Source organism: Trichomycterus rosablanca, chromosome 12, assembly GCF_030014385.1.
Source record: "Trichomycterus rosablanca isolate fTriRos1 chromosome 12, fTriRos1.hap1, whole genome shotgun sequence".
NCBI classification, from domain to species: Eukaryota; Metazoa; Chordata; class Actinopteri; order Siluriformes; family Trichomycteridae; genus Trichomycterus; species Trichomycterus rosablanca.
In genome coordinates this window covers 10,783,465-10,887,445 of record NC_085999.1, presented here as the reverse complement: position 1 = coordinate 10,887,445, position 103,981 = coordinate 10,783,465, and the positions used below count along the sequence as shown (strand labels likewise).

Below are 103,981 nucleotides of genomic sequence, written 5' to 3'. Positions count from 1 at the left end.
AAAAAAGATTGGTATGAAAAAGGTATTGTATTTGTAAAGGATCTTTTAGATTGTCATGGAGATCTTTTAAATTTCTCATCCTTTGTTGGAAAATATGATCTTAGTTGTAGTTATAACGATTTTAAGAAGGTATGCAAAGCGATTCCTTTAGCATTGCTTCAACTTATTAAAAATGTCATGATATTTTCAAAGGTGACTGTTTCAGTGCCTACATTAAAAGTAAATGGCTGTAACTTGGTTGACTTCAAGTGTAATAACAGGATTATTAATGATGGTCTGAGACAAAAGATTTACTATGAATATAATAGAGATTCTTTCAAGAAACTTCCTAAAACAAATTATAAAACCATAATGACTTTTGCTCATTCCAAATTTGTCAAATGGCCTCTATCTCCTAAAGTGAAAGAGACTCATTTTAAAATAATAAATAAGATATATCCTGTAGCAGTGTTTCTTGAAAGAAGATTTAAATTTGATGTTGATTTATGTGCCTTTTGTAAGTCAGAAGATGAATCCCTGGAACATTTGTTTTTTTCATGTCAATATTCACAAGGTCTTTGGATGGACATTATAAATTGGATTAATCTTAAACTTAATATTCCTTCTTTTGGAATTGATGACATTTTATTTTATGTGGAAAACTTAAGTTCAGCTTTCTCTGATGCTATAAATGTGGTCGTACTTTTAGCAAAATACCACATTCACTGCAGTAAGTGGAGGGGTAACAAGCCCTCTTTCCTTTGCTTCATGAATGAATTTAAATCATACTATTCTGTAATAAATAGATTGAAAAACTGGAAAACTGCTAGAATCATCTCACATCAGATCTCTAAAAACTTACTGTTTTAAGTTTCTCATTGTATTACTGTATGGCTTTTCCTCTGTTAATAATAATAATTATTATTATTATGTTGCGCCCCCTAGATTGTAATTTATAGGTATGACATCCTCCACGAGAATTTTTATTATTTTTTATTGTTCTGTATGTTATGTTGTTTAAAATAAAAATTCAAAAAAAAAAAAAAAAAAAAAAAAAAAAAAAAGCCAGTCTGAGGAGAAGGCTTCGTCTCGAATAGACTTTTACTTTATACCGAAGTGCACTCGACAGGGCGTGGCTTCTACACCCTACAGAGTCCACTACGTGTCCGAATGGAGGTTATTTGGAATTCAGGCATAAAACAAGGGAAGCTAAAATATACGACTTGCTAATAGATAAATAGAAAGACGTGATGTTCACCCATAATAAACAACACATGCTTTAGCCTCGTATATTGCTTACAGATGTATATTTATTTATTAGGATTTTAACGTCATGTTTTACACACTGTGGTTACATTCATGACAGAACAGGTTACTCGTTACACAAGATTCATCAGTTCACGAGTTTAATGTCAAACACAGTCATGGACAGTTTTGTATCTCCAATTCACCTCATTTGCATGTCTTTGGACTGTGGGGGGGAAACCGGAGTTTCTGGAGGAAACCCATGCAGACACAGGGAGAACATGCAAACTCCACACAGAAAGGACCCGGACCGCCCCACCCGGGGATGGAACCCAGGACCTTCTTGCTGTGAGGCGACAGTGCTACCCACTTAGCCACCGTGCCGCCGAATTCAGGCATAAAACAAGGGAAGATAAAATATACGACTTACGTACGACTTGCTAATAGATAAATAGACAGACGTGATGTTTACCCATCCTAAACAACACATATGTTTTAGCCTTATATATTGCTTATATTTATTAATTAGGATTTTAACGTCATGTTTTACACACTGTGGTTATATTCATGATAGAACAGGTAGTTACTCGTTACACAAGACTCACAAGATTCACAAGTTTAATGTCAAACACAGTCATGGACAATTTTGTATCTCCAGTTCACCTCATTTGCATGTCTTTGAACTGTGGGAGGAAATCAGAGGACCCGGACCACTCTGGGGATCGAACCCAGGACCTTCTTGCCATGAGGCGACAGTGCTACCCACTGAGCCACCATGTTGCCCCGTTTACAGATGTATAAAATCTATTTTATAACATTAAATTAAATTAAGTTTAAATAAGGCCCTCCTGTTCTAGCATGACTGTGCCCCTGTGCACAAAGCAGGTCCAGAAGGGTGTGGTTCTGGTTTAAAGAGATGACGAGTAAGCTTTATGACCTGTATTTAATACATCACAGAACAATGACAATGTATTTGTTATACAGCCCACACATAGTCCTGACCAACACTACCAAACAACTAAGGAATTTTGCCACTTGTGAGTCAGTCCGTCTAGTCCAACGTTAGTGCCCTGTTTAACAAATGCTGCTTTGACAAAATGGGCACAATTTCTCAAAGACAGACTCTTGATAATGTTATAGCCACAACCGCTTGTGGGTTGGGGTACTACTCCATATTAATGCCTATCAGACGTGGTTCTACATTATACATATTTTTCTGTATATTTTTCTTTTGTTTTTTTGTTTTTGGTGAGCATGGGGGTGGCCCTTTAGCCTTCGTGTATCCAAGTGAGGAGTTTAAAATGCGCTTTCAATGAATACCTGTGCTGCACAATCATGTTGGCTCCAGACTGACAGCAGGCATTAAAACTAGATTTACACAGGCCTATGTCAAGATGCTTAGTAAACATAGTTTACGGTATTGATATTGCTACCTAGCACTGTCGCCTCAAAGCTAAAGGTCCTGGGTTCGATCCCCAGGTTGGATGGTTCGGGTCCTTTCTGTCTGGAGTTTTCACGTTCTCCCCGTGTCTGTGTGGGTTTACTCCAGATGCTCCGATTTCCTCCCACAGTCCAAAGACATGCAAGTGAGGTGGATTGAAGATACTAAATTGTCCATGACTGTGTTCGATATAAACTTGTGTGAACTGATGAATCTTGTGTAATGAGTAACTACCGTTCCTGTCATGAATGTAACCAAAGTGTAAAACATGACGTTAAAATCCTAATAAACAAACAAACAATAAAATGAATCAAGTGTACAAGTTACATTTTTAATTAAAAATGGTTAAAAATGAATTCATTAATGGATTAGTGGACTTTGACAGAAAAGGTATTGACAAGTTTTCCCAGATGAAAGATCATCATGCGTCTTTTCTTTTTAAGCAATGAATGTTACTTGTGAGTCTGTTTTGCATTATAACTAGGCGTGTTACTTTGGTGTTAAGGCACAGAAAGCATTGAGTTTCCCTGCTCTGAAATATAGCATAATTATGAAATTATGAAATAATATCCCAGTTGTGTGAGATCAAATGCCATTATTGTTGATATCACTCATATTCTGGTTTCCACTTTTGCTAACTCCTGCTTTACATTAATGTGCATTTGTGACTTCATTGATGAGGTTTGTGTATAGCTTCACTGACAAGTCAAATCCTGCCCAATGGGACAATGCCCATACAGAGTTTTTTGTGCCTCACCAGGCTTTCTTTGCCAGAGACGCCACTGATGCCCTTGGTTTTGAATGGATTGTCTACATACTGGATGGATGGATGAATTTACTGAGTAAATGCATTTGCATATTTTAAAAAGTCATTTACTTTAGCAATGTGGGTCCTTGGGACTTGGGTTTGATGTTTGCCTTTGGCCAATGCCTGAAGTTGCCCATGTTCCACCATGTGTATTTCCTTTGGGTGCCTCAATTTATTTCAACCTGTTAAAACCATACAGAGGGTTCATAACTTGCTTTAAGTTGTAGCTTATTGTAATTAATTAAGTAAATGTGTAAGTGAATATTGCCCTGTAATGACCTTGTGCCCTGTTTAGGATGCGTTCTCGCCTTGTGCCAAGGGTTTTTGGGTGAAATTGTTTGTGCCAGCTATTAAATACATTGCTAACTTAGCATTCCTTTAAGAGACTCTTACAAGGTACAGTGGGGCCAAAAAGTATTTAGTCAGCCACTGATTGTGCAAGTTCTCCTACTTAGAAAGATGAGAGAGGTCTGTAATTTTCATCATAGCTACACTTCAACTATGAGAGACAAAATGAGAAAAAAAAATCCAGGAAATCACATTGTAGGATTTTTAAAGAATTTATTTGTAAATTATGGTGGAAAATAAGTATTTGGTCAATAACAAACAAGCAAGATTTCTGGCTCTCACAGACCTGTAACTTCTTCCTTAAGAAGCTCTTCTGTCCTCCACTCATTACCTGTATTAATGGCACCTGTTTGACATCGTTATCTGTATAAAAGACACCTGTCCACAGCCTCAAACAGTCAACCATGGCCAAGACCAAAGAGCTGTCGAAGGACACCAGGAAGAAAATTGTAGACCTGCACCAGGCTGGGAAGAGTGAATCTACAATAGGCAAGCAGGTTGGTGTGAATAAATCAACTGTGGGAGCAATTGTAAGAAAATGGAAGACATACAAGACCATTGATAATCTCCCTCGATCCCGTGGGGTCAAAATGATCATGAGAATGGTGAGCAAAATATCCCAGAACTACACGGAGGGACCTGATGAATGACCTGCAGAGAGCTGGGACCAAAGTACCAAGGCTACCATCAGTAACACACTACGCCGAGAGGGACTCAAATCCAGCAGTGCCAGCCGTGTCCCCCTGCTTAAGCCAATACATGTCCAGGCCTGTCTGAAGTTTGCCAGAGAGCATATGGATGATCCAGAAGAGGATTGGGAGAATATCATGTGGTCAGATGAAACCAAAATTGAACTTTTTGGTAAAAACTCAACTTGTCGTGTTTGGAGGAAGAAGAATGCTGAGTAAACACCATACCTACTGTAAAGCATGGGGGTGGAAACATCATGCTTTGGGGCTGTTTTTCTGCAAAGGGGACAGGACGACTGACCCGTGTTAAGGGAAGAATGAACGGGGCCATGTATCGTGAGATTTTAAGTCAAAACCTCCTTCCATCAGTGAGAGCATTGAAGATGGAACGTGGCTGGGTCTTCCAGCATGACAATGATCCCAAACACACCGCTCGGGCAACGAAGGAGTGGCTCCGTAAAAAGCATTTCAAGGTCCTGGAGTGGCCTAGCCCGTCTCCAGACCTCAACCCCATAGAAAATTTATGGAGTCCGTGTTGCCCAGCGACAGCCCCAAAACATCACTGCTCTAGAGGAGATCTGCATGGAGGAATGGGCCAAAATACCAGCTACAGTGTGTGCAAACCTGGTGAAGACTTACAGGAAACGTTTCACCTCTGTCATTGCCAACAAAGGTTATGTTACAAAGTATTGAGTTGAACTTTTGTTATTGACCAAATACTTATTTTCCACCATAATTTACAAATAAATTCTTTAAAAATCCTACAATGTGATTTCCTGGATTTTTTTTCTCATTTTGTCTCTCATAGTTGAAGTGTACCTATGATGAAAACTACAGACCTCTCTCGTCTTTCTAAGTAGGAGAACTTGCACAATCAGTGGCTGACTAAATACTTTTTGGCCCCACTGTACATCACTTACGGACAGGGTTTATAAACATCTCTATTAGTTAAGGATCACTGTCATCTTTTATTGTTGGCTAATTCGGTTTAAGAAGCTACAGTTGTTTTAGATTTGACCCATAGACAGAGAGTGAATGAGTGAATGAGTGAGTGAGTGAGTGAGTGAGTGAGTGAGTGAGTTGCAGTGTGAGCGTCTGTTGCTGTCAGCAGCTTCAAATCATGCTGGCACTTTACAACTAAACAAACAGAGAGCTATTGTTCTATTAAACAATTGTACATTATTTCAACATCAAACTTTGATTTTTATTTTGTAAACATTATCAAATACCTTCATGATAAATTGCAAAAAGACACCATTCCCTGTTTAGGGCAAAACAAAAAAAGCACTTTTGAATTTTCATTGCTCTTTGCAGACATTAGAACATTGGGGCATAATGAAAGATGTTTATGGATTAAGCAGTATTAAGGCTATTAAATGAACCTGCTGCTGCAGTCACACAGTTATCTTGAAGTAACCTGAAGTGGGGGTGGCTCAGTGGTTAATATACTTGACTATAAATTACAGATTTAAGGGTTCAATACTCCCACGCTGCCAATGATGGGCCCTTCAGTTAGGCCCTTTACCTCGGGTTGCATAAACTGTGTCCTGTCTAAACTATAAGTTGCTCTAAATAAAAGTGTCTGGCAAATATGCCAATGCAAATACCAAAACTAACAAAAGGGGTATATCAGGACTGTACCATTAAAACCCTGTTTTCTAGGACTTGCACTAGCTGTTTTCTAGAACTTGTGCCAGCATGATGAATAAAGAAATACATATCTAAAAACAAAATTGCTAAAATAACACTGATAAAGCAACTTTGTTCTAAGCTCTAGACATTATGGAAACACTCCCATCACTGCATGCCCAATTTTACATCTTACAGGCACAAATATGTTGCAGGATGAACATTGGTACGAACCAAGTGTAATGACACCAAACAAAGTAAACAAGGCTTTTAAGGTTAAGAAACCTACAGTTTGTGAAGATGGATAATTCTGAATCACATAGTAAACATATAGTTTCAGTGCTCCAAACTTACAATACAATATTGAATGCAAAATGAATAGATACTGGAAGTGTCTGCTAGAAGTCTGAAATGTCTCCCATGGAGGTTTCCTTAAGGTGCTTTGGATTTCTTTTACCTCTAAAAACATCACTGTGATCAGGATGAAGCAGTTGTTAAAGATAAAGATTGTTTCAAGGAAGTATTGACTTAAAACAAAGCCAGTAAGTGTGATATCTACAAATGTCTTAAGAATCCTAAGAATTTTAAATGAAAGTGAGTTGTCTGCTAAGTTTATGGACATTATCCATATATCTTTAGCCATATAATACATGGCAAATAGTAAAAAAAATACATTTAAAAAACTTCGGATCACAAATACATAGTTGTTTCATATCAAGCCATAGCCTAGTGGTTAAGGTACAGGAGTAGTTATCAGAAGGTTGCTGGTTCAAACCCCACCACTGCCAGGTTGCTGGTATCGGGCCATTGAGCAAGGCCCTTAACCCTCAATTGCTCAGACTGTATACTGTACCAGTCGCTTTGGATAAAAGTGTCTGCTAAATGCCAAAATATTATATTCCTGCAGCCAGTTTCTGCTGTGCCCTTGAAGTACACCAGGATGTTGTTTAGAATGTTTCAGCACTTTTTCATTTTGCAAAGTGGTTATTAAGGGGCTTGTTGCAGAAGAGGTTTTGAATGAATATGAACATGTGATGAAAGGTTATCAGGGGTATTGATATCTGTATTTCCTAGGACATATTTTATAACATTTACTTTAACTACGAAATTTTTTTACATTATTGTATAAACTAAATCAAATTCATCTGAAGAATTTCAAACTTCTATAACGGTTCGTTTCTACTATAAGATTTAGTTTTCATTGCTTCTAAATAAAAACATTATACCTATTTACTTTTAAAAATAGGTAGAATATGTGCTCTACTGCCACCTAGTGGGTACTGCTATGAAACTGAAGCCAGGTTAACCTAAACCTGCTGTTTGTGTTTAATTTAGCCTAAAAATAATACATTCATTTTACCATGCAGTTTCATATTTGCAGTATGACGTTCTGATTTTTGAATATTTCTGAGAAATTCTCTGATACCTTCCAGGGCACAACATGCTCACCTGCTTGCTTTTTACATACACAAACCCTATTTCCAGAAAAGTTGGGAAACAAGGGTAAACATACCCTATATTTTGCAATATGTAGCAGCAGGTAAGGGTAAACATTTTTTATAGAACATTCAAGTTACATTGTTTAAAACTTTCCACAATAAGCAGGTGATTTGGAAACAGGGGAGGGTATAATAACTGGGTATAAAAGGAGGATACACCAAAGGCACAGTCGTTGCAAGCAAAGATAGGTCGTGGCTCATCACTTTGTGCCAAACTTTGTAAAAGAAAGGCTGAAAAACACAGTTAAATTTTTGATCTCAGACTCAGACTCAGCTTTATTGTCATTCAAAACCATGTACATGATTAGGACGAAATGCAGTTACTTAGGTCTCGGTGTGTGTAAACATAATAAAATATAAAATATAAATAGCAAAAAAACTATGTTAAGTAAAAATAAAACTTAAGACTTAAAAAACTAGAAGAAATAACTAAGATAGGAATTTTAAATATTTACATTTACATTCGAGTATTGCACAAGTATTGCACAGGAACTACAGCAGCTTTATGTGGATCTAAAGTGCATGATTCAAAGTATAGCAGCAGAAAAAGGCAGCACCAGGTCACAGGTGTTTAAGGTAATTGGTGCATAGACAGTACATCTTTGAGCCCTTAAATAGCATTACATTAAAAAAATGTCAGGCTACTATGATAAACATTTAAATCATATAATTTATTTTATTTTTAACAACTGTAAGCAATGAGTGTGTCCACATACTTTTAATCATACTTTCTATATAAAACATTGGTTTGTTGCCAAGGTCAGGAAGAAAACCTAACATGTTACCTCATGCTGAGAGGAAATGTATTCAGTCTAATTCTAGAGCCACCAAAAAAATAGTGTCATAAATCAGGAGCTTCTGGAACACAGGTAAACATATTGTAGTGTTATTTGCAAACTGTGTTGGCTCTTAAGAGTACACACTTTTGTGCAGCTGGCAAAGTGGGTGTTATACATTTTACAATAACGTGGGTCCTAGCATCCAAGGTTTGAACCACATCTTTATTTTATCCAATGAGTTGTTTTGGTATGACCATATTCAGTTTGGCTTTGTATTGTCAAAGCATTATTAAACAGGAAACATACATAAAAAGAAAAGAAAATAGTAATAATATAAATTGCAACCATAAAAAGAGCAGCTTCTTTTTTTTCTCCTAACAGGACAGGCAGTTTGTCCTTATTAGAGAAACTTCTCATATTAGTGTAGTTTTGTAGTGATGTGCGATACTGCAAAATTTGGTATCGATCCAATACCAAGTAAATACAGGGTCAGTATCGCCGATACCGGTATTTTTTAATAATTAAGGTAGATGCATTATCAAATTGCTAAATATGAATGAATTTTCATGACCTTTAAGTGTATTATTGTAATAGTGTATTATTGTAGTGGTCATTTTTTGTAAGTGGCTGCTCTCAGTAGGGTTGTACATCAATTCAGTTGTTTAAAGCGGTCCGATTTCTTGTTTCTGGTGCTTTACTTTCTCACAACATTACCATCATGGCGTATCACCACAAAGCGGCTAACTCATACCACATAGTTGTGTTTGCTGGGTGAATAAATTTGTACATTTTTAATAGTTTAATAGATGTGTCCTTGTTTTTTTTTCTTTTTTTTAAAATATATTTTTCCCCCTCTTTTTATCCCCCCAATTTTTATCCCCCAGTCTAGTTGTGTCCAATTACCCTGATTGCGTCCTCTATACTGATTCGGCCCTTCACCGCTGACTGAGGACGCCTCTCAACTGACATACACCCCCTCCGGTACGCACAGTCAGTACAGATAGTGCATTTTTCACCCGCACGAGCCGAGTTCATATACTTGACAGGCACTGTGCACGGAGGGACACACCCCATCAGCATTATTCCTCAGCCCTGTGCAGGCGCCATCAGTCAGCCAGCAGGGGCCGCAGTCGCACCAGTTATGAGGACCTATGATCCGACTTTTTACCACTAACCCTATGAACAACAGCCAATTGTTGTTCATACAGCCGCCCAGCCCAATCGGAGAGGCAGAGCTGAGGTTCGATATGATGTATTCGAAACCCCAACATTGGTGAGGGGTATAAAATTGACCCTATTTCTGTATCTGCAAAGCAAAGTATTAAAAAACTTACAATCTTCCAGTGCCTACCAACGTACTGATGTCTGTTAGGATTTTAACTAACGTGACGGTACCACAACAAAACACAGCAGAGCAGGAGGGAGGAGTGAGGTGAGCATGTAAGATGTGAGATGAGCCGCTACTGCCTGTACAGACATGATATTTACTTTCTGATGGAATGGGAGAAACGTACTGAATGTAGCGAAGAAAAAAAACCTAAAGGATCGATCCCATCACACAAGTATCGATCCGATTCCAATACCGACGCTGGTATCGATAATATCGATATTTGGATCGATCCGCCCACCTCTATAGCTCTGTCTCCACACAGCTGCTGTTGCACTGATGGCAGTCTTTGCTCTTTAGGTATTCATTGTCTGTGCAGATTTTGACATTTTTTCGTGTCTGTGTAAGCCAGCCACGATCATGTAAAAGATAACGAGAAATATTTAGTTTAAATAAATAAATGAATAGTTGAATAAATAAATGTTAATAGTATGTTATTGTGGTAGATTTAGAAGTATAGCATTAGCTTTCTTCATTTCCTGAAGTGACCACTAGGTGGCATTATATACACTGCGCTCTCAAAACAATTGACCCACGTCTCAAACCACACGTGCCCTGTGGACTCCTGTATAGTCTGTTTAAAACTTATGTGCACGTTGGTGTTTTGGATGAAGCCTTAGATTTAGATTGTTGATTTGTATAAAGCTGGACGGCTGCAACCATGTCTGATAAAGGCCGCGACGTCGATTTAACAAGAGCTAAGCAAAATACCGGCGTGTGGCTGGTGAAGGTCAGGCCTGTGCTCTTACACAAAACTATGGCCTTGTACTTTATTTTTCCTGTTTGTTTTCCAAATAAAATGACATTATTATAATTGCTTGAGATTAACAGTATGATGCTGATCTGAATTAGACTAGTTGATTAGGCCTGCTATGTTTCATTAGGTTCCCAAGTACCTTGCACAGCAGTGGGGGAAAGCATCTGGACGAGGAGAAGTTGGCAAGCTTAAAATAACTAAGTAAGCATTATGGATTGTGTATGCAGCTTAGTTATCAGTACTTTTGTCAAAACGTTTTAAAAAGCCATTGACCATCCTTTTTTTTTCTTTTTTTACCTCGTTAAGACATCAAGGAAAAACAATGGTAAGTAATTCATTTATGAGGACCCTCATATGTTTACATGTACTCTTATAGAATAGGGGAGGATGGAGTTTGTTGAAATGGAGATAAATGTTTGTTCTGTGTAAATATATGCTAGATATATGTTTTAAAGGATTTATTTAACCTTTTTATTTAATATGATCTCTTTTTGTAGTATTATTTATTAAGGTATTAAGTTGGGGTTGGGGCATTTCTAAAAGTTAAAAAACCAAACACCATTTTTTACCTATTTACCCATTAAAATAATTTTTTTTAACCTATTTACCTATTTAAATATCATAATGGGTGGTCCAGGTCCTTTCTGTGTGGAGTTTGCATGTTCTCCCCGTGTCTGTGAGGGTTTCCTCCGGGACCTCTGGTTTCCTCCCACAGTCCAAAGACATGCAAGTGATGTGAATTGGAGATACAAAATTGTCCATGACTGTGTTTGACATTAAACTTCTTGTGTAATAATGAAACATTTCTGTCATGAATGTGTAAACCAAAGTGTGTAAAACATGATGTTAAAATCCTAATAAATAAACAAATAATTTAAATATCCCAAGAATAAAATAACCACTAATATGTAACAGGAATTAGTTATACAGATTCACTACATGTGGCGATGCAATTCAGGAGAGACTAATGATGAACAATACACAAACAGAAATTATGCATGACAGTAAAACAGTAATATGTGTAGTAACATTTTATGTGTGAATAATTAGTCAGAATTTAATCTTGGTTGACAAAGACAACATATTAACACAGCATAAGGTTAGTGCAGTTCATCAGGGGTTATCATACCTATTTGATTAAAAATGACTTTTATCTGGTATCATCCTGGGCTTGATCCCCAGGTGGGGAGGTCAGGGTCCTTTCTGTGTGGAGTTTGCATGTTCTCCCTGTGTCTGTGTGGGTTTCCTCCAGGAGCTCTGGTTTCCTCCCACAGTCCAAAGACATGCAAGTGAGGTGAATTGGAAATACAAAATTGTCCATGACTGTGTTTAACATTAAACTTGTGAACTGATAAATCTTGTGTAATGAGTAACTACCGTTTCTGTCATGAATGTGTAAACCAAAGTGTGTAAAACTTGATGTTAAAATCCTAATAAGTAAATAACTTAAATGTCCTAAGAATAATATAACCACTAATATGCAGCAGTAAAATCCTGGAACAATTTAAACAGATTCACTACATGTGGCGATGCAATTCAGGAGAGACTAGTGATGAACAATACAAAAACAAAAATGATGGATGACAGTAAAATAGTAGTGTGTAGTATTTATGTGTGAATAATTAGTTGGAATTTAATCTTGGTTGACAAAGGCAACATATTAACACAGCATAAGGTTGGTGCAGTTCATCAAGGGTTATATACACCGATCTGCCATAACATTAAAACCATCTCCTTCTTTCTACACACACTGTCCATTTTATCAGCTTTAGTTACCATATAGAAGCACTTTGAAGTTCTACAACTACTGTACTGTCTCTGACTTTACATCTACAAGGTGGACCAACTAGGTAGGAGTGTCTAGTAAAGTGGACAGTGAGTGGACACAGTATTTAAAAACTCCCAACAGCGCTGCTGTGTCTGATTCACTCATACCAGCAGAACACACACTAACACACCACCACCATGTCAGTGTCACTGCAGTGCTGAGAATGATCCACCACACAAATAATATCTGCTCTGTGGTGGTCCTGTGGTGGTCCTGACCATTTAAGAACAGGGTGAAAGCAGGTTAAAAAAGTATGTAGAGAAACAGATGGACTACAGTCAGTAATTGTAGAACTACAAAGTGCTTCTATATGGTAAGTGGAGCTGATAAAATGGACAGTGAGTGTAGAAACAAGGAGGTGGTTTTAATGTTATGGCTGATCAGTGTATATCTAATGTAAAAAGCACTTCTCTCTGGTATCACATAGAAGGATGTTAAATGCAACATGATTTTAGTAGTAAATAACTGTAAAAATGTTTTGTGACAGCAAAGAGGTTAAGGTTGTTTTTGGAGTAACCTGGGTTATACTGGTGCCAACTGTGCTAAACAACCAGACTCTCACCTGTGGGATCAACAGTGAATGCAATACTGTGTTAGCAATATACTGTGTAACTACCTCAGCAGTGTAACTACCCCCCTGTGTAAATGCACTACACAGGTGGTAATGTAAACCTAATTTCTTACATAAAAGGTAACCACTCCACACCACACCACACCACTCAGGTATTACAGTATAAAGTTTACATGACCATGAGAGTAATCAGATTACTACTGAAACCAATAAAGTCGTAGTTTTCATCTAAAACACTAAGTGAATAAAAACATCAGTGTGCTACATGTCACTGCTGATTTACAGTGTAGGAGTATGCTTTTGAAAACAATTTTGATATGAAAGGCCTTGGAAAGTCCATTTAATTCTGCTACAGAACATAACCTTGACAGAGTTTGAATGTCTGCCTGTTCCTCAGGTGTCCTTTAATCTGAACGAAGAGCTGAGTGTGGTTGAAAATTCATCAGAAAAGTCGAAGTCAGTACGAGCCCCCAGAGAGCATCCGTTCACGATGCAGACGGTGGGGGGCCAGACCCTGGCCGTCTTCTCTGAGAGCTCCTCAGGTGAGCCTTCACTTCAAACACTCATGAAAGGAAGTCTGTGGAGAAAAACTTTTCTTACATATCTAATGAGAATTCACAGTAGCTGGGATGCTTTAAAGAAACATTAAAGTCATGTAATGATTTTTAAATGGTTAAATTCTCTGTGATTACTGATAGATTTGACAGCAAAAACTAAAATAATTATTCATAATTACAAAGTGAATTTTCCTATGTAAAACTTAATGAGTGCTTCTGAAAAAAATTGGAGAAATTTAATTGGCCGCTGTTGTGGTGGAGTCTATATATTGCCACAAATATAAAGCACTTACATTTTCAGAGGATTATGTACCTTAAACCTTAAATAACATAAAATCACTCTCTAAAATATGTAAAGACAGCTATATACTAACTACAACCTCCATTTCCAGAAAAGTTGGGACGTTTTGTAAAAGCATCTCTAATTTGTTCATTCTCTTGAATCGTTATTTAACTGATAAAAAGTAAAGAAAGTAAAGATTTCCAATGTTTTTACTGATCAACTTCATTGTATTTTGTAAATGAATCACATTTAGAATTTTATACCTGCAACACACTTCAAAAAAGTTGGGACAAAGACAAAACAGTTAAAGTTTATAGAATAAGCAGGTGAATTGGAAACATAATGTGTGCAGCATGTGGTTTTGCATTGTCTTGTTGAAAAATGCATGGACGTCCCTGGAAAAGATGACATCTTGAAGGCAGCACATGTTGCTCTAAGATGTACTTTTCTGCATTAATGCTGCCATCACAGTAGTGTAAATTACCTTTGCCAAAGGCACTGACACAGACCCATACCATGACAGACCCTGGCTTTTGGACTTGTTGCAGATAACAGTCTGGATGGTCCTTTTCATCTTTGGTCTGGAGCACACGGCATCCATTTTGTCCAAAAAAGACCTGGAATGCTGATTCATCTGACCACAGTACACATTTTTTGCACAGTAAAGTTTTAAGTGGCATTTGTGCATGTAACTCCGTATTGTAGTGCTTGACAAAGGTTTGCCAAAGTAATCCCTTACCCATGTGTTTATATCAGCTATTGTTGAGTGGCGGTTGCAGTTCTTGATGCAGTGCCGTCTAAGGGGTTGAAATCAAGGGCGTTCAGCTTAAGCTTGCGCCCTTGGCCTTTACGCACCTAAATTCCTCCCGATTCCCTGAACCGTTTAATGATATTGTGCACTGAAGAGAGAGAAATATGCAAATCCCTTCCAATCTTTCTTTAAGGTTCATTGTTTTTAAACATTTCCATCATTTTCTCACACATTTGTTGACGAACTGAAGATCCTTTGTCCATCTTTGCTCATCAAAGACTCAGCCTTTCCTGGATGCTGCTTTTGTACCAAACCATGATTACAATCACCTGTTGACATCACCTGTTTGGAATCACATCATTATTTAGTTTTTTCACCTCATTACTAGCCCTAAATTGCCCCCGTCCCAACTTTTTTTGGAATGTGTTGCAGGTCTGAAATGCAGGAATGGAGGTATATTAACAAATGAAATGAAGTTGAGCAGACAAAACATGAAAGATCTCAGGTTCATCCTGTCTGCAATCAAATTAAAGTCAAAGTAAATCTAAGGAACACAGCATTTTTATTTTATTTTTATTTTTCTTACTGTCCCAACTTTTTCTGATTTGGGATTGTACAAGGAAACGTAACTATGTGCTCTGAGGAGCATTTGTGGCACTTTAAACAAAAAAATCCACATGGTTGATTTGCTGATGGAAAAGAGGAGTGATACTGTAATGTTGAGATCATTACAGAATTACAAGTAAACACCAGATCCTGATGTTTTTACCAAATGTAAATGTATGGCCTATTAGTGTTTACTGGGATACAAAGAAATCATTACATGATAGTGAATATTTAATTAAAATGAACTAATATTTCGTAAAAAGGTTTATTTAAACAGTCCTTTAAATGTAAAACATCATTACTCTGGTTTATCATGCAGCATCTTAGTGCTTGATTCTGGCATGTTGAAGACTTGATCTCTTTGTTTGATTTGTGCTTTTAATCTCTCGGCGTCTTACATGTGTGTGGTCATTGTAACAGAACCTGTTTTATGCGAGCATGTCATTGTGCTAACAAAAAGAAGTAAATTGTAATACACGGATGTCATGTGTTGTTAAAGAAGGGTGTCTTTGTTAATCATAAAGCATATTCCCATTAATTACTCAAATCTAGTGTTAAACGAAACTTATCGTTTACTGTATTTTTGTTTCTCTTGCTTATGAATATTTTTTGCAGTCGCCTGTCTCACTCTCACAAGCCGCAGGTATTGATTAAGTCGTTGCTTAGCAACAGGTTAGCCACCGAAGTTGGCAATGAATAGAGGCTCTCGCAGCAGTTAAAAGCTTTCTCTGGCCTATGGGGGTGGATGGGAGGGAGGGGGAATATTTTTCTAAACAAGTTATGAATATAAGGAGTTCAGGATTAAAAAGTGCTTCATTAAATGCAGTACTGTGTAAGCGCTTTAAGGTCTCTCAAAGAATTTTGCTAACTATCTACACCGATCAGCCATAACATTAAAACCACCTCCTTGTTTCTACACTCACTGTCCATTTTATCAGCTCCACTTATCGTATAGACGCACTTGTAGTTCTACAATTACTGACTGTAGTCAATCAGTTTCTCTGCATGCTTTGTTAGCCCCCTTTCATGCTGTTGTTCAATGGTCAGGACTCTCCCAGGACCACTACAGAGTAGCTATTAATTGGGTGGTGGATAATTCTCAGCACTGCAGTGACACTGACATGGTGGTGGTGTGTTAATGTGTGTTGTGCTGGTATGAGTGGATCAGACACAGCAGCGCTGATGGAGTCTTTAAACACCTCACTGTCACTGCTGGACTGAGAATAGTCCACCATCCAAAAATGTCCAGCCATCAGCACCCTGTGGGCTGCGTCCACTGATGAAGGTCTAGAAGATGACCAACTCAAACAGCAGCAATAGATGAGCGATCGTCTCTGACTTTACATCTACAAGGTGGACCAACTAGGTAGGAGTGTCTAATAGAGTGGACAGTGAGTGGATACGGTATTTAAAAACTCCATTGATGTTTCAGTTCATTCTGAAGCTGTTCAGCAGGGCTGAATTCAGGGCTTTGTGCAGGCAACTGGAGTTTCTTTAAACCAAGCTTTAAAGCTCAGTTATAAACTGTTCTTTTTTACTGCTCACTATTCTCCTCCTCCATTGTTGTTTGTCATTTGTATGTAAAATGTCATTGGGTATGTTATTTAGAACTGAGGACACTGCTTGTTGTAGCTGTAAAAGTGGAATTAGTACATATTCTTGCTTGGTATACCACTTCAGCTGCTCATTAGTCTGGGATTACTGCACTTCAAAAAGATATTGTCTAGCTTGTTTTGCTTCAGAAAGAAACATGTACAAATGAATGCATTAGGGCTGGGCAGTATGACTAAAAATTTGTACCATGGTATTTTTTGAGATTCTGAGGGTTTCACGGTTTATCACGGTATGTTTTATTTTTTGTATGACTGGGACCTTTTATATGTCTGTGACTGATTCCACTGTCATAAGTACATAGGATATAAAACGTTTTAAGTTCACCATGTATATAATGAAGGTTTTGAGTGCTATAAGCTTTGCTTGGCCACACAAAATGACAATATATGATGGAATCAGTACGTGTGAAACAGGTGCAATAAATACAAGTATTGTACAATTATCCTTAGCTCTCCCTTTAACAAATAAAACCACTTTTGTAAACTCCACTGTACAACTTGACCACTGGTCTGTTGTAGAAAAGTGGATGACTTTAAATATCTCAGATTCCAGTTCTCTTATAACGTTGGTTAGCAACTGACCTGAAGTACTTTCACCCTGTAAGACAAACCTGGAATCCAGTGTTTTAATTATTGCTCTGAAAGCTTCTTTCTCGACTGTCTATAGAGGAATTGTGTCCTTGCATATGTGGATTGTTACTGCGTTCGTAATGTCATTGTTTGTAACAGCCGTGGCTCGACAAACCATACAGTATAAAGTGTTTTAGTCTGTTCTAAACTGGCAGGTTCTTCCGGTGCATATTTGGTCTTCCTCTCTTCATCCTCCATCTGTTTTTGTTCATTTTTTTCACCATATTGAGGAAATTTGCATGGCGCTCCATGGTGCTTTTAGCGGTAAACAATATTACTGTATATGATTTGCTGCCTTCTGAAGCTACAGCTGTTGTATTAACTGTGCTATGGTATGGCAATATATAAAAAATACATATTGTATGAGGAATGAAAGACAGTATACTGAATATACCATCATACCAGCCTGCCCTAGAATGCATATTCATTTAGCTCTTTTCTTTTTACAGTTTTTTTCCGCTGAGTTAATTGAAATGCTTTGTTTACAGAAATTGACACCAATGCTAACTTTTTTTAATTGTTTTTGCATCATTTCCACCAGCCTTAGCTTACAAGGTATGTCTATATTAATGCTACCTTTACAATATTTTACTGTAGAAATTGTGTTACATGTCCTACTTTATTCTTATTAGACCAGATGGCTTTTGTCACTTATTAGGATTCCTCAGGTGATTTTCTGATGCAGTAATTTTTTTAATAAGTCTTTATTTATTATTTATTTATTTTTTAGGGTTTTAAAGTCATGTTTTACACACTTTGGTTACATTCATGACAGGAGAGGTAGTTATTTGTTACACAAGATTCATTTCACAAGTTCAATGTCAAACAGACACAATTTAGTATCTCCAATTCACCTCACCTTCATGTCTTTAAACTGTGTGTGGAAACTGGAGCTCCTGGAGGAAACCCACACAGACATTGGGAGAACATGCAAACTCTACACAGAAAGGACCCAGACCGCTCCACCTGGGAATCAAACCCAGGACCTTCTTGCTGTGAGGTGACGGTGCTACCCACTGAGCCACCGTGGCCCCCGATAAGTCTTTACATTTGCATTTTTGGCATTTAGCAGATGCTTTTATCCAAAGCAACTTAGTCATGTGACAGTATATTATCTAAGCAATTGAAGGTTAAGGGCCTTGCTCAAGGGCCCATCAGAGGCAACCTGTCAGTGGTGGGGTATTAACCAGGTTTGACCTTTCAGTTCCAGTACCCAAACCGCTAGGCTACAACTGCCCTGCTACAGGGTTGCCTTTATTTGAACACTGGATTAAGTCACAATCAGATTGACAGTGGGCAGCTAGTAATTCAAGGGTCAACCTGAAATAGGCAGTGTTGCTTCAGTTTCACAGAAGCTCTAATATATGTTCAGTGCCTTGTAATGAAATGTGTAGTGTGTACATTTGGTAGGAAATGGAAAACAAATTAGGGAGTGTGAGCTATGTTCAACAAAGTTTTTCTTTTTCATTCCCTGAAGTTAGCAGGCTGTGGTTTGTTGGGAGTGTGTGCTTAACAGGAAGTGGTGAATAAAGGTGCTGCAGAGGCTTTAATAAGATGACTGGGTCAAATGTGTGAGATTGGGTGCTTGTTAACAGTGCACGCTTTGTTGCAAGGCAGGTAGGCTGGAATATCAACCTCCCTTGACACATGTAGGCGCATGTAGTCTCTTTCCAGGATAGACTAGTGCAAAAAGCTTGATTCATAAACACACACACACACTTTAAAATGACTTATTTTCAGATGTTTATTTTCAGAAATGATGCAGTTATTAATGATGAGTCCATACAAACTCTAAATAAGATGTTCACACAAACAAAACAATTTCCCCTTTGTGACCTGAAATAGAAGGGAATAGAAATAGTCTGTCATAAAAATAAGCCAAATAATGGACATATTCAGTGCGGGAAAATATACAGTGGGGCCAAAAAGTATTTAGTCAGCCACTGATTGTGCAAGTTCTCCTACTTAGAAAGATGAGAGAGGTCTGTAATTTTCATCATAGGTACACTTCAACTATGAGAGACAAAATGAGAAAAAAAAAATCACATTGTAGGATTTTTAAAGAATGTATTTATAAATTATGGTGGAAAATAAGTATTTGGTCAATAACAAAAGTTCAACTCAATACTTTGTAACATAACCTTTGTTGGCAATGACAGAGGTCAAACATTTCCTGTAAGTCTTCACCAGGTTTGCACACACTAGCTGGTATTTTGGCCCATTCCTCCATGCAGATCTCTAGAGCAGGGATGTTTTGGGGATGTCGCTGGGCAACACGGACTTTCAACTCCCTCCACAAATTTTCTATGGGGTTGAGGTCTGGAGACGGGCTAGGCCACTCCAGGACCTTGAAATGCTTTTTACGTAGCCACTCCTTCGTTGCCCGAGCGGTGAGTTTGGGATCATTGTCATGCTGGAAGACCCAGCCACGTTCCATCTTCAATGCTCTCACTGATGGAAGGAGGTTTTGGCTTAAAATCTCACGATACATGGCCCTGTTCATTCTTCCCTTAATACGGATCAGTCGTCCTGTCCCCTTTGCAGAAAAACAGCACCAAAGCATGATGTTTCCACCCCCATGCTTCACAGTAGGTATGGTGTTCTTGGGATGCAACTCAGCATTCTTCTTCCTCCAAACACGACGAGTTGAGTTTTTACCAAAAAGTTCCATTTTGGTTTCATCTGACCACATGATATTCTCCCAACCATATGCTCTCTGGCAAACGTCAGACGGGCCTGGACATGTACTGGCTTAAGCAGGGGGACACGCCTGGCACTGCAGGATTTGAGTCCCTCTCTGCGTAGTGTGTATACTGATGGTAGCCTTTGTTACTTTGGTCCCAGCTCTCTGCAGGTCATTCATCAGGTCCCTCCATGTAGTTCTGGGATTTTTGCTCACCGTTCTCATGATCATTTTGACCCCACGGGATGAGATCTTGCGTGGGGCCCCAGATCGAGGGAGATTATCAATGGTCTTGTATGTCTTCCATTTTCTTACAATTGCCCCCACAGTTGATTTATTCACACCAACCTGCTTGCCTATTGTAGATTCACTCTTCCCAGCCTGGTGCAGGTCTACAATTTTCTTCCTGGTGTCCTTCGACAGCTCTTTGGTCTTGGCCATGGTTGAGTTTGGAGTCTGACTGTTTGAGGCTGTGAACAGGTGTCTTTTATACAGATAACGAGGTCAAACAGGTGCCATTAATACAGGTAATGAGTGGAGGACAGAAGAGCTTCTTAAAGAAGAAGTTACAGGTCTGTGAGAGCCAGAAATCTTGCTTGTTTGTGGGTGACCAAATACTTATTTTCCACCATAATTTACAAATAAATTCTTTAAAAATCCTTAAAAAAATTTTTTTTTCTCATTTTGTCTCTCATAGTTGAAGTGTACCTATGATGAAAATTACCGACCTCTCTCATTGTTCTAAGTTGGAGAACTTGCACAATCAGTGGCTGACTAAATACTTTTTGGCACCACTGTATGAATCAAAGTCAGGTGCTAATCAGAGACACTAGTAGTATTTATAAAGGCTTGTGAATAATGGCTCATAAAATGTATTCGAATAATGTTTTTATTTACTTGATTATAACAGTTGTGTAAATCAGAATGATATACTGTTGATTACTAATGCTGTTATGTTCAATTTGTTTAAATTTTTTACTTCTGGCTTGTGCTAGCATTTAGTGTATAGGTAATTAATGCTGCTGCAAATTTACTAAGCCATATTTACATGTAGCCTGATAATTAATTAATAGTCTGACTGATAGCTCAATCAAAATGGACATATTCTATGTATACACCTCGATCAGAATAAACTAGTCAGATTGAAGTTATTCCGAATACAATTTCTATCCAGTTGAACAAGGAGGATAATGCTTGAAATAATCCATTAAATAGAGGAATAATCATTCAACATGGTCTCCTCTGCAGAGGAGACAAAATATAGACTGCGAAGTTTAAAAGACTTAAGACCGGACACAACAGGTGAGGCTGGGGGATATCAACTCTGCCATAAGATCAGTCAGCACTGGTGCACCACAGGGTTGTGTCCTTTCGCCATTGCTGTTCTCTCTCTACTCGAATGACTGCATCTCTACAGACTCAACAGTAAAACTCCTGAAGTTTGCAGATGACACTACAATCACTGGATTAATCCAGGATGCAGATGAGTCTGCATATCGGCAGGAGATTGATTGGCTGGTGCTCTGGTGCAGTCAGAACAACCTAGAGCTGAACACTGTAAAGACTGTAGAGATGGTATGGGATTTTAAAAGGACACCTTTAACACTGCTCCCCATCACCATATCCAACAGCACTGTGTCTACTGTGGAGAGTTTCTTGGGAACTATAATTTCCAATGACCTAAAGTGGGAGTACAACACCAACTCCATCCTCAAAAAGGCCCAGCAAAGGATGTACTTTCTGTGTCAACTGAGGAAACACTGTCTGCCACAGAAGCTGTTGAAGCAATTCTACACCGCAGTCATTGAATCTGTCCTTGTGCACATCCATTACAGTGTGGTTTGGGTCAGCCACAAAACAGGACAGATGGAGATTGCAAAGGGTGGTGGATAGAGCGGAGAAAATCATCGGTGCTCCCCTGCCCACCCTCTAGGACTTATACAAAACAAGAATCAGAAACTGGGCAGAAAAAATTATCACTCACACCCTGGAAACTAACTTTTTGGCAGGTGCTACAGATCCCTGCACACTAAATCAAACAGACACTGTAACAGTTTTTTTCAGTTTACATGCCACCCTGCACTTTATTCATGCCGTACATTACTGTAATTTTATTAACATTTTTACTATTTATCTATGCTATTTTTCTATTTTCTGTATATATACTAAATTCTGTCTAGCATGTTAAATTTGTACATTATCTGTATAGTCTTGTCTGCATATTGTATTGTTTGTATATTGTAGAGAGCTAACAACAGCCAAAAACCAATCCCTTGTGTGTTAACATACTTGGCGAATAAAGCTGATTCTGAGAATAGTTAGCAGGATGGACAGTCATAAGGCACACAATAACGAATTGTTCAGAGAAGTATTTAAGCAAATGAATGATAGTGAGATCACACGAAATATAAAGCAAATTAAAAACTGATTATCTCTACTCTACTCTTCCCCCTTCTCTTATTAGTAAATGTAAAGCACATTTACCATAATTTTAAGGCAATTAAAAAAACAACTGAAAACCCGGATAAAATACTGCTGCTTATCTCATTGTGACTGGATTCACATGATGATCGTTGTCATGGTAGCATGTACACTAAGTGGTTCTTTACTCATGCATGTTGTTTTGGATGAGATTACTTGTAGTGTGCATGTAAATGCAGATTGTTGAGTAGAGAGTACATATAAACACCTGTGTCTTCATCTATAATCGTATGCTACTATGGGGAACTTATCAAACCTCATTCTGTACAACATACCTGTTGAGCCTCAGGTCTGGCTCCTCTTGATCCACCAATTAGACCCTGAAGAAGACAGGCATCAAGGCTATTCTCTGTACTAGCACCCGGGTGGTGGAATGAACTTCCCTTGCTGAGTCTCTTGCTGTCTTCAAAAGATGACTGAAGACCCACATTTTTACTGAGTAAATACAAATGAAAAGGTTAAACAAACCTTGCACTTACTAATGTTTTAAATCTAGTTTTTCTACCTACACAATGTTCAAACAGTGTTTCAGCAAATATGTGCTCTTAGACTGTTGTCTGTTTGTACTAGGGTAAGGAAATATTTACTGAGGAAGCACATCTACAGTAAAGGCATGTAAATGGAGTATTTGTTGGATTATTTTTAGTATCATATTGAACATATTTGTCTGAGGGGCATTGATCTGTAAAAGCACTCAGTTTTTTTCCTGTTGAACTGAATTAGTAGAGAAGAGCAGTGGGCATTTTTTTTTTTTTTTTACATTTTGCTCATTTTGGTGGCTTGTATGTTTCACACCAATCACTTCTCACCCATCTTGCACTACTCCTTATTAATGCAAAACACTGCATGTGGTGTCTGTTGCCTGCACAGTCTTTGTTTCATTAATTCTAATTATATTCCTGAATAAAATAAAATTCTAAATGGTAAGGATCTGGTTCCACTGATTTAAATTCAGGAATTAATGCTTATTTATCTAATTAGTTGTTAGAATCCATGCATTTTATTAGAAACTCAGCTTTTTACTGTCCAAATTAATGTGGTGTGTATTCTGTATCATTTAACCCTTGTGTGGTCTTACTATACTAATATTAAGAATCAAAAATGACCTGCCTTTACTAAACTCCTAAAACAAGGCAGCTTAATTGATGTATAAACCCCAAATCAATTTTGGATAAAGAAACAACCTATCAACCATCACAAACTTTGGGTTTCACTAACATCTGGGGTCACTCTAGGAAAAAAAAAAAGTTTCAGCTTGAAATAAGATCAAGGGTATCCTATCTGCTGATCATCATATTGGTTGGTCATTTTTGATTTTTAGCACAACACATATTAAAATGATGTGTTTTAAGAAGTCTAGATGTTTTCTGATTTACTTGTGAATATATGAAGAATACAAGTTAGATAGAAGTAAATGTTAATAAAATATTGCCTATTGGCTTAAGGTAAAGTACCTGTGGAAAATATACAAGTAGGCTAGACTAGGCCAGTTTGCACTAAAAGACCATGCAAAAACCCTATTCTGATTTCTTATTCTTATTTATTCTTACATGAGTAAATTGCCAATGGTGATGTATAGCTTGCTTAACTGTGGACATCGTTTCAAGGAAACAGTGGTACTTAAAGTTTCTGTAAGATGACGGACATAAAGGAACAATATACTAAAACATAAAGTAATCGTTCTCTTGTAACTTAAAAAAAAAACTGTTTAAACACTTACTAGCTCACTGTATAACAGCAAGTCAGTCATAATTAATAATCAGAAGTTAGGAAAATAAATTGATATGATTTGTCATTTTAAGAAAACACAATTTCAAAAGGTATAACAAGTATTTTTACATAAAGTATGTGTTTAGGTTAATTATTTACAGAAAAAGGGAACTGTATTAAATTATTAAACTGCCAAGACTGTCATTATGTTAAAGGGCCGTAGATCTCACCATGGGCATTACATTCTAAAACCATGGGCATCTACATTAATTTAAAGTTCTTTACCCCCTGTGGCCAAGGCAGGCTCTACTCTTCTGGAAATGTTTTCCACAAGATTTTTGACTGTGTCTGCGTAAACGTCCGTCCATTTAGCCCAAAAAGTGTTTGTTGGATCAAACACTGATGTTGAACAAAAAGACCTGTCTTGGCGCCCAGCTGGCGCAGCGGGATATTCCGCTAGCACACCAGCATCAAGTTTCTGAACTCCTTGGTTCTAAACTCGGTGTTGCCACCGGTCGGCTGGCTGCCATCTGGCGGGCATAATTGGCAGTGCCTGCAGCAGATACTAATTGGCCACCATATCTGCAGGGTGGGGGCCGGACTATGTGTGGGTGGGTGGTACTTCATATGCTGTGTAAGGACCCTGATTGGCGGAAGAGACGCCTGTGCAGAAAGCAGGGGCGAGAAGAGGAGGGCTGTACACGTGTCGGAAGAGGCGTGTACAGCGACGTGCTCTCCTTGGATGCAATCTGGTATCTTTCAGCAGCTGAAGACAAAATTGCTCTAAATCAGGAGGAAAATGGGGAGAAAATGCCTAAAAAAAGACCGGTCTTTCAGGTAAAATTTTGATTTATTCCAAATGTGTTCAGTACGGTTTTTGGGTTGTTTACAGAAATCAGCAGTTTGAAGAGATGCCCACATACATTTGGCCATATTTGGTAAATGTCAGTAAGTGTATGTAAACCTTTGACTTGGAGTGTAATGTATGTTTAAAATTCAATTTAAAATTTCACAAGACTACGCTAGTAAACTTGGTAAGGGCCGTAGACATGATGTACTGTATTCCATTGTGCTGTCAGGTTTTTTAGGGAAAATTATATGTTCTCTATATGTCAAGTGTCATTGTTTAATTTATATTTTGTTCATTTTTGTAGCTGGTTGTTCCCAACTTACTTTCAGAGCTTCTACTACATTAATGAAGAAATTAATCCAATAGTAAATCAATAAACTTTCTTAATGTGTTTAATAAAATGAAGACTAGCCTTATTTCATAAATGCACATGAACAGTAATCTTTCCCTGTTTCTTCTCCGTGCCCAGACAATTATGATTGTGAATCTAATTCCTCAGGGAGTACATGCCATTCTGTACTCACATGATTGCTTGACCATTTAATTATTATATTAGACATTAATGATATTACTCATCCCTCTTCTGGAACGTTTGATAAATACAAATCTGTGAGCTTTTGTTGTAATGTAGGAGTCTTGCCTGGCAAGCAAACGGATGTGAGACAAAGCCATGAATATGTGAGCAGATAAACGGGCTCTTCCATGTGAAATAAATGCGCTCGACCCCCCCCCATCCACACCACAAGGTGTTAGTTGCTCTGCTGCCTGTGGGTTAGAGATACATCATCAGATCTGGATAAGGGCTAATAAGCCCCACAGTCTCATAAAAAATGAATGACCCTTATCTGCAATTAAAAATAAAACCCGGTTTGATGTTCTCACAACAAACTGTGGGGATGGGTATGAGTCTTCTTTCCTCAAGTGTCAAGTATTCGTTGTGACTCATTAGCAGGGGATAAGTGCAGGACTGGTTCTATGGAAACAGATGGATTTTCATGTGTGGAGATGTAGTCATCTTCGTTGTGGGTGTAGCCATATGGTCAAAGTTACTTCATTAGCAAATAAATAGCCTTGGGATTTTAAAAAGCTTACCTTAATGCTAAAAAAACGGAATATGTGTTTGTAACCCTGTTTTGTTAATGGCTGTCTGAATTTTAACAGCTTTAATTGTTCATTGCTCTGCCATTTCAGTTTCACACGTTAAAATGGTTTTGACACCAAGAGTTCTGAACTGAAACTAGCCATGTGCTGCTATTATATTATTAACCTGTAACTGCAGTGACAGAATTCTTAGGGAACAATAAGCCATATGTACAGAATGTTCTATTTTTACCATAGTAATTTAATATATGAATAAGTCCAACACAAACTAATCACTTTGCTGCTTTAAATTAGGATCAATGCTTGGGGAGATATTTAGCACTTGTTGAATAGAGCCTCCGTTTTTAGGTCATGCAAAATACTGCAGACTTATTTAGGGCGCAACGTGGTTTCTATTATAACCTGTTTCCAATTTAGAAAATGATGAAGTTGTTTAAATATGCCATGTTTGTGACATGTTTTTTCATGGTTTGAGATTTAATGGATATATTGTGACAATACTTGAAACACTGGCTATCAATTTGAGATATTAAGATTCTCTGGAGATATGCTGGGTCATAACTTGATTACTTCAGCAGATTATACATTTTGATAATGTCATTTTGCTTTGTGGAGTTGCCCCCTGTATTAGTGAATATGATTTTTCATTTGATGTCTTCTTTGTTCCTATATGCCTGTATTTAAGCTGTACCAATACAGCCAATAGTGATATAATGACAAACAGCACGGTTTACGTATTTAAAGCATATATCAAAATATTCAAAAAATGTAACAACAGCTCTGCCCCAACACTGCTGACTGTTCAGTCGAGTCACCATTGGGTGTAGATGCTGCAATTACAAGAAAAAAAGGCCCTGCTTTAGATTTGGCACCTTAAAGCTTGACTAATTGATTGCTGCCGATTTAAAGCCTGCTTGACCGTGGACAGTGTTACCTATGTTCCAACAGCTTTTAATTTATGATGCATCCATTTTTTGCTGTGTCTATAATTACTTGAGTACTGAGTATCTAACCAAATGTCATATCAGTATAGGGTGATGGTTAGTGTTTTCTTACTGAGCTTGGAGAAGACCAGTGCTGTATGTACAAACCCCTATTTCAGAAAAGCTAAGTGTTTTCACTGATGATTGTATTTAGTAATTGAATGTGTCGCCTACAACACACTCAAAGTTTGGACTGAGGCAAAATAAGACTTAGGTTATACAAGTAACACTGCTCTAGAAGGTTCCACAATTAACAGTTTAACTGGTATAAAGGAGCATCCACCAAGGGTTCAGTCTTTGCAAGCAAGGATGGGTTGTGGTTTACCACTTTGTGAGGTTCACAGACTTCATGAAAGAATTGTCAGTCAGTTCCACGACTGTAAGAATGTAGGCTTCTCACCATCTATAGTTCATAATATCATGAAATGGTTCAGGATGTTAGATAATCTCTGTGCATAAAAACCAATGTTGGAAACGGTGCTAAATATGTGTGACCATTGAGTCCTCAGGCAGTATTGTTTGAGATACTGTGTTGTTTGTCAATATTGTGGATTGCTTTCCTCAGCAGAAAGCATTTTTTATTGTGTGAAGGGCACATTCGTCCTTAGTAACCACTTCATCCTAATCGGGATCCAAGTAAGCCTGGAGCCTACCAGAATACACTAGACACCAGGCAAGAATACAGACACTTTGTCAATTTATATTGGGCTGTCACACACCCTCCCATTCACTTATGTCTCAGGGCAATGTTGGCCAACCAGTCTACACTTTGCATTATGGGGTGGGGTGAGGTTAGAATAAATTACCGGATTACCTGAAGAAATTTTCACATGAGCATGGTAAAAAAACATGCCAAACAGTGAAATTACCCTGATACTATGTTTTGCCCTCAGCATGCAACTTTTGCAAATAATGTATTAAGGCAGATTGTATAATTCATGTTTAGAATCTTTATTTTAAAATATTTTTCACATGTTCTGTATAACACTTGTCATCAACTTCACTTTCACAACAACAGCAATCACAACAGCATTTGCACATGCATCATATAGTATTTCGAACTGTTGATCAGACATTGCTGTGCTTTTCATGTAACCCGATTCCATTTCCACTTGTCCGAAAACCCTGAAAAATTAATTCGAATAGCAGAGGACATGTCCAAGGACTCGTTATCTTGCTTTAATAGCCAGTTTGTGCCACAACAATAGTTTACACAGGGTATCTGCAGGTCCTTCAAATGATAATTTTATTATAACAGTTTTATCACAAACATGATAATACAGAGACACGTGCAAATTACAGGGGTTTAAATCCCCAGAGGCATATGAAAATGCATTAATGTGTCTCTAATTTGTGCTTGTGGGCAGAGATTATTTTCCCATTAGACTGGAAAACCTTATATTTTATGGGTTTTTGTATTTAAATACCACTAACACTGCCAAAAATTAATCCAAACAACTGTATTTCTGGTACACATGAGAAAATAAAATAAAATAAAATATAACATATATACAAGTATCCAAGCATTACACAGCGCTCTTGTCCTTTAATCCCTGTTTTTTTAAATGTGTAGGTTGAGTTTTAAGATTTCTATAGATTTGAATGAGTTCTGCCAGCTATGATTTACAGTTTGTTACTTAACTCACAAGTTACTACTTACAAATCATATCAGTTTGGTCCTGAATTACATCTAATGTGGCATTAAAATGCAAAATAATTGTTACATTTGACTTAACCATACCTGCAGACACCCTAATAGGATACAAACAACACAGTACAGAACACCTTGTCGAGGCTGATTAAGAGCTGGAGGAATGCAAAAGCAGCATTAATTGCAGAACAGTCTTGTGAATGCAGTGCAGGTTCTGTGCAGTTTGTGCTGATGGCGACATCAACGATGCTTGATGGGTGCTTTTAAAGGTTGTATGGTCACTTGACAAAGTGCAAAGCTTCGCATTGTACCACTGATCCCCGGCTGCTGTCCAGGCAGGTGAGCAGCCGAAAGCCCGCTCGGAGTGCCATCATTACCGCCTCGAGCTTGAGCGTCTCCAGAGTGCACAGAAAGGTACTGTCCTCCTTGAGCACCAAGCGGGAGCCCTGCTCGGATTTGATAAAGTGCCGGAACTGGATGATATTGGATGAGATCTCAAACTCTTCAGGAAAGCCATCTAAGCGACTCTTGGAGATCTGCACCAAGCGTGCCTTGACTTTCTCAATGAAGGCAGTGTCGCTGCAGTAGATCTTGAGGCCGTGTGACCTCTCAGGGCTGTCGGTCACCTCCAGAAAGGCAGGCTCACGCTGACCTGCCCGTTGCTGCTCCCACTCCTGCAGTGCCTGGGCCAGCTTGCTCAGCCGGTAAAAGTCAGCCTCGCGCCGCAGCAGTGTGACTTCCTTGAAGTCATCCGGTAGGATCAGTTCTCCGGTCCTGAGGAAATTCAAAACGTGTCGGAAAACTGGCCCATCACGGTCAATGAACGTGTTGCCCATAGCGTCAACATGTTGCACAGCTTTCTTGCCGCTGACAAGTTCTTCAAGTAGAGAGCCAGGATGCTTGGCTAGTGTTTGCCGTTGCGCTGCATATAGGTATCCCCCTACATTAAGGGTGATTGTGCCCGACGAGGGCTTCTTAAAGCTCTTGCTGGGCTGCAGCAAGTCTGGATTGATCTGTCTCAGCTCGCTCTCCATCCTTCTGAGATTCCATTCCATGCTGTTTCCTAAACCCAGCGTGTCAGAGTGCGTGGGGGAGGAGTGTGTGCAGGCGAGCAAGCAAATGGGAGCGGCGCTGGCATTGAGCGCGGGAGCACTGAGCCCCTGCCAGCAAGTGCTGAAGCCTTTCACAGCCACACAAACACATGCAAGCGCATGCGAGCACAGTCACAAACGCTTACACACTCCCGGGAGGGGGAGGAGGAGGAGGAGGTGGTAGTTGGCTTTTGGGGGTGGGCTCATCTGCGTCAAGAGAGGGCGAGAGGGAGTGAGAGCGAGAGAGTAGTACTGCCTCCCCTCCACTTTAAAGGCTGGATATAATCACCTCTTTACTCCACCGTGCTCCTCTTTTCTGGTTGGGCAATTATCTCTGCTCTGCTATGATAAAAGGGCTCATCATCTGGGCAGCAGCACGTGAGCTTGATAAAAAAAATGCTCTAAGCTTTAACAAAATAAAAAAAAAAATTAATGTTAAAAGTTCATACACAAGTTCTTTTCTGACGTTTTGCGTTGGATAGCCATATGTTCTCATTGTGTGGTTGTGGTGACTGTTGCCAGCTTTAATAATAATAGACGCCAGATTGAAAACAGCATGTTTACATGAATTATATTTCTCATCTTTTAAAGCCACGAATGCTGAAGTGATCTAATTGCTAGTAGTGGGAGTGCTTGTTAAGGGTTGGGACATTAATTTCCGCCTTCTCTACGGTAGTGGAAATCATTGTGAGTAATTGACCCTTGGCTGACCCTGAGTGCTGAGAGTATAAAATGCTGTGACACATACAGTGCTTTGAAAACAATATACTCTTAAAGCTAATAGAAAAATGTATAAAGACCATGTTAATACTGTGCTTGAAGACTTTTTTCGTTTAAACCCTTTGCTTTGTGTCAAGTTCAGAGAAAAAATATTGACACAAGATAACTTCTTAACATAAAGATATAAAAAATATATAAAATACTCATATGCCTTGTCAGACTAGCTTTAGTTTTCATTTTACACGGTCTGTCAGTATTGTACAGATTGTGAAAGAAATAACATTGAAGGTCAGAAATCTAACTGAATAGAAGCAGAGACCTGAGGATACATTTAAAGCTCACTTTAGTCCATCATAAAAAATGAGAAAATATTAACCTAAAGCCATACTAAAATTTCGACCTAGAAGATCATTAGAAAGGCTACTGTGACAGCTGTGACGAGGTTGCTAATAGAAAAGGTAATGTTGATGGATCAAACATGTCCAAGGTGGTACCACCAAAATATCATTAGAAGATGCCATTACTAAAAAATATTTAAGCATTTAAGCTCTGCAAAAAAAAAAAAAATTTAAACCTTTTTAGCTTGATATACAAATAGTATGTGTGAAACTAAGCTAGTACGTACCATCACTACAATATTATTCTAATAATATATGGTGGTAATGGTGCTTTTTAGCCACAGGCATTGGCAGTATTTGTGGCACAGTGGCTCAGTGGGTAGCACTGTCACCTCACAGCATGCAGGTCCTGGGTTTGATCCCCAGGTTGGGCAGTCCAGGTCCTTTCTGTGTGGAGTTTGCATGTTCTCCACGTGTCTGTGTGGGTTTCCTCTGGGAGCTCCGGTTTCCTTCCACAGTCCAAAGACATGCGAGGTGAATTGGCCATACAAAATTGTCCATGACTGGTTATGTTCATGACAGAAACGGTAGTTACTCGTTACACAAGGTTCATCAGTTCACAAGTTTAATGTCGAACACAAAGTGTAAAAACATGACGTTAAAATCCTAATAAACAAACATTGGCAGTATAGATCGACTTCCCCTATTTTAGCAAGACAATAACCTAAAGCACATCATCTTTAGTCTAAGATTATGTGATAACCAACAAGATTGTTTCATTAATCAACAAGTCTTTATATTTTATTTATTATGATAGTGGCAGTAATGTAGAACAGAAGTGTGAACATGAACACCAGTAGTTGAGCATTTAGAATGTAGATATTAAGGAGTTGATAATAAACAGTTCATTGCAATCAACTAAACATGATAATCAAAAGTAGTGATGTAATGGGTATATTTAAGCTCTTCCTGACTACATAGTGTGGTTATAAGATGAATAGAGTTCTACCTTAATACTGAGACACGAAGCAAAATATCCAAATAATTTTTGTTAACAAATACCTATAGTCCAAACAGCATCCACTTATGATTTTTAATGCTTTAATTCCATCATTGATGATTGAAATAATAGAAATGAACAAAAATGTTACTGTTTAGATTAGAACTGTAGCGCTCTTCACATTTGTTTTCCAGAAGCACATGCGCACACTCAGTTCAAATGAAGTGTCAGCTGTTGGGAATGAATTTAACATTTATAACCAGCAGCATTAACTAAATAACTTCTTATTAGCTTATAAAATAAACAAATAATGTACATATCAGCAGGTATATGTAATAAAAATGCATGATTGGTGTATATTTTAAGGAGTTTTACTTTGATATACCTGCTTAAAACAAGGTAGAACTCAAACTGATATTTTTGTTACAGACAGTACCATATGAATGTCAGGTGATTGGCAGCCTCAGCAACAACAAACTCAATCAGACCAAATGATCTGTTTTGCCCTGCAGGAGGTCTGAACTCTGGCCTCAGCATGACAACAATGCACTGTATGACAGTAGCACCAAGACTGATGTAAATACTTCATGGTTGCAGCCTTGTCAAACTCAAGAGCCTAGTTTTAATCAGCCTGTGCAAACTTAACTGGAATATTGGCATGAAGTACAATACTACTTACCATTTAGTAGAAACAGGTAAAATAAGCTGTATTTTCAGGTTAATCAGGACCAAAGTAAAAAAGGAACAAATCACATTTGTAATGTTAATAATACCACACTCTAACTTGAGAACATTTTCAGAAAAGTTGCAATATTTATTTAACCTTTATTTAACCAGGCAAGTCATTAAGAACAGCTTCTTGTTTACAATGGCGGTCTGATAAAAACAAGAATCTGTGATCTTTAATTCTCTTAGCATTTATTTAATTGACAAAAGTACAAAGAAAAGGTTTCCTATGTTTTCACTAAATAAACCTAATAGTCTTGAATAAATATAAACAAATAATAAGAATTTGATGCCTGTAACACTCAAAATCCGGACACAGGCAAAAAGGTTGTAGTTTGTGTGTAACCTAGAATATTCATGTTAAACACAAAAAGCAGGCGAATTTGTAACATGTAAGGTAATTATGATTGAGTTTAAAAGGTGGAGCCGCCAAATGCTCAGTATTTGCAAGCAAATATGGGTCATGGCTCATATGTAGCTTATTAGAAAGCTGTCAGATAAATAAGTAAAAGGTTAAGTATTTGTTATTTTCTTAGTGGATTAAATGTGTGATATTTTTTATGAAGAAGCTGTGGCTGATATGAGAAATTACTGTTTGTATTAGGATCTGTGACAAAGCTGAACATGGCAGCTGTCAACTGTTTAACCTGAAGCAGTTTACAGTATTTTTCCTGCTCTCACTAGCAGTGTATACAAAATATTGTCTATTTAACACTTTAATAATTTGCCAGCACTGACCGGGGCGGTCCGGATCCTTTCTGTCCGGAGTTTGCATGTTCTCCCTGTGTCTGTGTGGGTTTCCTCCGGGAGCTCCGGTTTCCTCCCACAGTCCAAAAACATGCAGTCAGGTTAATTGGAGACACTGAATTGCCCTATAGGTGAATGGGTGTGTGTGTGTGTGTGTGTGTGTGTGTGTGTGTCTGCCCTGCGATGGTCTGACGCCCCGTCCATGGTGTTACTGTGTGCCTTGCACCCATTGAAAAGCTGGGATAGGCTCCAGCACCCCTAGCGACCCTAATTGGATAAGCGGTTAAGAGAGTCAGTGAGTGAGTGAATCAAATCAATATTTATTTAATAAATAATGTTATTAATGCAACTAATTAATGTAAAAGTAAACTTGGATTAATCATTACCAGGGTTATTTATTCTTATGTGCAATAAGCCACAGTGACTGTTTTCATTCCTGTCAAGCAGCAGTCGATTTACTTTTCCAATTAGTATGTTGGGTATACTTAATAATTTTTTTAATGACTAGCCTGATTGATCATCAATTGGAATTGGATTGAGCTGCTGCTTGACTGGAATTAAAACCTGGTAGTCACTGGAGGTCTGCAGATAAGAGCACACAGCCCTCTGTACAACAGAGGAACCTTGGGGGCACTTAAAAATGCCAGTATGGCTCAAACAGCTTGCGTTTGATGGTTCTTTGTTGGATGGAATATCCTACCTAATCATATGTTACTCTTGATTCATGCTTTGATTAAACTTGTGATTCATGCTTCACGGTAACTAACAGCTATATCCTCTGTGTGCCTTTAGATGCTTTTGCTATTCTTAATTACCCTTTAGCGATTTAAAACATGAAGTAGCAGCTGCAACATTGTGATTTTTGCTGTAAATTAACACTTAAATATTGATTAGAAAGGAGTGCTTGTTCCACAGTTCGGTATTAAAACAGTCAGTCATGCTGAATAACTGCTTGTTTGTTCAGTATGTGAGTGAAATAGATTGTACAGTGTTTTATGAGCAATGCACCTCCTCTCTGTTTGCTTCTTTTGCTTCATTAAATGACAATAAAATAGCATTTTAAATATTGACTGTATAGCGAGGCTTTCATTCAATCACTTTGTAGTTTTTATTTCTAAGACAAATATGGAAACTGGTGCACAGTCCAATGATTAAACCAGTTAAACATGCCATACTGGTGTGTCAGCAAGTTTACTAAGAAACAAAACCTTAAAGGAAATCGCTACACATTTAAAGGCTAAGATGCACTCTGTGGTAAAATATTGTCAGAGTTAGTTTAGCTTAGCATCTAGGCTAGTTAGCTGTACACGTACAGGGCTAAAGGGTAAAACGAATAAAAATTTCAGTGGGATTGGGAGTCTTTATGTTCAACATTTAATTATTTAATGATTAGCCACATGTTAATATGAACGTTGTTACTATAGTACAGCTAACATGTTGCTTAGCTAACTGTGTACACAGTTAGCTAGCCTAACTGAATAAAAGTACTGTTTTTGCATTTTCGTTTGTTTACTCAATTTGAGTGAACTCAAGTTTTTAAATGATCATTTCATTTACTGAGGGAAAAGAAGGTATTTAATGCCAACTGGCCATGTAAAAACTCCCTAGTTACTTAATCAACCAAATGTAATTGATAATTTAGTTTAATTAGACAAACCTTGACTCCTGTCATTAGTTGATGTACATTTACATTTACATTTTTGGCATTTAGCAGACGCTTTTATCCAAAGCGACTTTACTGTGACAGTTTATTGTCTAAGCAATTGAGGATTAAGGACCCAACAGTGGTAACCTGGCAGTGGTGGGGTTTGAACCAGCGACATTTGAATTACTAGTCCAGTGCATTTACATTAACATTTTCGGCATTTAGCAGACACTTTTATCCAAAGCTACTTACAGTACTGTGACAGTATATTGTCAAAGCAATTGAGTGTTAAGGGCCTTGCTCAAGGGCCCAACAGTGTCAACCTGGCAGTGGTGGGGCTTAAACCAGTGACCTTTTGATTACTAGTCCAGTACCTTAACCACTAGGCTACAACTGCCCCAGTACCTCAACCATTAGGTTACAACTGCCCTAAAGTAGGCTATAAAGTAGGCTATAAGGTCTTCACAAGCAGCACACTATGCCACAATCAAAATAAATTTAGGAAGAGATGAAAAGTATCATTTTTTTGTAAAAATTCTAAAAAAAAAAAAGGACTTTACAGCTAATTTGGGGCTCTGGGAATTATCTTCAACGGGAGAAAACATGAAACAATTTCCAACTGAAAAAAGAGCACATTGATAAAATGTAAAAACCTGCAGGGCTTGCTCATCTCAGATATAGCCAGCATGCATAATTTTGGCATTAGAAATTGATTGGGCAAAATAAATCCAAAGCAAAAACCGCTGTTAACCCTCAAATGTCTTCATTCCTTGGCTTTATTTTTAATGCAGATGTATCTTTAAGCACTAGCACTGAATCCAACTAATAAAATGTGTGAAAACTAAGAATTAAGAACAGAATGTAGAGTCGATGTAACAGTGCATTAATTAGCTCATGTTTTGGATGATTGAGTGAAAATGCTTGCAACTGTACAGAATTCATTTAATGCCAGCAGTAAGATAGAGCCGTCTAATGTTGAGATGCACTTGATGCTGATTTTAGAGTAAATGTTAATTTAGTTTGAGCTATTATTGGAAGCATATACTAGCTTAAAGCAGACCATTATCTTGTTTCCATATTCACCTTGTAGCTAGAACAGCCTGAACTCTTTATGAAAGGCTTTGTACAAAATTTTGAAAATGTGTAAATAACATTTGTGTCATCCCAAATGTGTTAAATAGGGCTGGATTTTGGAGCCACTGGAGCAGACCATTAAAATTTCTTTACATAAATCCCCAAATTCTTGCCACAAAGATGGAAACATAGAATTGGATTGGATCTATAATTAGATTTAAACACCTCTTAGCAGTTTGGTGCGTCTTAAACACACAACTTGACAAAGACATGACGTTAAAATCCTAATAATTAAAAAAAATAATAATAAACACAGTTTTCACATAGTTATTGTTATACACTTATTGTTTGATTTATTTCTGCATCTAAACTGGTCACTTCAATCATTACACGTATGTAAAATAATCTTAATTAAAAAATTTTTTTTATTTAGTTAAGAATAGTCTTTTTAAATCTCTACACTAAATGTTTGAATTATGCAAATGTTAAATGACCCAAAAATGATTCAAACATTACTTGTCATTTTGATTTGAATTGAAGAATATTCAGTGATGTGATATATGTCTATTAATGGAAAAAAACAAATTTAAATTCAGTCAAATTATCCATATTTATACGTGTTAGTGACCACTTTTTCATGAAACATTTGCTATTCAAATCTATAAATTATATTTAACCGTCATTGCACAACATGTGGAGGTAGTGGGTGGTGCCATGAGTTAAGACATACTTGAGAAAATGTCACACCGATGATGAAGATTGCCTACACCTTCTCCAACCTGTGGAGAGGACACTTGTGAAACAGCGCAGACATGAAATAATTCTTTATTTTATTCACCTCATTTTAAATTCCTTGTGGATGATTGTATTGAGACCCTGCCATTGCATTTCCACTTGGAAATCAATGTGTCAGAAACAAATCTAATATAAGAAGAAAGCTTTGGCAGAGACTAATCACGTGGTCGAACCAACTGCTGAAAATTCTGCACAAAGCTTAGTTTTAGCCATCTGGTATGTTACCCCTTGTACTTCTGACATGATTGTATAGCTAAAATTGTATTAACAAATCTTAGTAAACAGAGAATTGCAAATAAAGTTAGAATGTTATTATATAATAGAACCCTGTCTAAAAAAAAAAACCCTTAAATCTACAAATAATGAAAAATAAAATAGATTTCAGATCATTTTGACCACATACATTCATAAAATTTTGACTATTGTATTTCAATACTAATACTTATACAATTCATGTCATTTAACATTTATTGATACATTTAAAATAAAAAAATATACACCGATCAACCATAACATTAAAACCACCTCCTTGTTTCTACACTCACTGTCCATTTTATCAGCTCCACTTACCATATAGAAGCACTTTGTAGTTCTACAATTACTGACTGTAGTCCATCTGTTTCTCTGCATGCTTTGTTAGCCCCCTTTCACCCTGTTCTTCAATGGTCAGGACTCTCCCAGGACCACCACAGAGCAGGTATTATTTAGGTGGTGGGTCATTCTCAGCACTGCAGTGACAATGACATGGTGGTGGTGTGTTAGTGTGTGTTATGCTGGTATGAGTGGATAAGACACAGCAGCGCTACTGGAGTTTTAAAATGCCGTGTCCACTCACTGTCCACTCTGTTAGACACTCCTACCTAGTTGGTCCACCCTTGTAGATGTAAAGTAAGAGACGATCGCTCATCTATTGCTGCTGTTTGAGTTGGTCATCTTCTAGACCTTCATCAGTGGTCACAGGTCTTATCCACTCATACCAGCACAACACACACTAACACACAACCACCATGTCAGTGTCATTGCAGTGCTGAGAATTATCCACCATCCAAATAATACCTACCCTGAAGAACAGCATGAAAGGGGGCTAACAAATCATGCAGAGAAACAGATGGACTACAGTAAGTAATTGTAGAACTACAAAGTGCTTCTACGTATATGGTAAGCGGAGCTGATAAAATGGACAGTGAATGTAGAAACAAGGAGGTGGTTTTAATGTTATGGCTGATCGGTGTATATGTGTGTAGGATTTGTAGAAACTCCTTAATATACAATAAATTTCTGTGTTAAAACATTGAAGTTAATTATCAGACCATGGTAATCAGAGGAGGAGTAAATCTGCTCAGAATTACCTTTTTCTTAACAATGTGTTTGAGCAGAGGCATGGGATTTGAGGTGCTGTTATTCACAGGTTTTTAAGATTAGGAGGGCTAGGTCACGTGTTGCTGAGGGCTAGAAATTTTATCACTGGCCAAGTTTTAAGCGGCAGTGCAGAACTGATGGAAGCCTGTGAGTGGGTAGATGATTGACCTCTAGTCCTGCCAACATCTCTGCAGTGGTTTGGCAGCCCACAGCTCATGCCACCCCCAACAACTTCATTCAGTAAGAAAGTCAATGCCTTTGCTACATAACTGGCACTTTGAAGATATTGTTTCTATGACAATACTTGATGCTAAACACTCCAAGGTTTAAAGTAAGAGAAAGAGTTTGATGTATTTAAGATGCATACCGCATGGCCTCTTGAAGCCCTCAACCTGTGGGTTAACGTCTGTGTGGGGAAAAGAGATGTTTTAGTGAAGTTTACGAACACAAGTGGGCGTATTTATTAAGTCACTCCGACAAGTGCTGCACTCATCAGTCAGTAATTGCTGATAATTGTGTGCCAGTTCTGTGATGGTTTTTGTGGGTGAAATTACGCTGGCATTAAAAGGTTTTCAGTTAAATCATATTAAAATGTACATCATTCGGCTGATTTGTTCATCCAAAGCGACTTACACTTGTGACTGAATACAGTTTGCCAAGTTCAGGGTTAAGAGCCTTGCTCATGGGTCCAGCATTGACAGCTTGTGGGGGTGGTGGGGTTTGAACCGGCAATTGAACGGCCACTGCCAGATCCGTTACAGCACTTTATTTGAAATGTCAATAGATATACTAAAACCTTAAGCAGTAGATGTATATCACACATTCACTTTTATTAAATAGAAAAGACTTCATTCACAGTAACACAGAACTGAAGTAGATGCAGCAGATTGGCTTTACACCTCAAAAACAAAAATGCATGTACATAAATTTGAATATTAATCTGTGTGTGGGTGCTTGTGTAGGCGTGATATTTTGCAATCAGTGAGTATGACGGCCTTAAGGGTCAGTTTTCTTTTTAGACTGTGCCAAAAAAACAGGTGCTGTGTAGATCTTACAAGTAAAATTTTATATCCACAGTTTATTCGCGGTAGTGCTGTAAATCGGTATTAGTTGGGTTCGGAAATGAGACTTAGTTATGGTTCCGAGGAAGTAGGTGTTCAAGGTAGCTTTAAGGAATGACTGCATAGTGGAGTGAGAATAAATTCTCCGCTGTTTAGATAATCCATTGTTAATAAAAAGCAAAATGCCGTACCCGACTGAATCGCAGTATTTCAGATGTCAAGTTGAACTTTGAAAAAGGGCTTTACGCCAACACTACAATTGAGGGTGCTTATTTATGAAAGGCATTGTCCTGCATTGTTCAGTGCTTATCATCTTTATTTTGTCAAGTGGCACTATTCATTGTGCTAGTTGCTGGCAAAATGCACAGCTGCCAGGCACATGCTTTGTTTATATACACTATAGGGTCAAAAGTATGTGGACACCTGATCATAAGCTGGTAAACATACCATTCTAAAACCATCAGCATTAATAAAACTTTTTAGACCCTCTTACATATTTTTTGAAGAGTGGAGGATGCTACTGCAGCAAGGGGCAAGAGTAATCCTTTGGGTACTTTCCTCTGTGCCAGTAGGGGGGTTGAGTTCTCTTAATTGTGTGTATGTGGGTGTATAAAACTGAATAATTAAAACCTTGCAAAGGACTCATGCACCCCCACAAGTACATTTCTACCCAGTGCTAAATGCTTCTCAATGGGGATTAAACAGTTACTGGACATAAATGATTGCATTTTGACAAATATAACCAACTCAAAGATGACAATAATACTATTTATGTTTTAAAGACCAGGTCACACTTGAAGGCATGGTGGTACAACGTGCTGAATGCAGACCCGCAGTTAATGAGAGCTACATGAAGTTAAAAAAGTAAGTATGTCTAATTTCTTAGAGGAAACCACGCTCCAAATTTCACCAATCAGCCATAACATTAAAACCACCCCCTTGTTTCTACACTCACTGTCCATTTTATCAGCTCCACTTACCATATAGAAGCACTTTGTAGTTCTACAATTACTGACTGTAGTCCATCTGTTTCTCTACATACTTTGTTAGCCCCCTTTCATGCTGTTCTTCAATGGTTAGGACTCTTACAGGACCACTACAGAGTAGGTATTATTTGGGTGGTGGACTGCACTGTGGTGGTGTGTTAGTGTTTGTTGTGCTGGTATGAGTGGATAAGACACAGCAGTGCTGCTGGAGTTTTTAAACACCTCACTGTCACTGCTGGACTGAGAATAGTCCACCAACCAAAAATATCCAGCCAACAGCGCCCCTTGGGTAGTGTCTTGTAACCACTGATGAAGGTCTAGAAGATGATTGACTCAAACAGCAGTAATAGATGAGCGATCGTCTCTGACTTTACATCTACAAGGTGGACCAAGTAGATAGTAGGAGTGTCTAATAGAGTGGACAGTGAGTGGACACAGTATTTAAAAACTCCAGCAGTGCTGCTGTGTCTGATCCACTCATACAAGCACAACACACACTAACACACCACCACCATGTCAGTGTCACTGCAGTGCTGAGAATGATCCACCACCTAAATAATACCTGCTCTGTTGGGGTCCTGATCATTGAAGAACAGGGTGAAAGAAGGCTAAAAAAGGTATGTAGAGAAAAAGATGGACTACAGTCAATAATTGTCCATTTTATCAGCTCCACTTACCATACAGAAGCGCTTTGAAGTTCTACAGTGAGAGTAGAAACAAGGAGGTGGTTTTAATGTTATGGCTGACCAGTGTATGTTCCCCAGAAATAAATACATTTTGGTACTAATGTTAAAAACAACTAACATTTATATCATGTGACTCAGAGTGTTAAGCAGCTATAGATGATTCACTTATTTTTCGGCTAAAGCACTTTGTCTGTGGCACATGCAGCTTTGCACGCACGCTTTTACACACAAGAGCCAGTAGATGTGATCCATACAGTGTTTTTTGTGGGATTTTGTTTAAAACACTTGTATTTTTTATAAGCTGAACTTTTCCCTTAACAGTTCTTAATGACTTACTGTTTGGATGATTCAGAAGTGGTTTCAGCTATGAAGGATTCCTTCTTTACTGACTTATTATGGAGCAAACAACACTGGGGGCAGTAAAACATGTCATTACCTCCAGTCTGTGATGTCATGATTCCCATACACCTCATTGTTCTCTAGGAGTTTTTACATACAATGAATGACTGTTTGGATTTAATTAAGCAATTACTTAAAAGCCTTGGAATGGATAATTGGATAACTGCATTAATTAATATGTTACAGCTGCCAACATTTGCAGCCAACAACTGCTAGCTGATGCAGTGAGTAGCTTCTTATGTTGCTTATGTGTTTCAGAATTCAAATAAAACAACTATTAGGTTCAGAACTGTCCAACACTTTTTTTTAAATCTGGAAGGATAGTGGGGAGCAGTCAGTTTTGGGAAGGACTAAATCACTTGTTAAAGATTGTTAAAGTTGAATCATAAAAGATCAACAGTAGAACTTGGGCGGCACGGTGGCTCAGTGGGTAGCACTGTCGCCTCACAGCAAGAAGGTCCTGGGTTCGATCCCCAGGTGGGGCGGTCCGGGTCCTTTCTGTGTGGAGTTTGCATGTTCTCCCTGTGTCTGCTTGGGTTTCCTCCGGGCTCTTCCGGGTGCTCTGGTTTCCTCCCACAGACCAAAGACATGCAGTCAGGTTAATTGGAGATAGAAAATTGTCCATGACTGTGTTTGACATTAAACTTGTGAACTGATGAATCTTGTGTAATGAGTAACTACTGTTCCTGTCATGAATGTAACCAAAGTGCGTAAAACATGACATTAAAATCCTAATAAATAAATAAATACATTTTTTAGTAAAAGTAAGAGCATTTCCACATTGCTAATGCGACAAGAATTCGTATGCTATGGAGCATAAAAATTGGACCCGTCATGTCGTCTGATGAGTTCACATTTACTCTATATTAGAGCGATGGGCACATCAGGGTAAAAAGGGAGGCACATAATGTCTTTCACTTATCATGCATAATGTCGACTGCACAAGCCTCTGGAGAACACTGACCCTATTGAGTCAATACAAGATATTTGCCAAAAAATGATTGCAACTCTGGACGAAAAATGTAGCAATTGTTCATTCAGTTGTAAAAAAATTACCACTGTAAATGTGTGCTGTAATCAGAGCTAAAGGTGGTCCGACGAAAGATTAGAGAAGGGCAACTTTTTATTTTAGCCATGCAGTGTCTTTTTGTATAGAAAACAATTGGGAAAATAACAAGGTGCCAAAAAAAGTGGTGAGCTCTATTGGTCCTACTCTCTGGGGGGTGGGGGGGTGTTGCAATGTTGCATCATCTGTTTTATCTGAACATTTATGACCACCTCTTTGTGGTCCTTGCAGGATAATACCAGGAGATATTCATCATTTGTCAAGAATGTGACATAAAGAACACTCCCACTCTTTCTAAATTCAAGTAAAACTAAATGACAAGCTCTCAACATTTATAGGAAGTGTTGACAATAATAGCATTAAATTTTTATCTAACAAAGAAGTAAAGAGAAAGAGGAGGGTGGAGGAACTTCATGTACTGTGCCTCTGTTTAATAAAATATTATGCTGTAACAGGGCTGTTGTGCTCATATCCCATTGGCTTCATGCATACTAGAACACTCTCATGGGAAGAAAATGGGTGACTTGTTCTGTTTAATGTTGTGGCCATGTGTTTATGATTACCTTGCAACATCCTATCCGGGCAGCACGGTGGCTAAGTGGGTAGCACTGTCGCCCTTACACCAAGAAGGTCCTGTGTTCGATCCCCAGGAGGGGCGGTCCGAGTCCTTTCTGTGTGGAGTCCTTTCTGTGTGGCATGTTCTCCCCGTGTCTGCTTGGGTTTACTCTGGGTGCTCTGGTTTCCTCCCACAGTCCAAAGACATGCAAGTGAGGTAAACTGGAGACATTGAATTGTCCATGACTGTGTTCGATATAACCTTGCGTGAACTTATGAACTAATGAGTAACTACCGTTCCTGTCATGAATGTAACCAAAGTGTATAACATGATGTTAAAATCCCAATAAACAAACAAACAACATCCTATCCTTTCAAGAATGACACATGGGAAGGTCACAGTCTGCTTGCAAGTTGGTTCTAAGTTAGAAAGGTCATTAATTATTATATACCAGCTGCTATAAGTGATTTATTTTGGCTTTCCCTATTAGGGGTCACCACAGCGAGTCATTTGACTGCATGTCTGATTTGGCACATGCCCTTCTTGACGCAACCCTCTTATTTATCCGGGCTTGGGACTGTCACTAAGGGTGCACTGATGTGTGTCGCCCCAATAGGTAGCTTCAAGTAACATTTACCATTATGCCACATGAACTGTAAGTAACTATGGCCATTTGTCAGTTATAATGGGGACATTTAAGGGTTTTGATTTCCTCAATGGTGCTGCATTAGCTGCAGTTTGAAAAAACATGGTGTCTGGCTTTACATGAAGGGGCGGAGGCACATGTCAGCCATTATGTCATATAGTGCATTTGAATTGGCAGTGAATAAATAAACTCTGCTTTTACTGTCACTGACTTCTTGTTGATTGCAGATTGCAGATTGAGGAATCGACCAAACCTCTTCGACTGTCTCAGCAACTAGAAAAAGCAGTTACCAACAATTACAAACCTGTATCTAATCACTCATATAATGTAAGTGTGTGTCTGTATGAGTTTGGCTGTGTTTTTGCTCCTGTATACATGGTCACAAACCTAGTTACATCTGGATTTCTGCATTATGTTCTCATGTGGTCTCATCTGATCTTTCCATGCCTTTAATTTCTTGGTGCAAATAATGCCTAGAAGTTTTCTAGGGACTGAGATAGGATAAAATCCTTAAACCATGATTGTTGACACCAACAGAATAAGTAAATCTTGTTTTTTTTTTAATCCTTTACAATTGTATATTATGTTTTTGGTGTTTTTTGCATGCTGCTAGAAAAAGTAGCAACAGTACAAGTTCTCACATCCTCTAAAATTTAACTCAATCCCATCTCATAAATGAATAATAAACCCTACTTTCAAAGTCTTTATCCAAAAAGTAGACAACATACTTCAATTACGGTAAATATTAAATCAACATATTTACCAAAGACATAAGGGCGGCACGGTGGCTTAGTGGGTAGCATGGTCGCCTCACAGCAAGAAGGTCCTGGGTTTAATCCCGAGGTGGGGTGAGCTGGGTTCTTTCTGTGTGGAGTTTGCATGTTCTCCCTGTGTCTGTGTGGGTTTCCTCCGGGAGCTCCGGTTTCCTCCCACAGTCCAAAGACATGCAAGTGAGGTGAATTGGAGATACCAAATTGTCCATGACTGTGTTTGAACTTGTGAACTGATGAATCTTGTGTAATGAGTAACTACCGTTTCTGTCATGAATATAACCAGAAGTGTAAGAGTGTAAAAACATGACGTTAAAAATCCTAATTACTAAATAAATAATGTTTTGTGTTGTTAGTAAGGATTGGGCTATGCTCTCTGACCAGCTAATGCTAAAATCCTTATAAATTCAACCTTGTACAATAAGCATTAAATTATTTGAGTTGTTTGCAGGTGGAATTTGAGAAGAAAAAGAAAGAAGAAGGAAAGAGAGCCAGGGCTGATAAGCAAAAGGTTCTGGAAATGCTCTTTTCTGCATTTGAGAAGCACCAGTATTACAACATTAAGGACCTGGTGGAGATCACTAAGCAACCTGTGGTGAGTCACAATGTTTTTGAACAAGCCAGATCCATGCAGCCTAACAATTATGCTGCGACCAAGGGAATTAAGCGGCAGTTCTTTTAAGCCGAACCACTGCGTTTAATGATTCTCTTTCTTTAACACACCTGATTTAACCTAACACTAATTACCATGGGCTTAATGAGTTAAGTTTAATGTAAAATGTTGAAAACCTGCATCCTAAACGATTCAGTTCTCCAGAATGAGATTTTTTACTTCTCATCTAGTAGAATGGGATTACATAAATGATAAAATTATAAAATCAAAACAGGCATTCTAATTTAGCCAGTCACTAATTAGTATGTGTGCGCACTAGAATGGGCACTAGTTTTAGATGGACAGCCCACATGCTTTTACCTCTGAACCTTTGCAAACACCAAAGCTTGTTTAATGGCTGCAAGCTAGTGCTTGGCATAAGTGTTTATAAATTATTTAAAATTGTACTGAATTTTGGAAAATAGAGGGCCATGATTTTATGGGGTTTTGTATGTGGCCTCTGGATGAGATGTTTGTTTTCAGTTTCATGCATAAGAGTTCCAATTAAAAAAAAATCCAGTTTACCCTGTGGATGGCAATTTAGTGTGCTTCACAACCAATAGATTAAAAAATGTGTGCTTTACAATCGGTAGATAAAACAAAGTGTGTGTGGTTGTCAGTATTAAAGCATAGTAAACAGATTACATTAAAATTACATTACAATTTTCCTCCCAATCTAGTCACCCCATTGCATTATGCTTCCTCTCTACTATTGTTGATCTCTATCCTGGTTGAGGAGAGCCGAGACTAACACACGTGTGCACCTGCACGACGCGAGTTCATATGTGCATCAGTGAGTGTACATATGTGGATTCATATGTGTACGGAGAGACACACCCTGATCCACATCATCCCTTGACTCAATCAGCCAGGCGGCATGGTGGCTTAGTGGCCAATCGTTGTTTCTGTAGGTGCCCAGCCTGCCGGATGGCAGAGCTGAGTTTTGAACCAACGAGTTCTAAATGTCAGCTCTGGTGTGCTAGCGTGTTTTACCGCTGGATCACCTGAGTGCCTGTCAAATCCCATTTCTGATTGATGACAGTTAATACACAATTTGTCATCCACCCATGATTAACCAGCCATGATTAACCAACATGTTTTACTTGAGTCCTAAGGGATTTTAGATCCTGAAAGAACGAGATCTGTATACGCTCAGGATTGGACAGATGAAGCTTGATGCTATGAGGCACTAAAATACTCTGAGTCAGTACCCATGTCATAAGGCAATGTGCCCTCGCTATATAACGAGGTTTGTCCTCAGGTGGGCTCTGTATCCCTCTGTGATTGTATTATCATCGGTGAGTGGGTTCAGCATTCTCAAGGATAACTGTCATGTAAATACCATCTCGGTGTCTCTCTGATGGAGATGTAAATGTCATGAAGTCCAGTGACTCACATCTATACTATATCTGGACTGTTGAAATGCAGAAGAAGATTGTAGGATTCATTAAAAAATATGAACTACAGACTACAGTAAATAGTTCCAAATGTAATTAAGTGAATAGTCTAAGGACTTTTTATGCACATATGGGGTGCTTCATCTTTGTAGATTTTTTACGTTTTAGTTCTTGTTGAAGAAATGTTGACTTTGTTAGCATGTCCTAATAATTAAGTTGCAGTCAAACCAATTAGACTAACAAGGTGAATAGAAACTTTTAATGTCATCTTTGATGTCTTAAGGATAATGCAAAGTCATCACTGTAACAAATGTAAAGCTAAAACAATCCTGTTAAGCTGGTGCTCGTTTTAGATGGATGGATGAATGGATGGATAGATAGATACTTTGCAGGAAATTTCTTTGTTACAGCAGCTCATATTGGACAAACAATTTGTTGCATACATACAATATCCACGGACAAAGTATAAAAACAAGCTAAAAAAAATATCACAGGAATATCTGTATACATGTAATCATTAGAATTGGTGTATGCATAGCAGGGAAATCTTTAAATGTGCAGTGCAAATACAGACAACATGAACTTTTTTGGGGAAAGGGGGGCAACTCGGGTAGAGTGCATCAGTATCGGTCCTGGGGATCCTTACCTCTAATCACTGTCCTACACATTTATACAATTTGCTTCGACTTTACCAAAACATGCAAAAGTTGGATTGGCTGCTTTTAATTGCTTTTGGGAAAGTGACACTATTTTGTTTTACGTAAAAGTGTAAAGAAGCTGTCTTTTAAAGGTATTTATTACAATATTATTAGAATATTAATATCATTATAATGTTATTAGAGAATACATGTAACCAAATATTTTTATTCTACCTTTTTAAATTGCCCATAGTTGTGACTAAGTATTTATTTAATACCACATTCAGCCTAAAAGGTAAAGCGGCTATTAAAAACAAAGAATGAAAAAAAAAAAATGACTAAGATCACTATTATGCCTCACATGGTACTTGAGCACTTGGGTCTCATCGACTAAAATGGTCTAAATATTCCTAGATTTACCTGAAGGAAATTCTGCGTGAGATCGGAGTTTACAATTCCAGAGGGCCTCACAAAAGCACCTGGGAGTTAAAACCAGAGTATCGACATTACCAAGAAGAGGACAATGAAGAAGTAAACATGGAGTAACATAACTGCACTTTGTGATTTATCACTTTTTTCTTGCATATGTTAAGCAAGTAGATTTAGTCCTAGTTAAAATGTTTTCAGTTATGTCATGAGAATAATTCTTTTTCAGGCTCTTTAAGATCACATTATTTTGATCAAACTTAATAAAAAGTTAAATTATCACGGCAAACTGCACATTTTACTCGGCATATCAAATGTTCTGACCATGCTCTTCACTCACTCTTGAGGATTTTTCATTCAGCATGCCTTACTGGCTTTGAAAACATGACAAAAGTGCTAAGTTGCTTTGATCATTCAGTAAAGCACGTTAAATCAATGCCTCTTTGATTTCTGGCTCCTACATACCAATCAGCCATACCATTAAAACCACCTTCTTGTTTCTACACTCACTGTCCATTTTATCAGCTCCACTTACCATATAGAAGCACTTTGTAGTTCTACAATTACTGACTGTAGTCCATCTGTTTCTCTGCATGCTTTGTTATCCCCCTTTCATGCTGTTCCTCAAAGGTCAGGACCCCCACAGAACAGGTATTATTTGGGTGGTGCACTGCAGTGACACTGACATGGTGGTGGTGTGTTAGTGTGTGTTGTGCTGGTATGAGTGGATAAGACACAGCAGTGCTGCTGTTTTTAATTACCATGTCCACTCTATTAGACACTCCTACCTAGTTGGTCCACCTTGTAGATGTAAAGTCAGAGACGATTGCTCATCTATTGCTGCTGTTTGAGTTTGGTCATCTTCTAGACCTTCATCAGTGGTCACAGGATGCAGCCCATGGGGCACTGTTGGCTGGATATTTTTGGTTGGTGGACTATTTTCAGTCCAGCAGTGACAGTGAGGTGTTTAAAAATTTCAGCAGCGCTGCTGTGTCTGATCCACTCATACCAGCACAACACGCACTAACACACCACCATCATGTCAGTGTCACTGCAGTACTGAGAATGATCCACCACCCAAATAATACCTGCTCTGTAGTGGTCTTCACTGTTGAAGAACAGGGTGAAAGGAGGTTAAAAAAAAGTATGTAGAGAAACAGATGGACTGCAGTCAGTAATTGTCAAACTACAAAGTGCTTCTATATGGTAAGTGGAGCTGATAAAATGGACAGTGAGCGTAGAAACAAGAAGGTGGTTTTAATGTTATGGCAGATCGGTGTAAGCTGCTGCTGTTATGAAAAGCCATAAAAAACAATACTTAACTAGTTTTGTGTAGAAAAATGTCAGTGGCTTTCTTAGAGCCCTGATCTTAAACTTATTGATCACCTGAGGAATTAACTAAAATGATTGAAAGCCAGGCTGTCCTGTCCAATGGTGATGCATGGCCTTTCAAATGCTCTGATCACTTAATAGCACAAATTTTCACAGGCGCGCTCAGATCGTGTGGAAAGCTTTTTTCAGAGGACTGGAGGCAGTAGTAATTAATGGCCATGGTTTTGAAAGGTGGTGTCCAACAAGCTCACACACTACTGGCAAAATTGTGTAGGAGGCTACTAAAGGAAAGAAATCAGAATTCATATATACACTATTTGGCCAAAAATATTTGGACACCTGATCATGAGCTTGTTGGACATATTTCAAAAACAAGTGGTATTTAAGTAGAGACCGCTATGTGATTTTTGTGTCTTTAGATATAACAAATGGCTGGGCACTGATGCTGCTCAAGAAAGCCTCAATTAATGATCAAAGCTGTTCAGTGGGATTGAGGCCAAGGCTCTGTGAAGGCCACTGGAGTTTTTTTAAACCAGGCTTTTCTTTATATCTTTATAAACATTGCTTTGTGCCTTCCTTAAATGTTACTGCAATGTTGGAAGCATAAAGTTTCCTTTATAGAATAGATAGCATTTGTTCTGTACACACATACACTATTTATACATACATTATATATATATATATATATATATATATATATATATATATATATATATATATATATATATATATATATATATATATATATATATATATACACACACACACACATACACACACATACTGTGTGTGTATATATATATATATATATATATATATACAGTGAAGCCCGAAATTATTCATACCCCTGGCAAATTTTGACTTAAAGTTACTTTTATTCAACCAGCAATTTTTTTTTTGACCAGAAATGACACAGGTGTCTTCCAGAAGATAATAAGACGATGTACAAGAGGCATCATTATGGAAAAAAATATTTCCCAGCTTTTATTTACATTTGAACAAAAAGTGGCATGTCCAAAATTATTCATACCCTTTGCAAACTGTCACAGTCTATGGGAAAATCCAAAGTTCTATACCATTCCAAATAGTCCAAGCTGTTCTAAAGCATCCTAATTACCCTGATTCATTGGGAACAGCTGTTTTAATCAACTCAACAGGTGAAAAACAGCAACTCTCTGCAGTTGGTTTGTGGACAGTCATGGCTAAGACAAAGGAGCTCACTAAGGACCTGCGGCTGTGCATTGTGGCAGCTCACAAGTCAGGAAAGGGCTATAAGGCCATATCTAAATGTTTTCAAGTTCCAGTGGCTACAGTGCAAAGTATTATTAAAAAATTCAAGACATTCCGCACTGTGGAAAATCTCAGAGGACGTGGTCGGAAGCCAAAAGTGACACCTGTGCTGGCCAGGAGGATAGTGAGAGAGGTGAAAAAGAATCCAAGGATCACCACCAAGGCCATCCTGGTGAATCTGGGCTCTGCTGGTGGCAACGTCTCAAGGCAGACAGTCCAACGGACACTGCACACTGCTGGGTTCCACGGACGCAGACCAAGGAGGACGCCACTTCTCCAGAAAAGGCACACAAAAGCTCGCTTGGCCTTTGCAAATGCTCATCTGGACAAAGAAGAAGACTTCTGGTCTTCTGTTTTATGGTCAGATGAAACAAAAATTGAATTGTTTGGCCACAATGATGTATCCTTCATTTGGCGTAAAAAAGGAGAAGCCTTCAACCCTAAGAACACCATTCCCACTGTCAAACATGGTGGTGGGAACCTAATGATTTGGGGGTGTTTTTCAGCCAATGGACCAGGGAACCTAATCACAGTAAACGGCATCATGAAAAAAGATCAATACATCAAGATTCTCAACAACAACATCAGGCAGTCTGCAGAGAAACTTGGCCTTGGGCACCAGTGGACATTTCAGCACGACAACGACCCAAAACACACAGCAAAAGTGGTGAAGAAATGGTTAGCGGACAAAAACATTAACATTTTGCAGTGGCCCAGCCAGAGTCCTGACTTGAATCCAATTGAGAATCTGTGGAGGGAGCTAAAGATCAGGGTGATGGCAAGGAGACCCTCCAACCTGAAAGAGTTGGAGCTCATCGCTAAAGATGAATGGGCAAAAATACCAGTGGAGACATGCAAAAAGCTGGTCAGCAATTATAGGAAGCGTTTGATTGCTGTAATAGCCAATAAAGGCTTTTCTATTAATTATTGAGAAGGGTATGAATAATTTTGGACATGCCACTTTTTGTTCAAATGTAAATAAAAGCTGAGAAATATTTTTTTCCATAATGATGCCTCTTGTACATCGTCTTATTATCTTCTGGGAGACGCCTGTCATTTCCGGTCCAAAAAAAAAAAAAAAAAAATATACACACACACACACACACACACACACACACACACACACACACACATATATATACAGGGGTTGGACAAAATAACTGAAACACCTGTCATTTTAGTGTGGGAGGTTTCATGGCTAAATTGGACCAGTCTGGTGGCCAATCTTCATTAATTGCACATTGCACCAGTAAGAGCAGAGTGTGAAGGTTCAATTAGCAGGGTAAGAGCACAGTTTTGCTCAAAATATTGCAATGCACACAACATTATGGGTGACATACCAGAGTTCAAAAGAGGACAAATTGTTGGTGCACGTCTTGCTGGCGCATCTGTGACCAAGACAGCAAGTCTTTGTGATGTATCAAGAGCCACGTTATCCAGGGTAATGTCAGCATACCACCAAGAAGGACAAACCACATCCAACAGGATTAACTGTGGACGCAAGAGGAAGCTGTCTGAAAGGGATGTTCGGGTGCTAACCCGGATTGTATCCAAAAAACATAAAACCACGGCTGCCCAAATCACGGCAGAATTAAATGTGCACCTCAACTCTCCTGTTTCCACCAGAACTGTCCGTCGGGAGCTCCACAGGGTCAATATACTGCTGCTATAGCCAAACCTTTGGTCACTCGTGCCAATGCCAAACGTCGGTTTCAATGGTGCAAGGAGCGCAAATCTTGGGCTGTGGACAATGTGAAACATGTATTGTTCTCTGATGAGTCCACCTTTACTGTTTTCCCCACATCCGGGAGAGTTACGGTGTGGAGAAGCCCCAAAGAAGCGTACCACCCAGACTGTTGCATGCCCAGAGTGAAGCATGGGGGTGGATCAGTGATGGTTTGGGCTGCCATATCATGGCATTCCCTTGGCCCAATACTTGTGCTAGATGGGCGTGTCACTGCCAAGGACTACCGAACCATTCTGGAGGACCATGTGCATCCAATGGCGGTGCTGTGTATCAGGATGACAATGCACCAATACAAACAGCAAGACTGGTGAAAGATTGGTTTGATGAACATGAAAGTGAAGTTGAACATCTCCCATGGCCTGCACAGTCACCAGATCTAAATATTATTGAGCCACTTTGGGGTGTTTTGGAGAAGCGAGTCAGGAAACGTTTTCCTCCACCAGCATCACGTAGTGACCTGGCCACTATCCTGCAAGAAGAATGGCTTAAAATCCCTCTGACCACTGTGCAGGACTTGTATATGTCATTTCCAAGACGAATTGACGCTGTACTGGCCGCAAAAGGAGGCCCTACACCATACTAATAAATTATTGTGGTCTAAAACCAGGTGTTTCAGTTATTTTGTCCAACCCCTGTATATATACTGTATATACACACAGACTTAAACTCTGTTAGATCTTTTTTTTTTTTTTTAGATGAAGTATTGTTAACATATTACTGTGGCAACACTGAGAAAGAAAAAGGAGAGCTAAAATATATTATGCGTTTTTCTCCTATTTTCCCAATTTAGCGTAGTCAATTTGTCTTCCGCAGTTGAGAAGGGCTCACGCCTCCGACGATCCGCTCGCAGCCCTTAATGGAACCCTTTTCCACTCTGCACAGGTGCCTCTATTCGCCAATCAGGGTCCTTACAGGGGTGCAACTACATACTTTCTGAGGTGTATGCAAACATATTATCGGCGCCCCCCCCCCCCCCCCCCCCCCTTAATAAAATACAAGACATATATTGTACACTTTTATTGTGTTCTTTCGTTACATATTACAGCAGGTGATCTTCTGAAACATCACAAACAAAAAACAGTCTAAGTAAAAATATGTAACGGCAAATCTGAACAACAGCCTGGACTCTATGTAAGATTTTTAAAAAGAGTTGTAACTAAATTGTTACATGTCGTGCTTTTGCACTTGCCCATTTGTCAAGAATACTATCAAATGAAATAGACCGTGCCACATTGTTTTCAATTGAGATCACTGCTAACTGGGTCAAGCGGTCATTGCTCATTGCTCGAACGAAGGTATGTTTTGATGAGCTTCAGCTTGCTAAATGATCTCTCGGCCGATGCAACGGTCAGAGGCATGGTCAGGAATACTCTAAGGGCTACTGTCAAATTTGGAAACACCAAATCAAGATTCTCCTTTATGAGGAAATTTAACTTCTCTAGAGCATTGAAACTGACATAATAAACTGACCGACCTGCTGTCTTTTAACCACTTTGAGAAGCTTTTCTTCATCCCCACAAACTCCTTTTCCCTCTCCCTCTTCCGTTTTCTGTTTTGTGCCCCGGAGAGCTTTTTTTTCTGCCCCTCCATCTCTTACACACTGCAGGTGCGCCACGACGGGAAAAAAAAAACACACGCCTGGGCGAGTTCTCTACGGGGCGCGTTCTCAAGCGCCTGTGTTTGGGAGGAAGTGACTGGAGGGTAGAGGGGAAGGAGTGGATGGGCGCCTGATTAGTGCTGTGCTTCTGTTTTTTTATATGTATTATCATACACGAACAAACAGCTCTTACAGAAAATGCTGACAAGAAATAATTTTCCGGCATCGATTTGGCGCCCCCTCTGGTGCAGCGCCCCTATGCTTTGCATACACTGCATACCCCCTTTTTGCGCCACTGGGTCCTTACACAGCATTTGAATACCCTGCTTACATATTCCAGTCACCCTTCCCTGCAGGCACTGCCAGTTATGCCTGCGAGATGGTGCCTAGCCGACCGGTGGCAATGCCAAGTTTCAAACCGAGGAGTTCAGAATCTCAGCACTGGTGCGCTAGCGGAATATCCCGCTGCGCCACCTGGGCGCCCGCTTAATTCTCATTTAGTTCTGAATGAATTCTCTCTCTTATTTAAGCTAAATTTAGCTGCATTACACACCATACAACAGTATGAGCCATCATGTTTTGGCAAATACATATAATTGATTCCTTAAATGTGATGGTAATAAATTGGATAGACTTTGTTACAAATATTTACAGGTTGCTCAAAATCTAGGTAATAAGAAATGCAAAAATACTTCCATATTAATACATTTATACACTTTATTTTAGATATACAATGATTACAGCCCCACATTCTGTAAGCTCCATGGAGAAGTTGTAAAGTATTTCCAGCTTTTACCTGCAAAATATAAACAAGAAAATTAATTATCCCATTGGCCAGCCCATAAGATGAGTAATGTTAAAAACATTTTTCAGTCTACATGATCTTAAAAACTCAGTTGAAAATTGTAATGGTACTTGACTGTAATTCAAAATAACCAGGGAAACAATGATGAAAGCCATTCATTTTGCTCAGAGAATCAATACGTGCTCAGTTAATACTTGTTCGACTGATACTTAGCAGAACAAGAATGAAAGAACTGGGAATAAGATTTTCTCTGAACAGACAACAGAATTGTTCTGTATGTATTCTTCTCTGTGGGTGTTTATGGATTTGAAAGATGGACAGAGAGAATATTGGTGCTTCTGGGGTACTTTGAACGGCAAAGAGAAACAAATGTCAAACCTAACCTCCCACTCGAAGCCAAGATGAACTAGAACCTCAGTAGGTTTTGGACATCCTTGCTTAAATCTGATGCTAGACACTACTTTGTATAGCCTACCAAAGGGTTATATTTACAATAGGCAGTAAGATAGAAATAATTTTACTTTTTAAAAAAATGACCAAAGCTCCCATTTTACAGATGAGCATCAATAAAAAAAAAAATAGCAATTTACCTTTCAAGTAATTACTAAGTGAGGACAATATCTGCTCAGTGAATGCATGCCAATGGGTTCAATGGTTGAAATATTAGTTAGGGACAGTCCTGCATACAGATGAGGCATAACATTATGACCACCTCGTTTTCACACTCACTGTCCATTTTATCAGCTCCACTTACCATATAAAAGCACTTTGTAGTTCCACAATTACTGACTGTCTGACATCTGTTTTTCTGCATGCTTTGTTAGCCCCCTTTCATGCTGTTCTTCAATGGTTAGGACCACCACAGAGCAGGTATTATTTGGGTGGTGGATTCTTAGCACTGCAGGGACACTGACATGGTGGTGGTGTGTTAGTGTGTGTTGTGCTGGTATGAGTGGATAAAGTGGATAAGACAGCAATGCTGATGGAGTTTTTAAAAACACCTCACTGTCACTGCTGGACTGAGAATAGTCCACCAACCAAAAATATCCAGCCAACAGCACCCTGTGAGCAGTGTCCTGTGACCACTGATAAAGGTCTAGAACTCAAACAGCAGCAATAGATGAGTGATCATCTCTGACTTTACATCTACAAGGTGGACCAACTAGGTAGGAGTGTCTAATAGAGTGGACAGTGAGTGGACACTATTTTAAAACTCCAGTAGCGCTGCTGTGTCTGATCCACTCATACCAGCACAACACACTAACACCACCACCATGTCAGTATCACTACAGTGCTGAGAATGATCCACCACCTAAATAATACCTGCTCTGTAGTGGTCCTGACCATTGAACCTGAACAGCATGAAAGGGGGCTAACAAAGGTATGTAGAGAAACAGATGGACTACAGTCAATAATTGTAGAACTACAAGTGCTTCTATATGGTAAGTGGAGCTGGTAAAATGGACAGTAAGTGTAGAAACAAGGAGGTGGTTTTAATGTCATTATTTAATTACAAACTACAAATTTGTTGACAGAAGACCTGTGGTAGTGTTTAATTAAGCTCATTCACCTTAGCAATAAATCCAGCTCCCATCACCATCCAGCAATTTACCTGCCCACAGAAAAACAGCAAGGCAAACTTATAAATAAAGGAAAGATGTTTTAAAAAGCCTACTGCATAGTAGGAGAACAAATATGTGCTCAGGTAATACATGCTAATAGGTTCATTGGTCGTAACCTCAGCAGGTTGTAGTCATCCTTGCACATATTTGATCCTAAACTTTACTTTTAATGTGCTATTAAACCAACCAAGCTTAACTAATGGCTTAATGAAAAAGAGGTAGGGCTTTGCGCTACCAACTGAAAGGTTGAGAGTTCGAATCCCAGCTCTGCCATGCAGCCACTGTAGGGCTCTTGAGCAAGGCCCTTAACCCTCTCTGCTCCAGGGGTGCCGTACACTGGCTGACCCTGAGCTCTGACCCCAGCTTCCAAACAAGCCGGGATATGCAAAAAAAAATAAAAAGAATTTCGTTGTATTGTACACGTGTATATGTATAAATGAAAAATAAAGGCATTCAATTCAGTTCTGGGCTATGCATTTGTGCCACTGTATTCAGCAGAATTTATATACCTCAGGAAAGTGCTGCTTCCATTCTTCATCTGGGCATCAATTACCCTGCAAAAACAGCAAAAGCTTTAGAAAAAGCCATTTACCCTACAGCAAAATGTCTAGCAAACATGTGCTCAGGTAATACATGCTATTATGTTCATTGATCAGAACCTCAGCAAACTGTGGTCATCCTTGCACATATTTCATGCTGGACATCACTTCGATTAAAATAAACATTCAGTACCTAAAATCTGGCACCTCAGGATGGACTCCAGCTTCCATTTTCTTATCCACCTGCACAAAACAGACCAAAAGTGCATTAAAAAGTGTGTTTATTCTCCAATATAATGCTTCACGAGAGAAAGAAAAATGCATTCAGGTAATATGCGCCATTATGTTCACAGCTCTGAATCTCATTCAATTGTGGTCATCCTCGAACATACTTTATGCCAGGCATTACTTTTACAGTACATTCTACTAAACATGTTGATATTAAATGGCTAAATGGGGGAGATGGAAAAAAAAAAATCATACTAAGGTCTTTGTATATTCTATTTTCAGAAATAATAGGAGCATTTATGTAATCAGGAGGCTGTCCTTCAATTCCAAGCTTTGTATCTGTTTTAGACATTAGCCCTGCCAATGTGTTTAATAAAACATACTATACCTCAGGAATAACAACAGCTGCCGGTCTCCATCTCACCTGCAACAAAGCAGCAAAACAAAATTAGAAAGTCATTTACACTGTAACGAACTGCCTAGTGGGGGAATCAATATGTGCTCAGGTAATACATGCTAATAGGTTCATAGGTTATAGCCTCAGCAAAAAGTAGTCATCACAGCACACAGCATACACAGTCAGGAATATTTTCAATGTTTACTTGTAAACAAGATATGCATAGTATATTTATTATTATCATTGTCCTGTGAATGGCTGTTCAGACAGCTAAGTCTACCAGCACTTGGTAAAATCAATCACGTACCTTTTGATAAATGGCTTGTCAGATAAATGGCTTCAAGTCAGATGTCTGAAAGTCATGATTTAAGACCGTCCCGGGCACTAAATGTGCTTTCTTCAGATCCTTCATACTGACAGTCAACCGAGTTCTCTCTGAGGTAAATCCATCTTCTGCACTGCAATAGGAAAAAGCATTGTTACTTTCCAAAGTTTTTCAACATATTAAAACTTTTAACAAATCTGATCATATATCTGATGACTCAATTCAAATGGACAGTTCACACAGAATGACCAAAGTCTACTGAGACTCATTTGATAACCATTTCATCCTTGTCATAGTGAAACTAGCACCCCCTGGAAACACTGTATTGGGCAGAAGGGGAGGAATACATCCTGGACACCACATACTGTTTACACATGCATTCACATTCTCCACCCTTAAAGCAATTTAGAATAGCCAAACCACTTTCTGCATATTTTTTCATATATACATACACACTAACTATATGGCCAGATGTATTAGATAAAGTACAAGCTCTTACTAACCAGCAGACTTTTATTAGTTAAATCACATCTGCAACCTAATTCTAGATAGCTTGTGTCTAAGCCAGGTCACAGACTGGCTGGATATGTTTTTTACTAGCACTAGTAAAGAAATTAATTAAGAATTCACACAGTAAAGAATGGCACAGAAAAGCACATTTTCTTTTTAACACCAGTGTTGTGTAATTAATTTTATTACAATAACTCAGCGTTCATAGCATGATTAGTGGTGACATGTATTCAGTGTATTCAAGGGGAAAATTGGCTGTGAACCATATCACTAAGCAAACCTCACTGGTGAAGTTAAGCTACTTGTTTTTTTGATACTTTTAAAGTCTGAGCACAAACTATAAGAACAACAGTGTGTGTGTGTAAATGTCAGTGCTGGGCATTCATACGGATTGCCCTGCCAATGTAAATCATAATTTCCCAGATTAGCTTTGATATTAAAGACACATTAAATATGAATTACAGCCTTTAGCTTTGGTCGGCTGTTGCATTTTGTTATATAGCATAATTAAAATTTGTGCTGCTGTTAAAAAAACCAACTGCCCTTAACTACTGAAGGGAAAAGATACTTTATAAGCTTGTTTAAATACAGTTTTGTTGTTCTTAGTCATATGGTGGTCAAAAACAAATATTAATCATTGCATAGTTTGAGCTCCAGTATGGATACCCTTAAGATTAGTGTGTCTTCATTTCAATCTGCCAATGTTGCAGATTATTTATGTTTATTAGGCTGTGGTGGGGCTTGGGGAAGCTTTTTACAAATATTTCACAAGCAGTAAAAGAAAAGCTTCTAAACTGTAAGACACAGACAACCCAAATTACTGGAATGAGGTTAATTTTTAAATATTTAATGATAATTGAAGAAATCTAAGTGGATTTTTATAGAAAGAAGTAAACATTGTATATTGCATCTGGGTCATTTTAATGTAAAAAATGTATCTTGTACAAAGAATAGATTTCCATATTGCATCTGTCATTATTCAATACATTTTTGCCATTTCGGCTCTAAAGCTCTGTAAGACTCATAATTAGATTATAATTTACCATATTAGCTCTGTTATTAAAGACAGATTAAATGTGAGTTGCAGCTTTTAGCTTTGGTCAGTTGTTGCATTTAGTTATATAGCATAATTAAAATTTGTGCTGCTGTTAAAAGGCCAACTACCCTCAAGTACTGAAAGGAAAAGCTACTTTATAAGCTTGTTTGAATACAGTTTTGATTTTCTTAGTCATATGGTGGTCAAAAACAAATATTAATCATTGCATAGTTTGAGCTCCAGTATGGATCCCCTTAGGATTAGGGTGTGCCAGGGTGTCTTTATTTCAATTTGCCAAAGTTGCAGTTTGTATTTATGTTTATTAGGCTGTGGTGGGGGCTTGGAGAAGCTTTTTACAAATATTTTACATGTAGTAAAAGAGAAGCTTGTAAACAGAGATGCACAGACGAAACCCCAATTACTGGGATGAGGTTTAATTTTAAATTGAAGAAATCTAATGGGATTATTATAGAAAGAAGTAAACATAGGTTATTACATCTGGGTCGTTTTAATTGATGAATTGATAAATGCATCTTGAATAGATCAAAGAATATATTTTCATACTACAATATTAGTATCCGTTTATTAGTAATTGAAAAGTATCTGGAATTTGCCTCCACTGGACTAATACTAATCTGATATTATTTTAGTGTTGGTTTCTGGATTATTCTGCAGAATTTAAAACAGATCTTACATGAAACCTACCTGACACCCCTCGTGTTCACTCTCCTCGCCCCACGTTCCTAAAAGAAAGAACATGTGCTACTACTCCGTTCAAGACGCCCTGTGATTACGTCAACTTTATCTCATGATTGCCAGATACGTGGATTGAACCTCAACACTCATTTACATCTACTGCGATGTAATAAAATTACTACTGTTATGTTATTCCTACAGCGGAATTTCAAGCACACTGGTTATTAATTTCACTCATAGTTATACTGTAATTCAGCGAAATTGTTTGAAACAAAGAATGAATCTGTTCTGTTTATATTTATGAAACCTGGCAACTCTTCTCTGGCTCATCTGGAACAAGCGCTCCCCCGTGTGGACCAAAACAGACAAGCGGCAGATAGTACCGAGGTCTACACACATAATGCAACAGTTTCATTAAAAAGCAACAAAAACATTCATTTCGTTTATTTAACTTTATCCTCACCAGGGTCGTGGCTGGCCCAAAGAATAGATTTCTAATGTCATCACTAACAACTGATTTTTTTGTAAATATAAACAAATGTAAATGATGCAGGGACGTAGCCATGGACTGAACATTGGGAGACCAAATCTACCGGGATTGGGAGGATTCTAAAACGTTTCTGTTATTTGACATGAATCCTGTCGGATTCTATAATTACACAAGCTAGTAAGTGCAACATGCTTATTTATAATGTTTACATCAGTTTATGAAGAGGTGGGATTTGGGCACGTCTGCTATTAACACTCTACTGCACGGTGTTGCCATATGGCATTATACCATTTCTTTGCAACTTACGGATACAGCAGACCCTTGATTTACGAATTTAATTGGTTCTGAAGGGCTGTTCTTAAGTCATAATGTTCGTTAGTTAAACCTATTTTTCACATAAAAAATCATGTAAATGGAATTTATCTGTGCCAGACCCCCCAAACCACCCCTTCACCTAACCTTTCCAATGTCTTAAATGGTCTTTTTTGTTATAAATACAAATATATTTTCCCTTAATCTTAAATTATAGAATAGACATTCCTGTAATAAACAATAATAATCAACAATACACAGTAGTACTGTACTGTACATAAAACACACATCACATTTCAGTACAGTACGTGTGCTGTACCATACACCATAATAAATTTTTTAAAAATGTATCTACCAGAAACAACAATAACTCTCATATTTCTCTAATATTTCCTTCTTTATTTCAGTAGTGTTGTATTTTGTAGGTGTAATTGCACAAAAGAAAGAATACTTTACTCAGCGATTTCTTTCTTCTCTCTCACTCACTTTCCCCTCTGTCTGATACACAGTGACATCTACTGGCAGGAATAATTATACAACAACAAATAGTAATACTGTAGATTCATTTTCTCACCACGCTTCCTCTGCACATTCTTTGGGGGCATTTTAATATTGAATTTTACAAAATATAAAGAAAACACCGGAAAAACACTGTCCGCTGTCTGAATATTCGCTCACAGTATATATACAGTATATATATATATATATATATATATATATATATATATATATATATATAGAGAGAGAGAGAGAGAGAGAGAGAGAGAGAGACGGTTGGAGTGAACTTGTTCGTGACGTCACGTGTTTCGCGAATTTCGGTTTGTAATCCGAAATTTGTTCGCATGTTAAGTTGAAAAAGATCGTTCGTAACCCGAAATGTCCATATGGTAAAGCGTTCGTAACTCAAGGGTCTACTGTATTTAAAAATAAACGTAAACCTTTAATTGCCCTTACATAAAATGTGGGGCATTGTTTTAACCAGTTATGTACTTGGATGGCATCACTTGACATTTATACATCCCAAAATCTTACTCTTAAATTCCTACACTTCTAATGAGTTTGAGTCACCTGTAGAAGGGCTCCTCAATTTGTAAAGATTTCTACCAGTTATGCATATATTTGTAGCATTTAAAAATACTTAAATAATCTGTGGTAAGTTATGGTCTGTTTTTATCTTGCAAATCTAGTTTGAATAAAATTATTGTCTTTTTATTAAAAAAAATAGGTATGTTGCCAAACAGCAACATTGTGCAACAATGGAATGGAGCCAGTGTATTCCATAGTTACTGACACCTGAATATTTTTGAACTAATTACACAAGAGACCTAGACAGATTGATATATGAATGGAATGATTACACTTGTGTTTTTGAAATTTTAAATGTATTATTTTGTTTAGAACATGAACCCATCAATGTTCTATGGCAAAGCTGAAAATAGGGCACAGGTGGCTATTCCTCCTGATGAGTGAGTCTAGCTTGCTTGACGTCAAGATAAGTGTGGCAGACTGTTTTACACGGCAAAATAAGAGGTACAGCAAACGGAAAGAGAGACAATGTTACCATATGGCAACATACCAAAAGAACCCCTTTAAAAATATTTTTGAAAAACTAAAATTAAATATATAAATCTAGGTTCATTTTTTTTTACATTTTTTATTTTATTTGCACATAAAGTCAGGTTCACAAGTACAGTTATCTTTGGACATACAGGCTAATAATTACCAATATACATGACACAGCAAAAAAAACAAAACCAAACTACTAAATAATAGAATGGATAAATAAGATTAGCAGTTTAAGATAATTCAATATAGGACATCAACAGTTGCCATATCTGCCAGAATCTATGTGTTTTCTGATGCAAGTTATATGTCAGTTGGTTAGCCAGAAATTAACAGATGGAACTTGAGGAGTTGACCATAAGAGTAACATACATTTCTAAGCAAGAGATACTAAAATGAAAAATAAATGTCTTGTTTTACAGTCAAGCACAGAGTCTGTATCATAGTTCAAAAGAAAAAGTGCAGGAGAAAAGGTTAATTGGACCTTCAATATTTTCTCAAGTTCACGGTGCTCTAGGTTGAGTTTAAGTGATAAAAAACACTAACATTTTTTTCCCATGATGGGATAATAATGTGTGCAGTAGAGGGTTAAGCAGGTTTAAAAAAGGAATTCCTCATTCGAACACTGGGTGTCGCTATAAACCAGTTTAAAACACTTTACATCTTTTTATTCACCGCAACTCACAATATTAACGACGTTACACCTTTATTAATGTTTATTAAATATTTGCTGTAATGAAGTGTAATAATGTTCCTATTAGAATTTTCACAATCAGGACTATCAAAAATAGGTCATTAACGTTAATCACTCAAATAAAAACGTCGTGTCGTTGACTGAACAAGAAAAGTTTCGACACCCCTGCTTTTATCAATTTTCGCTTGGTAAAATTGGCATCCAACCATTCGTTTTTATTTGAGCAGGATGTACTGTTTTTATTACTCGTTAGGTGGCGCTCTTTAACCAGTTTTAAAATGAGAACGTTCACTTTGAACCGTGCACCTGTTTTGCAAATATTAAATTAGGTATTTAATGTTTAGTGATTTAAACTACTCGGACATAAATGTATAAAACATATTCTATATGAGTGTCAGACATTCCATACTATGCCAGTGGCAGACAGACATGGTAAAGAACAAAAAAAATGTCACATATTACTGTAGTTCTGTTCCAATATGAACTTGTGTCTAGAGTGCAGGAACATAACTCAGTAAGTAAACATTCTTTTAAAAAAGAAATCCAAAAGTAAATGACTTGATGTAACTGCAAATGTTGAAGTTAAAATGCAATCTACAATACTATAAATTACATAAATTATGTAGGCCATGTCACAAAGTGTTTAAGCTTTAAGTCTTCGAAGCTGAGACACATGATCCATGCTGTCTTATTTTGTCTAATTACTAGTTAGTCCACATTAAACCATTTGCAAACAATTTAATTTCACCTCAGGACATTATATTGTTAAATAGGCTGTGAAGTTTTTTCCGAAAATTCATCTAATGGAGCTCACTTTTCTCACTGAATGATGTACCTCACATACTATTAACAGCTTAAAGAGATTGCACTTCGTGTGCAACAGTGCAGAGGGCATGTTTTCTGGTCGTTTTTATAGCTTTTTTATGTTTAAATTTATTTTTACCGGTGCATAGGGTAAAATATTGACATATTGACAATATGTAATACAGTAGCAGATTGTTTTTTACATGTGAGCAGTAAAAGTGAGAGTGGATTGAAACACCCTTGGTGGAAGTCTATGATCTGGCTTACTGGTGGAATGTAAACAAGCCAGCTTGTTTCAATCAACAACTGCATTCTCCATGTACACTATATGGCCACTAACTGTGGACACCTACCATAATTGCTGACTAAGTTTTTAGCCACACTTATCACTAGGTGCACCAGGTGCATAAAATCAATTATATAAATGATATTGTTTTAACTTTGTGGCAGAATTTGGGAGAGGCCTTATCCTTTCCAGTATGACTGTGCATCATGCACAAGGCAAGGTCACAACCCCAGTGGACACCTTTGGGATGAATAGTGAGCCAGGTCTTCTTGTCCAACATTGGTGCCTGACCTCAAAAATGCTCTTTTGACTGAATTGGCATAAATTCCCACAGACACACTTCAGCATTGTGTGAAATGCTTTCCCAGAGGAGCTTTTATACCTGCAAATAATTTAGACAAATTACGTTACGTTAATGTCCAACAAGCTCTACATGGTCTTATTGTGTAATTTCACTGTATTTGTAATATTAAAACCAATTAAGTATGACTAGTACACCTGTAAAACATGATTGCTCTACATATATTTTTGTAGGGGGTCTTTTTATAATATTTATTTCACTGCAATGTGAGCCCGCAGTATTGTGTTTATGAGTTCAGTTATTATTATCTCATTTATTTTGTGACTTCACACAGCTCCAGTACAGCCTAAAGAGCTAACAGGAAAAAAGCAATCAAATCCTTAAATTACCCACCTCATCCCATGTTAAACTGCTGATCCAATTATCTGCTGCCTCTTAATACAGCTCTGCACTGCCAAAGCCAGGCAGCATTTCAATTAAAAAGAAAATGCTTAAATCTGCCGTGAAAATGACGGAGCTCTCATGTGCATTTATTTGCATGTCTTCAGAGACGTGTTATGTATGCAAATAAAGAGCTTAAGGAGGCATTCAGCTCTGTTGTGCATTGTATGTGCCCAAGTACACTATTTTTGTGTACTGCGTGGCTGCCTTTTCTTTTTTATGCATTTTATTTTATTTATTCTATTTTATTTTCTCCCATTTTTTCCCAATTTAGTGTAGTCATTTTGTCTTCCGCTGCTGAGGAATCCCTGATTGCAGTCAAGGTGGGTATATTGCTGCTCATGCCTCCTCTGACCCACGTGCAGCCCTTGGCAGAACCCTTTTTCACCTATGCACTCTGCACAGGCGCCTCTGTATCTGCCAATCAGAGACCTTACACAGCGTTTGAAGACCCCACCCACATAGTCTGGTGTGCTAGCGGAATATCCTGCTGCGCCACCTGGGTGCCATTCGGAATGCTTTTTTTCACCTGCATGAGGGTATTTGTTATCACGTGCGGAGAGTCATGCTTCATCGAACAACCAGCAGAGGTCGTAATTGCAGCAGTTATGAGGAATCCCCTTTGGCATTCCCACCTGACTGGACAAGCCAATCATTGCCGTATAGGCGCCCAGCCTGCTGGTAGCAGAGCTAAGATTTCCGCTGCACCACATGAGCACACCCTTACTGCTGTTTCAGTTACATTAAAAGTTAGATTTAAACTGAAGGGCAAAATGCTGGGGCAGCAGGTAATGTAAGTGCTGCGCAGCCTCAGGGTTCCATCTAATTCTCATCTAGCTATTTATCCAATGCCCATGTGAGTGTCCTCCGGGGACCCCACTCCCTACCCCCCCATAATCTAGTAGGTTGACTGACTAATCTAAATTAACCCTAGGTATTAACAATAAATGTACACTTAAGTGTGTGATGCTCTATGATAAACTGGTAATAAATGAATAAAGACAGTACAGGTGCTGACATCTCTCTGCCTACTGTGTTCTGAGAAATAGCACATTTTCAACACTGCATACTTTTTTAAATCTTAAAGGGCACAGAGAATTACTTTTCTGTGTGAATAGACCATTTATATCAGATAATATTTATTACAGTAATTCTGCTGAGTTTAATTGGAATATAAATATTTTAATGCATAATCTATACACACTAGACTTGGAAAAATGTCATTTTAATTTTAAATGTCTAAAAAAGCTTTCCAGTGAAATATACAGATCCTTCGCATTGTACATTAAGGATTTTTGATTTATCCCAACCTCAGTTTAATTTTTAGTTTGGAGAATTAAAGACGATTAATTATGTATGTACAGCATGTGCTCTTTATGATGGATCAGCTTTGTATTAAATCTACAGGAAAGCATCAGGAGACCTAAATGTTATGCAATTCAAACTGGTTCTCTTCCAAAATCTTTGAACTATTTTTACTATTTTTAGCTGCTAGCAGAAAAATCACTTAAACATCAGTTGCTAATCTTGAACTGTGGCCTAAATTACTAAAGTATTGGTTTTCATTGTACATTTGGCTGTCTGCTCTTCTAATCATCATAACAGCTATGTGTTTTTACAGGTTTAATTTTCTTTCATTATAAATCCAAAAACATACTGATAGAGTATAAATAAGAAAACACATATGGGTCAAAGACATCTTTTTGTATCCAATTCTACAGTATAGTTGCTCCTTAACATAATACACAACATTACATTACTCTGTTATACAGTTTATATTTATACCCATTTAATGCCTTAAAATTAATTTTAGACAGTTTTGTTTTCCAAGGGGCGGCACGGTGGCTAAGTGGGTAGCACTGTCGCCTCACAGCAAGAAAGTCCTGGGTTCGATCCCTAGGTGGGGCGGTCCGGGTCCTTTCTGTGTGAAGTTTGCATGTTCTCCCCGTGCCTGCGTGGGTTTCCTCCGGGAGCTCCGGTTTCCTCCAACAGTCCAAAAACATGCAGTCAGGCTAATTGGAGACACTGAATTGCCCTTTAGGTAAAAGGGTGTGTGTATGAGTGTGTGTGTGTTTATGTGTGTCTGCCCTGCGATGGACTGGCGCCCCGTCCAGGGTGTTACTGTGTGCCTTGCACCCATTGAAAAGCTGGGATAGGCTCCAGCACTCCCCCGTGACCCTGATTGGATAAGCGGTTAAGAAAGTGAGTGAGTGAGTGAGTGAGTGTTTTCCAAGGCTAACATTTTTTATTGGTTTAATACCCAACCATATATACAAATACAGCAAAAACACACACACACACACACACACACTTATTTGTAAGACCACAGACTGCCTAATTTTTAACCTAGCAGCAGTGGATATATGTAGAGAGAGCCTTAAGCCACAAAGAAGAACATGCTATGCCCTTAGTGTTCCTCCACCACACTTGGAAAGACAGGAAAGCGTCCTCCATTTTTTCCTCACACAGAAAGAGCAATATGTGTCTGAGCCAATCTGAGCCAAACCTTTAAAATTACAATGTTTTTTAGGGGTCCAATTACACATGAAAAAATTTTTATTATTTGATTTGAAAAATAAATTATGCAGTTAAAAATGCTATTAAACAGGTAGTTTTAATCAAGTTATACTAATGTCTGAGTTTGGCATGAATGTCTGAGTTTTCTTTGTAATGTGGTTTTTTAAATCTGGTACTGTAGTTCTCTTATTTCTCAAAATAATGCCAATTGCTTACTCTAAACTACGAGTCACTAAGTAAGTGTGAGTAAACGTAAGTGCCCCCCTCAGGCCCACCATACTCCTGATCAGAATGAAGTAGTTATTAAAGATGACTAATTGAATGTTGAAATTGTTTAGAAACCCCATAGTTCTCATTTAGTCATGTGTTTTTCGGGGGAAATTATGAGTGGAAAGGCAACAGACCTCAAGATTTTATACTATGATGTGAATTCTGTTTACTGTGAAATGCTGTGGTTTGGTTACATATTACAGTTCTCTGCCTCGTGGTCAGGAGTTCTACTTTTATAGTGTTGTGTCTGTAATCCACACTGTTAATCCAAATGACCCATCATATCTAGCTGCTCAGAACATTCCCCAGTGTTGTAAGCTCTATATGTTCTGTTGGCTTCGTCATCTTTACAGATCTTCCTTTCCTTCCTCACCATCTAACACTAGCTTTGCAATACCTCATATTGTTTTAATTCCTGAATGGTTAAGTCATATAGACCAATCAGGGTAGGTTTAAGCCAGAGTGCCTTTTTTGGGAATGTCATGTGAGAAAGCCGGTGCCGTTTCGCCTCAAAATAAAGTCAGAGCTGTCTGGAAGCTGTGGAATGTGGAGCAGGCTCAGGGCCAGCGCTGTGTTTGGAAAGTACTGGGCCGATTAGCTGAGATTCTCAGGGCCACATGAGCAGACAGGAGGGCAGGTACTGCTAAGCTCTGAGTGTCTCTTCTTCCAGAAACTCTTCTTACTCCCTCACATCGACTTCTAAATTCAGCACACACCGCCTACCTGATTCTATCCATCACACAGGTCAATAAAACATGTGCTGTATAAACCCTGAATAAAATGGAAGATTATTTAGCCCAAGGGTCTGTTCACATAAATAATGACAGTGATATTTGTATCTAATGTGACTTTACTTAAATCATTCCACAAGACTTATCCCTTTTTGTGTTGTACTTGGTTGAGCTACCACTCACAGCTTTGATTTGATTTGACCTTATGTGCAATGTGTTATAAAATACAATACCGGATATGTGCAATCATCGAAAAAACTAAAATAGTCTTGGCAGTGAATACTTTGGATGTGTGTAGGAGTGTGGGTGGGTTATTTGAAAAGAGCTTGTGGGTGTGTCACAGATGTGTGCTAGGCTTTAATACATCGTTTCATATTGACCCATTATAGCTGATAGGGAGGATTTTGTTTATGTCTTTATTGTTGGTGTAGGCATGTGCTATCATATCCTTTGGCAAAAATAGTAAATTGATACGCTGGTGGAAAGAACACAGATACCCTCTTGCTTCACATCCCCCACAGTGATCTTTATTATTGGGCAGTAAAAAGCTGCTTGTTCTTTTTGCCTCCCATCCCTCCTAGTGCTTGGCTTTACCAGAATGATTGCTTTACAAGTCTTTTAGCAAATAAAAAGTCACTCATGCAGAAAAAGACACTTCCACTTAATAGTCAATTCCCATATGGGCTACAGTGCTTAATTTCTTTTGTTAAGATTGGTCCCCTTTGCAGCAGATAATACATTTGATAAAGTTGTCTCGAACAAGCCTAGAGGATGCCCTGAGATTTAATGAAGTATACAAATGTTCTTTTTTAATTAGTGGACATTTTTAAGTGTGGATGATTGCGGAATGCGTGGCAGAAATGTAGCATTATCACAATTATTTAGAGTGGGTGCCATTAACATTAGCAAATTAACATCAGCATTAAATGAAACAGATAATTACTTCATGTCGAGTCTACTTTACGTATCTTCACTTTCTGGAGTGTTTTATTCATTCTTTTAATAACGACTGTATCCACCTTAGCTGGGCGGGGAGAAAAACCCACCATGTCAGTGCTCCAATAAATTGTCTATTAGGTACAGAATGTATTAGTATGTGATGCCCTGTGGGACTGACACAACATTCATGCGCCTGCTTTCAGGGTTGCCTCTGGACCCAGCATTGCCCTGATCAGGTTAAAGTGGTTACCAGAGACATGTGAACAAATTTGAACATCACAGTTATTCTTTTTACAAGTGTCATGGGTAAAATTGTTTTCCCTGGGGCAGATGAGATCTTCTAGCAAGACAATTTAACATGTCACATGACTAGAAATGTCCAACATTGGTTGGAAGAACATGGCCAGACTTAAACTCAATTGAGCAATTGAGCATTTGTGGGACCACCTAATAATATATATATACCGATCAGCCATAACATTAAAACCACCTCCTTGTTTCTACACACACTGTCCATTTTATCAGCTCCACTTACCATATAGAAGCACTTTGTAGTTCTACAATTACTGACTGTAGTCCATCTGTTTCTCTGCATGCTTTGTTAGCCCCCTTTCAGTGCTCCAGTATATTTTACTATATTTTCTTTTAGTTTTTATGTTTTATTTGCTTATTTCTCTTGTTTTAATTTCGTATTTACCAAATTGTAGGGTATATTTTACAATATTTTCTTTTAATTTTTCAAGTTCTTAATTTTTATCTCTCTTGTTTGAATTTCATGTTTTTAATTGTAACTAAATGTTTGCAAGAAGTCTTTCTGAGGTTCTAGATCTCAGGAATGTTTTAATGCTTTTAATTTTTAATTTTTCCTTATGTAAAGCACTTTGAATTGCCACTGTGTATGAAAGGTGCTATACAAACAAACTTGCCTTGCCTTGCCTTGCCTTTCATGCTGTTCTTCAGTGGATGCAGAACCCCACTGGACCACTACAGAGTAGGTATTATTTGGGTGGTGGGTCATTCTCAGCACTGCAGTGACACTGACATGGTGGTGGTGTGTTAGTGTGTGTTGTGCTGGTATGACTGGATAAGACACAGCAGTGCTGATGGAGTTTTTAAACACCTCACTGTCACTGCTGGACTGAGAATAGTCCACCAACCAAAAATATCCAGCCAATAGTGCCCAGTGGGCAGCATCCTGTGACCACTGATGAAGGTCTAGTAGATGACCAACTCAAACTGCAGCAATAGATGAGCATAATTTAAACCATGGCCCTGCTGCTAATTGGCACCCTACCCAGGAAGAAATTCTGTATTACGTACATTGTTTTTGGAATAAGCTGTAAACCCAACACAAAACCCTGCCAATAATTAAGAAGCTCCTAAAAAATGAATAAATGATTTTAGAACGACAAATAAATCATCTGTTATTCAAATGCAACAGATTAATGTGTTTTCTGCTCTGGTTTTTGAGAAATGTCAACAGAATTAACGTTCTACTGTTTTCAGTTTCTTATTATTCGACACTGTTGCAGCAGCAGGTTTTTGGCACAAACAAACCCTTCTGATTGTGCAATGCCTTTGATGTGATTCTTTCTCTCATCAGTTTCCATATGTCAGTGAACGCGTGTGAGAAAGGCATAAACACACGAAATAAGTTCACAATCAGGTTACAGCTGCACAGTTTAAAGACTAAAATGCTGGCATTACAGCGGGAGTGCAACAGCTGGGGGTGTAAGTCCTCCAGGCTGCAGGGGTGTGTAAATATATAGTTAAGTGTACTTGTAGAGGACAGAAAATAAAGCAGGGGTTTTATTTTTATTGATTTATTTGGGAGAATGGTTCAAACACATTCTGCTTCATCCAAGAAAAATCACACATGTATTTTTGGAGTTTTTTGGAGTTTTCCATTATATTATTCATTCATTTATAAGGCCATGGTAAAGTAAAACTTGCTTGACTGTAAACAGTGATGCCTGTTCTCCAGCAGCTATAAATGTCTGGCAGGCCAATTTTTTTGGTTATTTTTGAATAACATCTGACCATCTAAACAATTGTGGCTACAAAACCACACTGTTAAAGCATGTGTAGAATGAAGCCTGGCAACTTTGGTTTGCTATATTTATCAGTAGCATGATGGTTTTTCATGCAGTCCTGCCTGTCATGCACATTAAACAGTTGTTTCTGGCCTTGTGCTACACAAAAGTGACAGTTCTTCAGATTCATGAATCTTTTTACTATATTATGTTCGGTAGATGATGAAAGATTTACATTATTTGATATCTTATTTTAAAAATGTTGCTTTCAAACTGATTGACAATTTTCTGAATCCCCTTTCTATATCTTTTTAGAGTATGTTTCAGAAATCAGATTTAAAATTTACTTATAATTACAAAATATCAGTTTTTTGTACTAGTTGTCTGTTAAATGTTCAAGAGAATTAACAAATCACAGAGTCCCAACTGTAGTTTTTGTCCCAATTATAGTTTTTATGGCTTTATTTTTGTATTTATGTAGTTAAACAGTGGCAATAACATGAAAACGATAGTTAATATTATGCAAAGTCATAATTGCACATCCTTTGTTGAAAAATCATGTTGTCTTTTGGTACTGCTATTTATTAAAAATGTATGGATCATTTCTACATTGGATGCTTGTTATTTGAACTGCATTTACACTGTCAGTAAAGTGAACTGTACTTTGAACTGAGATTCTAGTTAAATAAAATAAGGCCTTAGAGTGAAAGTGCACATGTGGGCACCATATAAGAGCACCAGCCTGGCTCATCTTGGCCCAGACTCCAGTAGGGCAGTAGTTGCGTGAGAAAAGGAGGAACCCTGGAGTATGGCAAGGAATGATGTTTTCTCTTAATAAAATCCCTTGTTTTTCATTGAATAGTGAAAGGACAGGAAACCGGCTCAATTCCAGCCTCATTATCATGACCTCTTGGATAGAACTCAGCTTGTCATAATGATGCCTCTGTTGGCTGCAGTTCACTGTGAACTATCGCTTCGTTCTTGCTTTCAAGACTAGCTATTAGGAATCTTCATCGCAATCTTAGCAACCTAATAGCAATCTCAGCTTTAAGTAATGTACGGCTACCCTGACAGTTTCCTCTAAGAGTATCATGATACAAATTTTAATGAATTGCTCCCTCAATGACTGCAAGCTGTGCAAGTCTTTCCTAATTTCCTAAGCTTTTTTCACATTTTTCAAATGTCATGTAAATGAAATCAGTCAGTGAAGTAAACTTTTATTTTATTTTGCATGAAACATTTTTCTATAAGTATTGTAGTAAATGGAGGTGTTTTACACACAATACTGTATTGTGTTTGGAATAATTGCTGGAAAAAGGCCTGTATGTTGATGGTGATTGCTGTATGGTGCCTGCAGTGCCGATGTGGAAAGGCAAGAAGATGGGACAGTTCTGACAGAACCTCAAAGGGACCTATGTCAGAAAAAACATGCTACAACTCCAGACATTTGGACTTTTTGGATCTTTCTTAGTTTTTTTGAAATTTTTTGATACATGGTTGATTGAATCCATGATCCAAAGATGTGGAACCCACAAATAATGTGCATGGACATAAATAAAGCATATGGAACAATTTATAGTCAGTGTTCGAATGCGAGGATTGAATCCAGGTACCCAGGACTAATGTTGATGGATAAGACCACTGTGGAACCTACTCAGTGGAAATGAAGGATGAAGGATGATTTCTAGAATTAGTACTCTAAATACTTAATTTGGGAAACAAAAAAACTGCCAACTTAATGTTTTGTCTTTGAGTGTCTGTAGCATTTGTGCACGTCTGTACCTGAGTTATGTTTCAGACATCATATTTTAAAAGTTGATCTCCTGACCATGAGCTTGTTAGACATTCCATTTTAAAACCACTGCAATTTTATAAGACTTGTTTTCCACCCCTTTGCAACTATAACAGCCTCCACACAAATTCTTTCAACAAGAATTTTGTGCATATTCAGTTAAAGGAGCAGTAGAGCAGAAGTCTAAAACTGATGCTGGCCCTACTCATTCCAAAGGTATTAAGTGGGATTTAGCTAAGGACTCTGTTTAGACCACTGGAGTTTCTCCACACCTCCAGATCATGTCTTTATGAACCTCACTTTGAGTACAAGGACACAGTCATGTTGGAACAGGAAAGAGCCTTAATCAAACTGTTCCAACAAAGCTGAAACCACCTCCTTTCTACACACACTGTCCATTTTATCAGCTCCACTTACCATATAGAAGCACTTTGTAGTTCTACAATTACTTACTGTAGTATAGAATAGTCCACCAACCAAAAATATATCCAGCCAACATGCAGCGCCCCGTGGGCAGCGTCCTGTGACCACTGATGAAGGTCTAGAAGATGACCAACTCAAACAGCAGCAATAGATGAGCGATCGTCTCTGACTTTACATCTACTAGGTGGACCAACTAGGAGTGTCTAATAGAGTGGACAGTGAGTGGACACGGTATTTGAAAACTCCAGCAGCACTGCTGTGTCTGCTCCACTCATACCAGCACAACACACACTAACACACAGTGATTGTAGAAACAAGGAGGTGGTTTTAATGTTATGGCTGATCGGTTTATATACAATTGTTAGAAACAGGTGTGGCTAAAACACCTAAACTCAATAATTAGAATTTGGTATAGAGTGACCGCTATGCAATAAGGTAAAAACTGTTCATATTAATAAATATAAAACATACATGTGGTTCAATAACCCGAATAAATTACTACAACTGACATTTTAAAGCCCCTGTGGAACATTTTACTACGCACTGAAAGACTAAGCTACGATCATTTTTAATCTTTTGCTTTTCTTCCATGTCCTGATCCCATTTCATGTGCGTAATAACCAAAAACATGAGATGGAAACTCAATTAGTGTTCCCCCTTGCCAGCAAATCAGGGCTCCTCTTCAAGTAAGAGATGTTCTGGTACACCATAAAAGCAAAATCGGAACAAGTGTTTTTATCTAAATGCCGGACCATGCTTTGAGTTGTTGTTTTGGAGAAGACTGTTCTACCTCTGTTTATTACTCATTTACTTTCTCCGTTCCACCATCTGAGGTTCACAAATGTACACGTTAGAAGGACATTGAACAAGAAACTCAGCTAATGTTTTTAACCCGTTCAAACCCACAGAATTTCTTCTACAAGGCCGGATTTATTGATATGAACAAGTTACAAACCATTAAACTAAAACAGATTTTTTAGGTTCAGGGTCAAAGTTTATTTCTGAGGTGGTTTCTCTGAGTAACCACTCATTAAGTAGTGCTGATTATAACATTTACATTTTACAATTAATACTCAGCTTGCTTTATGATTTAATTCATTCACAGTCTGTTTCACCACTGCGTTATCTTATTCAGGGTCGTGGTGGGTACAATTCACTGGGCGAAACATAGAAAACACCCCAGACAGGTTGCCAGTCCATCACAGGGCAAACACACACATTTACACACACACACTTAGGGAACTTTTTTGTATCTCTAATTAACCTGATTGCATGACTTTGGACTGTGGGAGGAAACTGGAGCACCCAGAGGCAACCCACGTAGACATGGGGAGAACATTTAAACTTTAAAGGACCTGGACCGCTCCACCTGGGAATGGAACCCAGGACATTTTGCTTTGAGGTGACAGTGCTATCCACTGTCCTTTTTCTGGTTGATGCACAGTCCAACTTTACACTCTGTGCACATTCATTTTGTGTGACTTGTTAATTTTAAATAAACAAACAAATAAACACGTTATCCTATAGGCACACTGTCTATTACCATTTCTCCATGTGACTCAATGGGTAACCACCAATTTTGAGCCATGTGACCCTATACTTCACATATATTTACAAGGGTTACTAGGCAGAGCAAACATTTTAGCCTTAAAACGTCATATATTAATTATTTATTAATTTTTGGAATTTTTCATTCTATAGCATGTTATATACAATTTAAAACTACAGCCATACTTCCAAAACCAACCTGGATCACCTGGTTAGCAGTTTTGGACAGGCTCCTCAAACAACCTTGCAGACCCAGCTTAGCAGAGAAGCTACAGTTCTTACATCAGTTTCTGTGTGGATTAACAGAAAAAAATAAAATCCTTACTCTGGATTTCTGGATGTTTGGCTGCACAGTTGAATTTATCACAGCTTTTAATATTTTCATAATAATAATATAGAAAAAGCAGCATGGTCGCACAACAGATAGTGTGTGGCACATAGCACTAGGACCCGGGGACCTGGTTTTAATCCTTGCTTTAATTGTCTGGAGATTTTGTCATGTTCTTCCATGTCCGAGTGGATTTCCTTGGGTTCTTGGGTTACCTCTCACATGCCATTGGGTGTGAGTAAGTAAACAGGTAAGTTTGTGTGGCAGCCAGTGTTTCCAGGTAGACCCCAGGACAATGGGGGATCTATCAGTTACTGAAAGTGACTGAAAGTTAGTTGGTATGGGGATTGACGTGTTCTCTGCATGTCCATGTGGGCTTTTTTCTGGTAATGCTGGTGTAATTTAAAAATGGGCCAGGATATGGATTGGTCACTCTACATTGTTCCTATTATCAGTGAGTGATTGAGTGGGAAAGTGTGTGATGCCCTGCAATTAATTGCACCCACTGTTTCGAAGACTCACCATAATCCAGACCAGGATACTCAAGGTGAATAAATAGATGAATAGATTATGCTTTGTCTGTTGACATATAATGAATTTATTGATTCACTGATTTATATAATGGTTTATTGATTATATGATGCACTAAATCCCTCTCATTGTATCATTTGTGTATTTGAATGAAGTATTTCCCGGTTGCTGCTGGTATTTAAAAGAAGGGTCCTTCGGCCACAGCAGTAGCTGCCGCCACAATGTGCAGCCAGACAAAAAGAAGTGCGAGAGAAAGAAAAAAGGAATTTTTGATAAGCCTAGAACACAGAAGAAGGCACGAGGCAGAATGCCAGCTATGCGGAGCATTCACAACAATGTGTGGTGTCACTGGCAGTCCTGCACAAAAGCGCTGTTCTCTCAGCTGTCAAAGATGCCATTGTGACATCAGGCCAACAGAACCAACCCGCCACAGCCTATTATCACTTGTACATTCCACGCATGCTGCCGCCTGACGCACACGGCGGCACGCTTCCCCTCATTCAAGATCCATTCCTCTTCCACTCCCCTCTTTATGCTCCCTGTCCGGTGCTGCTACCCCCAGCTGGTGCTGAGAAGCTGGGCGTAAGGTACCGGAGAGAGTCTGGTATGTTGCATGCAGTGATCGGCTATCAGCACCTGACGAGGACACTGAGCTCTTACAGTGATGCGACACTTGATGTGTCCTGAAGGAATGACACCTCCTGGGGATCAGTGTCAGTCAAGCGTGGGAAGCACTAGTCAACTTGAGAACACCACCCAAAAAGCCTCACCGCAGCAGAGATTGTAATCTCTTTGAGGGAAAAGTGGGATAACAAGAGCTTTATCCAGCTTACTCCTTTTTTCCCACAAAGCAGAGCTGTGTAGCCCCAACTGAGAGCGGCTCCTTAACAGGATAAGTTGGCTCACGGTTCTGAGGGGAAGTGATACAAATTGGCAGTTAATTCCATTGTCCTGCTACTGCCTAACCATTGTCCTGCCATCCATCTGAGTCCTCGACAGCAGCAGGGTTGTACTGTCTGAAGCTCAGCGGGTTTGCTTGTTTAGGCCTTGGCCTGCCCGCAGAGAAGTTGACACGGCCGGCATGGACCTGCTGGGTTTGGGAAGGGTCTAGATCAAGTCTCCTGCCGAGCATGGCTCAGGCTGAGCGACAGAAGCCCGGACCCTGGTCCTTCATACACTTGCAGTACCTACACAGCTTCCTCTGACCTGATTGACAAGTGTTTTAGGGGGCTGCCATCAGCGGGACATTTTACATATGTGAAGTGCCTTCCCCTTGTCATGTCTTCCTTCCCCTCCTAATCAGTGTGATGTTGGTGCAAGTGGCAGACGCGATGAGTCAGTATAGCTGAAGCTTGTAATGGAGAAAGATGTGGACAGCAATCCTGTCTCAGGTACTTGAGATGACATTAACATGTATGACTATGATTTGATAGATGCTCTTGATGTAAAATACTAAAAGAAGGTGCAGCTTTTATCACATGATACTGTACATACTAAATAATGGGTAAAAAGAAGGACCCCTAAGCACAAGTGAATGGAAAATATGTCACTGGTACTCAAACTGAACCGTCCCATATAAAATTATTTTAATTATTCTAACTCTGCTAATGAGCTAAACCCAGTACTGATCAAGTAGAGGCTATTTTTTTTAAACTATTTTAACATCTTGGGTGGCGATGATCCCCAAGACTAAATACCTGAGTTGGTATGTGATTGTGTAGTTCTGGATTAAATCACATAGATAAAATGAAACACAGCTTTAAAATACCCAAAAGGCAATAAGCTTTTTAGTTAAGATTCTTATTCTAGCTACAGCTGGAAGTCAGAGGATGGCTCTTAGTAGGGGGGTTACACGAGGGAACTGGAATGGCGTGGCCATAGGAGTACAGTGTTTTACTTGCCAAAAGCTAAACCGAGTGTGTGTGTGTGTGTGTGTGTGTGGATACGGTCCAGCAATTCACAAATAAGCTCACATACTTTTTCCAGTCTGGGGCAATCTGGGCAGTTAGGGGTTAAAGCTCTAGCAAGACTTGGAATGTGGAGCAGGTGGCAGCAGTGAATTCCAAACTGTATTATTGTCAACCAAAAGAGTCCTCACAGGACTTTCATTGGAAGACAGGGATAAAGACATTTAGTAGGGACTCATCTGGTAGACGTAATGTTGCTCACTGCTGGTTTTAAACCATGATTGATGTATTTATATAACAGCAAAGTGCTGCTGTATGCCTTACACAATAACATACATGCTTACACTTTTTACTCCAAGATTAGAAAATAATTACAGTATTTCTGTTAGTTGTGATGTTTAAGCTGACTTGTAATCTTGTCCTGGTATGTTTTTAGGAAATTTAAAATTATCCATCACCTTAGCAGTATTTAAATAATTAAGTCAAATAATCATGTTAAATGGTGCATATTTGTTAATGTAACTTCCTATAAGAATTAACAATAAATTTAACACATATTTTGTACATATATTGTAGTCATATTATTTTCCTATTATTGTAGTCAAATTATTTTCCTATTATTTGCACATTATATTGCACATACTTATAAATGCTTGTAGATCTATAAAAAATAATAAAAAATATGTATTTTATTATTTGGCATATATTCAAGCTGGTCCATTTTGTTAAAATGATCCTGTATTAGCGTATATGTGTGTGTGTGTGTGTTTTTCTTTTTACCTTTAATATGTTATGTAACCATTTAATAAACTACTCATGTTCTCAATAATATTCAAAACACACAAGAAAAGTCTTGTTAAATAGTGCATTTTTGTTAAGGAAAATCTTATGTTATATACAGTATATAGATCTGAAAGCACCACCAAAAACAGGTCTGCAATTGATTAGAAGCTACTGGAATAATACTAATACTAGACAATACTATTTACAGTTAAACCAACTGATCACATGGGCAAGCCGTAACCTAGTGGTTAAGGTACTGGACTAGTAGTCAGAAGGTCGCTGGTTCAAGCCCCACCACTGCCAGGTTGCTGCTGTTGGGCCCTTGAGCAAGGCCCTTAACCCCCAATTGCTCAGACTGTATACTGTATCTGTAATGTAAGTCGCTTTGGATAAAGGCGTCTGCTAAATGCCAAAAACATAAATGTAAAATGTAAAAAACATGGACAAATCAAAAGAAGTGCAGTAGCTCCTAAGCCCATGGTGGTATAAAGTTTGCTTGACTGTCGTCAGTGTTCCAACATTTACTGTAAGCAGTACCATCTGTGCACCATCATTGGTTAACAATTTGGATTCCTTGACAAAGAGACCACTGTTCCATGTACTTTGAAATAGGTGTAGTTCTATGTTTGAGCACAGAAAAGTCACTGGTTGGAGTCAATTATAATCGCTAATGAGGAATAAGTAGGCCATGCTACACAGTTATATTATATATTTGGATTAATATAATATAGGCCATGCTACACAGTTATATTATATATTTGGAGTAATATAATATAAATTATATATATATATATATATATATATATATATATATATATATATATATATACATACATATATATATATATATATATATATATACATATATATATATATATATATATATATATATATATATATATATATATATATATATATATAATTTATATTATATTAATCCAAATGAATAATTTCAGTTTCTGTCTTGATATTTTTGCTCTCTCAGATGTTGTTCCAATAATTTATTCACAGAAAAGGAACAGTTGCAGGAAAACTTATTTTCTCTACAACTGTACAACATAATTATTAATTTTTATGTGACAAAGAAACTTTATTCTCTGATTAACTTTACAGTTGTCACGGCAGCTGAATTTATAGTTTGTTGATTCAGGTAATAAAGTGTGAGACTGAATATCCATCATTAAACATAGAAAGGAAAGCACTGACTTATTAAGGGTGGGTTTTACTGATTAGTGTAATTGAGAACATGACAAGAATTTGACGGATCACTTCCTGCATGAAGACTTGGTCTGTTCTAACTTAATTAGTTGACAATGGCTGTGTTTGAAGGGAAAGGACTTTCTGTTGTGCTATTGTTTGACAGCCTTTGCTGTTTGTGTGTTTAGGCTGATTCACCACAACAGGGGGCTGTCAGAAAACAGCATGTCAATGGCAAGGCAAGAAACTGGCTGTAAATACTGTATTTACTGCACCTACAGACTGAGTCTGACCAAAGTCAGCACATCTGTAAATCTGTAAGTTAGCTTGTACAAACTTTGGTGCTGATCTTTGGGGCTTTTTTTTTTGGCACGACAGCTTCTATGTACATGCCAATGGACAGTGTCACACGTCAGCATATTATAAATCATGGCATCATGGATTACATATGAGTACCTGGAAGAATTCCTTTCAGCAAAATATGATGGTCTGGGATTTCTTCCTTACCTTGGCAAGAGATCATTGTTCTAGACACTTTTTCACGAACACTGTTGTCACAAATGTGTTGCATTTTTGATTCAACATTTACCATCATCTATTCAAAGTAAGATATGTACAAGATACAAAATGAATCACTTAAGACCATAATGTGTGTGTGTGTGTGTGTGTGTGTGTGAGGGAGAGAGAGAGAGAGAGAGAGAGAGAGAGAGAGAGAGAGAGAGAGAAATACAACATCAAGAAGATTCAACCATTTCTCTCCATGGAAGCTACTCAGATTCTGGTCCAGTCACTTGTAATCTCACGGCTGGACGACTGCAACTCCCTCTTGGCAGGAGCTCCCATGTCTACTACTAAACCCTTGCAGCTCATTCAAAATGCAGCTGCTCACCTGGTTTTTAACCAACCTAAACACTGCCACATCACCACACTGCTGCGTTCTCTTCACTGGCTTCCTGTAGCTGCACACATTCAGTTTAAAACACTGATGCTTGCCTACAAAGCCAAAAATGGACCAGCCCCAAGCTACCTTAGTGGTCTAATCAAACCCCGCTCTGTCCGAGCTAATAGTCTTGCTCGACTTGATCCTCCACCCAGGACTAAAGGAAGACAAGCATCAAGGCTCTTCTCTGTACTGGCACCCAAGTGGTGGAACGAACTTCCTCTGTCTGTCCGAACATCTGAGTCTCTTGCTGTCTTTAAAAAACGATTTAAAACCCACTTCTTTACTAAGCACTTAAGCTGACTTGTACTTACTTACTAACGCTCTTTTTCATTCCGAACTTTGATTCTAACAGGGTTTTAGCAGATTTGTGTTCTTGGACTGTTGTTTTACTTAAACTAGAGTAATAAAATGTTTAATATGGAAGCACTTGGAAGAGCGTCTGCTAAATGCCGAAAATGTAAATGTAAATAGGAAGAGAGAGAGACATTTTTCTTAAGTAGGAATACATGGTATATCTCTAGTGGTTGTATCTGTTATATATTAATGTTTGTCTATCAATAGTTCTTCTACACTGTGATTTATTGCTACAGAAATAAAGATTGATGTCATTTTTGGATTTCCACTTTAAGGTGATGCTTAGTGACATCAGTAGTGCAAATTTTTTTTCTTTTTACTAGGAATAATATCCTATTTTACCAAACAGAGTACTGGGAATAGTGGTAAATAATTGATAGTTTCATGCCAGAATAATTTAATGGGTGTTCAGGACCATAATTCATGGGTGTAATGGTTTGGTGTGTTTGGTGTGTTTTGTGTGCAGTGTGTACAGATGTCAATGCTCCTGAATCTCATTTTTAAACATCTTATGTTTAGTGCAATGTATACAGTGAATTATTTCATGTTGAATGTTCTATAGGAATTGTTTAAATAGATTTTTAAGCTTAGTTTATTTACATTGCAGAAGAACAGCTGTAATTTGTCTACCAATTACCCTGATACAGATTTACAGTGATAACTCTAACTTACAAGAACCTTTTGAAGAAGTTTGTTACAATTATTTAGTAACTACTACTATTACAATGACTACGTATAGTAATAATATTTGTAATAACAATAATAATGACAAAATATTTCATAAAATATAAATAATAATAACAATGATTATTATTATTATCTATAATAATAATAAAAATAATAATTTATAATATAATAATATACAATATAATATGTAATAATTTAATGTAATATAATATTATTTATAATAATAATATTTTTATTATTGTTTTTTAATTATTATTATTATTTTAAGCCAAAAGAACTAAGCATTTTTTCCTTTTTGCCCTAAAATAACAAAAGAGGAACTCCAAAAATGCATTGAATAAATGAAATAAATGTCTGAGGCGATTATAAAACTCATTAGGGCTGTTCGTATCACAGCATTTACCTTAAGGCTAGCATAATCCAGCCAAGCCATTAACCTGGGCAGCAATTTGCTTCACCTCATTGTTCACAAGGGGAATTTGGTCCAGTAATGAATGATCCATGTGGATACTCTGGCAGAGCTATGTTTTTGCATTATATTTTTTCTGGCTGTGTTGAGGATCATTAAAATTTGGGTGTAAAAGAGGATTCTGAACCAGATGTACAGCATCTATTTGGCAGTGGCATTCCTCAGCTCTGCTTAGCCATGGGTTCATTGCAAATGCTTGTCTAAAACCATCAGCTTTCAGTTGATGAATTAATATACATAAATAAATACATAAATTAAATATACTGTACTATTAAAAATGATGACTTGCATTAAATGCGTCAGCAGGATGTTGAGTTTAGAAATAAAATTAGCTACTTGCCACTAATTAACCTTTGGTCAACAAAGCACTCAAGCAGTTTGTATTATTCCTTTTTGCTCATCAAACTAGCTGATGATTTTGGTTGAACATTAATTACAGCACAGCTGTTGACTTTTCTGTGATGAAAAAGTGGCCGTGTAGTTGAGGATGGCTCATGGGAAACACTCATTTCATTGTTAGCCCAGGAAGCTTGTAGCAGAGCAGGGATTGAATGGCCCAACATGTCAAACAGATGTACGGTTTCGTGCAGAGGCCCACACGGATGGTTGCCAAACTCCTGAGCTGCTGAGACAGGTGGAGGGTACCCAATAATCTCTTATTAAAATAGAGAAATATGCTAGCTATACATGTACTGGGTTGTGTCGTTGTAGCCTTTGGCTTAGCACTTTGTTTCATTAGCTTTTGCTAGTACTTTACTCACTAAGGATATGAGCAAAGGCCTTATTAGTTTAACCAGGACAAACTTTGGCGTAAGTGCAGACAGTATGTTTAATTAAATTACAGAGGGGTTGGAGAGGATTTGTATCTGTGCCAAGTTATTTTTCCACTGGTGTCCCACAAGGTTTACCAGCTTGTTCTACCATGTTTTGCTAATAGGAATGCACATTTATCATGTCCCGTATTTGTTTTTTTTTGCAAAACTGGAGTACTGGACTACTGCAGCGCTCCTGGTAGGTATTTGCACGTGTACAATCAGAACCTTGCACATCACTTCACTGCTGTGTTTTATTTACTTTTGTAGCTGCCTACGTCAGATTTGGTTCTTGCCTACAAAGCCAATTTTTTTTCTAAATTTTATTACTAAGTGTGCGTTGTTTTGGGAGGAGTAACTAAAGGCTAGACAGATGCCTGCTTACTCCCACCCGCCCCTGCTGTGGTACATCATTAACAATCCAGACTATGTTTAGACATAACTAGTGGAAGCTGAAGTGCAGCTGGAAATGGGCCTCCTAATGAATCTCTTCCTCTCATCAGATGACCATAGGGGCCCAGCAATTATCACCACAAATGAAAATATTTAACAGGCTCAGAGCATGTCCAGATTATTCTTACTCAAGCAGAAACGTTTTTCAAACCACAACATTATAGTACAAAACTCTTGGGACATAATAAATGCAAAATAAATAAATAAATAAAAAGGTTGCTGTAAAATCTCAATGTATTTTTTTGTAACACTGATTTGTTTGACCACAATACTTGTTTCCATTGTGTGATGGCCCATCCCAGATGCATGAGTCCAGAGAATTTGGAGATCATGGGTGTTCAGCTTAGGCTTGTGCCTTAGCGGCCTAATATTTCATAAAATTCCTTGAATTATTTAATAATATTATGCACTGTAGTGGAAGAAATATGCAGATTCCTTCCAGTCTTTCTTTGAACAACATTTCAGTAATTTTGGGGTTGATTTGGGGCTGAAAGTAAAATCCCTAATGATATCTATTATTTATATTAATTTTTTTTATCATATTAAATATTACTCTCTTGACATTTATAGTACATGTGAGCTTTACTGAGGCCAATCGTTGTTTTACAATCATAAATATTTAATAAAGTCATTAGAATGTCATTGCCCTGCGTAAAATAGGGGAAGCTTAGGTGTCAGAAGGGGCGAGGAATGCACTCTCATTACTTGGTGGGTGGGCAAGTGCTATGCAGGTGGAGAGAGCAGAAATGCTGATGGGATGGATCTTCCTAATCCTGATTATAAACACTCATTAGGGTTAATCTAAACATCTGGTTAGGGCATTTTTCCACTTTGTTATACTGCTCCTTCATTGTCAATTTGTCCTACTGACCACCTTTTTGAACAGTTTATTTGCAATTTATTTGCAGCTATGCTTTTTTATATATTAGTCATTGTCATTTGCAGTGATACAAGTAAACAGATTCGCTAAATACAACAGATTCAACACATTGTTGGACATAATTATAGGAATCTAGTGATTGAGCGCAATATACAGGAAGGATGTCCATAGTTTAATACACCCATCATGCTTACTTTAACACTACTTATAGGTGCTAACCCGAATTGGCTGGAGAAAATGGTCCATGACAAATAGAATACATCCCAAGTGTTTCATCTCTGCCAGACTGCAAAAGAAAAGCAAATTAGTTGACATTTTTCCTGCAAATTGTAAGAGGGTTTGACATGCTGATGTGAAAGACCTGATCATTTAGGCTATAGGGTTAGACCTTGGCTTATGACTACCACATGGTCTTGTACATTGCTAAGAAAACAGAGGTGTACCAAAAAGAAGTAATAAAATAGGGGTGGCTACATTTGTGGAGTATATTCTGACAGCTGGTGTTGAGTTGGTGATTATTACACTAATCATCTGCTCAATTACACAGGAATGGCACTGAAACATGAGGGCAGGAGCTTCACTTTGGCCTAACAGCACTCTAGCTTCTTCCTCAGGAACTCTTTGAGTTTTAGTTTAGAAGAGAATGTACAGTACATTCACACATTCAAAGTGGTTTACGTCTGTGGTGTAATATTTTCATTGGATATTTTAATGAAAAATAAAAATTAGTTTGTTAGCTGACAGTCTGATGACATAAAAATAAATTTTTGGTACCAGACTCCCTAAAAGAACACTTCATAGCACATATCTAAATATTTTTTATTTAACTGATGACACATTTTTATTTGGGGTTTAAAAAAACCTGAGATTTTATCCTAATTGAACATGCAATAAACTGTATTGTTATTTTTAAATATCATTAAATACTGTAATTATCACACTGTAATTAAGGATGCTAAATGGAAGTGTTCCTTTTGAATATTTTGGTTCTTTAAAGAAAACCCACCATAAGAGAACAGAGATTTTTTTTTAGACCTCTTCTTAATAGAATTGCTAACTTGTTCCTCCAACAGCCAAACCTCAAATTTTTGATTCAGGTTCTTAAAACTTATGCTATAAATCAAAACTTTAAATATAATAAATAAAAAATACAGCAACAACAGAAATAGAATTTTCTAATTTTAATATATATATATACGGTATATATATATATACCATATATATATATATATATATATATATATATATATATATATATATATATATATATATTCATTCCATTTTATTTATGCATTTTCTCCCATTTTCTCCCAATTTAGTGTAGTCAATTTGTCTTCCACTGCTGTGGGATCCCTGATTGCAGTCGAGGTGGGTATATTGCTGCTCACGCCTCCTCTGACCCACGCGCAGCCCTTAGCGGAACCCTTTTTCACCTATGCATTCTGTACAGTGTTTGAAGACCCCACCCACATAGTCCTGTCATCCTTGCCCTGGCAGAAACGTGTCTGCTGCCAGTCACTGCCAATTATGCTTGCTAGATGGTGCCCAGCCGATCGGTGGCAACACCGAGTTTCGAACCAAGGAGTTCAGAATCTCAGAGCTAGTGTGCTACTGGAATATCCTGCTGCACCATATATATATATATATATATATATATATATATACAGTGCCTTGCAAAAGTATTCAGCCCCCTTGAACTTTTCAACCTTTTGCCACATTTCAGGCTTCAAACATAACGATATGAAATTGTAATTTTTTGTGAAGAATCATCAACAAGTGGGACACAATCGTGAAGTAGAACGAAATTTATTGGATATTTTAAACTTTTTTTTAGAAATAAAAAACTAAAAAGTGGGGCGTGCAATATTATTCAGCCCCTTTACTTTCAGTGCAGCAAACTCACTCCAGAAGTTCAGTGAGGATCTCTGAATGATCCAATGTTGACCTAAATGACTGATGGTGATAAATAGAATCCACCTGTGTGTAATCAAGTCTCCGTATAAATGCACCTGCTCTGTGACAGTCTCAGAGTTCTGTTTAAAGCGCAGAGAGCATCATGAAGACCAAGGAACACACCAGGCAGGTCCGAGATACTGTTGTGGAGAAGTTTAAAGCCGAATTTGGATACAAAAAGATTTCCCAAGCTTTAAACATCTCAAGGAGCACTGTGCAAGCGATCATATTGAAATGGAAGGAGTATCAGACCACTGCAAATCTACCAAGACCCGGCCGTCCCTCTAAACTTTCAGCTCAAACAAGGAGAAGACTGATCAGAGATGCAGCCAAGAGGCCCATGATCACTCTGAATGAACTGCAGAGATCTACAGCTGAGGTGGGAGACTCTGTCCATAGGACACAATCAGTCGTACACTGCACAAATCTAACCTTAATGGAAGAGTGGCAAGAAGAAAGCCATTTCTCAAAGATATCTATAAAAAGTCACCTGGGAGACACACCAAACATGTGGAAGAAGGTGCTCTGGTCAGATGAAACCAAAATCGAACTTTTTGGCCACAATGCAAAACGTTATGTTTGGCGTAAAAGCAACACAGCTCATCACCCTGAACACACCATCCCCACTGTCAAACATGGTGGTGGCAGCATCATGGTTTGGGCCTGCTTTTCTTCAGCAGGGACAGGGAAGATGGTTAAAATTGATGGGAAGATGGATGGAGCCAAATACAGGACCATTCTGGAAGAAAACCTGTTGCATTCTGCAAAAGACCTGAGACTGGGACGGAGATTTATCTTCCAACAAGACAATGATCCAAAACATAAAGCAAAATCTACAATGGAATGGTTCACAAATAAACGTATCCAGGTGTTAGAATGGCCAAGTCAAAGTCCAGACCTGAATCCCATCGAGAATCTGTGGAAAGAGCTGAAAACTGCTGTTCACAAACGCTCTCCATCCAACCTCACTGAGCTCGAGCTGTTTTGCAAGGAAGAATGGGCAAAAATTTCTGTCTCTCGATGTGCAAAACTGATAGAGACATACCCCAAGCGACTTGCAGCTGTAATCGCAGCAAAAGGTGGCGCTACAAAGTATTAACGCAAGGGGGCTGAATAATATTGCACGCCCCACTTTTCAGTTTTTTATTTCTAAAAAAAGTTTAAAATATCCAATAAATTTCGTTCCACTTCACAATTGTGTCCCACTTGTTGTTGATTCTTCACAAAAAATTACAATTTCATATCGTTATGTTTGAAGCCTGAAATGTGGCAAAAGGTTGAAAAGTTCAAGGGGGCTGAATACTTTTGCAAGGCACTGTATATATATATATATATATATTATTATTATTTTTTTTTAACTTTGAGTTGTTTTTTTTATTCTTATTTAGTGACTTAAACATGATTAATTGTTGCATAAGTAACATAAAAGTAGGAACTATTTTGCTAAATCCCCAACAATTTGTAAATCTGTCATCTTGTCTAAGCTAGCTTTCCTTGTTTAGCTAATATTTATCTTTACACAAACAAGCTTGAGTGGTGCAGCAGTCCTACTCTAGCCTGCCCTGAGACCACGGTTTGCATATTATCAGCCAACCAGGCGTCTACACAGACATGCTTGGATAGGGTATTTCTGCCTTGCGACCAGTGTTTCCTGGTGAAGACAGTCATGCCACAACCCTGGCCAGGATAAAGTGGGGATAAAAATAAAATGAAATGAATCAGTAATATAATAATAAATATTAAAATAATAATAATATTTTAAAAATGAGCAGACCATAAAACAATGTACAGTAAAAATGAAAGGTTAATCCTGACATGTTTAGCATTAATAAACTATTGTCTTGGGTTGCAGCTTCAGAAGTAAATTTGGGTTCTACATAAAACCTGTTAAGAACTACTTTTTTGCAGTTAGTGTTTATAATATTCGTTTTTTTGATATGGTAAAAAAAATCACACTCCAAACTCTTTAAGAAACACATTTTTTATTCCAATTTTTTCCACGGTAATGCATTTTATAAATGAGTATTAACTAATTAAATTACGTGTCATTAACCATTGTGTTACTTCATTAGCTCATTTGTTTTTAAATTAGTCTTTTTACCGGTCTAACCCTCATAGCATATCCATCAATATGCAAGAAAGAAATTAAGACAGCAGTGGCAAAAACATTTGCTTTTGCTTTCCATTAAGGTTCTTGATGCTTCTACGAAGTATATTTCCTAATTGTGCTCATAACCTGTATGCTTTATTAAATATTCATTCTAGAAGGAATAACTTAATGCTTGTTGTGCATTTTTTGTGCTAAAGGAAAGAAGTTGAACTGTGTTATGTTGCATTCTATCATGTGCACTGTCAACTGGCTGGTTTGGAACTGCCTGTGGTGTGTCTAAAGTGTATCAGTAGGAGCCCTGAGGGAATTAGCATATAAGTGCATTACATGTTAATGCAAGGAATACAAGCAGAGTGCTTTGATTCCTGGGCTCCAGGCAGGAGCTGCTTGTTTCCAATGGATGGTTTCCTGAGGGAGGGACTGCGCCTGGAGTGCTGGCTGGGGGAGAAAACAACTTTCCTTATATTCGACTGAGAATGCTCTGGAGAAAGTGAAGCTTTCTTTTCACGTAACCGAGGTACAGCTGGTGGCAGCTGGTAAAAAGGGAGAAAAGTTGCTTTTCCAAAGATTGTTGGTATTGTTGATATTTATTAGAAATGTCTATTTGAAAAATATATGATGAAAAGCCTGGTGCTGTACAATTCCTAAGTAGATTTTCTCAAAACACTCTGCTTTTCCTTCACCTTCTAAAAGACTAATATAATATAATAAGGGCTAATATAAATTGCCCTGGGTGTAAATTGGTAAGTAAGTGTGGCGCCCAGTGATAGACTGATAGACAAGAAATTATTTCAACCCACTATTTTCCAGAATAGGTTTTGGACCCACTGTGACACTGATCAGAGTAAAGCGGTGACTAAAAATAAGTGAATGAATGAGGATTGTTGGTCAACAATCTAAGAAAGATTCAAGAAGCATAAACAATGTTTAATTGTTAAAACATAACTAAATTAAAATGTAAACTGTATGTTATTGTAAAATACAATATAACCAAATGCAAGAAATTTAAATAAATAAATTCAATATTTGTAAAATACAATAAGGCCCAAACATTTAGGGCACCTTATACCCAAACCTGAGCATCATAAGGATGATACGAAATTGGTTCCCCTAGGCTACCACTGGGACAGAAAGGTTAAAAGTTTGAATCCCAGCCCTGCCATGAAGCCAGTGTTGGGCTCTTGAGCAAGGCCCTTTACCCTCTCCATTCCAGAGGTGCTATACAATAGCTGACCATCTGAAAAAAAGAATTTTGTTGTACTGTACATCTGTATATGTATACAGTGGACCCTTGGGTTACGAACAGTTTACCATACGAACATTTTGGGTTACGAAAGATCTTTTTCAACTTAACGTATGAACAAATTTCGGATTACGAACCGACTTACTCTCTCTCTCTCTCTCTCTCTCTCTCTCTCTCTCTCTCTCTCTATATATATATATATATATATATATAGTGAGCGAACATTCGGACAGCGGACGGTGTTTTTTTAATATTTTGTATAATTAAATATTAAAATGTCCCCAAAGAAATTGCAAAGATAGCGCAGTGCTGAGAAAATGAACAAATCTATTACTATTTGTTGTTGTATAATTATTCCTGCCAGTAGCTGTCACTGTAAGGGAAAATATAATTGTATTAATAACAAAAAAGAGCATTTAAGACATTAGAAAGGTTAGGTAAGGAAAAAAAAGGTTTAACTAACAAACATTTTGACTTAAGAACAGCCCTTCGGAACCAATGAAATTCGTAAGTCAAGGGTCTACTGTATATGACAATTAAAGGCTTTAAATTTTTTTTACTGCTTTAATAGCCTCTACTCTAGTAGGATGACTGGACTTGAATACAGGGGTTCACTTTTGTTAAACTACCAATGCATTATTGAAAGCCACAGTGATGTTTAGTGATAAGCTCTCAGTCACCAGTTTACTTTATCTTGAAGGTGTTTCATAAGAGTTTCTCTGTGCATGGAGGTATTGTATTGGCCTTCCACACTACTGACATGCTGAAAACTCAAATCTCTTGAAAATATTATTGGTTATTTGGAACTTAATGGCCCAACAGTAGCTTGAATTTATTATAACATAATTATAATTTTTCTCTTTAGTTAAAAATACGGAACTAGTCCTGATTAAAAAGCTCTTATGGAGAACTTATAATTATGCAAAGAAGTATTACCATCAAACCATCAAAAGTATCCTGTTTATAAAAACAAGTGAATCAGCATTCATTAAAAATACACTATGTGCAGGTTCATGCATTTTTGTTGTTTATTTCTCTGCTGTAGAGAAAAGCTAGTTAGAGATGACATGTCCATTTACCCCTCCTTCATATATAGCCCTATCTCTGTTTAGTACCCTCAAAAAGTTCCCCTTCTGCTCTCAGCCTTTCAGGACTCAGGTGAATCAAGAGTGGCAATTAGCGTCACTAGTGGTGCTGCATATAATTCTGTTTTAAGTGGGCATTTAATCTATTAAAGCTCAATTACAGACATTATTTAATAGATTTAATGACAAACTCAGTAGTATTGTTTTATTATCCAAGTACAGAGAGCACAAATGACAATAATTTAAAATCCACTAAACATCTTTATTCTTTTTCCATTCATTTATTCATTCATTGTGTATTTAACCACAGCTTTAACCTGATCAGGGTCTCGGTGGGTCTGATTCATTCGGCGAAAGGCAGGAAACACCCCAGACTGGTCGACAGTCCATCACTGGGCACACACAAACACAAAAACACACTTACAATTAGGGTAATTTCTAGTAGCTCTAATTTGAGAAAACTGAGCACCTGGAGGAAGCCCATAACTTCACACAGAAAGGACAAAACCAGGTCCTTCTTGCTGTGAAGCAACACTAATAACATTAATAAAATTTAAAATAATAATAATAGCAATAATAATAACAATATGAATTGAATAATTATGCTTTTTTTTTTCTTTTTTATTAATTACGCATTAACAGTTCAGACTGAAGAATGTGACTGTCTAGGCTAACAACTTCTCTAAAAATCAGGTGTTCCAAATAATGAGATGAGATTTTAAGCGTGGGTTGTGGGGGCTCTATACAGAACACATAGCTTGTGTCTGCTTTTCGTCAAAAAGACGGTTTTGTATGAACAAACGGAAAGCTGGAGAAATCTCTATAACTTGTCTTAAATTACATTTTACAAGAAAATGATAGTAATTGTAAATGTTTTGTGTATTTGGAGGACAAAACACTACAGACCAGCACCAATACCTCAACTGTGAAGCATGCTGGAGGGAGCATGGTTTTGGGCTGCTTTGCTTTTTAAAGCATGGACAGTTTGCAATACTTAAAAAATACTAACACCATTGTAAATAAGACAGTAGTTTAGGCAGAATGTGTTTGTCTATCAACTTGCATAGTTTATTTGAGTGATTTATTAAAAAATCCAGGTAATTAAAATTTTTGCAACTGCTTATTAATATCGTATCTAAATGAACAGCCTAGTTTTCAGTCTAGGTAACCAGCTTTTATATATATTATATTTAAAATATAGGTTTCCTCTCATGACATAAATCCTAGATGATCTGCTGTGTTTAATGTCAAAGGTCAATCCTGACATCTGGTTTAAGATTTCACTGCCCAATCATGCGTTATCCCTTATTCCCAACACTTCCACAACAGCTGTCTGTCAGGAGGAAAATAATGCAGCTTCAGACACCAACACCTGCCTGTAAAACATTGTACAATTTTACTCTGTAGCAAGAGCTGTATGTTTTGCTGGGTTGAATTAGAGGTCATTCCTCTTCAGACTTATCCAGTTATCTAAGTCTGCATTATAACATGAATTCTGCAGAGTTTGTGAAGTGTCTGATAAAACTGACATTTGTGCACAGCCACTCAATTTTTTATCAGGTAATATGTTTCAAGTTTGACATTTCACAGTCACTTGATTTGAAGTTTTTGGACTGACATTTCAAGAAATATACATTATCATTTCATTTCACAGGACACAAAAGGTAGAGGAGCTTCTCGATGTTGGCGGCTTTGTAGCGATGGGGTCGTGTCACAAATTAAATTACTTTTGTTATTCTCACTGATCTGTGGTTTTTCTGAAATTGGACAAAAGTCTACTAGACTTGGTCTGTTCAACTGCTATTTCTAAGTGCATTGTAGAGCTATCAAAATAACTAATTATTTAATAAATTAATTTATTTTTGTTTTATTTTACCTGATGAAGATTGCAGTGGGCTTGGAAACTAACCCGGAAACACTAGGCACAAAGCAGACATACACACTTGATTGGTGGCCAATCCATTGCCGATCCACTCATTTAACTATGTTTAGCTAACAGGATTAGCCTTTTATCCACCTACTTGCATGTTTTTGAAGATGAAAAACCAAACGTGGGTAGAACATTTTAAATCCTCAGACAGTGACTGATTATAAAAGTTCAAACCCAAACCCCCATATCCACCACCAAAAAAGCATCCTGTTTATAAAAACAAGTAAATCATGCGTTATTAAGAGTACACTATGTGCAGGTACATGTATGTTTGTTGTTTATTTCTCTGTAGTAGAGGATAGCTAGTTAAAGACGACATGTCCATGTACCCCTCCTTCAAAATTTCATTGGTTAATTGGAACTAAATGGCCAGTAGCTGTAATTCATTATAATAGTATCTATAATTTTTCTTTTCAGTTAAAATACGGAACTAGTCCTGAATAAAATGTAAATATGGAGTATACTATGTGCAGGTACATGTATGTTTGTTGTTTATTTCTCTGTAGTAGAGAATAGCTAGTTAAAGACAACATGTCCATGTACCCCTCCTTCATGTATAGCCCTCTCTATCTCTGTGTAGTACCCTCAAAGAGACTGATGATAAAAGTTCAAACCCAAACCCTTGACTTATGAATGAATATGCTGGCATATAATTTGCTATAAAATAAACATTTTCTTTATAAGCCAATACTCACAACATTAAATATGTGCCAATAGAACTTAGCAATTTATTTTAGCACTGGAAACATGAACATTCATAACCAAAAGTCAAAATGCAGCAACAAGAAATGTAACACTTTTGTAGGTACAATGTGCACAAATATCCTACAGAATTCTTTTATCTGTAGATCACAGGACTATATACAAAATATATTAAAGTAATAAAAGCTTCTGTTTGAACAAATTGTCTATTTAAACATTCATATTTATAAAACTGTAGCCACACAGTTTTTTCTAAACAGAACCAGTGCTATGTGCTTTTACTCATTTTATGGTCGAATGCAAAAAAAACCAAAAAAAAAAAAAAAACTGGCAAAAAAAAAAATTTAAGAGGTAAAAATATTATAGGTTCAACTTATTACACAATAAATTTAATTCAAAAACGGAGATACAAAGTTTAAACTGGTGTTCTTTTTATTTTTAAACTTAATAACATTAACAGAACATCAATGTGAAAACACTGAATGTCTCTTTGGAATAAATAACATTTCTTGGTCTTTTTTTCTGAAAGTATGCAAACTTTGCACTCAACTGTAAGTTCTCCCTTATTACCCACCAAATAGAAAATAGTTTACCAGGATTTACAAAAAATAGGAAAAATATACTTTTAGACTCTTTTTTAAAGTAGCTTTCTTTATCACAACGTCTCTGTGAGAGTTCCGTAAAAGTCCATCTGCAACAGCATTCCAGCCAAATTCATTAATGACTCGCTTAGACTCAAACAGGATGGTTTAATTTAACAGAATGCTGCTTTTTCCCCCCCAAATTCTTTGTTGCGCTTGTCTCATGGAGGGAGTCAGAGTTTCCTTTCCTGAGTCGCCTACCAGGAAATTTGAAAGCTTTCCAGGGAGAGATTCCACAGTAGGATGATGGGCTGTCTCACACTGCTTATGTCTGAGCTGCTTCGCTCCAAGGCTGTGGGTCACTGGCAGGCTCTCCCGATCTTAGAACCAGACACTGACTTTGGCTTTTTCCTGTTCCATTGCTGTGGGAAACAAAATACAGTTGATCGTTAAATGCACATGTATTTAACACACTGCATGATATTAGTCTACAGGGCAGTGTTTTCTAATCCTGGTCCTATAGTAACACCAAGGAGTCATTTTTTTTATTCCAGACATACAACATCAGGGTCTTGAATGATGAGAGACATCCAGTAAACATCTAATAACCAAATAGATTTCAGCTATAACGTTCAGCTATTCATATTTACAATCACTGTGACTCAAATAACAATACACAAATATTTTTCTGATCTTGGTGAAATGTGAAGAATTCATAATTTCGTGGTAACAAGGATTTATTAATTCTTCTGCATTGCCTGAAGATCAATTCTGGCATAGGCCACACCCAAAAATGGCTTCTTACTGTTTACATTTGTACACTACATAGGATACAACAACATAATAATTAGTAATAATAAGTAATGTTGTATGTTGCATGCAATGCAGTATTTATACAATGTACTAGTCTAGTAATCAGAAGGCCCAACTGCTGCTGTTTGGTCCCTGAGCAAGGCCCTCTCAGGGCATTGTATTCAGTCACGATTGTGACTACTGCAACATAAATGCAATATAAATGTATTTACAATTCACTCTGCTGACAAGATTTTTAGCTATTGCACTAAGTAGATATGTTTCTGACTTTAATTGTTTATTTTCAAGGTTGAGTCTAAATCTAAAGGTTGGGTCTAAAGCTAAATTGTAAGAATATTTTATTTACATTTCATGTATTTGGTCAACATTTTACACAAAGTCACTTACGCTTTGACATTAAATCTAAGGGGCCAACAGTGGCAGCTTGGTGGTGGTGATTGTTTATGTAGTACCGTAAACTCCTAGCCATTACTGCCTTGAATATAGTAGTACAGAATATACTGTAATAGAGCTTGTTTTAGCTATTAAAGCAACTGGCAAAGCATGCAAAACTAAAATATTTAGGGCAGTGGTACTCAAAAACCAGGACTATTAACATCATGGGAAACTGGGATACATTGATAAATGCACGCAAGCAATTGTCAAAGACTGCCTTAAATAATTACAGCACAGTAAGCACAGGTATAAATGAATTATTAGCATAAAATAAATGCTTTTCCTACCTGTGTCATAGATATCTACAGAGCCGTGGAAGGATGCAGGCCAGTTTGAAGCTGTGGGTTCTAGTTCAGTTTTGATTCCGTCTGTATTTGAAGACGAAGGACTAAAGGATGTCCTCATGCCAGGCAGCAGAAGGGGACTGAAACGATGATCCAGAGCAGTGCTGTGGCTGTGATGGAGCATTGGATGGGCATGTACATGTGGATGAGGGTGCCGTGAGTGCATTTGAGTGTACATCTCGTGAACGTGATGGTATCCGGCTCCGCTTTGACCCCCGAGAGCGTAGGGCCAGGAGTCAGTAAGTGCAGACGGAGGAGGTAGGCCATGCTGGGCCATGCCATGGCCACTCCAAATGCCAGTTTCTGCAGCATGAAAGGCAGCTGTGGCAGGAAAGTCACCATGAACTGAAGAGATGGTCTGAGATGGATAAGTGCTGCTCCACACAGAAGAGGGCAGAGAGCCACACTGACCCTCAGGGACAGAATTTTGATCTGAAAATAGCAAGCAACCATTTAGAATTCATACTTAAAAACAGATCATGCAATGTCAGTTTTATTAAAAAATTGAATTTTCCTACCTTTCCATGTTCCTCCGGAAGGTAGCTTGTTACTTTTGGAGTCGTTACTGAAGGCACTAGGTTGACTGAGAGCTCGAGAGAAGTGTTCATCCACCACGTCGCCGATATCCCCATGGAAATATGTAAAGAGCACACATCTGGAGCTCAGGTATTCGGTCTCAGCTGGTTGGGAGTCTTTACACCTTGCCTCCTCGTCACCATCCTGCTCTCTATCTCTTTGCAGCTCAGGCTCAGCTCTAGGCTTCTCGACCTGTTTACTCTGGCCACACTGCACAGGGAGGTCTACAGAGTCCTGCATCCTGCTGTAGGCACTGAACTTTTTCTGTAGACCAACAACAAAATTGAACAAAAAGTTAGGCTTCCTGTCATCAGCCAATGGTTTAATCTAGTATGTGTGAGAGATAGACTCAGTAATCAGTTATCACTTGGAATTTCACAGTCTGTATCTGTAATGTAATTAATCGTTGAGCTAATAATAAATAATCACTCTGTACTGTTCAGTAACTACTTTATGGTGGTCAGGATCACAGTGGATCAGAAGCTTACCCTGAAAACACTGGGTGTAAGACAGAACTTAATAATACTGTTTGACCAAAAATGACACACTGTACCTTTAAGTATTAATGATATCTTATTAAAGTAATTTGTATGTAACTCAGTATGTAACTTTTGGGTACTTTACTAGCAACTTGCATAACCTTAATGACCCAACACTAGCCAACAAAGGATTAATCTGACTGAGAGTAAAGCAAGTCAATGCCAATAGCAGTGACATACCCACTGGTAGTGAAGTGTAGGTCATCGCTCTGGGACCCCACTAACATCTCAGTTGGGCTCCATATATTGTTACTTGGCTCATGACACCAATTTACCAATGTTTACAGCTGTAGCCTAGCGGTTAAGGTGCTGGACTAATAATCGAAAGGTTGCTGGTTCAAGCCCCACCACTGCCAGATTGCACTGTTGGGCCCTTGAGCAAGGCTCTTAACCCTCAACTGCTTAGACAGTATACTGTCAGTGGCTTTGGATAAAAGCGTCTGCTAAATGCCGAAAATGTAAATGTAATGTAAATGTTTACCAATTTACCAACATCCATCTTGTAAAAGAAAGATTTTTTTAAATGATAAAATCCTAGTTATTCCAGTAACAGAGTTTTTAAATACTGGGTGTCACTTCATCATGATGTCTAATATTCAATCTGTGAAAGCCAAGTAAAGTCCAACCTGACCTGTTTAGAGTTTATGTATTTATTATGTACTTTATTTAACGTTATGAAAGATTAGATTATAGAAGGGCCCCTTGGGCATCTCAGCATAAAGATCAAGAGACAAAACTCAACTTTTAAAGTGACATCTGTGAGAAAGAGAAACAGATCTAACCTGTTGTTGTTGTTGCTGCTGCTGCTGATGATGATGATGATGATGGTAGTAAACCGCTTTATAAGCTGCAGCAGCTGCAGCACTGGTCGGGAGGTAATGATGAGTTCCATAGTTCTGATGATGGTACATAACCTCCAGGCAGCTCATGGCAGAGGACTTCGTGTAATCTCGCTGCTTCTCTGGAAAGAAAACCGCTGTGTCGCTTTAACAACACTTCACTGATCGTATCATCACTGCGCTCCTTATAAACCTGAGCATTAACAAAAGCACCACAGTCTGTAAATAGAAAGATTAGCATACAAATGTCTCCCCGCTCGTGGATTCACCACCTACAGTTCAGAAATCAAAATAAAGGAGCGGACACAAGCGCTACTCCAAAGACTTGCCGAAAAAGTTCAAGGAGCTCAGCTGATTGGCTGGAAGTTTAGCGCGCCGCATTCTGATTGGAGAAGCCGAAAAATCGAAGTCACACACCCACTTCAGGTCCAGCCTTAATGTCAGATCTTTTGAAAGTTTAAAGTTAGCGTATATAAGTTAAAAGAAAATATAATCACAATTTTATGCACAGCTATAACTTTATATTTTAAACTTGACAACATTTTGCTATTATATAAACATAAAAAATAAATAATATCCAAAAACAACATTTATTCTAAATCAGATGAGCTAAAATCATGGCAAGTCAGGAATTTCACTATATTTTTATGAATATATCTTATGATTCCGCTTTATTCTGGTCAAAGTCGCGGTGAATCCTGTACCACCAGTACCCACTAGGCGCTAGGCAGGACTTCCAATTCAGTGCATGGCATCACTCACTCACTCACTCACTCACTCTCTTACTCACTCACTCACTCACTCATTTACTCACTCACTCATTTACTCACTCACTCTCTTACTCACTCACTCTCACTCACTCACTCATTTACTCTCTCACTCACTCACTCACTCACTCACTCACTCTCTTACTCACTCACTCACTCACTCACTCACTCACTCACTCACTCACTCACTCATTTACTCTCTTACTCACTCACTCACTCATTTACTCACTCACTCATTTACTCACTCACTCTCTTACTCACTCTCTTACTCACTCACTCACTCACTCACTCACCCACTCATTTACTCACTCACTCTCTTACTCACTCTCTTACTCACTCACTCACTCACTCATTTACTCACTCACTCATTTACTCACTCACTCTCTTACTCACTCTCTTACTCACTCTCTTACTCACTCTCTTACTCACTCACTCACTCATTTACTCACTCACTCATTTACTCACTCACTCTCTTACTCACTCTCTTACTCACTCACTCACTCACTCTCTTACTCACTCACTCACTCACTCACTCATTTACTCACTCACTCTCTTACTCACTCTCTTACTCACTCTCTTACTCACTCACTCACTCATTTACTCACTCACTCATTTACTCACTCACTCTCTTACTCACTCTCTTACTCACTCACTCACTCACTCTCTTACTCACTCACTCACTCACTCACTCACTCACTCATTTACTCTCTCACTCACTCACTCACTTACTCACTCACTCTCTTACTCACTCACTCACTCACTCACTCATTTACTCTCTCACTCACTCACTCACTTACTCACTTACTCTCTTACTCACTCACTCACTCATTTACTCACTCACTCACTCTCTTACTCACTCACTCACTCACTCACTCATTTACTCTCTCACTCACTCACTCACTCACTCAGTCACTCACTCTCTCACTCACTCACTCTCTTACTCACTCACTCACTCTCTTACTAACTCACTTACTCTCTTACTCACTCACTCACTCTCTTACTCACTCACTCTCTTACTCACTCACTCACTCACTCTATTACTCACTCACTCACTCACTCACTCACTCATTTACTCACTCGCTCACTCACTCACTCACACTCACTCATTTACTCACTTACCCACTCACTTACTCACTCTCACTCAATCAATTACTCACTCACTTACTCACTCACTCACTTACCCACTCACTTACTCACTCACTCACTCACTCACTCACTCACTCACTCACTTACCCACTCACTCACTCACTTACTCACTCACTCACTTACCCACTTACCCACTTACCCACTTACCATCTGTAACAGATGTTATGGGGATACCTTTATATTTCTTTCCTGAGTTGACTGGTTCTGTTTAACACTTTGGCTCAGTGAGAAGCACTGTCACCTTACAGCAAAATGGTCCCGGGTTTGATTCACAGGTGGAGTCCTTTCCGTGTGGAGTTTGCATGTTCTCCCTGTGTCTGCAAGGGTTTTCTCTGGGTGCTCCGGTTTCCTTCCATAGTCCAAAAGACTGGTGACCTATCTGGGGTGTCTCCTGTCTTTCGCACAGAGGCCATGAATAGGATAAAGCTGTGGTAAAACAGACGATAAATAAATAGATAAATGTTTAACTATGTGTTTGGACCCTAAATTTAAAAAAGTGTAAAAATGTGGCCATGTGTATAAAATTATTAAATTATGTTTACAGTATTGTGTGCATTGTTAACACTACAGCACACAGTTTTAATGTTTTTAGCAATGGTTAACAGCAGCTTGTTTTGTCAGGCCTTCATTAATTAGCTGGAGTTAATGGTAACTTGGAGCAGGTATGTGCTGCCACCTGCTGTAGGCCTAAGAAGATTCGATCCATGTTCGCATTAAGCATTTTGACTGACGTGGAAATGACAGACTCTGTTCCAGTGTAGAAGTTGTTCCGAGCCTTTTACCAGCTTGTCTAAAACTGTGGCCCAAGCCAAGTGTAACAGTTTAGTTACTGCCAGTGATGGCTTAGTTACCTTGAAAAAGTAATCTGATTACTGATTACTGATTACTCCTTTAAAAAGTAACTTAGTTACTTTATGGATTACTTGATTTTAAAAGTAACTAAGTTAGATTACAAGTTACTTTATTAGTTATATAATGCGGAATATTTCAAAGATATTCCTTTGCAATACTTTATCATTTGGCTGCCAACTCGTGTGTACTGATGAGACTCAATTGAATCCCAGAACATGCTAGTGTGAATGCATGGAAAACAAATTTTAATTTTCTTTCAAGAATATGATACAGACTGACCAACACTATTACGCTAAATCAGCATTGAAAATTGACTTTATTTTTAATAGCCTTCTACAATGCTGGAGCTTCTTAAAACGGAAGATTTTCTTTTAAATAGAAGTGTTATTTACCTGCTATTAAATTGTTTGTCCCAATTTGGTGGATAATCGCCCAATCTGGCAACACTGGAATGCGCAGAGCCAGCTGGCGCTTTTACTCTTAGCGCGCCACGAATACTACTAAATAGTACTACAGTACTTCTGTAATGGTGTTGGTGGGTGACATTTATGTTGAGTGTATTACTGCACTGTTTTGGTGAAGAACTACTCATCTGAGGTGCGCTGCTCCTGCGTGCAGAAATGCTTCCGCAAAAAAAATTGTCGGCAAAGCGGTGGTGGAGGGGCCAGAGGGGTGGCCGAAGATTACTTTATGGTGGCCATGGCAACCACTGGCCACCCCCTGGCTCCGCCCCTGCCAAGAAGAAAGCAAAAATATCTTTTCACTAAGGAAAATGACAAAAATAGTAACGCACAGTAACTTTAATCTGATTACTGGATTGGAAATAGTAACGCGTTAGATTACTCGTTACTGAAAAATGTGGTCAGATTAGAGTAACGCGTTACTAAGTAACACGTTACTGACCATCAGTATGGTAACCATGGTTACTGCCATGGCTGGATTACTGACCGGGCCAGTGGGGCCAGCGCCCAGGGGCCCTTGAGGTCAGGGGGCCCTGGGGGGCCCTGGCCCAAAACATTTTGCGATGCCTATCAACATTTATGATACAATATATTTTTATTTCCGAGGACCCTCCATTTTAAGGATCCTCTGACTATTAGGGACTTTGACCCCAGGGCCTCTTGGGGGCCCTAGCCATGCTTTTGGGCCCTAGCCATGCTTTTGGGCCCTAGCCATGCTTTTGGGCCCCTTTATGAAAATGGATGAGGCGTTGTGGCACTGCTCTGACTTCGACTTCTGGCTATTAGGGGTCCTAGGAAAGAGGGGGGCATATTTTTAGAGGGCCCTGGTTATGAGAGCCCCTACCAGGGGGCCCTAGAGAAGAGCAGGGTATACCATTAGAGGGCCCGTGATCACGAGGGCCCCTGCTATGGGGCCCTTGACTTCCATAGAAGTCGTTTACCATGGCTCCTTGACTTTCTAGGGACCTACAAATTGCCCAGGGGCCCAGACTATCCTTGATCCGTCCTTGGTTACTGCTGTACAAAAAGTGTAGGCACACTCTTCCAAGATAATTCAACAAGCCACAAAGAGTCCATGGGTTTTGGTTAAGAAACAATGATGCAAGCTAATATAGGCTAATATATAGACCTAGTATAAAACACCAATACTGAAGGAGAGTCAGTCTTTACTCAGCTCTTCCACTGACAATTTAAATAAAATTTAAAGACAAAAGCAATCGCTTTTAAAATTTCAAACTCAAATTTTTCCAGCTGAGTTTGCTTTAATGCTGTAACACATAAACGTTCATGTAAATTTTAGGGAGCACTTTATTAGGTATGTGCATTCATACATTAAAAAAAAAAAGCTTTAACTACCATATAGATAAACATTGTGGGTATGCAAATGCTCTGTACACTCTGTCAACCAAGTGTACACACTTTATCAATAGAAAGCAACCTTCATTGGACCCCAACTGACCAGATGATGTTTGGATATTGGGCCATTATAAGCACTGCAATGGCCTTAACATCATACTGACATGGTTAGTGTTTACTGTTTTGGTATGGGTGTATCAGGTGCAACAGTGTTGTTGGGATTTTTTGAACTATTAACTGGCTTCTTAGAAACACCTTGTTAGCAATGGTTGTTGATTTACAGTTAGAGACTAGAGTTATTTTTCATGCACAATATACTGTTTTTTTCCCATTAGTGGATACTTTCTGAAGGACAGTATTGACACTGAGGTGTTTAAAATCACAACAATGATGCTAATATACCCCAACCAGTACATCATACACAACTATGCCATTACTATGCAAGGGTCACTGCATTGCTGGGAATTATCCACCACTCAAAAAATGTGTTTATAAAGCACTGATATTAACCCCCAATCAAATATAAATTAGTGTTTCCGCCTTTGTTAGTGCTCATGCTCTGATTATTTGTGACAGATAGACCAGATAATGGGTTTTCTTTTCCCACCAATATATACTGTATATATATATATATATATATATACACCAGTACTATATTCTTTCATTTTGTATGCAGTAATATAGGCAATGTTATTGTATTTACATAACCCCCAAGGTTACCCATCTCAAACATGACCCTAACATTATCTCCTGTTATTGCAATTCTGCTCTCAGCAGGAAGGCTGCTGTTTCAGCACATTTATTAATGATCAGTAATTATCCACACAGTCTCCACATACAGCAGAAACATTTTCTAGTGACTGTAATACAAACCAATGTACAGGTTAATTACAGTTAATTACCATATATTAATATTGCTTCATTATTGGTTCGTTATTTAATACATGTAATTATAATATATTAAAAGAATATTAGAAAACTATTTTGGGTCATTCTTTGATTAGTTTTGTAGTTGTTGCTAATTAGCTAAAATGTTTTTAGCAGTGTGACTACATTCTTGTTATAGCAATTTACTTTTAATCACTTAATTATTAATTTTAATTCTTAATTATGATTGCATAATGCATTATTTGTTGAAAGTTGGAACTGCAGCGCTTTATTAACTTTGTTTTTTTAGCTGCACAGCACTTATTATTATTATTATTATTATTAATCATTATTATTACCCATAAAAACTATAGACATGGGTGTCAGGTTTAGAATTACAGATACGTATGTGTCTTTCAGACACAAAATGCCATATTCTAATGAGTTCTGTATCAAGCAATATACCATTTAATACTAATTGTTTAATTATCAATGAATGATATAATCCTATTATAGGTAATTACATATAAATTAATTAACCTTAAGATAATAAGTGTCTGCAACCTTACTGTTGTATTGAAAACAGGACAAAGCGGATCTGTGTACAGCAGCAACCTTATTCTCTGGATGTCCTCTGCCAGATGGTAGGTTAGTGCCAAGCCCCCAGGATGTAATCAGTCCCCAGAGACGTGGGGAGGAAGTGTGTGTTCGATGCTCCTCCGCTTCACTTTAACATTTACTAAAGTCAATGTTTGTCCTACAATGGAAGTAAATCATGTAATGTGAATTTGATCTAATACACAAAAAGAAGCATCTTTCAAAAGTGATGATGGCTTTGTGACTTTATTAGACAAACAGATTAATCATCACAATTTCTAATTAGGATCAGCACATGAGGGGCACACCTGCGTGTTACTGTTCCACAAGGTTTAATTATACACCTGCTTTCATAAGCTTTAGTCCAAATACTCATGTGTCCAGTACAACTGATGTACAACAACTTACTTAGTATGAAGATTAAATATCAGCTTTCATAGCAATAATAATGCAAAGTTGCAAGTAAAAAGCTCTAACTGTTGGATTTTTACGTAAATTACTCAGACCACATTCTGTTTAATTAATGGGGAAAAATA

At 38.0% G+C, this 103,981-nt stretch overlaps 3 protein-coding genes and 1 long non-coding RNA gene across 5 annotated transcripts; 1 reads left to right on the top strand and 3 right to left on the bottom strand.

Annotated features, from left to right (window-relative positions):
- The first annotated feature begins 10,342 nt into the window (after positions 1-10,342).
- gtf2f2b (general transcription factor IIF, polypeptide 2b) lies at positions 10,343-52,866 on the top strand. The gene is made up of 9 exons (XM_063005812.1): positions 10,343-10,534; positions 10,689-10,762; positions 10,868-10,886; positions 13,358-13,502; positions 40,198-40,279; positions 43,982-44,081; positions 44,976-45,119; positions 47,626-47,742; positions 52,797-52,866. The coding sequence occupies exons 1-9, from the start codon at positions 10,466-10,468 to the stop codon at positions 52,821-52,823; spliced, it is 777 nt and encodes a 258-aa protein (XP_062861882.1). The 5' UTR covers positions 10,343-10,465; the 3' UTR covers positions 52,824-52,866.
- On the bottom strand, positions 28,652-29,914 carry kctd4 (potassium channel tetramerization domain containing 4). Its single transcript, XM_063005813.1, has one exon. The coding sequence runs from the start codon at positions 29,912-29,914 to the stop codon at positions 29,138-29,140; it is 777 nt and encodes a 258-aa protein (XP_062861883.1). The 3' UTR covers positions 28,652-29,137.
- A 1,436-nt stretch (positions 52,867-54,302) lies between the features above and the next one.
- On the bottom strand, positions 54,303-59,839 carry LOC134324579 (uncharacterized). The gene is made up of 7 exons (XR_010014190.1): positions 59,771-59,839; positions 57,502-57,652; positions 57,186-57,221; positions 56,763-56,812; positions 56,540-56,584; positions 55,979-56,020; positions 54,303-54,399 (listed from the first exon to the last, which is right to left on the bottom strand). It is a non-coding gene; the product is annotated as an uncharacterized LOC134324579 (long non-coding RNA).
- Positions 59,840-90,897: 31,058 nt separating this feature from the next.
- Positions 90,898-97,498, bottom strand: vgll3 (vestigial-like family member 3). Of its 2 annotated transcripts, XR_010014176.1 has the most exons (5): positions 97,343-97,498; positions 95,964-96,285; positions 95,389-95,877; positions 94,115-94,275; positions 90,898-91,032 (listed from the first exon to the last, which is right to left on the bottom strand). XR_010014176.1 is itself a non-coding variant. In XM_063006248.1 (4 exons), the coding sequence occupies exons 1-4, from the start codon at positions 97,487-97,489 to the stop codon at positions 94,235-94,237; spliced, it is 999 nt and encodes a 332-aa protein (XP_062862318.1). In that variant the 5' UTR covers positions 97,490-97,498; the 3' UTR covers positions 93,700-94,234. The 2 variants fall into 2 exon arrangements, 1 of the variants encoding a protein (XP_062862318.1); XM_063006248.1 differs by lacking the exon at positions 90,898-91,032 and having other exon boundaries at positions 93,700-94,275.
- Between the last annotated feature and the right edge of the window lie 6,483 nt (positions 97,499-103,981).

Bases quoted from the DNA above. Each gene is read 5' to 3' on its own strand.
- vgll3 (XM_063006248.1), bottom strand. From the start codon at position 97,489: ATGAGCTGCCTGGAGGTTATGTACCATCATCAGAACTATGGAACTCAT. The intron at 95,878-95,963 runs GTAGGAAAATTC...TGCTATTTTCAG, and splicing joins TTCCGGAGGAACATGGAAAG to ATCAAAATTCTGTCCCTGAG. The intron at 94,276-95,388 runs GTAGGAAAAGCA...TGTTTCCCACAG, and splicing joins TGTAGATATCTATGACACAG to CAATGGAACAGGAAAAAGCC.
- kctd4 (XM_063005813.1), bottom strand. From the start codon at position 29,914: ATGGAATGGAATCTCAGAAGGATGGAGAGCGAGCTGAGACAGATCAAT.
- gtf2f2b (XM_063005812.1), top strand. From the start codon at position 10,466: ATGTCTGATAAAGGCCGCGACGTCGATTTAACAAGAGCTAAGCAAAAT. The intron at 45,120-47,625 runs GTGAGTCACAAT...AAATATTCCTAG, and splicing joins AGATCACTAAGCAACCTGTG to ATTTACCTGAAGGAAATTCT. The intron at 47,743-52,796 runs GTAAACATGGAG...TTCCCAATTTAG, and splicing joins AAGAAGAGGACAATGAAGAA to CGTAGTCAATTTGTCTTCCG.